Source organism: Erithacus rubecula, assembly GCF_903797595.1.
Source record: "Erithacus rubecula genome assembly, chromosome: Z".
NCBI classification, from domain to species: domain Eukaryota; kingdom Metazoa; phylum Chordata; class Aves; order Passeriformes; family Muscicapidae; genus Erithacus; species Erithacus rubecula.
The window spans coordinates 31,632,506-31,772,892 of record NC_136661.1 but is presented as its reverse complement, the minus strand read 5'-3'; the positions used below and the strand labels follow the sequence as shown (position 1 = coordinate 31,772,892).

Genomic DNA, 140,387 nt, shown 5'->3' with positions numbered 1-140,387 from the left:
GGAGGGGAGGAAGGGAGGGAGAGAATAGAGGAGAAACAAGAAAAAGAAAAAAAAAAGCAAAAAACCATAAATATAGAGAAAAAGAGAGACAGAGCCCGACCCGCGCACCAACGACCTCCGACGAGCAAATGGCTCCGCCGGGCTCGCGCCGCCGCTTAAATCCCCCTCAGCCCCGCCCCGCGCATGCGCTCTGGGGCCCCGCACAACCTGTGCAGCTTCCGCCTCGCGCACCTGTACAGGCCCCGCCCACCCCGGCCCCGCCCCTCCCGCGCCCTTTAAAAGCGGCCGATCCGCTCCCGCCCCGCTCCATACGGGATCGCTTCTGCCGGGCTGCTGCGGGATGCTCGTCCGGATCGCTGCGCCCAGCCCGACCCAGGGACCGCTCCCGGTGCTGCGCGGAGCCCGCGGTGCTCAGCTGGGACCGGGGCTCGGCTCGGGCTTCTGCCGGTGTCGCTGGGGGTTCCGAGCGGTGCCGCCTCTCCCCGGGCCGGGATCGGCACCGGGATCGCCGCGGGCAGCAGCAGCAGCCGCCCCGGACGGGCGCTGGGGCCGAGCCCGGCGCTGCCGCTCCGGCCCGGCGGCCGCGGGACTCCGGGCACGATCCCGCTGCGGCCGCGGGGAGCCGGGGCTGTGCCGGGAACCGCGCCCGGGACAGCGGCGGCGGCATCTCCCCGTGCGGACGCCGCATCGCGGCTGGAAGCGGCCGGGGCACGGGGAGCGCCGTGCCGGCCCCGGGAGCCCCAAACGCCGCCGCTGCCGCTGCCCCCGTCCCGCGCTGTGCGGAGGCCCCGCAGCCCCGAGCGGGGAGCAGCGCCCGGCTCCCCGTTCCCCGTGCCCGCACAGCCCGGGGCTCCTGCCCGGAACCCTGCGCAGCGAGCGGGGCTGGAGCGCGGCAGGAGCCGCTCGGCCGGGGCCGGGCACGGCTCCACTCGGGCTGCTTCTGCTGCACCTGCCGGGTGAGATGCTCCCCCTCCCCATTGCTCTGCAACCCAAAAAAGCTCTGCAGCAGAAAAACATTTCATTGAAACTTTTATTGAAAGCTTTTGTTTTATTTCCAGATGGCAGGATCTAGTGGGGTTGAGAGAGCTCGCTGGAATCTGACTCTGGAGGACACAGCCCGTGGGAGAATTGAGCTCACAAGCTGGGCAGTACCAGGACTCTGCTCCAACTGACTGAGCCGGTCTCTGCATCCCAGGTATGAACCTCCCCAGGTGCAGGAATCCTTGGCACCAGCGAGGGAACTGCAGCTCCTTCTCTTCTGCTGAAGCTGCTTCACACACCAGCCCCTGCCCTGGCTGTAGGGCAGAACTGGCTGGCAGCTGACAGGACAGCACCAAACTCTTCCCATAACCCTGATTTTCCTGCCCCTTTCCAGGGTTTACCCAGCAGCTGCAGATTTGCTCTTGCCATGTTTCTTTGCAGGGAGAAACATGAGCAGGAGGAGTCCTGAGGCTTCCCTTGCTGCATGGCCAGAGCTCTTCTGGAGAGGGGCAGGTGGCATTTGCTGCAGGTGAGTGTTGCCAAAATGAAGGCAGCTGCTGGAGCTGGGGCTGCTCTTGTGGCCCAGAGCTGCGCAGAGGCCTCGGTGTCTCCTGCTGGCTGCCAGCAATGTTCCTTGGTGTCTGTGTGTGTCCCAGCTGCAGGGAACGGGGGGCAGGAGGAGGCCAGGAGCCCCTGGCAGGCACCAGCCCCTCCTGCCCTGGGCTCTCAGGGAGGGGCTGTGCCTGCAGTGTCCTGCCCGTGCCCCAGCACACGGCCCGGGATGGGCGCTGGTGGCCCGGCCGGCGCTGCCACGGACACGGCTCCAGGGCTGCCCGTGGCTCCTGGGCCAGGGGCTGCTCTCAACGGGCTACTGGGATGCTGCAGCCTGGCCACAGCCACTGACAGCCCAGAAAGCAGCCCAAGGAATAGCTGCCCTTTCCTGGGGATGGCAGCAGGGGCTGCGTGCCCAGGGGCTCACGCAGCAATTCCTGGTTCCAGCCTCCCAGAGTGCCAGGCAGCTGCCAGGTATGTCCTGCCCACCCCCAAATCCCTTCCCGTCCAGCCTGAGCCCATCACCAGCAGCAGCAGCAGCAGCACTAAGCCAAGGCCATCTTCCCTCACAGGTACTAAATCCCAGCCAACAGCCTGCAGAGGTGCCTTCAAACCAGAGGTTTGGGTGGCATGAAGTTGTGTCTGGATGCAGGTGGGAGTTTCCAGGGAGCCAGCTGGAGGTGCAGGAGGGATGGAAAGCTTTCCCAGGTGGGTCCCGCTGGAGGTGTGCTGAAGGCAGGGATGTGCAGCCTGTGCTGAGGGAAAAGAACCTGCAGAGGCCCCTGCTGAGGCTCTGGAAGGAGCTGAGCTGCTGCAGGGAGAGATGTCCTCCCCTGGGCACGGGGAGCTGCCTTGGCACGGGCTGGGAGCGCCCCTGGCCCTGCCTTCTCCTGCTTGGGAATATCACCTGGAGCCCAGCTCAGGGGGCTGCATCAGCTGAACTCCAGCAACTCTGTCAAGGGCCCCCAGGGACATGGCTGGGGCTGGGGATGAGGGTCTGAAATAGCAAATTCTTTGCAATACACACCTGTCCCTGTCCCCATGCTGCTGAGGTTCCTTGGGAGCTCTGCTGGTTCCTGGCACAGCTGGTGTTCAAGCAGCAGCTCTGCATGGGAATATCCACCCTCCACGAGGCACTGTGAGGTTCTGGCAGCAGGAACTGAGCAGGGAGCTGGGGGCTGTGGGATAATTCATGGGAACCAGCAAAGCTGACAGTGAGCCCAAATCTGGGCGCTGCACAGAGAACAATCTTTGTGCTGCCCTGTCAGCTCAAGCCCCTGGGCTGGGCAGTTTGGGCAGTCAAATGTTTGGAATTGTACAAATCACAGCAACTGGGGCTGTGATCACCCAGAGGGACAAGCCAAGTCCCAAACAATTCCTCCACAACCCACTCTGGGGGAACACACCCTGTGCCTGCCAGGAGCTCTGACTCTGCTTTTTGCCACCTGAGCAGTGTCAGGGCCACCATGAGGGCTTGGAAAATCCAGACAGACCCCAAATCCCACTCAGTGACTAACACAAATGAAGAACTGCATTGTTGTCATCAGAACTCTGGTATGAATTTATGAAAACAGTGTAATGGAGTCCCACTTACCTCATTCATGCTCTTGGTTTCATTCTTGTGTGTTTTCAATTCCTCATCTGGCAGCTTCTGAAACTGATTCCAGGAATGCTGAGTGAATGGCATCAGCTGTGCCCAGGGCTCATCATTCACCCAGCCCAAACCAAGAGCAAATGCTGCTAGGGCTTGAAGAACTGCAAGCAACTTGGAAACAAAAGTAATTACCTTTGCTTCTGCTTCTTCTTTTTTCTTTCAGTTTGCTGCACTTGTCTCTGTCATGTGTGCTGAGCCCTCGCTGCAGTGGACAGTCAGGCCTGACTGGCTGGGAGTCTGTTCTTCTCACTGGGGAAACAGAAATTATTGTTCATTAGAACCACAGAAATGTTTCTGACCCCTTTCCCCCTTCCCTGCCCTTTGCTGGTAAATCTTCTCTTTCTGCCTTTACCTTTACAGCTGTTCCCTGATGTCACTTTCCCCTGCCTGACTTCAGTGCAGCTCCTAGCTGGGCAAAACTGGATAACTTACAGGGGACCACAGGTGAGACTTTAGCTGCATATTTCTACTACTTTCTAAGGATACTGAAATTATTTCCAATTGCCCCAGTGAGAACACTAAGTCACAACCGTAACAACTCAAAGCTCAGTTAATTGAGGCAGGTCCAAGGAAAAATCCAGCCGTGCCAGGCTGAGGCTGGAGCCCTCTCAGAATTCATTGCTGGTGTCTGCTGCAGTCTAGGAATAGCTCTCCCATTCTTCACTTGCTTCATCTGCTTTTATATCCCTGATGCAATGGAGTTAGGCAAACTTCACCTTTGCTATCAGGCTGTGAAGAAGCCTATTGGAAGCAGCCTGTGCTTTCCTTAGATGTAAATGTGCCTGCAAAAGAGAAAGAGCTTTGACACTGAGATTTTGTACCCCTGAAGTTCAAGTATTTTATCATTTTAATAGCATTCCAGTTTGCTGTTGCACTCATTTCTAGAACATCTTTTGCATTAGCTCTGAGTGTTATAATCCCTCCCAAATTCCTGTGGAGGGCACTGTTACCATAACTGTGCAATTGGCTACAGCTGGCTGGAATAGAGATGGACACTAAATAGCTTTGCTGGCAGGAGGCAGTGTCTTGTACCCCAGACAGCTTCTTTACTGCTGCCTGCTTTGTTTCTCTGCTTTAGGGAGAATGGGCAACCTTAGACACAAAGAAGAGATTCACAAGTTATACCTGTGCAAGTTTGTTATGCAAAAAGCTTCTGGGGGTTTTTTTCCCCCCCCCCCCCCCCCCATCATTATCTTTGTTATCCAGTACTAGAATTTGGTACAATCACCCCAAGGTTCTGTACAAGTGATATTTCCCCAGAGCCAGGATGATCTGGGATGTTTGGGGAGGGATGGAGGAGCTGATTACCTTGTGCACCCTCCCTGCTCTCTTGCTCCTGTGAGACCTGTGCTCCATTCCCTGTTCCTCAGGGCACAGCCAAGGCATCTATTCCCCCAGGATTTAGAAAAGCCAGCACACCATGCAGTGAGGGAAGGATAACAATGCGGAGCCAGGAAACAGACTGGGACTCACCAGGGTTGCTGAGAAGCTCCATGGTTTTCCAGAAGTGAGAAGGAAATCAGAAGTGAGCCTTGCAGTGCATAGGAAAACTTGTTTGAAGCAGGAGTGAAGTCCTGGAGGCTTGGAAAAGTCCAGCTGGAAGTGAAGGATCTGTCAGGTCTGGCTGCCCTCCTGCTATCCCAGAGCAGATTGCAAGATCATCTCATCTCAGTGCCCAGAGATTGTTGGAGATGACAGCAGGGATGAGCTGCAATCCTCCAAGGGGCTTTGGCTTCTTTCAGGGGGAGTGGCTTGTGTGGGGTTATTCCCTCCTGCATTTTCTGGGAAAGATCACAGTTTGGTCAAGAAAAAAACAAATTCTTACCTTTGATTTTACTCCTTTATCTTATTCCTTTTTCTTTTATGACTTGCACAGATAGTTCACCTGTTTTCCAATTAGAACAGAAATTATTCAAGTGTGAGAGTTATGAGGCTCTTAGGATATTATATCATATAGAATAAAAATACACACTGGGGTTTTACTTAGGCTGTCAAACAAGGAAAAGAAGGAAGGGTGTATTTCAGTTATGGCAGGAATTATGTACAACAATCTACTATTACTGAGAAAGCACTGGCAGAAGAAAAACAGCCAGAATAAAAACTATTAGAATGAAAATAAACAGAGGTTTTGAATTAACTTGTTATCAGCCCGGGTCCCAGTCATCTTGGCACAGGACAGAGGCAGCATTGCACAGCAATGAACAATTTCTCCAGGATATAAGGTAAGCATTCAGCTCCCTCTCTCCCTTTTCACCTCTCTTTAAACTGGGACTAGCACTGCTCCTGTGCACAAGGCAATGAAAATCCATTTTTCTATTATCCCTTTGAACCCTCAGGACAGGAGTGACACCCTCAGAGCTTGAAACAGAGACAGCAGGCACAGAAGGGCTCCTCTTTCTGTCCCCCCATCCCAGCTTTTTTTCCCCCTCCATGTAGTTTCCCTGGCAAACAAACCCCCCAGTGCCTCCCTAACTCAAAAAATCTTGCAGAGCTTTCCAAGGGTGAGCAGGTGCAGGGGGGCCAGGCAGGTGCAGCACCCAGACTCACTTTTTGGATAACACATTTCTGTCTGTTTCAAATGGGACTGGCATTCTAATCCAGGCACCAGGCAACACACCTGGATCTTCAGCAACTCCAAAGGGTCACAAACCTACAGGCTCTAATCAGGAATTTCACTCCTTGGGCCTGAAATCCAAGAAACAAGCATCTTACCTGCTATTGCTTGGATGATGCAGGTGGGTATGGAAGCACAGTTCTCTGCCCAAATTCTCTGCACAGCTCTTAGAATGCAACCTCTGGGATTTGCTTGAAGCTCAGTGTTGGAGTAAACTGGAAAGGAGAAAGCAGAGGGAATTCTGGATAAGGAAACCTGCACCAGCTTTGTTGTGCTGTTACATAAGCAGTCACCTTCTGCAGTTCTAAAATTCCAAGCTCAGATCCCATTTCTCTCAGTGGGGCTAGCTCTGCTTTAAACTGGTGTGCAATTTTTTAAGGGGGAAAAAAACCCAAAACATTCAGAAACAAATCTTTTGGCACCTATTAAATGGAAAATAACAATTCAACAAGATTTGATGAACAGATAGTTCACATTGGTGGACTAAATTCCAATGAATTGAGGGAAAAAAGCCACCCCCCATGGCCAGTGCCACTGACCAGCACAGCAAGAACATCAGCTGCCCCTCAGTGCTCTGAGCCTTTCTCTGGCCCTGCAGGATTTCTCTCCTCTCTGCTTTTCTCCAACACTTTTGCCAAGCTCCCTTTACCTCCTTAGCTGTCTCCTGCCTGTTTCTCCCTTTGCCCCTCTCCTGTTTGCTCTTTTGCACCCTGATTTACAAGGACAGCTGCAAGGAGTGCCTGTTTCCATCCAGCAGGGACTGAATGAAGGGTGACAGCACAGCCACAGAACTCCAGAACTATTCTCATGGAAGGAAAGTGCATCGAGGAGAAGAAAAGAAGCCAAAAAAGGTCAGTGCAATTCAATATTTGGAAGGGAGTTCAGGGAGCTACTTCTGCAGAGCAGGCCCTTGGCAAGAGCTCTTCCTGTGCATTCTTTGCTGTAGAGAAAGGGAAGCAAACCAGAGCTGGAGCACTAATGAAGCACTTCAAGCATTGATGGTGTGCTGGGCTGAGAATGACAGTGAACAGGTGAAATGTCATTTATTAGAGCTCCTGATTAGCGGCCATCCTGCTAAACCCAGGGCCGTGGTTCTCAGACCATGACTCTGGGTTTGGGATTTTGTGCTCAGCAGTGCTCTAGCAGCTGATGCACTGGACTAACGGAGCTTTAACTTCCACACTGGACTCACTGCAGAACAGGTGGATTCAAGGGGCAGCAGTGGAACCAGTTCAGACTTTGTTTCCTCCCTGAATAAAGCCCTGACTGGGGAGGCTCAGCTGGGACTGTGCCCAACGTGGGCCACACTCCCTGTGCCAGTGACATCTGTTATGCACCAGTGCAGATAAAAGTGATGTCCTGCCACTGAAAGCAGCTTCATCAATAGAATAAAGTCTCTCTGTCACTGGGCAGAATTCTGGAAGGACAGCAAGAATCACCTTGGTTATGGGCACAGCTGAACTTGCACCACTGTCATGGTGAACGTTCCTGGATGGAGGGAACTGCACATTGTTCAACTCATCTCTGTTCTCTGACTGAATTCTTCATCTTTCAAACCCAAAATATAGAATACAGAACTTGCTGGACTACTTATTTCACCACAAAGGTTGTTTGGTTCTATGATGGCTTTCCTAGTCAAAAACCAAACCAAGCAACCAAAAATGGAACAAACTAAAAAGCCACAAAATTCAACCCAAGGAAAAAAATCACCCCAGGGATCATTACAGTGAGCCCCAGTGTGAATCAGCAATACACTGTATTATTCTAGGGGACTTTAAAAAGAGCAAACCAGGAAACAAAAGCATGTTAAACAAGACTTTGGAGCATTTTCACAGGAACCAAGGAGTTGCCAAAAGGAAACCAGAGAAGAATTGCAGTCCTGACCATGGAACTGAGGGTAAAACAGAAGAAAACTCAGGCAAGTGAAAAATCCCAAGCAGGATCTGTGAAATATTCTGCCAGCTGGACAAAAAGTAAACCCCACTGCTCCAAGAGCAAGAGAGCCCAACTGTACAACCAGAGCTTTTCCAATGGCCTGGCAGGGATGATGCAGGGAGCAGCTTTTCCCACAAATAAAATGCAGCATCCACTCATTTCTCCTTGTGCTGCTGCAGTTGCCCAGCTGGCCCCCACTTGGCCCCTGAGCTGAGCACTTAGCACACTGAAAGCTCCAGAAATATTGCAGTTTTCCAGTTAGAACATTCCAGTGAAGCAGCAAAGCAAGGGGCAAGGGGAACTGCTGAGCATGAAAACCAATCCTTGCTAAAAACATCCCTGAGAGCAGAGCAGGGGGAAATGCTGCAAACACCCCTAAGGAAAATTTACAATGTTGAAGAACAAAATTAAATTGATCAAATAGGCAAATAAACAGTTTGCAACCTAAAAATAATATTCTATCTTTGATATATAAGCATGAAATCAAGTGTTTACTGTGAATAAACCAGAACTATTTTCAGGAGACTCAGCTGCTTTTACCTGTTTTACAAGGACACCACACATTTGGTAGGGGAAGCAGAGAGTCCTTTGCACATGCAGAAATAACCTGGAAATTCACACTTGTGAGAGGAATAGAGGCTGATAGATGATTACAAGTGTTTCCACTAAAGCACAAAACATTCCTTCTGACAATTGTACCTTATTAAATCTCCTGTGAAGAAAATGTCTGTATTACCAGGGGAACAATCGTGATAAAAGAAAAAGCCTGTCCTGTGGGTCTGACTCCAAACACACCTTCAGCCTCAGTTTTCATAAGTGGAATTTCTAAATGAAAAGTGACTGTACCTCTGTGTCAGTTCAGTTCTGTGCATGCTTCAGGCAACTCTTGAAAATCTGTTGCAGTCATCAGGATGCCCACACATCTCCAGCTTCTAGAGAGGAAATCAATATACACCTCATGTTAGAAAATTAGAATTGTATACAATATAGAACTATAAATAAATAGAAATATATATATTTAAAGGCTGATAGTGCATTTCCATTTTCCTCTGAAGGCCCAGAGTGTTCTTTCTGATGCTGCAGATTAATGCTTGGCCCTTTCAGCCTTCTCTTTTAGACCACTGCAATTCTGATTCAGAGCCTGCAAATCCTTCCCAAATATTGATATTCGATCCTCCAACTTTACAGCAGGTTCCTGTGCCTGATATTTCACATTAATCCCACCTCCTAATTTCTCTAATCATCTCAAATGCCACATGAGGATGAATTCTCTGCTAACATTCCTGCTGGCTTGTCAGTCATCACAAGGTAGGGACTAAGAAACTGTAATTGAAAAATGCTTCTCTGCAACTTCTCCCCCTGAAACATTTCACCTGATCAACAAATGGTGCTCAGGGGACTTCTGTCTTCTCAACATCATCCTGCATTCCAGAGATAAAATATTATTGAAATAAAATTCCCTCCTGTCTGTGAAATCTGCATAAAACCAATGCACTACTCACAGCAAAGGCATTGACACATCCCATTGCTGCTCTTAGACCTGCTCATTCCTGCAGAGGAGTTGAGGTGATTTTGGATGTCTCTCTCAGCCCTTGGAGCAGAGTCAGGAAGGAAACATGCCCGCAATGTCTCAAGGAATTGTATTTCTCGGTGCGGCAGGGCAGCGATGCTGCTCCCCTCGCTGCAGATGCGGATGGAGCGGGGAGCGGGGGGTGTCTGTGAGCAGAGGGGAGGCGGCGCCGCGCTCGGGCTGCGAGGGCCGCGCTGGCGGAGGAGGCTGAGAGCGCGGGAAGCGCGGCAGTGCTGCCGCCTTGTGGGCACAGCGCGGTACTGCAGCCGCCCCCGAGCAGCGCCCTGGCAGTGCTCCCGCCTTGTGGGCACGGCCGGCACTGCCCGAGCCCAGGGGATTTTACCCGTGCCGGGCTCAGGACAGCTCGCTCCCGGCGGCCGCAGCACGGCCGGCGCCGCGTTCCGCGCTCGGGCGGACACGGGCGTGGGCAGGGCCGGGACCGCGGCCCCCGCGGCACCGGCCGCGGCTCCCGCCCTGCCGCCTCTTGCTGTCCTGCGGCTGCCCGCTCTCTGCAGAGGCTGCGGGCTCGCTCCGTGCTCAGCGCGGTGCTGCACGGGGCTGATGGGCCGGGGCATCCTCACCTCGCCCTGGATATAGGATGCGCTCATCCGAGCCGAGCCGAGCCGAAATCCGCCGAACATAGCCGAGCTCGGCCGAACGCCCGAGCGGCACCGAATTCGGTCGAACCGAGCCAAAATCAGCCGAACCGAGCCGAGCTCAGCCGAAAGTAGCCGAGCCGAGCCGAATGCCCGAGCGGCTCCGTATTTGGCCGAACCGAGCCGAACGCAAGCGAGCTCAGCCGAACACAGCCGAGCGCTGCTCGGGGGCGGCTGCAGTACCGCGCTGTGCCCACAAGGCGGCAGCACTGCCGCGCTTCCCGCGCTCTAATTGTCTGGCATCAGAATATTATTTATTTGAGTAAATATTGAATAGAAATGTCTGTGCTGGAAGAGCTTCACTCACTCCTGGTGATGGACATTTATTTTCCACAATTATTTTGTATTTTTCTACCACAGGCAAAAAAATAAAAAAAAAAAAAAAAATTAAAAAAAAAAAACCTAAACATAAAAAATTTAAAAATAAAAAATAATTAAAAATAAAAAACTAAAATAAAAAAATTAAAAATTTAAAAAATTTTAAAAATTAAAAAAAATTAAAAATTAAAAAAATTACAAATAGAAAAAATTAAAAAATTAAAAATAAAATAATTTTAAAATAAAAATTAATTAAAAATTTTAAAAATATAAAAAGAAAAAATTTAAAAATAGAAAAATTAAAAATTAAAAAAACTAAACAAAAAAAAGTTCAAAATAAAATAATTAAAATTTTTAAAAAAATTAAAAAAAAAATTTTAAAAAATAAAAATAAATAAAATTTAAAAAAAAAAAAATAGAAAAGAAAAAAATTAAAAAGAAAAATAAAAAGAAAAATTAATTAAAAATTTAAAAATAAAAATAAAAAAAAAAATTAAAAATACAAAAATTAAAAATTAAAAATAAAAAAATTAAAAATAAAAAAAAATTAAATTTAAGAAATTTTTAAAAAAATTTAAGAATCAAGAAATTAAAAATATGAAAAATTAAAAAAATAAATTAAAAATTAAAAAACAAATTAAAAAATTTAAAAATAAAAAAATTAAAAAGAAAAAACCCTAAACATAAAAATAATAAAATTTAAATAATTAAAAATAAAAAAAAAATAAAATTTTAAAATAATTAAAAACTAAAAATTTTTAAATTAAAAAAATAAAAATAAAAATAAAAATAAATATTATAAATTTAAAAAAATTATAAAAGGTCTGGGGGAGTTTTGAGGTTGGGGGTGAATATTTTTCCTGTTTTTTTCCCTAAATTCCTTTATAATTTTTCATTTTTAAGCAAATCTCTCCCCCCAAACCTGAACAAATCCACATTTAAAATTAGAGCCTGAGGAAATGGCCATTCACAAAAAAATCAGAGTTTTTTCAAACCCTTGAGTTTATTTAATAAAATCACACCCAGAATTCCTTCCCCTTTACTCAAAAATTCTGCATTTTCACATTTCACTCAAAAAAAACCAAAAAAAACTACAAAGTCACCTCTATGCTTCAATTTTTTTTTTTTTTACAATCTACATTTCTTGATGTAAAAAATAGATTTGAAACCCTTAAAAACTCAAATTGAGCAGGTTTGGGGAAATGAAAAATGGAGAATAAAAAATGAAATTTTGGTTTTGGAAGCTCTGGGTGATTTTTGCTGGAGCCTCATTAAAATATTTCACAATATTCCAGCTCAGGAATCTCGATTGGCAGGAGGGAGATGAATATTTTAATATATATATATATGTATATATGAAAATATGTAAATTATGTGTGTGTTGGATAAAATCATCAAAATTTACAGAGCAGGATAAAATTAACAGAATTTACACAGCAAGAAAAAAATCACCAAAATTTACAAAGCAAGAAAAAAATCAATAAAATTTACGCAGCAAGAAAATATCAATAAAATCACTCAGCAAGGAAAAAAATGACCAAAATTTACACACCAAGACAAAAATCACCAGAATCTACTCAAAAAGACAAAATCACCAAAATCCACCCACCAGGAAAAAAATCACCAAAATTTACACAGCAAGAAAAAATCACCAAAATCAACTCAAAAAGACAAAATCACTAAAATCTACTCAGCAAGATAAAATAATCAAAATCCCCCCAGCAACACAAAATCACGAAAATTTACAGAGCAAGAAAATCTCCAAAATCCCACCAGCAAAAAAACCCCACAAAAATCCAGCAAAACAAAATCACCAAAATTTACCCAGCAACACAAAATCATCAAAATTCACCCAACAAGACAAAAATCACCAAAATTTACAGAGCAGGAAAAAAATCTCCAAAATTCACCCACAAGGAGAAAATCTCCAAAATCCCCCTAGCGAAGCAAAATCATCAAAATTCACCCAGCAAGACAAAAATCACCAAAATTCACCCAACAAGACAAAAATCACCACAATTTACAGAGCCGGAAAAAAATCTCCAAAATTCACCCACAAGGAGAAAATCTCCAAAATCCCCCCAGCAAGGTAAAATCATCAAAATTCACCCAGCAAGACAAAAATAATTTTCACATTTAATGTAAAAACAAGTCACAGAAACGTTTCAGACCCTCCCCCACCCCCCCTCATCCCTGCACTTTAGCAAAAGATAAAAATGTTGGAAAAAATAAAAAGAGATTAAAAACCTGGTAAAAATCCGGATGGGATCCTCCAGAGTGAGAGTGGAATTCAGCGGAGACAAAAAAAAGAAAAAAAGCAAAAAAAACCAAAAAAAAAAAAAAAACCCCAAAAAAAAAACCAAAAAAAAACCCCACAAAAAATACAAAATAAAAAAGGGGAAAAAAGCCACAAAAAAAGCCAAAAAAAAAAAAAAAAAAAAAACCACAAAAAAAGGGGGAAAAAAGGGAAAAGAAGGAGTTTTTTGCCTCCCTCCTTCCCTGCCTGACCCATCCTGGGGGGGGGGGGGTTCTCTCCGAATCCTTTTTAAAATCTCCGTGGGTGAGGAAATCCCGGGGCTGATGAGGCTCATCTGGGAGGGAATCAGGGAATGAGATTCAGCTGGGCAGGGGCTGAGTGACCCGAGGGAATTAAAATAAAATTAATATGAAACTTAGAAAAGTTATTCATATCCTCACAAAAATTTAAAATAAAATTTAATATAAAAAACTTGGAAAAGTTGGTGAGATCCACACACAAAAATACAAAATAAAATTTTTTATGAAAACATGGACAGTTGGTGATATACACACAAAAATTTAAAATAAAATTTAATATAAAAAGCTTGGAAGAATTGGTGAGACGCACAAAAATATAAAATAAAATTTAATATAAAAAACTTGGAAAATTGGTGAGATGCACACAAAAATATAAAATAAAATTTAATATATAAAGCTTGGGAAGTTGGTAAAATCCACACACAAAAAATTTAAAATAAATTTAATCCAAAGACGTTGGGAAGGTTGGGAAAGTGAAAAAAAATGCAGAAAAAGCAGAGAATTAAAGTGAAAATGGAGAAAAAAAATTTCAGCAGCCATAGAACTCTGGATATTTTTTTTTTTTAATTTTCAAATTATTTTCTTAAATTTATAACATGAAAGTTGTGTTAATATAATATTGATGTTATAATTTCTCACAGTGACAAACAGATTAACCCTGGAATTCCAAAATTCAGATTAAAACTGAGATGTGATTTAAAAAAAAAAACAATTAAAAAATCCCACATTTCACACAGTCCCATATTAACAGAGTTAAGGGACAGAAGTTCATATAAAAATAAAAAATAAAATAAAATACACATAAAAAGGATCCCCAAAAGTACAAATAATTTCTATTTATAATGACAGAGCAACACCGGGTTTGATTATTGAGAACAAAATAAAGGGAAATTTGCCAAAATCCTACAAATGGTTATAGGGGAAAGGCTGTATGGACTGTATAGAGTTATAGGGGAAAGGCTGTATGGACTGTATAGGGTTATAGGGGAAAGGCTGCACACACTGTATAGGGTTATAGGGGAAAGGCTGTATGGGCTGTATAGGGTTATAGGGGAAAGGCTGTATGGGCTGTATAGGGTTATAGGGGAAAGGCTGCACACACTGTATAGGGTTATAGGGGAAAGGCTGTATGGGCTGTATAGGGTTATAGGGGAAAGGCTGTATGGACTGTATAGGGTTATAGGGGAAAGGCTGTATGGACTGTATAGGGTTATAGGGGAAAGGCTGTATGGACTGTATAGCTCACGTGCCTGCCCGGCCCGTCCGGCTACCCCAGACCCCGTAGTATCCCCCGCCGCTCCCGGGGCTTCCGCCACGCCCCTCGGCTCCCCCGCTCCACCGGCTCCCCATCCCATCCCCGTGAACCGAGCCGCGCTCTCCGCCCCCAATCTTCTCCCGGGTTATCCCGCGCTGTCCGTTACCGGTTCTACCCAGCCCCGCGCGGCCCCGCGGCCCCGCCCAGCACCGTGTCCCGTGTGACGCGGCCCCGCCCCTTGGCTCCGCCCCCGCGATCCCCCGGCCCCGTGTCCGTCACTGCCGCGGCCCCGCCCCTGCACACCGCCCTGCCGCCGTCACCGCCGAAGCGAGCCGACAGCATCCGAAGCGAGCCGAGCTCCCGCTGCGTTCGGCTGCGTCCGATCTCGGTGCGGTTCCACTCGCAAAGCTCGCTGCGCTCCCCGGAGCCCCTCGGCTCCGGCCCCGCCTTTAAATCACCGCCCCGAAAGCGGTGCCGCGCTCCCCGTGCTCGCCGTCAATCACAGCCCGGTACCGCCCCGCCCCGCCCCGCGTGCTCGCCGTCAATCACAGCCCGGTACCGCCCCGCCCCGCCTCCGGTACCGCCCCGCCCCGGCGCGCCGTGCTGCCACCGCTCCGGCCCGGCCCCCCGTGCCGTCCCGGGGCTCCGGGGTACGGCGGGGCGGCACCGGGGCTGCACTGGGACCGGGCGCGGCGCGGCGCGGGTGGGGGGGCAGTATGGCTCCTGCTCTGCCTGCAGCTCCGGCGGGCGCTGTCCCGCAGAAAAAACCCAACAAACACAAATAAAAAGCCCAAACAAATCCACGGCACCTCGGCACCTTTTTGCGTGACAAACCTGTACAATTCTAACTGCTCAATTCTCCTCTTCTTTGTAGCTGAGGTTCCCTATAGTCCCTGAAGCACAGTAACAAAGCAGGCAGCAGTAAAGAAGGTGTCTGTGTTCAAAGACACGGGGCCTCCTGACAACCAAATTATTTAGTGTCCATCTCTATTTCATCCTGCTGTAGCTAATTGCACAGTTACGGTAACAGCGCCCGGCACAGGAATCAGCGCGCGCCGGCCCCGCGCTCCCGCCCGGCACCGTGTCTCACAAGGCGGCAGCACAGACCGGGCACCGGCTCGGGGAATGGCTGCAGTACCGGGCTGTGTCCACAAGGTGGCAGCACAGACCGGGCACCGGCTCGGGGAATGGCTGCAGTACCGGGCTGTGTCCCCAAGGCGGCAGCACAGACCGGGCACCGGCTCGGGGAATGGCTGCAGTACCGGGCTGTGTCCACAAGGCGGCAGCACAGACCGGGCACCGGCTCGGGGAATGGCTGCAGTACCGGGCTGTGTCCACAAGGCGGCAGCACAGACCGGGCACCGGCTCGGGGAATGGCTGCAGTACCGGGCTGTGTCCACAAGGCGGCAGCACAGACCGGGCACCGGCTCGGGGAATGGCTGCAGTACCGGGCTGTGTCCACAAGGCGGCAGCACAGACCGGGCACCGGCTCGGGGAATGGCTGCAGTACCGGGCTGTGTCCCCAAGGCGGCAGCACAGACCGGGCACCGGCTCGGGGAATGGCTGCAGTACCGGGGTGGGTCCCCAAGGCGGCAGCACTGCGGGCGCCAGGGCTGGGGCGTGTCCCAGGGTTAATGACGGGAGGGGGCACGGCCAGCGCTGGGCATGGCACCAGGGTCAGGGTACCTCGGGGGGGGTCAGTGACAGGCGTGCTGGGGTACCAAGGAATTGGCTAATTAGCTGATAATGGAATTAACGAACTGCCCAAGTAACTAATGAGGTGTGCCATTAGTTCATTCTCTACTTTCATTAGTACTCCAGAGCAGGCATGGAATAGCCAATCAAGGTAATTATTAGTTACTGCCATCTGCAGTAATAATTAGGGCCCCTACCAGGTGTATATGAAAAAGAAGAAAAAAGATGTATGTCTGGTGCAGCAGTAGAAAATTTCAGGCTCCTGAGGTGTAAATATTTTTATTTAGATAACAACATATGGTTTTTTGGTGTTTTGTTTTGGTTTTTTTACTTGCAGGGAGCCTGAAAATTTCTACTGCTGTTTTTTAAATTTTTCAGCTAGAAAGGAAAACAAAGTTAGAGAAAAAGAAAGAGTGAAAAAGAAACAGAGTTAGAGACTACTAGAAGCAATGAAAGACAAATAGAGTCAGACAGAAACAGAGAGAAAAAAATACAGAGAAAAAGAAACGAAATAAACAGAAAAGGAAAAGAGAGAAAAAGAAATAGAGTTAATGCTACAGCAAATATGAAAGACAGGAGCCAAGGGGAGGGAACAAGTGGGCTGTCTCGACTAGGGGTGGCTTAACTTTAGTTTAACTTTAGAATGTTTTTATTCTCAGCAAAACACTGCAAGGTGGACAAAGGCAAGTCCAGGTAGCAATTCAATGACAGATGCACTCCGTGGACACGCTGCTAAAGGTGAATTTACACGCAGAGCAATCCATGGAAATACAGCAGCAAGTGCAAACACACAACAATACAGGAGAATGCAAGCCAAACACATATTAATGCAATATAACCACTTTTCTGTTTCTGAAGTATTGATTGCAGTTGGTATTATTTATATATGAAACCCAACATAAAAGCAGCACACAGAAAACAGAGCACTTGTCCACCACACACGACTCTCAGCTCACACAAAACTCACCGTCCCTGCATTACACCACGGCCACCGCTGCTCCTCAGGGCCAAAAACCCCCTGCTGAAAAACCCAGCACTGGGACTTGCCTCAAAAATCCTCCTGCTGAAAAACCCAGCACTGGGACTGCCCATGCCCAACCTCTGGGGATGAACGTCACCTCGTCAGCTGGGACCAAGATGAAAAACCCCAGCTGGAGGGGAAAAAACCCAACCCCCTGGCTGGGGACTTTTTATTCTAAATATAAAAATGAGCTGAGAAATGTGCCAAGTGAAAACCATACACACAGGGTTAGAAGCAGTCAGCACACTCGCTGGCACAGGCAGACAGGAGCAGACACAGACACACGCTCCCCCTGTCACTCTGCAGCTGGCACTGCCTGCAAGCCTGGCGTGAAATGCTGCATGCAGAGGATGCTCCAACACATGCCCCGGCTGCTGCTCCTCAGCCCCGAGCGGGACACTCCTGGGAAATGGGCAGCACTGCTGGCTGCAGAGACAGGACACACCTCAGGGACCTGTGAGACACAGCAGGTGGCCAGCAGCTGGCTACCTGCCAGCTAGAGCTTATCCCCACACATTTTCTACCCAAAACCACATAGAAAAGAGAGGAACAATAAAGTTCTGTAACTGTTCTAACCGAGCATGTGCCAGGGCAGGACAGGTCTGAGCTAAGTGGCACAGTAAAGGTGCCCACAGTAAAGGTACAGTAAAGGTGCACACAATATAAGCCAAGACAGCTACATACAGTGTGGGTACACACCGTGTAAACCAAGACAAGTACTTACAATATAGGTGAGGACTGGAGATAACTCTCTGGAGGATTAAGTCTCAAGCACAACACTCTTAGAAAAGATAGAACCTATGGAATTACTGAGGGCACATAAGGAGGGTCTAACACACTCCCTATAGAAGGCCAAGAGAATGTCATGTGAAAAGAAGGCACTACCAAAGCTGAGGAGGAAGATGGATAAGAAGATCTTGTGTACTTCTTTCTGTCTCAAAAAGCAAAAGGGTGAATGTGCTGGAATAAGAACAATGCAGGAAAACACAAGAGTAGAGTCTGGCTACCATGGCTTGGAATGATGCTAATAAAGCATCGAGATGTGACAAAGGTAACACAGATGGACACAAACGACAGAACATAGACACAGATTACACAAGAGACAAAAGGAATGAAGCCAGAGCTGGAAGGAACTGGAGCAGCCATCAAGTGGAGCATCTCAGAGCCAGAGCTGGAATGAAGAACGTGCCACAGTCAGAGCTAAAGAGCAAGCTGGGCTGGGAAACACCTGCAAGTGGAACAAGCAGAAGGAACAGAAACCACCTGGGCCCTCAGGTATCCTGAGCAGTATCCCCCGAGATGGGGGAAGAAAGGGGTAAAATGTAAAGGAGTACGGGGAGAAGGAAGGAGGGGTAGTGGGGAGAGGAGGGGAGGGTTTGGGAGGCAGAAGGGGGGAGAGAAAGAAGAGCAATACACGGAGAAGGAAGAAGGGCTAAGGCGGGGCAGAGGTGGCGATTCGAATCCCCCACATCTCACCTGGGGAGCCCGAACAAGCAGCGCCGCCTCTCACCGTGCTCGGCGTCCAACAACGGCGGCCGGGCGGTTTCCGGGCTTTACATCGCCTCGGCCCCGCCCCGGTTCCCCCGGCCCCGGTTCCCCCGGCCCCGCCCGGGCTCTGCCCTCTGGGAGTGCCCGGCCCCCGAGCCCGGGTAGCCCCGGTGCCGCCCCGGGACCCCCGGCCCCCGCAGCACCGAGCGCGGCTCAGGAGCGGCGCTGCTTCGGCCCATCCCGCGCTCGCCCCTTGCTCGGGCTGCGTCCCCGAACCCCCGACCCCCACCGGGTTTAGCAGAGCTCGGGCAATTTTTAGTCCAGCGTCGGCAGCGAATTAGTAGGAGAGGGATGGCCAGAGCACAGCAGGAGGAACGCTGGACTGTTAAACGTGACCTGCCTCTGCTGGTGCCAGCCTTCCTCTGTACCTGACACAGCACTGCAGCTTCAGAGCCACAACCAGGCACAGCAGTCCCTATGCTCTGATGGGTGCATCAGGCTTCACCAAAAATCCTCCAGAAGACAGAGAAAATAAGTTCTAGAGTGTGACACTTCTCTCAAAAGCATTCTATGTTACAATCAGCTGTGCTTAATGTAGAGTTAAGTGGGAATACCTGGATTTATCTGTTCTATCTCCAGAGCCAAGCAGTCTCTCCAGCATTCCTGTCTACTCTGATGCCAGCCACTCTCTTGCGTTCCAGTTTGCTCCTCAGATGGAAAAGATCAAGCAGCAATGTCAGGAATTCAGTATCAACATATTTAACAGAGAAGGAATCTTGAACCGCATTTGAGTACCACCCTAATCCTCCTCAGGGCTGGGACTAACTGCTGGATGTTACTGGCAGGAAGCTCCTTCCCAGCTGTGACCTGGTGTCCTAGGCTCTGCAGGGTGACTGGGCACACAGGGCTCAGAGTCTGGTGGCAGTGAGGTGAAGTGTTTGGGAAGTGGTGTCACCTTGCCTGGGTGCTGTCACCAGCCCTGCTCCAGCAGTGCTGTCACCACGTCACTGCACTGGGAGCAAGCACAAATCTGTCACCTTTAATCCGCCACAAAACAGATGCAACTCAGACATTATAGATTAGGCATGCAACATGTCATAGGTAACAAAATGGATTAGACAGCAGTGTATATTAAATAAATCTTTTTAAGTAAAAAAGAAATCACAGAAACAATTGCTGAGGAACATGTCCGCAGGCTCAGGTCTAGAGCTGGTTTTCTCTTTATAGCAGCAGCCAAATCCACCATGGCCAGATGTTGCACCAGAAGGTCATGTGCAGTGGGAAGGAGTAAAATCCCATGAATGTTTATGCTCAAAGCAGGTCTGCCCTCCCGGTGGTACAGAAAGTGCCTTCAGAAACCAACAACCCCGTGTTAATCAGGTTCATTAGCAAGTGCACACAAACAGCAGCGTGAACAAACCTGTGTTCCAGAGTGCCAGATTTCATTTGGAATGCCTCCATTGCAAACAGGAATGAGGGAAGGATGGGAAACAAATCACTGTACAGAGAGAATGACAGGGTTCAGCAGGTTCTCCTCAAAGGCTTCATGCCAACCCCAGCCCAGATGCGCCGTAGCACATGTACAGCTTGGCAGTAACGAGGCAGTTCTGGTAGAACAGAGATCTGGACATGCTGTGTCAGGGCTCTGCTGTGCCTTGACACTCTGCTAGTACTTACACGAAGATGCAACATCCAGCCTGCACTTCTGGCTACAGACAACAGTGATGTGCTTACTGAAGAGAGAAAGCTTCCAACAGAGCTTTCTCCTACTCTCCTCACCGCTTAGGAACACAAGGCTCAACGTGCTTTGAAAAAAAAAAAAGTCTGGTATGAAATTAAGAAAAATGCTCATTTTTCCAAGTATATGATATTTAATTGTAATGAAATAAAATCTGAAAATGTCTAAATCAATTAAGAAGTAAACATGAGTTGTAATACTATACCTGCAAAATTATTAATTCCATTCATTGTCATTAGAAATTGTGTAAAATATTTATTAAGGGCTTTGCCTGCAGAGGCACAACATAAATAGAGTAAGTCCTGCTGAAATGTGATCAGTTGGCAGCAGCTGCAGGAGCATCAGCAAGGCCAGCCCAGGTGCCAGCCCAGCCTGCCGGGACTGCTCCCGAGCCCAGAGCTGGGACACTGCTGTGCCACAGTCCCTTGGAGTCCCCTGGGCAGTGCCAAAGCCAGCAGAACGTGCTTGGAGAGGGAACAGGTGCTGCAAAGTTAATCCACCCCTTCAAACCCCTGGGCATTCTCCACGGCCATGAGGAGCTTCTCCCGCAGGTCCTCAAAAGATTCATACAGAGGTAAGTCTAGGCGGTTAAAGCTGGAAGGGACAAGGAAAGAGGCACTAAATAATGCAGGAAAACAGAGTTCTAAACAACTAGAAAAGATTAAATCATTTGGGGTCTTGATTAAGAATGCAGCTTGTGGTCCACACTGTTCCCTGTGCACCTCACACCTGCCCAAGGTGAGCTCTGCAGTAACTGTGCTGCCTTCCTTTGCAAAATTGGAAGCAGGAAATTGCTAAGAATCACTTAGAATGGGAAAAAGCCAGCAGAAAGCCCCTCACTGTATTTAGATAGTGTAAAACAGTCTTTGTCAAAAGACTGATTTCTTGAGATTCAGCAAAGATATTATGGATTTAGAGGACAGATCCTCTGCTCTCTGGAGGGGCAGCAGGGGGAGAAATTAAACATCAAGAGAAAAATCTTCCAAAGGTAAAAGCTAGAAGAGAATTGGAACAAAGAGGATGGGTTGATCTTTGAGCGTGTTTTTGTTGTGTTTGTCTTTGGTGGGTTTTGTGCCTTTGTTTTCATGTTTGTTTTTTTATTAAAGCTCACTATTCTGTAGAATTAGTTTCACTAAAAGATCTCCAGTCTGCACTGATAATCTGCAAAGTAATTTTCTACTTCAGCACAACTTTCTTTAAAAAGTCCCATTCCTGAAATGTAACAGAGCAAGACAAACTAGTACTGAATGCTTTCAATGTTTGCAAAATCCATAAACCAGGGTTAAATTATCTTTATAACGTTACATTTGTTTTGAAATCTCCAATGGTTTATGGGCCTTCTGTAGCTGTTTGGTGATGTCTGACTTGGTTTATTACATCCACTTACTAGGATGTGGGAAATAAAATAATATCTTTCAGTTTCTCAGTCTGTGAAGGCACTGGGGACCCACAGGATCAAATGCTGTTGGATGCAGAGCTGAGCATGCTCAGCACTGTGGCCCTTCTGACAGGAGCAGCTCTGGAATTTATGCTTTGGTGACTTACCAGGTGTGAGCTCGGGGCAGCTTATCAGGACTTCCCCACTGCTCTATTGTAAACAGCTGAGGACCATTTGAACCTGGGTGAAAATAAAAACCATATGAAACAAATTGCTGGACACTACACAGATTGCCTAAACATTATTTCTAACAGGAAATGTCGGCATCACTCGCGGCTGGATTTTCACCTGCTGCTGGTACATTAGAGCAACACTAGCGTGGCTCTCCCTTTGCCAGCCCCGTGAGCTGGGGTCAGGGGTGCCAAGGAGGGCAGCTGAGGCAGCAGCACTCAGAGCTCAGTGCTGGGCTCAGCCTGCTGCCCCCAGCTCACCGTAGAGCTCGGCGAATCCGTTCATGGGCACGCGCGACGTCCCGGTGACGAACTGCAGCAGCCGGATCCGCTTCTCAGCGTCCATCAGCAGCACTGCCTGGGGACACAGGCACACTCAGGCTGCAGCACACACCCACCTGCTGCAGCCACCCTGGAGCAGCAGCCCCGGGCACCAGGGACTGTCTCTGCTCCAGGGCCATCTGTGCAGGAGCTGCACCTGCCTCACCTGAGTGAGCAGGGAGCAGCTCCTGCCCCCTGCACCACCACCCACTCTTAGCAGTTTACATACAGAAAAATGATTGCAGAAAAGGGCAGTGACTTTCACTTACAGAACCAGTTAGAGGTGGTGCCCAGTCTTACCTTCCAGAACCACTGGATAACAGGGTGATTTGGGCAGTAACCATTTTTGTAGATGGTGTGTTGTCTCCAGTCATTGACATCGACGTCACCAAGGCCACACATCAGTAACTGCAGGGAAGCAGAAGGGTGGGATGTTTCCCTGACCTCACAGGGTGGCCAGGTGCCACTGCCCTCAGGGCTCTGACCTTCAGTCGTTTATGCACACACAGGGCAGAGTCAGAGTATCCCAGTTACTGCAGAAGGGCTGCACACTGCCATAGTGTGACAGCAGCTTCCACTTGTTTGGATGTGACTGCAGAGAGAGCATGGTGGCACTGATCCACCAGGCTGCTTCCAGGCTCTCAGAGGCACACCCCAACCACCCTCCTGAGTGCAGCTCTTCTCATGTCATGAATAGACTTATTAATTAGGAAGAAACATCTGATTTCCAGCTCTGAGCAAGGCAGCTGTGTCTGCACATTCCCTCAGGGAGAGAGACAAATGACTGAAAAGCCCTGGCACATCCGTCACACAACTGTCAGCTTGGGGCACCAAACCAACTCACCTCCAGTTCATTTTCATCAAAAATTTTAATCAGATCGATAGGAAGCAGTTCTGTGAATCCCTAAAAAGAAGAGCAAAGTTAAAACTCTCATCCCACATAAATCCTAATTAAAAAATCACTGACCAAATTACTTCAAGCTCAAATAATTAAACTTGAAAGAGAATGACCTTATTCCCATCAGGGAAAGATGATATATTCTTACACAAGATAAAACTGTAAAATCATAAAACGTAATGTATTCTATTTGCATTCCCTGCCAAGCTCCCCACTCCCTTTACACAGACACCAGTGGGTAAGAAACCTGTGTTAAAAACAATCCCTATTTTTGTGAAAGAAAGGAGCTAAAGAGCCTCACCTCCAGAAAGGCATTCATTTGTTTCTGCACTCTGTTGACAAATCGCCACTGGATGACCAGGCTGCAGAAAGAAACAAAACCCCATCAGAAAAACAAACTCATTAGCAGGTTTCGGCCAAGTGTTCAAAGGTTTCAGCAACCCCAAATGCTTTCAGTTTGCCATTTACAACTTCTGCAAGTTCAGGTAACTAAGCAGCTTTCACCAGTTATTCCAATTTACTGGCTGGTGACTGATGGAATTTTGGAGAAACAAACCAAAAACCCCAGTGACTATGACCAAATCACAGTGGGAATATTTTCACTCCTGTAGGTACCTACGTGAGCAGACATTTTATTCTTCCAGAGCACTGAGTAATTAAAAATTCCCAGCAAAGTCTGCAAGCTCTGAGGAGAGCTGTCAGGACACAGCACCTGGCCTATAAATAAAGAAATAAACTGCAGCATCAAAGGGACACTTTGCTTTCAGCACCAGCCACCCACAGCACAAACACCTCACGGGTGCGGGCATAAAAAATCAATTCCAGGCATGGAATTAGTTCAGGTCCAGGCACTGGAAATGAATTCCCAATTTGCATGAATGTGGCAATTGTTAATGTCTTTCACTCTGGAAGAGGCCCTGATTTAAAATGCCAGCAGGTATTGTGAATTTAGCATTGTACATCCTGGTAGGTGGAAGAACTGAGCAATGTGAACATTAAAGCTAATTTCAGATTTGGCCAGTTTTGGTAGGATTGCTGGCACTGGACTCCTGGCTCTGGTCTGTGGCTGGCAGAGGAGGGCACTGGGATGAGAGCCAGGCTGGAGAGCACCTGGCTCATCTGACTGTGGCCAGATGTTGGAGAAGTTTCCAGGGGGGGAATTTCAGGAGATCAAAGCACACCATTTCACTGACTCCTTGCTACTGGATCTGACTGGATATAAGCCATGTTAACAGTCAGATGTTTTTCCCTGGTGCTCTGGTGCAGTACAAACTCCAGGGCTGCAGCAGGGTCAGCTCTAAGCACAGCTGCTCTCTCTTACCCCATCACAGTCCATCATGGTACTCACTCAATGTACTCCCGCTTGTTCTCATTTGTTACCATGATTTCAGACCCATTGGGCTTCAGGTCCACTTGATATGTCTGCATTTCAAAACACCAAAAGCCTGTTATTTCAGGACATCTTTCTCCCACAACCCACTCTCCCTGAGCACTGTTTTACAAGCAGTATCAGGCAATCATGAGTAAATTGATTTACACTTTTGAACAAACCTGTGCTGACAGAAGGGAAAATGGCATAGAGAGGATGGCTATTTACTAATAATTTTATTACAATTATTATTTATAATAATGAAATGATATATTTATATAAAATAGAACCACAAAATAAGTACTTTATATACACAAAATTATAATAGCTATCATTTGTAATACAAGAAGCTAAATCACATACTGAAGCTGCCCAAAGCCAACCAGTGTATTACAAAACCTCTCTATTCTGTGGCTTCAATACTCTCCCTAGTTCTCCGTGTAATCCATAACCTTACGTTGCTTCAGGAAAAAGGCAGCACTGGAAAGTGGATCAGAATATTTTTGTCAGGACACTGAATGCATGGTTTGAAATGCTGAAGTCAGTTTTTATAGAAGACCCTATAGTCCTCAGGTCTAGTTGTACCTGGAGCCAGGATCTTGGTCTCAGAAGTGAACAAAGGGAAAACACAAAAAAGGGTCATAAAAACCTCTAAGCAAATTAATTCAATTTAATGTCTACAACATTTTCATTTGTAATGGAGAAAGATCCCCATAGGCTGTGACCCTTTTAAACCTGGCAGCTTCTCCTGGCACACCAGCTGTGACAGGCACTGCAGAGAGGAGCTGGTGTCATTCTGCTGCTCTCCCCTGAGAACTTCACCTGCAACTTCAGAAACCAGAGTCCCTGAGCATGTCCCAGCTGGACTGTGGGACACCTTCATCCCTCCTCATGCAGGTATTTTACTCAGCTGCATCTCCAGCTGTCCCAGGGATGCCACAGCTCCCTGACAGGAAGGTGGCAGCCCCGGTCCCAGCTGGAACACAGCGAGGGGAAGCTCAATGGTGCTTTCACCACACCAGACTGCTCACTACTGAGGTACCTGTTGGCAATTACCAGTCCTAAGATGCAAATAACCTTTACATACCTGTCCAAAGTTTTCCTCATCTATGCAAAACATGAGATCCAGCTCTGTAGGGTCATTTTCCAGGATCCACTTCAGAGAGTTGTAGTATTCGCTATCCTAGGGCAGATCACAGTCAGGCAGTTTGAAAATGGGCAATTAGTGCAGAGCACAAAGCCAGGGGCCTGGGAGCACTGGCACAGGCTAAATGGGCTCTTACCACTGACTCCATGTCCTTCAGGGTTATGGGCTTCCCCAGCATCATCTTGTAGAAAGGTCTGATGAAGAAGCCTGTGAGAGAGAGGACAGTGTCACCTCCCCTGCTCTGTACCTGCACATTCCAGAAAGGTGGAATGCCACCCCTGGCATTCCCTGTTACCTCCTGACTGTAACAGTCCTGCAACTGCAACTGCATCATAACAGCTCAGGTTTATTTTATTATGGCACAGAAAGTCCAATTTTTCAGTTTCAACAATTATCCACTAACTGCCATACTCCACTGAGCATCCTAATTAATGGCAGAGAGAGACAAAAGCTGGGAAATTGAGCCCAGGACACTATCCCATTTAAAATCACTATTCCTCCCTCCAAGGAATTGCCTGAAAATCAGGCTAGTGAGCTTCCTCTGCTCAGGACTCTTTTGCTTCCTCTGCTGCACCAAGGCTCAGGAAAATCAACTCAGTGATGTCTGCCTGATGTGAGATTTCAAAATGCAGCAGAATTTGTAATTAAATAATTCAGCAGTAATTTGACCCCCCTAGTTTGGCTGCAGGTTTGCATGGAAATGACTGATAAAAATTCCATGCTTTTCCTCTAGGGACAGTGCTCATGCTGGTTCAGGAGTTTTACCTTGAGCAGAGAAAGGAGCAGCACCTTGTATGAAAGGCACTTGTTGAGTAAGACACTGTGACTGAATGAATCCCCATTCAAACAGCCAGCCCCAGCCTGTCCCAGAATGGGCTCCCAGCCCCTGGCAGCCCCTGCCCAGCCCCTGCCTGTCCCAGAATGGGCTCCCAGCCCCTGCCTGTCCCAGAATGGGCTCCCAGCCCCTGCCTGTCCCAGAATGGGCTCCCAGCCCCTGGCAGCCCCTGCCTGTCCCAGAATGGGCTCTCAGCCCCTGCCCAGCCCCTGCCTGTCCCAGAATGGGCTCCCAGCCCCTGGCAGCCCCTGCCTGTCCCAGAATGGGCTCTCAGCCCCTGCCCAGCCCCTGCCTGTCCCAGAATGGGCTCCCAGCCCCTGCCTGTCCCAGAATGGGCTCCCAGCCCCTGCCCAGCCCCTGCCTGCCCCTCCCTCACCGTCCAGCAGCTTCCCGTGGTACACGGCCAGGCCGGCCACCCGGCCAATGAAGGTGAAGTATGACAGGTGATCTTCGTTACAGAGACCTGAATTAGGATTAATCTGAAGTGTATAGTTGTCCCTTTTTTGGGGAAAGAAAAAAAAACGGCTCAAGAACGGAGTCTGTAAATCAGCAGACACTCAGCAATGCTCACAAACAGCCTGTGCCTAGGGGCCTCTCCCTCCAGCAGCGCCGTGGGCTGTGCCCAAGGCCTGTCCAGTCTGTCCCACCACGCAGCCACTGGGGGCTGAAGGGCTGGCTCAGCAGCAAACCCAACCCACAGGCAGCAAGGGCACTCTTTGTCCCCTGCACTAACGGATTGCTCCAGGATTCAAAGCTGGGCAGCCCCCAGCTGGAAGCTGTGGCAGCCACAGCTGGGGAACTCCTGCTGGGGACCAGCAGCTGAGCAGAGGAGCTGACCTGCAGAGGAAAGCAGCTGTTCTGTGACACTGCCCTCAAAACCTGCACCTTTGCTGCCCTGGATATTGTCTGGGCTATGGAAATGTTTCCTGGAGGCTCTCTGAAGAGCAGGAGGAGCAGGGCAGTGGGGGTCCCCAGGGGTGCTACTTCTGCCCAGAGCAACTTTGCCTGCTATGCACAATGTAATGTATACAGCCCCTGAGAATATAAATATAACTTACGTTGCTGAGTATTCAAAGAGACCATAGTAAGGGTTAAACATCTCCTTGGACAAGAGAAAAAACCATTCTCTGGCCACACCTCCATAGTCAAGTCCTTTTTCTGACTCAAATTCAATCCACAGCCTGGCTTTTAATACATCAGGTCTCTTCACAGACATGATTCTTCTGTAGGACTCCTCAAAAATGTTATTTCTGTGTAATTTCATCTCAAATCTGTTGGGTATGTCAGCCTGTGTCAAAGAAGATGAGATTATCCTTGTTAGCCTTAAGAAATAAGCCTTAGGGCAAATGACTGGCTGGTACCAGCTCAGTGGCAGATCAGACACCTCGTGTCCCAGCTGCCATGGTTTTATTCCCCAGTGCTCTCTCAGTGCACGTGCTGGGAACATGGGGGGAACTGGGCCAGCTCCAAAACACTGCTGCAGACTTCTATGGTAAATATTGGATGAAAAGGACAAGAAATGTATAAACAAACAAAGCAAAAATAAAAAAAAGGAGGAAGATGGGCTGGTGTGTCAGGTGTGTCAGGTGCAGCAGGTGTGCCCTGCACTCTACTCACAGGTTTCTTTAGCTTCTTGCGGAAGTAGTCGTATTTCTGCTTGAACTCCCTGGAGTAGGGCACGGCCTGTGGGGAGCAGGGAGGTGTCACTGCAGCTGCTGAGCACAGCCCTGCCAGCACACACACAGTGCTACAGCCCCAAACCCACCCGGGAGGGGCAGCCAGGAGACATTTAAAAACCCCACAAATGATCCTTTCACTGAGGAGAATATGAATGTACTGCAGCTATCCCTCCAAGTGACTGTTACTGATATTATTACTAAGCAATTGGAATTACACTGTGCAGCAGGCTCATCTGCTGTGTCCTGAAACTCTGTCCCAAGGATTTATCCACAATACCAAGGTACTCTTGGCACCGGGAAACATCTTGGGATTGGAAGTCTGATCACTCAGAATATCATAAAATGGCATAAACTGGCATAACTCACCATAGAACCAGCATAAAAAGTCAAAGAATCACTCTTTGATGTTTTAAAAATTTGATACTGAAGTAAAATGCTGTGTTGATCTTTTTCTAAGGCTGATATTCTGAAACCTCTCTTTACTTGCAGGAAGTTTTATGTCTCTCAAACTGACAGACCCATTTTTTGTCTTTTTTTTTTACCCACTTTGAATCCACATAGGCCCTCCCAATTGCAAACAGCTTTTTCCAGAGATCCTCAAATAAATACAACAATGTGCCAGCTGAGTGAAACTGTCAGGAATGACCCAGGAAATGTAAATAGGGACACTTCTCCACAGGCATCCCCAAACCCTGAACAACCAGGGAGGCTGCCAGAAGCTGCTGTGACATTCCCAACTTCTTCTGACTTGGTGTGGGCCAGCAGAGCTCCTGCTGCCCAGGCTGCCATCCCTGGGCTGTGCCCCAGCCAGGGCATTTCCTGCAGGACCCCACAGCTGTACTTACTGGGCCTGTGATGGCTGGGTTCTGCAGCCTGGGGTCTTCCCACTGGGTAATTTTATTATCTGCAAATAACAAAAGAAATGATCCCATGGCTTCTCTGCTACCACACCGTGGATTTCTGTTGGTTTTTTCTCCCTAGCACTGTCAGTTCTGTCAGGGTTAGCAAAGGCTTGTGTCTCACCACCCTCCCCAGCCCCAACACACTGTTAAGCTGAAAACATTCACTCAAGAACACAGAAGTGGCCCAGGACCCAGGGAATCTGCACTGCTTGGATGGCAAGGTCTGCAGGAGTGAGTGAACATGTTCACTGGACTGGAGACACAGGGCCTGACAGGTGAAGGAACCCAAAGGCTTTGGCAATGGCACCCTAGGTACTGTTTGAAATGCTGCACAGACAGCTGAGGTATCACACCTCTACATCTGCAGGGAGTAACATTTTCCCTAGGCTCTGATTTAATGAGGAGGTGAAGGAGGCAGAACTGCCCTGCTGTGGTGCAAGACCATCACCCAGTAAGGAGCAGGGAGATGCTGCAGTGGCACACACAGCCCAGCTCTTTCCATCTACAGCTCTGAGGGGCAGGAGGAGGACAGGAATGTCCCACAGGGCCATGCTGGGACTGCCCTCCCCTGCCTCCAGACAGCTGCTCCTCCAAGGTCCTGATCACAACCACAACAAAACAATGGTGCTGCAACAAGAGGACAGTGCCCCAAAGCCACCCAGTGCCACCTGCAGTGGCAGGGTGCTGGTCACCCATGGGAGCCATCCCTCTGCTCTGGCTCAGGGACTGGGCAGCAAGCAACACTGCATTTTCCATGTTTTACAGCTGGAAATGCCCTCCAAGCCTGAGCATCCCAAACTGGTTTAAGAGGGACTGGGATCTGAAAAGTGTCATTCAGCAAATGTTAACTGGAGAAAATTCTGAAGGACTGCAAGCACATTTCAAGACATTTGATCTATTAGTTAATTTAACAGTAAAATACTGCTTGATTTCCCTTCCCACATTAGTTATTTATCCCTTGTGGAAATGCTGAGGAGGGCTGCCAGCCTGAGGCCCCAGAGATGCATGGAGCAGAGCTGCTGCCAAGGGGGGACACCCAGCACAGCCCTCTGCATTTTCCACCCCTCAACTGGAATCCCCTTCTACAAAGCCCTTGGTCACCTGGACACCAGCAGCCACAAACCACAGTGCCAGTTTTCTCTGAAATCAGAGGTAACACACCTGGAATTGAGTGACAGTGTGTCAGCTCTCTGTACTTCAGACTGTGCAATGACAACAACAAATCTAAGTTTCTTCTCAAAGTCTTACAGGGACTCATTAAAAATGCTGTTCCAGGGCTGCAAGGGTCTGGCATGAACCACTCCACCTGGAACTGTAGCTCAGGATTCTCTGCCTGATCCCAAGTGGACATGGATAATAAATTCATTCTTTTTGAAGAATACTTTTCAAAAGTCTCAACATTTTCAAAAACTTCAGAAATTTGAGTCTTCCCAGCAGTACAATTCTCTGTCATAAACCAGGCTCTCAGGCCTTTGAGGATTCCCTCTTCTCCTGCCTTTCCAAGGGCCCCACTATTTCCCTGAAGTCTGGGACCCCCTTCCAGGTAGAGAACTCTCAGAGCCAGACATTCCCAGTGCTGATGGCATCAGAAGGGTTGCTCCAGTGGGATTCAGGTATTCCTGTCAGTACCACACAGAGTATGCTGGGAAATGACTCATGTCCAGCTGATGGTATTTTTCATGCCCCTTTCAACCAAAATTCTACTAGTAATTCCCATTCTGAGTAACACTTTGCCATTCTCCTTACACAGCCTCTTCCTGCACACTGCAGTGGCCACTGGCCAGGCTCACTGTCACTTCCCACCCCATTCCAGTGAGGAATGAGAGCCAGGGAAGGGGTCAGGGTCACACCACAGAGCCAGGGAAGGGGTCAGGGTCACAGCCAGCCTCTGGCACCAGCCCCACCTGCTCCCAGGGTGACAGCACAGGGGCTGTGCTGCCTGCAGGGCACTTCTGCAGCTTCTCCCAAGGATGAGAAAAACATTTCAAAAACAGGACAAGGAGCACTGGAGAGCTGCACAGCAGTCACAGCAGTGGGCAGGACAGGAGCAGCCTCTTCTGACCTGTCCTGCTGCCTTTGTCCCCTGGCCCTCCAGCCCCCAGCCCAGCCACACAGCAGTGCTTGGGCACTGGCACCAAAGGGACATTGCTGCAAACAGGCAGCATTATCTAAAGCTCCCCTAAACTTTGGAAAATGCTATATAAGAAGCTAAATCCACTCAAAAGAGACTAGAGGGAGAATTCAGATGCACATAAATTTTGCTTCCTAACAAACTCTTTGAGGAATTCTAATTAATGTATGACTTTAATATTCCATTTTAGGGACTAACAGATGCTCAAATAGCTTTAGGAGACTGAAAAATGGAAGAGTTTTAAGAGAGATTGGGAGGCTCAGCAGTTACACAGGTGTTTTAAATAGGACAGTTTTATCCTGTGACTCCTTAGTGCTGCAGTTTAGAATCATTTGCCATAGTTACATTTCCAGATCTCTGTTGGGAAAAACAATTACAGAAGGGATAAAGGATAATAACTCTGTACTGAAGTTTGGAAGAGGTTTAAAGGGGGCTTGACAAGTGCATTATTTCTAATGTTTACTTAGAGGTATTTATACCATTTCAAAATTGGCATTACTTTAAAGGCAGTCTTTGAATAATGACTTAATACTGTCATCTTTGTGGAGGAGCGTGGGTGTCAGTGATACTGAGGGACAAACCCAATTCTGTCAAACATGGCTAAGTTTAGATTTTAACTCTGTGTGCACCCTCCTCTGATGGTTATGAGTTAGCTATGGATGTGAAGAAATGGCTCATTATAAGTCTTAAAATCTTGAAAAGAACAACCAAAAAAAATTAAAAAAATAAAAGAAGACCCAGCCCAGCCTTTGTGGGCTGCTTTGTTTTCAAACACCAACAAAACTCACACAGCAGTTCTGAGATGCTCTAGGAAGACAAATCTACAATGAAACATCACTTACACTAAAACTCCACTAACAGAACTGGAGAATATTAATGGGCTGGTGCAGTTTCACATGCTCTAAATAGGAAATAAGATCAGAATCAGCACTGCCACAGACCTGAAAGCAGAGGAAAGTACTTCTCAGTGCTAATTGCTCCACTGCCTATATGTGGAGCTGTGGCTACAGGATCTTTTCTCATCTTATTTTCTATTCCTAGTGTATATTTTAATTTATTAAGTGCAAATAAGCCATGGGATCATCAACAACAACAACAACAAATCCAAAATATCAACAAGAACAAAAGAAACCACAGAGAGGAAATGTTAATGCTTCACAAGTCAGAGAGGGACAAAGCTTGATGAGCCAGTTAAAGCAAGCTTCCAGTGAGTGTACAGTACCGTAGGAGGGCACTAAGTCTCTGGTATCAATGTCTCCACATATCAACACCTGGCTTCCTAAATGAAGAGTAAAATCACAAAGCTTTCACTTCAATACTCAGTACCTCCCTTTGGCTGTTTGCTCTAGTGCCTGAGTGCTTACTTACTATGGTCTATATAAAAGGTTCTTCCATCCAGGTGGATTCTTTCCTCCCAGCCAGGCTGGAAATGGGAAACAAAAACAGAGAAAAGAGAGAGTAAGTGCAATAGTACCAGTCTCACACAGCCTGAAGCAGTGCAGTGCCCACACCTCCTGGACTTGTCTCCAAGATGCTGGTGAGGCAGGAAAGCCCAAGATGCACAATGGCCAGGCCAGAAATGCAGGCAGACTCAGAGCCAGATCTCAGATAGGTGACTGCATCCCATGCAGGGAATACTTGTGACAGCTTGGAAATGGAAACCTGGTGCCTCAGGATTCCCACCCGTTTCCTGCTGTGAGCAAACAATCACAGAGAACAGATGGTCCCTCGTGGCTTAGTTTGAAACTTTCTGCTCCTTCTGTGGGCTCTTTCCTGTAAATGTGTAACCCAGGCTCCCTGGACAGTGGGACAAGAATGTCCTAACCTAGTCCTGAGTGCTTCCCCTTTCATCCATTCCCTTTGCTGCTGTCCCAGGAGCCTGCAGTGCAGAAAGGAGAGCAGATGGCAGGCTGGGGCACAGGCAGTGCTGGCCAGCCTGGGCTGCCAGAAAATACACAGGAGAATTGATTTCACTTCAGTCTTGGGAAACAGGCTAAATTCTGTAGTCATCCCACCCTCACTCCAAAGCAGGAGGTTGAACAGAGGTGAAATCTGGTGCTAGGGGCAAGTCAGGCTACCCTGGGTTCACTGCATGTGTCACCCCTTGCAGTTAACAGGACAAATTGTAACTGGCCCTTCAGTGCCTCCAAGGTTAGCACATGTCCCATGTACCTGGACAACTGCAAAGCACAGCTGTTTCCTAAAGCCAAAGAGCATTCCTGCTGCTGTGACCAGGAATGTGGCAGCCTTCACATGTTCCTCTCTGCCTTTAAAGTCTGGGAGTATTTTAAAAATACAGCAAAGCTCTGCATTTGACATGTCTGTAAATCCCCATTATACTTTGATTACAAGTATGACAAAACTTCTGAAATTAAACTGATTATCTGCTCTGCAAAATATGGGGATTTCATTGAAAAATCAAAATGTATTCAGATTTCTAAATGCTAGACTATGCTGGTGCACTGACAGAGCTTGCTTGGCACAATCTGCTCTGGTTTCCCAAGCAGTAAATGATTACCTCAAAGCACAGTGAGAGACAGTCCAGGTAAGTGTGTGCACAGCCCAACACTTCAGTAGCACAGAAAGAGGCCACCCATGAGTCAGAGCCTCCTGGGCTGGCTCTGGAGGGCCTGAGCAAGCCCCAGCACACAGCAGGGCTCCAGAGCCTCCAGGAAGGGCTGCAGCAGCCTGTGCCAGGACACAGGAGAGCCTGGACAGAAGGGGTGGGTTAGAACACAGCCACAGCATCACTTACAGGAAGAGGGCCCAAGTCATTGGGGTTCAGAGATGCTTTGGATCTCAAATGCACTGGAAACTTCAGCCGTGGATCCTCCTGGAACACAGATATACAACTGTCAATCCAACAAACCAAGGCAGATCCTCAAAGTCAAGCACAGGCTTATCTGGAAACATTCCCACGTTAGTTGTTTATTTTTGGTGAATAAACCAGAACAGGCCTTATTAGGATTCCTACAGTGCAATGAGTTTTGCAGTACTGACCCCATTCAGTGTGTGCTGAGGCACACAGCCCAGCCATGCTGGAGGCACAGAGGATCAGGGACCCTTACCCAGGTGCTGGTCCATGCTGACCCCATTCAGTGTGTGCTGAGGCACACAGCCCAGCCATGCTGGAGGCACAGAGGATCAGGGACCCTTACCCAGGTGCTGGTCCATGCTGACCCCATTCAGTGTGTGCTGAGGCACACAGCCCAGCCATGCTGGAGGCACAGAGGATCAGGGACCCTTACCCAGGTGCTGGTCCATGCTGACCCCATTCAGTGTGTGCTGAGGCACACAGCCCAGCCATGCTGGAGGCACAGAGGATCAGGGACCCTTACCCAGGTGGTGGTCTTGGTGTTGTGGTCGATGAAGAAGGGGCGGCCGTTGGGGGCGATGCGCATCTCCCAGCCCGGGGGCAGGAAGCTCTGGGCCCCCTTGTGCTGGGGCTTGGGCGAGTTGTAGGGGGATGGCTGTGGGGACTGGGGGTTGGACAGGGTGTCCTTCACTGCCCTGCGCACAGGGGAGTCCTTCATGCCCTGCAGAGAGACAGCACCAGGCTCAAAAACCACCCCAGAGACAGCACTGCTCACACGAGCTGAAAAATCAACCCACCCTGGCTCACAGCAAACAGCTCTGCATTCCAGATGTAGTTAACACTACAGTTAAACACTGGCAGTGATTTCTAGAAGTTAATTAGCTCTATCTGTGCTTTCTGGCATGCCCAGTCTTTTGCTGTGAAGGATGTGGTGTTCTGTGCCTCCTCTGCAATCACCATGTCCCCAGGATTTACACCTGATTGTATCTGCCCCTGCACCTGCCCCGGATGTGTTCATATTTCATTTTACCAAGCAGAAGACAAAAAGCAGTGCTTCAGGGGCAACGTATCTAATTTACAAAACAGCCTTTAAGTGCAAGGCTGTGTGAGGCACAGCTCCTCAAACTTTCAGGTGTGGAGACAAGTCTGAAGAGCTGGCTGTGTTCTGTTCAGCACAGCCACGAGCGGCTGAGGCGAGTCTGATCACACGTAACTGCCATGCACGCAGGCCTGGAGGGTGCAGGGAGCCACTTCAGCATTGCTCAGTGAGCAGCAGAGTGTGGCAGAGGCTGTGGCAGGGCTGTGGGGGGCTCACCTCCAGTGGTGCCGACAGTGTCACGGTGGGGGAGCTCAGGCTGCGGGGCCGCCGGATCTGCGGCTCGCTCAGGTGGCTGCTGCTGGTGCCCGGCCCCACCATCCCATCCTCGGCGAGCTGTGCCAGAGCAAAGGCAGTCACAGACAGCACCCACTCTGCCCCTCACACTGCTGTCCCGTTATCACCATACTGCTCTGAACTGCACTTCCTTAAAGCATTTCACGTAATCCCACTGTAATCCCAAGAACGTTCGGTTCTACGAACGGCTTCAGCCAACTTCTGCATCCCTGGAAATCCCCTCCCTTCCAGCCATCACCCCGACACAACTGAAAGCCCCCCGAGTGCTGCAGCACTCCCAGCACGGCAGCCGTGCGGCGCCGGCGGCGGTACCTGCACGATGGGCCGTGTCCACGTGGTGGTGCGGTTGTTGTGGTTCACGTAGTAGGTGCGGCCCTTGGCGTCCTTGCGCTCCTCCCAGCCCGAGGGCAGCCCGGGCGTGGTGTGCACGTAAGCCACCGACGGCTGCTCGGCAAGAAAGCACCCAGCGCTCAGGTTAGATTGCTAAACAACATTGTTCTGAATTGCTAAACAACATTTCAAAGGCTGGTGGTCGTAAAAACAAGCACTTGTTAACTTACACTCTTCCTAATCACAACAACCTTATGGAAAAATCCACGCTCTGATTTAATTTAATTCAAGCTCTTTGTCATGTGCCTTTGAACCAAGCAGAGATCTTTTGGGTCACTTTGACACAGATTCAGCCAACAGACAAGTTTATATGCCGTCAAACGTCAAACATTCTATTTTGTTACACATAATGACAAAAAGGAACTCTGTGCTTTAATGCGTTGTCCTTAAAAGGCTGATGTTTCTTCCCAAAGTGGAACCTCAAGCTCAGCATGACAAAATCTTTCAGTAAAAGCTCCACAAGCCAGCCACTGTTCTGAGGCAGCACACAGGTACCAGAAGAGGCACCGTGTCCTGTGTGTGGCTGATGTTCTCGTGCCCTTCCTGTCCCCAGAACACCCAACATGACTCACACCTGAGCTGGGACCTGCAGCCGGGGGGGGGAAGGACCTGCACCATGCACAGGCTGATGCACTGCAGGCTCTGGGCTTTTGCCATCAACAGTGAAGGCTCCTGCTGAAATCCAGGACACACTCCCTTCCTACCCTCTGTATTCCTCACTCCAGCAAGATAAGGAACTTAATTCTTGCTCTTGCTTCATGTCTGTCAGACCCTTGCCAGAACAATGTCAAAGGCTGTGTAAGAGCAGAGCACAGCTGACACAAGGAACTGGAGAACTGCAGGGACAATCCAGAAAGGAAAGGAGAAAAAGTACTGGGTGGGTCAGGAAGCTGAAATACTACAACAGGGAACAGAAGACAGAGGGAAACTGATGAGGAATCCAAGTTGAGCCAGGGCTGCAAATGCCCCCCAGTGTCCCAGCTACACCTCAGGAGTGGACAAGGACATGCCTGAGCCTGTGGCCGTTCCAGAAGGGCTCTGGAGGGGCTCTGGAGGCAAAGCCACAGTGACCAGACACTCTCACTGCTGGCAGGTGCTTTGTCTGCAGGTGTCAGTGCCCAAAGACAAAGGATTCAGACCGTGGTCCTGTGTGAGTCCCAATTCCTCCTCAGATCTGGGACTGGGTGTAAATGCTGAACAAAGCTGGGGATTAGAGACTGCAGCACATGAGGTAAAACACCTTGGTACAGCTACACTAATGATGGGTCACTGATGTTTGAACTCCCTGAGCTGCAAGAAAATATTTCACTCTAAAAAATCTAACCAAGACAAGATGCTCTGCCAAGGGAGTACCACTGCAGTGGTTCATCCAGCACAACTAACTCACTACTAATGAGTCAGGCATTTTATTTAGACTTTGCTATTTGTAACTGTGCTCCTCTGGCTCTAAAACTAAAAAACAGTGAATACAGACAGTATTACAGAGGGATGCATCAATACCCAAAGTAAGATATATTTATTTCCCAGATGTAAATATCAATTTATACCAAGTATAAATTAGATTTCTTTCTCTGAAACAAATTCTCTAGGAGGGCATAAATTCATGAAAGCCATTTATGATAGTTACTGTAATTATTTCCATGAAATAACTCGCTTCAGACTGGCAGTTAATTAGGTTAAAGGTTCAATATATGTAATTTGGATAGAGTTCAATATAGATTAAACCCATTTTCCTTGTATTACACTTTCAGCAAAGCACATCAAGAATTTTATGGGATGATCAAACTACAGTCTTGGAGTGCTGAGGAACTGCTGGAAAATGAAACTGGCATTTGGTAAGGCCATTAAGAACTCTGTGCTATATCACTGTACCCCCAAGGCTCTCAAATTAAGACCAACTTTAAGAATTGAAATTAATTCATCTAATGGAAAGTAAAGAAAGACAGATGCAGGATGCAAGCACAGCTACATGTACAATGATTTGATGTCTCCAATCACTGCTGCTTCCAGTATCCCTTTTTAAAGAATTAGCTCTTGTAGCTTCCATTTTTCAGGCCCATGGCACTTTCTTAGTGCACAGCTCCCTCATAACTCAATGTCACATCCATGTCCCTAAACAATGCCAGTGTTTGAGTGCACTTGCAGTGTTTTGAGAAATTTTGAGAAAACTGAGACAAAAATAAGCAAGTTTTCACTCCATAGCTGTATTTCATTCAACTCATGATGCTTTAAAAAACCCAAGCTCCTGAGTGCACAAGACCTAAATGTCCCCCCCTTCACTTAGAGATAGTGCTTGATAAAGAGTTTTATTACCGTTGGCTCCTCTCCCCCTGTGACAGTTGAAGAACGAGCTCTCCTAGAGGGACCATTCTGCTGTTAAATGACAATTCACATTACACACATTTACTGAAGGTCACAGGTCACTGTCACATCTGTAGCAGCAAGGCATCAGCCACACTGGCCAAGAGAGCAGTTAGATGATAGCAGCAAATGTGAGAAGGCAGCAGAGGCTGGTGACCAAGCCAGAACCCCAGAGAGCTGCACTGAGGAAGAACATGGACTTAGCTGCCACAAGAGGAATGGGCATTAGCTCAGGAAGGATGAAGGGTGGTTAAGATCAGGTCAGATGCTGTGTTAGAGCAGTGCTCTCAGTGCTGCAATTGGAATGTGTGCTCAGGAAATGAGTGATCCCCAAGCAGCAGGAGAGGCCTGGCCCCAGCCCCAGCCCTGAACCACTGCCCCAGCAAGGGGCCAATGCAGCCAGAAACCCCTGAGCAGTGTGAGCCCAAGAGCAGGGACAACAGCAGTGCAGACAGCAGCTTCTGCAACCAGCTTCTGCCTATGCACACCTTTTCTATTTGCAGATTCACACAGCACATATTTATAACTTTTAAAAACAAAGAAAAAACTCTGGGAAGAAAAGCAAAAGCTTTTGAAATACTCTTGTGCAATCTGACCAGTTTTATTCAGAAGCACACCTTGCACACTGCTATTCTAAGTGGTGTCTGTAGCTACTGCTGAGAGGTGGCAGAGAGAACTACCCTGCCACCTGTGCCCCCTCTGCCAGCCCTGCACGTGGCCTGAAGGAGAGCAGGGTGTGCATGGCTCTGACTGCAAAGAAGCTTTGTTTACAAAACATCTTTGTGTATCTTCCTGTTTGAACAATCTCCTTAAATAAACCTGCAGAAATTGCTTCCTTTTCACTACAACAGGCAAAACACCAATCCTTTGGGATTTTAGACAGATTTGTATATTGCAAGCGAAATCAACTTATGTTAGATCAGCTCTAAGAGTCCTGTGGCTGCTCCAGCTCCAGGCAGAGCTGCTTCTCCTGCCCTCTCTGCCCCAGCTGGGAGCATTCCTTGCAGGAATTTCTCCCCTGACTCCACAGCAGTGCAGCAACCTAAATTTCCATGGTCAACAACTGAGGAGAGGGCGATTAGCTCAGCCTCCAAACATTTTCCTGTCTCAGGAATTCCTCCTGTGACTCTGGTCTCTATTACTGCTCAGGACAATCAGGGCCCACCCTGGTGACTGAGTTGTGCTGCTCAGAGGCAAGAATGGCCACCCAGAAGGAAGGAGGGACAGCAGGGAGCTCCCCTTACCAGGGCCAGCTGGGACTGCTCAGCCACGGCGTCGGTGACGCTGCAGGACCTCAGCCGGGACGAAGGCTCTCTCTGCTGCAAGGACAAAGCAAGTTGTCTCCAGCTTAGGCTGTTTAAAACATGCTGTCTGTCCAGAAAATGCACTAATTACAGCTACTGACCTCTTTGTAGCAAATCACCTGTAAACAATTACCTATTTCTCTTTTATCACACTGTGGTGTATCCCATTTCTCTGCTTCCTATGTACTACAAAAAAAGGACCCATCCATTTTCCTAAAGAAGTGTCAACATGAACAAACTCATGAATTATTGAAAAAATAAGGCATTAAGAAATATATCCAAAATCAAATACTATGGATGAGAGCTCAAAGTCTTAAAAACTCATTTACTTAAAATTTTATGGTATTAAAAAAAAAAAAAAATCAGTTTCAATTTTCCACTTTGCTGCTAACTTTTGAATTAGTTGTGTCTTTTCCCAAGACACATTTATTATCACATGTATTATCCTGATTTTTCCATATTACTTGACTAATGGATAACACAGAGTCCATTTTTTTGTTTGTCCCTTTTCTTTGGAAATTCCTAGCTTGACACCCTCTACTCTCATAGATTTTGTGTCACTACAGGTTTAACAGTAGCAAAGTTTGATGTCAAATTCACACAGAACTCTTGAAATCTGAAGAATTCTGCTGAGGCAGTTTGCCTGATGGTGAAGCTGTGGTGCATTTTTTGGAAGGGAATTTTAGCTGCATGCTCAGTTTCTCCTGAGCCAAACAATTGCTTCCCATGCATGAAGTGAGTCAGGTAATGCCCAAGAACAGCAGAATTCTCCATCAGAGTTTCCAGATCACACCTCACGTACAATCAAAGAGCCGAGTTGTTCCCCATTGGAATCAGGAGTGACCTGGAGTCTTCTGCTGAGCTCCTCAGACAGCTCCTGAGGACTGGTCCGGGACACTGGAGATGCAGGAGGAGGTGGCAGTGACAAGCTCAAGGAATCCCCACTGGCACTTGCCTCCTCTGAAATGGTCTCCCAAGGCTAAAGAGAGAGAGAAGAAACTAAGTTCAGGTTTTATACAGACCGAGCCTTCTTTCCCTTTGCCTTCTGTGTGATCATCTCACTGTGCCCGACACACAAACAGCTACAGAAGGCTGAAGGCTACAGAAAACTGAAGCACAGGCAGTTCCAGCCAGTCCACTTCCCTTCTTTTTATCATTTATTCCACTGCTGTTAAGAGCAGAGTATGGAAGCATCATCTCAATACTATCTACAGTATCTGTGTGTATATACAGATATACTATGTACATATGATGACAATTGGGAGTGATGAATGTTTCTGCCAGCATTCGCCCAGCTGCAGGGACCCTGGCAGTGTGGCTCTGGCTGCATGGTCACTGTGCTGCTGGCACCTTGCCACCAGCTCCATGCAAACCACAGCTGTCAGTGTGGCTGGGCCATACCTCAGGAATGTCCCCGCTCTCCAGGGGCTCTGGCTCCAGGTCCTCGCTGATGTGGCGCCGCGAGCGGAAGCGCCGGTGAGCCGCCTCTTGGTTGATCTGCCTGATGTTGTTATCTGACTCTGACCCCACATCACTGCAGGGAGACCCAGCAGGGCAAGGAGGAAAGAACAGGAAAATAACTGTTAAAATAAGCCCCCATTTTGTCCATTGCCTTCAAAACCTCCGCTATAGAAATCATTATTCATGCATGTATCAAGCTTCACTATTAGGAGACTGCCTAATCCCTCAGCTGAAAGAAAATAAAACTGGAAGCACTTCACAAATATCACAGAACACCAGGCTGGGAAGGACCTTGGGGTCATCTGGTTCAACCTCTCCCAGCAGGGAAACCAGGATGGCCTAGCATTCTGTGGAGCCCAACTTTGAACGTGTCCAGTGTTGGGGGATTCAGCACTTGTATGGACATGGTTTAGTGGTGGCCTTGGCAGTGCTGGGTTAAAACACATGATCACAGGAGAACTCTTCACACTCAGTTACTCTCACTCTGTAAAATGTGAGCCTGCCACAACCTTCTAAATCTAATCTTGAGAAGATATTGCTGCAGCTTGCAAGACCTCTCAGACAGCACATGCAGGGAATGAAGTTAATCACAGAATAATAACCTGGATCTCCTCAAAGCCGATCTCTTCAACTTCATTAAAACTTAACAGAGCTGACTTCTTTCCTTACCTCTTCAACTGTGTCTATAAACCAAGCAATTTATTCCTGTTAAATTACTTACTGAAAATTTCCTTATCTGTCTCCTAACAGTCTAAGGTGCGTTGTTACCGCACTGCCTCTCGTGCCATGCCAGATTTCCTGGAATCTGCCAGAACTCCCCGGCAGAGAGCTCTGTCCCTGTGCTGTGCTGGGGCAGGAAGCAGGCACGTTTCCCCCGTGCCAGGAGCCCCCGGCTGTGGCCCCACCCCAGAGCCCCGGGCGCCGCTCACACGAGGCTGGGCCGGTGCCACTGCGTGCTCCTGTTGTTGTGGTTCACGTAGTAGGTGCGGCCCAGGTTATCCACCTTCTCCTCCCAGCCGGGCGGCAGCGCGGGCGGCGGCAGCTCCTCCTGCCGCGGGGAGGCGGCATCGCCGGCATCCACCGCGTCCCAGCCGTGCTGCGGAGCAAGACAGGGGCTGTGCTCAGCGTGCGCCTGGTCTGCGCGAGCACACAGCTCACAGCGGGAACAGCTCAGCCTGCGCCTCCTTTCCATGAGCAAACAGCTCAGTGTGCACCTGGTTTCCATGAGCAAACAGCTCAGTGTGCACCTGGTTTCCATGAGCAATCAGCTCAGTGTGCACCTGGTTTCCATGAGGAAACAGCTCAGTGTGCACCTCGTTTCCATGAGGAAACAGCTCAGTGTGCACCTGGTTTCCATGAGCAAACAGCTCAGTGTGCACCTGGTTTCCATGAGCAATCAGCTCAGTGTGCACCTGGTTTCCATGAGCAATCAGCTCAGTGTGCACCTGGTTTCCATGAGCAATCAGCTCAGTGTGCACCTCGTTTCCATGAGCAAACAGCTCAGTGTGCACCTGGTTTCCATGAGGAAACAGCTCAGTATGCACCTCGTTTCCATGAGGAAACAGCTCAGTGTGCACCTGGTTTCCATGAGGAAACAGCTCAGTGTGCACCTGGTTTCCATGAGCAAACAGCTCAGTGTGCACCTGGTTTCCATGAGCAATCAGCTCAGTGTGCACCTGGTTTTCCATGAGCAAACAGCTCAGTGTGCACCTCGTTTCCATGAGGAAACAGCTCACAATGTGCACATTATTTCCATGAGGAAACAGCTCAGTGTGCACCTGGTTTCCATGAGCAAACAGCTCAGTGTGCACCTGGTTTCCATGAGGAGAGCTCAGAGTGCACCTGGTTTCCATGAGCAATCAGCTCAGCCCCATCAGTCTGTTCAAGGCATCTCCAGAGGTGTCTGGGTGTTCTCCTGGTGGCTCGGTGCCAGAGAGAACCAACTGCCAACTCTGTTTCTAGGGCTCTATCCTTCAAGTGCAGCTGACTCTAGTTTTTCTTGAATCCCTCCATGAGAATTTGGCCTTACCTCAGAGTCATCCCTCTGATCACTGTTTTCTTCCTCTTGGCCACCATTTTTTGGCATGTACGCCATCTTCAGCCTCAAGAAACCCTTCACACGAGATTTGTGGCTATGAGACAAGGAGGTACATTACATTTAACAACTCTTAAATAACTGCAAATAGAAAAAATCATGAAGTAACGAACGTTTTAAAGTCAAATGTTTGAAAGGTCCTTCCTCTCACCTTCTTGGTCTGAGGAGGAAATCCTTAAATGTGTAGGGCCTCTCCATGGTTGGGTCTTCAGTCTGTAAGCAGTGGAGAAAACGGAAAATTAAAGGGCTTGCCCACAAGTCCAGCCACATAAAGAACATTCACACATCAGGCTGACAGATTACATCTCTGATTTCCACTGAATCCTAATCTACCTAAAAAGATGGAATCTTGGAAATGTTCTATTCCTTGAGAATTTCAGCTTTCTTACCAAGTCACACCCTTCAGACGTGTGAGCACAGAGCTGCTGCAGGTACAGAGCTGGGAACTCAGATGCCAAGGGAAAAGGAGGATGAACCCATCCTCCCCCTTCCCCTGCTGGCTGTCTGAAGCATGGACTGCTGTAGCTGGCAGCAAATCCAGGCAGCCTCTCCTCTCACTGCCTGGCTCCATGAGAAGGGAACAATACATCTGTCACCACAAGGTGCTCCTGCTCCTTCCCTTACAGCTTTTCCCAGTTACCTTTATAACCCAACTTCCCCCATTCACACGTAAAAAGCCCTGCAAGGTCACAGATGTTCAGAACAACATGCACAAGATTTAAAAAAATATTAATTACATTCAGCCAATGTTAGCCACCCAAAACAGTAAATGATATCAAAAATGTTTGTACCAAGGCCAAAGCAATCACTGTATATACATACATATAGATATTTATTTCTATCTATGAAGGTATAAATAGAAATTGCACTTAATTTAGCATCTAATTTTGCAGCCCATGCAAAATCCTGGCTGCTAGGGGGAACTCAGGCAACTGGAGCTTTACAGAATTACAGAACCAGCTTTACACTGAATTCCTCCATTAATTAAGAAACAGAAACAAACATTACCACCCTCAAACCCAACACCTCAAATGTCTGTTGACAATAAAGTGATTCCAAGCCTGCATCAATTACTCTCAATTGATTGCTACTGAACTCTCAGTGCTGGCCAAGAATGCAGTTTCAGCTAGAAATGAAGAGATGACACAGCTGTGGCAGCCCTGTGGCTCTTGCTGAAGCAAATCTGTGCCACCAAGCTTTGTGTGCACAGCAGTGCAAGTCCCTGCCATGTGCCGGGAGTCAGCGTGCTCCCAGCCCTGCTGGGAGCATTTCAGAGCCCTTCAGGAGGGTGTGGCTGTGTGTGAGCTGCGCAGCCCCGGGGCTGCAGAGAGCTGCTGCTTACCGGGAGGTGACTGAGCGGCACATCCACCTGGCCCAGGAAGTCGTCTCTGGTCTGTCACACAGAAAGCAAAAAACAGTAAATACCAACCTAGTCACAACGAGACGGACATAAAGATGGCTGAGTACAGTGATTCCAGGAGGCCCTGGCTCTGCTGCAGTCCCTGCTCTCTGCACAGCACTGCCTGTGGCACTCCAGCAGCCCCCAACCCACGGCACTCCCCAGCACTGCCAGCCCCGGGGGGTTCCTGCTGGACGGGGGGCTCCCTGCGTGGACTGAAGCCCCAGGGCGAGCTCAGGCTTGGCTCTGGCTGGGGAAAGCACAAACCCTGCAGCAGCTGAGCCAAAGCCTGTGTGCTGTGGGCTCCAGGGACACCCAGGATCCACTCACAGGATCCAGAGATGAACTGCTCCCAATCAGCTTCTCCCAGCCCCTGTTTGTGACACCAGTGATTCCCAAATAACCTGCTGCCTATTTATAGGCACGCTACGCCTGCAATCCCAGGAAGTGCATGCTGCTGCTGCACTGCCAAGTTTACATAGTTCTCATAGCAGAGCATTAAGTTTAATATTAAAATCCGTATTTTATATGATAACATCATAAGAATTCTGTTTCTACTACAAAGGCAGGATGATGTTTCGTGAGCCCCAGAGAACAGACACATCCTGATGTGCTGGATGTATGGAACACAAAAAGCACCAAGGACACTGTGGTTTTTCCAATTTCAAGTAAAAACAGTGAGGAGATTTTTCATTACAGAATTTTGACTATTCACCTTCTTCCTAAAAAATACTAGAAAATATATTCCCCTCAAAGCTATTCCAGTGCTTCTACTATATCCTGGAGAACTGCAGCAACTGAGATCTGAAGGACCTGAGATGTAGAATATATGCAGCTCTTGCAAGTGTGCTGGAAGATGAGCAACAGGATAGCTGGTTTTAACAGGAAGGTTAAAAATGGTCATCACATCTTAAAACACTTTCACCTCCTCCTGCAACCTGAAGAAGGCAACTGAGAAAGAAGAAAAATGTTCAGACTATAACTTCTGTGGGAATTGAACGGAGACAAAACTGAAGAAATCCATAGATTCTCTCTCAAAATCAAAAATGGAACTGCTGTTTTAATAAATAGCTTGGAAAATAGAGGGATTAGGGGTGCATCACTTCCAGAGGCATAATATGTATATATTCTGCACAGACATGATGAGTAAGCAAATCTCTGTACTTCAGAAATTTTCCAACTAATGATTCTTTCCTCTGCAGCTCTTTCATGATTCTGGTGAAATTTACTGGCATTCTTCCTACAAATTAGAATAATTCTCAACTCAGGAACTCTGCAGCAAAGAACTGCTCTTGGAGAACAATGAAATTTTAGTCATCCATCACACTGATGCAACATCCTCCATTACTGAGCACTATTCCTGAATTTGCTCTCCTTGCCATGCACACTGCTCCTGGCAAAGCAGCACTAAAATAATACCAAATGACTCATGGCCAAGTGCAAGTCCCCAGTTTTCCATTCAGCAGAGCCACTCATCCCTCCATTCCACCCTCCCCTTACCCACACTGTGCAGGAGGCACCAGCCACTCCCCACAGCCCAGGGCAGCTGTGAACCTGCAGAAATCCCCCCTGTAACCTGAGTGTGACAGCCCAAGCTCGGGGAGCAGGCCAGGGGGACCAAACCTTTGTGTGACCCCCTGTGACCCCTGTGGGCACAGCAGCTCCCATCTGCACAGCCTGTGATTCCCATGCCAGTGGTGCTGAGCTGAGCTCAACTCCCTCTGGGGAAGCTGAGGGTGCCCATCTTTATTAGCAAGAGTCCAGAAACTGCAGTTTGAGTTGCCTTCAGCAGTAATTTGTTTCAAGATGCCCTCTGAAAGCCCTGCTCTCCCCAGCAGTGGGTGCCCCCACACTGCCAGGGCAGCACCTTTGCCAAGCTCTGCCCAGCTCTGTCACATCAGGAGCATCAGCAGCTTTTCTGGATGGTGATGCAGAGCTGCAGCAATGTGGGCTGAGGCTGAACGACACAGGAGCAGTGGCAGGGAAATCAAAGTCTCTGCAGGCAGGGAAATGAGGCTGCTGGAATGGAGTCAGGGAAGGCACGCTGACATTTATTCAGCCTGAATTTTCCAAAGGTACTAAGTGCATTCTTTCAACTGCCTGATCCCAGCAGCACTTACACTCAGGAAGGCATTAGGCCTGCAAATGTGTGACACTGTATTTTTGCTTTAATGATTTTCCTAACGTTATGGAAAAAAGCAAGATCCATTGTAAGAGCTCTAAGGCCATTTTTCAGTGACACAAAACTGAGTTCTGCCAGGTAATTATCAGAATCCTGAGGGGACACACGGCTCTGCACTGACCAGAGGGAACAGGAAGAGACCTCATGCTTAGGCTACAACATTAACTACTCCTAACTTCTGTAAACTAATCCTCATTTACACCTACAAATCTTCAAGCACTTTTTCCTTGCTGAGATCAAGAACCTTCACACCTGCTCCATTTTCAAGGTTAGAAACAACACATTTGTTTGTAACAGAAAGAAGAGCCAAGATTATATTGACTAGTTCATGGGGATCAGTCACTAATATTTAGTGCCAGATTTTTACAGTGGGTAATTTAAATTGCAGTCAGTTGAAATGGAGAAAGGAGAAAGGAGAATGGAGAAAGGAGAATGGAGCTGGAGCTCTGCATTCCTCCTGGATAAAAACATGGGACTTCAGATGAAGAGATGCAGGAATATATTCTACAATGAGATTTAATCTAACTAAACAGGGTAGGTTTGGCTTTGGGATATCTGCTGAACTAAAAACTTCAGTTTATGTGCACAAAACGTGCACATTCTGAAACTCATCAGTACTTGAGAGCTTTTGTCAAACAGAAAAGCAGCTGAAGAGCACAAAAAGCAATCAGCACTGCCTGGTTTCTCATCTGTCATTTTCTGTGGTTGATCTGCACCAAGGCAGCTCTGGCTGGCACCTGCAGCATTAAACCCATGTCAGCATTTCCATTAGAAATTCACTTTAGAGATTGCTGTGTACCCAAACTCACATTCAGATTTTCCATGCAGGAAAATCACTGCTATTTAAAAAAGTGATACTATTTCCATCTCTGCTGCTCAAAGCTTTATCCTGGTTTCTTCACAGAGAAATACCAATAGATACAGTTTTCAGGGAGAAAAAGAAAAATGCCTGACACAAAATTCAGAATCCCAGGGAGCTCTGGGAATGTGGAGGGATGAGGTAAAAAGACAGCACTGCCAATTCTTGACTTTCTGAAGCCTTGACTGAAAATGACAGATGGGTTTCTCAATTCTGCAAGCTAATTTACACTATTTGCCATTTGTCCTCCATCCACAGGGGGAAGGAAAAAGTAACATTTATTCAGCTCCTGAGTACTTCCTGCCTTGAAAAGCTGCTCCTGCTCTGCCCAGGTGTGAGTGCCCACCTGCCCCCTCCCCAACAGGCCTGCAAGCTGAATTAAAAAGGGGGACAAGTGATTTCTTGTCCAGGAGAGAAGAACTGATTTGGTCCTTAAGAGAAAGGCTAAAGAGACACAAGAAATGGAATCCATCATCCTGTACCTGCAGCTGTCAACAGCATCCTTATCTGCAGGGAGCAGAGGATTTCCAGATGGCCACGTGCACTCCTGCCCAGCAAGGGGAGAGCCAGGAAAAACACAGACCTGCTCACCTGAGCATGCCAACCTCCAGCTAAGGCCACAGGAACTGTGTTCTAGAAATGAACAGGAAACTCAGACATGTGCAATGCAGGAGGAAAAGCATTTGAGTGAGAGTGCAGGGGAGCTGTCCCCATCCAGCTGCCTGAAGGGACACACTGGCAGCAGGAAAGCTGCACTTCTGCATCCAGCTTTGGGCTCTCAGGAAAGGAAGATGTCACCTCTTGGGTCCAGATGAGGCCATGGAGCTCTGCACATTTGTAACATTATTTACTCTAAAATGATTTCTGAGAAAGGAGAGGGAGAGCTGAGCTGTGAGAAATGCAAGCTTGCACAACTCTGAGGTGCTGCTTCTGTTTGTTTACCAGATATAATCCAGTCCTACTCCTGCAACACTTTGTGAGGGCAGGCTGTATTTTGGTCACAAAGATGCCTTTGTCAGCTCTCTCCAACAGTTGTCCAATACATTTTTGAAGTGTTTCCCACAAATCCAGCTCTGCACTCACAGCCCCAGTGATAAACAACAGCAGTATGTGGGATATGCACAGTGCACAGACATTCTATTGCGTGGCATACAAAGTATCAGAGCAGGCAAAAGAATTTGCAACAGGGCTTCCAAATGAAATTTTTCACAGTTTGACATGAGCTCAGCCTTTCCTTAATATTTCCCTGTGTCTGGTAATGAAAGACATCCTGCCTGTCCCAAAGCACTTGTCTGAAAGAGCAGATCTGAAAGGTCACGAGCACTGGGAGCAGCAGGACTGCAGACGCCCGCTGGGATGTTTGCTCTGAGATAAATCAGGCTGCAGCAGCTGCTGCTCCCAGCCCTATATCAATCTCACACACAGAACCTGCTTGCACTGGGACACACCACAATTATTGCTTTTTCACACTACCAACTACAAACCATGGCAACCTCTCCCCTCAGCTTAAGAGATCAGATGTTTCAGGCACTCCCTTAATCACATCACAGATCTTTCAAATAAACTTCTGTGGGATAGATCTAAAATGACAGCTTAGCAAAGAATGTTGTGTGGTAAAAAAATGCAACAAAACACTCACACCAAAACACTTCCATTCCCCACACTTCCCATGGCATCCTGCCCAGTCCATCACCCCTACCCACAGTACTCCTGGATTGACTACAAAGATGGGAAACAGCACAAAGAAGGTTTAAGTGTCAGTTCTTTCCCCCTGAGAGTTCCTGGCCTGCAGGATGCAGTGCCATGTGGGCTGAGAGCCTCTGTGCCTGCCATGCTGCCTCAATCCATTCCTCACGGTGACTCAAAGCCAGAGCACAGAGGAACAAATCTCCTCATCCTCCTCTGGAACACTGAAGCACGTCTCTGGGGTGGGAATTGTTACTTCAGGGACTCTGGGGGGAGATCCTTTAAGAAAATGAGAACAGAACTGCTGCACAGACCCAGGGCACATCTCTGCAAACCTCTGCTGCCTCTGTGCTGGCTCTGACACACCTGGCTGTGGTCGTGGGAAGGAATAAAAAAGAGGAAAGGGAAAATCAGACACACTTTTTCCTGCTCCCTTACGTGTCCTGGAACCAAACCTGTACCAGCAAGGGATTTCTTTCTGTTTTCCTCTTTGAAGAGCTCCCGAGAAGGCTGGACACACAGAGCCTATAGCTGCAGAGGAGCCCCTGGCCTTGCTGCAGGGAGCAGCTGTCCCTGTGCTGCATTTCAGAGGCTGAGAGCCCAGGAGCTGTGGAGCCTGAGCTCTCCTGAGCCACCATGCCACAGCTGGAGGCAGAGCTGGCTATGCTAAATACAGCATCCCTGAGCTGGAACTCGAGTGGGCCGTGTTGGATTGCACAGCAAAGCAATTTCAGCAAATGACTAATCTAAACCCTTCAGCTTCCTTCCTACTTTGGGCTGTGAAAGAGTGGCTGAAAAGCATCAACCATCAGTCCTCACCCGCTGTAACAGAGCAAACCCAGAAGATTAATTTTGCCCTCCTAAATCCAAATCAAGGCAAATCCAAACAACAAGTGTTAACTGAGCTGTGCTGAGCCACTTGCACTTGGACCAGGACTTATGGTACACAAAAAGCATGACATGTTTTTCACTTCTACAAGGAGGAAAGAAAAATTACTACAATGAAGATGACTTTTTCCCAGACTTCTTGGTACCTTAACTAAGTCAGTATTTTGATTGAAATTACCCTAAGATTCCCACACTCTTAACAACTGTTTCATTACAAGACACATTTTAAAAGTGTATAGAGTTACACGTGTGTCAATTACGCTTAGAAATTGCCAAAGTATTTGTTTTTAAAACCAGAGTGCACAAGGAGTTCTTCATGCCACAAGGTCTCAGCCAACTAAACTAACAGGAACAGTTAATTTGCTATTTGAATGCTCTGATTTGAAAAACTCTTTCCAGCTGACGTAACAGCGAATTAAGAAACGCGTGACAGTAAGATCTGAAAATATGACACTGGATGTACTGGTGAGTGAGAGAGAAGTTACATTAGACTAGAAATAAAGGCGCTGATTCGCGGCTTGTTCACAGCAAGGCAGAACACTCCAGCCAGACAATGGCCTGGCCGCCTCTGTAAGGCAATCTGTGTTTTCGCAGCACTGCTCAGCACGGTACTTACTGCAGCGGGAGCAGGGCAGCCGCGAGCCTCCTTACCGACAGCCTGGCTCTGCTCCTCAGGCCCCCGCCTCACCAGGATCCTGAAGTGCTGCTGCCTGCTGTTTTGATCCGGTCTGATTTTAAACAGGCAGCCCTGCCCTGGAGGCACCCGCTCCACGGAATCCTTTCCAGGTATTCCTGCCCTGCTCCTGCAGTTTTCGGGCAGCTCCGAACGCGGCCCGTCACCCGAGGGGCCAGTTCCTTCTGCTGGCGGCTGCAGGGGGTAGGAAGTGCTCCTTTCCAGCCGGATCCGAGGGTACCTGGCCAATCTGTCTCCTTTTGTTCCCGTGAAGCCCAAGTTCCCCGCGCCCGCAGCGCTGCTCTGCGGCTGCTGCAGCTGGAGAACAAAGAGCTTTTTCCCGGAGCTCGCAGACAGGTCTGGCACATGCTGCAAGGACCAGCGCCGGGGCTCGGGGCTGGGAGCGGCATGCGGAGCCTCAGGAGCGAAGGGAAGCACGGTAACTTGAGGCACTTCTGCACTCGAGGCCCGATGCTGGATCCTCACACCGCTTATGTTTAAGCCTGCAGCTTCCCTTGGTTCCTCTCGCCGGGCAGCCTGCAGAGGCTCCTCGCTCTGGTCACGGGCAGGAACACCACCGAACGCTCTGCGGTCAGAGCAGACAGCTGCACCCGCCCGCTGCCCCAGCCCCTCGGTGTGCCCGGGTGGGGGGCTGGCGGCAGCCCCCGGGCAGGAGCAGCTTTCGGCCGAGGCCGCACGAGGCTCGGCGCCGGCGGGCGGCTCCCGCAGCGAGATCTGCACGGAGGAGCTGCGGGTGGGGCCGGGCCCCGGGCCCCGCAGCGGCTGCGGGATGAACATGGACGCGCTCCTCCTCAGGGAGCCCGCCGGCCGCGGGCCGCCGTCCCCCGCGCCGCTCCTCCTCGGCAAGGTGTGGAACGCCAGCCAAATGTCATCTTCTCTCTGCCGGCCGAGCGGCTCCGGCTCGGGGGCCGTGTTGCTTCTCCCAGAGCCAAAGTGAAAGCGCAGCCGGTGGGCCATGGTTTTACAGAGAGGAGAAAAGGAGAGGGACAACAGCGACAATACAGGCGCTGCCAGAAGTTAAAAACCAAAGACATAAACTCCGGGAAAAAGTGTCCCATCTGCCAAACGGTTAGCACTGCAGCCCTGGGAGCGACAGATAGCAGAAATAGCCCAAGTGGCAAGCAGCATTCCAGGCGTGCCTGGGCAGGAGCGGTCCGCGCTCCTGCACACACGGTGACATAGGGTAGGATGGTGGCAGTCACGTGCCCTGCTTCCCCCTCTCCAATCTAAGTGTGTCAGGAGTTTGTTTTTTCCTTTTTTTTTTTTTTCAATGCCAGCAAGAGCCTGAAACAGCACCTTCCCAGCTGCTCCTTTTCCATCAGGGAGGAGTGGCCCCAGCGGGAGAGCTCTCGCAGCTGACCGAGGCAGCGAACACACTCAGCACCGCCAGAAACCTAAACCACATCCCATTCACAGGGCACGCCTGCACAAAGCACTCGCACTGAACAGCAGCTACAACAAAGCCACTTCCAGTTTCTGTTAAAAGTTTAACTCAACGCCACATGCAAATGAGGAAAACTCCTTCAAGCGTAACATTTTGATGTGTTACAGTTCAGGAATAAATACTTAACCATGCCCATAACACAATTAAGCACCAAACTTTCACCTTTCGAAAGCCCCACCAGCAATATTATAAGCTGCAGTCCCCTCTAGGGAGCACAAATTGCCAACACAGCCATTGCACATATGGCAAAGATGTCTCACACAGGAAGAGCAGCAGAAGCAGGCAGGGCAGCAGCCCCAGAGCTCTTCTCCAGGTTTACCAGGCAGCGCTGGGGCTGCATGTCCGACTGCACTGGCTTGTCCCGAGCCCCAGGCAGGCAGAGCAATGCAGCACACGTGGCACTGCCAGCACCCAGCCCAGTTACACCCCTGGGAGCCCAGGGGAGCCCAGAACGGGACCACACACACCCTGGGCACCCTCAGCGAACAGCACTCCCTCCTCAGCACACACCACACCGTCTCAGGGCCTAAGTCTTGTCAACAGCTCTGAAAACCTCTGTGTGGCAGGTCAGTGCTCTGAACTCTGCTTGCAAGCAGCTTGCTTCCAAAAGCCAGGAATCACCAATGCCGAGAGCAATGGCAGCTCCAACTGATCCGACTGCCAGCAGCCAGCACAGTCCCACTTTGTTCTGTGTGCATTATGAGACACCACTGAAGTGTCAACAGCTTCCACACAGCAATGGTCCTGCAGAGTGCCTTGTAGAAGCACAGGTGCTGGTATTATTTTACCTTATTTTTCAGCTAAAACATATTACTCAAGAACACGGTCTCTGCACCCAAAATGAAGCTGCATCACATTTACTCTGTTGAGATTGGGGAACACAAAGGCAAGGACACCTGCAGAGACAGGGTGCACTTTGGTAATTTGGGAAGAAGGAACAAAATCCTCCCAATAAAAGCCATTTAAGTATTGACAATAGGTATGTGAGAGAAAAGCCCAAATAATCAGTCCAGTGTCTCCTCATTCTAGAAACACAACCTGATGAAAACCTGCTGTTCCAAACCCCCCAAAGCAGCCACAGACCTGCAAGGAAAGCCTTGGCTCCCAAGCCCAGCTGCTGCCTTGGCAGAAGGTTCCAAGCCCAAGGACAGACTGACTTGGGAGGCAGAACCAGGAGAATACACAAATCAGTCCAACAATAAAAAGTGCTGAAACTGCCAGAGTAAGGCCAGTCCTGCACACCCAAACCTGAAAATCCAAAGCAATGTGTCTGAAATGGCTATCCCAAACCTGTCATTTCCCAGCTGTCACTGCATACAAGTTTTTTCTCTAACCCACCTCCCTGTCCCTGTGGCATTCCAATGGCACATGGCAGTTTGAAAAGTGCAAGTGGTCATCATGATAATAATACACAAATACATATGTTCCTGGCCAGCACACTGTAGGGGCACAGTGCCACTGGTTCACCAGTTTACCTCCTCCTGAGGAAAGTTCCAGTCATTTGGCTGCCAAGTCCTCTTTCCCCCCAGATAACAGCTTGTGTGGTTTCCTTTGCTCTTTGTTTATCAGGAAGATAGAAGGAAAGATCCTATCTGTTGAAGACAGATGCTTCTACACTGCTTTTTAAATGACAGTATCTCTGCAACTCTGATCCTAATTCTTAGGAAGTAAACAAGTTTGGTAAGGGTTGTACTGCCCCATCCCAGAAAATGTTAATTCCTGATCTCATGAACAGAGAGATGGTGCTACAGTGCTCAAAAGGCAAGCCCCAAGAGCCACCCAGCAGTGTGCCACTGGCACCTTTAACCCTGGAGGTACAGAGGACACACTTCACCCATGGATCATAACCACAGCAGCAGTCAGGTGGGGAAAGCTCCTCCAGAAGAGCTGCTGCACCAGCCAAACCTAAACCAACCAGCAGCATGTGAGCACTGAGGCAGAGCTGAACCCCAGCAGAGCACCACTGTGCCATCACCTCCAACCTCCACACACCAGGTGCAGCTCTGGGAAGCAGCTCCCAAAGCAAGATGGGAAGCACAAAAGGGCTGGAAAGGGACACTAAAATGATCCTAAAATGATCAGGGACTGAAGCAGCTGCTTCACCAGTGATAAATGAGCTCAGGACTCCATTGGTTTGAAGTGGAGGCCTGCAGAAGGACAGAGTGAGGGTGTCACTGGGCAGGGTGAGGAGCATTTTGGTCTCTGCTTTAGTGTCCTTTCAGCCCTTTGACCCTCTATCCGTGTTTCTTGGCACTGCCACTGCAAGGCCAGGCTAAGGACAGCCTGAAGCTGTGCTGTACCTGCCAGCTGTGGCACACAGGGCCCTGTGGGCAGAGCAGCCCCACCAGCACAAGCACTCACCAGCCTGTTCTCATCAAACACCTCGAACAGGAGCCGATGGTTGGTTGGGTTGACCTGTGGGAAAATCCAAATGTCACTGGAGTTCAGCAGCTGGACAGTAACAGTGCCTGGGTACCAACTCAGGCAGCAATCAAACCCAGCAAACAGGGCAGGACCACCAGGGCTGATGTAAACCTTCAGCTGAACTGGAGCACCAGAACCTTACTGCAACTGGAAGAGCCTGGCAGCTGAGATAAAAGCTTTTATTTGCTGTGCTCAGTTACTGCATTTCCCTGGCAGAGGACTCCAGCCCAGGCTGCACTCTCAGGGCTCCCTGACTGACTGACTGATGTATGAGGACCAAGAGTTTTGCTGCATTTCCTCCAGAATTTCACATTCAGGTGTTTCTGGCTGTCCACTGCTCACCATCTCCAGCCCATTTAGCACACACACCCCTGGAACACCCAACAGGAGTCTCCCCAACACCTGAAAACAGCAAATACACCTCCAGAAAATCATTTACTTAAATTAAAGCAGAAAGACTGCCAACATTATTGCTGAGGATTTTCAAGATGTTTTAACAGAGCATCTGTACCAGAGGTTTTCAGCAGTGTGTTCACTTCCTTTTGCTGAGATTTCAGATTTGTAGTACTCAGACCCCAGAAAAAGTTGTTTGGCCATGTGTCCCAGGCAGCATTCCCCATGAAACTGAGCCTAAAGACTGCAAATAAAGAGGAACTTACTCTGAAGTAAAACTCCTCATTCCATTTAGGGTTCAGTGTCTGTAAAAGAAACAACAATATTTACATACTAATGTTTCTGGTGTGCAATTATAAAAACAAATACACAATCGAAGTTTTCTAGAGAAACAGAAAGAAAAACATGTAATAAATGAAGTTGAAAAATATATTGTCATCTAGAAATTCTCTATTGAGTAAACCAAATGTGGGAGGACAATTGAGTCAGATGATCCTAAAATAGACATTAAAGATAAATAGAATTTGATGATTAAGAGATAAATCATTGAGAACCTACAGAAATAAAACCTGAAGACATTTAATTCTCAAGTTTCATTTAAACCCAGGGAAAAAAAAAAGTATTTTTTAAACACAGAGGTTAACTTTTAGGGGTACAGAAATATGCTCAGATTTCTACTGTAAAATAAACAGAAAAATTAAAACCAAAAGGTTATTCCTTAGAACAGGTAAGATTTCTTCCAATCTCCTCCCAGCCCAAGGATTTTAATGCTAACAACCTGACTAGAATGCACAGAATAAATGTGCATAGACTGCAGGCTGAAGTGAGCTCAGGCATGACATAACAAACTGATAAAAGAGATGAGAACTGCAAACAACCATTTGGACAATTCAGCTTGGGGAAGTATAAAAACAATGGGACAATCTGTGCAAAGTTTTTGTGCTCATGCCAAATCATTCCCTCATGCTCTCACACAGCAGAGATTTATGGGCAGAGCTGACAGGAAAAATTGGCTTTCCACCCACAACAATTCTGTTTCAGTTCTAGCAGAGAAGGGGAATCTTGGCTGTTTATCTTAGTGCTTGCCACAGATCCAGGAGATTCCTCGTGTGCAGGAGTGGGGGCTGAGTGCCCTGAATCTCTCCAAACTGGGAACAGCATGGGAATAGATGGCACAGCAGGAAACACAACAAACTCAGCCTCACAGAGACACATCCTGGGAAAGGGCAAGTGTGGCACACAAAGGACTCAAACTGAGCCACACCTTCACAAAGGGTTTTCAGCCCTACACAGGGCAGGAGGACATGGATCTGCCACAGCTCCAGGACCCCACAGTGGCTTTCATGACTCCCAATGTCCTGATTTTAGATACACATCATTCCAGTTTGTCTTTTCAACAACAATTCTGTTTTGCAGCAATGATTTCAACTGAACCCCTGTTAACTCTAAATACCTCCATAAAAAATGACAACTCTGTATTTTCCCATGCTTTTCATACAATTTATGACTACTTTCCTCTCTGCCACCATTAACAGCAAAATAAAAACAAAATATGCTTACAAAATCCTAGGATCCTGATAATGATAAATATCTACTGGTAAAATTCTGTTTGTGTGAACTAAAATTGAGAAATGAAATAAAACTCCAATGAATCTTTTGTTTCTAATTAAAAATGCAAAAACTTCCAGGCTTTCCTTACAACATATCTTCTGTCATCTGGTTATTTTAAATTCCCATATTAAGAAAATATTTTGAAAATAGAAATTTCAAACAGAATGATAATTTTTTGCTAAAGGTCAGATAAATGATAATTGAAGCAGAATTTCTCAGTCCTCTATTTCAGCCATGTCTTTCAAAGAAATATGAATTTGAATAAAGAACCTGTGCTTGGTGCAGTGAGATTTGCTAAGCCAAGCCTTAGGGAACAGCATGCAACATGTTGGGTGCTGTTCCAGGCCAGACACACTGAGGTGCAGGCACCTGCTCTCTGCTTAAACCACATTATCCAGTTGCTGTACATGCAATGACTTTAATTAGGCTGCATTATGTTATACAGTTGTGTTCCAGTGCTCTCAATCCTTCCAAAGCCAAGGAATTCAAAAGAGTGCACACGTACCTTTTTGATAGTTTTGGTCTGCACAAGGGCAAGTTCTCTGTTCTCATCTGCTACATACAAGGAGAGTTTCACATAGGGGTCACTGCAAAAGAAAGATCAGATTGAATGGCCTGCAGCTGTACAGCCAGAGAGCACTGCAGCAGGGACTGGGCATTTCAGTGGCTAACAGCACCTGCAGTGCAATGTCCTCAGTGCAACCCTGCCCTGAGAGCAGAGCCCATCCTCTCCCTGCAGCTCTGTCCCTCTGGGCACAGCCCCTGCCCCCCAGCACCCCCTGGCACTGCACTGGCAGCACCCAGGGAAATGTAAAACCAGGACCTGACCTGCTCTGGTGCTTCCCTCCCCAGGGGCAGCACCCTCAGCTGGAGCACGAGCCAAGATCCCTTCAAAGCATCAACCAGAGGCACTCTCAATACCAGGCACTCAGATTTACTGACCAGGTCATTCAAATGCTGACACTTTTGAATTTAAGGAACTATTTAAGGAACAGTGTCACTACAGAACAATCAGCACTTGCATGGGCTGCTCCATGTATCGAATATAAAATGCCACAAAGGTGGAAACAAGAACAAACAAGACATCTTGTTGGACTGATTATTCCTATCAGTAGTTGCACATAAATGCATCTACTTAAACTGCAGTTATGTTCAGAATTAAGAACCAAGGTTTAGAAGAAAGCAGAGCATCATTGTGATCATAAAGATATGCTGATGCTGCTTTGAATTGCTTGATGTACCATGCTAATATTTACAGGTATCCTCCCAGGTTTGGGCTATCAATCCATGCCTGGGCAATGTTGTTTTCAGGAACCCTTAGAAAAACTACAGTTTTTTAGTGCTAAAATACCCTGGATGAACCAGTCTACAGAAAATGAAAACCGTGAAGATGGTACAGATTATTTTAAAAATCTAGTTCTATTTTTAAAAACTAGAGAACAATTAAATTTGTCACCAGTTTCAGTAAGGTAATCTGCCTTTAGTGAACAGATTAGTGCCATCCCTGCCTGCTCTGAGTCAGACTGAGCAGCACAGCCAAGCTGCTGCTGCTGAAGTGAAGCTGGAGTTTGCCCAAATGACTGGATATTTGAGACTGTTTACTTACATGCATTTGTTTATTTAACACAAACACGTGGCTGGAGGGAGACTGGAGCCCCAGGAAAGCTGACACTGCCCCAGTGGAGCTGTCCCAGGCAGCCCTGCACTGCAGCCACTGCTGTGCCCCAGGTGCCCACGCAGATCTGCTCTGCACAGGGACACTGCACAGGAGGAGTGCAGACATCCCCCATGCAGTCAGAAACACACACACACAGTCAGACAGACACCCATAGTCACACACACACCCATACAGTCAGACAGACACACACCCATACCCATACAGTCAGACACCTCTTCCCACTGCACTTCCACGAGCTCTCAGTGACTAGAACACAGCTGATAATACTAAAACTCTGATGGCTGTATGCCAATAAATAAAAGGCCCTGTAAGGCTTTTAACAAAGCCCTTATTGCACTCAGGCTCAGGGTCCAACACCAAAGAAGCAGGGCAGAGTGCAGGTGCCAGGTGAGCAGCTCCAGGGCAGCCCCAGCTGCTGGATCCTGCTCTGCAGATCACACAGCCTGTGCTCCTGCACCCAAACAGCTACTGGGAAATGAAACAAGCTACAGGGTGAACAGCACAGCCCAGCTGACACCTCCTGGGGAGCACACACTGTAATTGAACTAACCAGGAAGGAGTCACAACATGGGCAAAGAATGGAAGAAGGCAGAACCCCAATTAGGAACATAACTACAGCAGCAAAACAAAATAACTGGGATCCCAGAGAACAGACACTGCATGTCAAAGCAGCAATAGAAACACTGAGGGAACTTTACAGTGCTTAACTGCACCCTGAAAACCCAGCGAGCAGCAAGTGGAACTGATAAATGCTGGGGACTCCACGACCCTCTAATGGCTCCATTCCAACCCATCTATTCTATGGCTCCTGGATTCCAACTTCTGGGCACAGGAAGCAGACTGCCACCAGCCTGGAGCTGGAGCTGGCAGATATTGTCACCTGAAATGGACTGAATGAAAGGAGGAGCACTCAAACAGTGCTGCAAGCACAGGGACACTGACAGAGAGCTGCCAGTGCAGCAAGAGCACTGTGCCCAAGAGGTGACCCAAGAGCAGCTGCAGCCCATAATAACCTGCACTCAACAGAGGGCAATTCCAAAGCTCCAAGCAGGGCTAACAAGAGAAATGAGCCCAGTCATCATCCTATCAGCCACTGGGGATGAAGGGCAGTTGATTTGTGAACACCTATCTCAAATGCTCCTTGTACAAAATCAAAAATGATTAAAAGCACCAAATCTCATGATGATGGCCAAAACCTGAAAACATCAGCACCTGCCAAGATCAGGAGAACCTTGAAGCTGATAACAGTTCTCTGGAGAATAAAAGGGAATGCTAAGAAAATGATGCTAATAATGGAAGTTATGTTAATCATAATCACAAGTTAGTGCAAAGACAGTTTGGCAGAACAACAGCCATCAAAACAATCTGAGGCTTAAGAAATCCTTTTCCTGACCTCTGGGATCCCTCAGACATCCACAATTAGCTATTTCCCATGGTTTTGCCAACTTGCAGAATTTGTCATTTTCCTGAAGCTCAAGCAACTGTAGGTATATAATTATCCTTCATTTCAATCTCAGCATGAAAAGGCAAGCTTCCAGCTCTTCTTCTGGAGAACAACAAAAGCTCTGATAACTTCAAAACTCCAGCAAAAAAATGTCAAGGAAGATCAGCCTCCTTTAGAAACCACATTACTTTGGAGCACTGTGAAACTGGGGCTCAGGAGCAGTGTCCCACTTGTTCACTTGATGGAATCACATCTGCTCCATACTTCTGAAACAATTTGGAAAGCAAGTCTCAAACTACCTTCTGCCAGTGACATGATGTATTATTTACTTATTTTAAGCTCCAAAAGAAGGGGGTGGAGAGCACAGGCACACGTGAAAGAACAATGGAACTGCTAAGGCCTACATGGCTCTATTTTTATTTTAAAAGCTGAAACCACCTCCCCACATATAAAATTTAGTAACACTTGTTATGCAAGTGCATGAATGCCAGGCTTGTCACATGCAGGCAAACTCTGCATTTCAAAATAGCCCGACTGCTTCTCTTTGGAACAGTCTTGCACAAGAGAATTTAGCTTCTGTGAGAAACACAGAACCATTCCCCTTGTGCTGCCACTTCTCTGCCTCACATGTGTGCAAGAGCTGATCAACAGCTCCTGTAATTGTGGCTACAGAAACAGAAATAAAGTGCTCCTGCAGACAGCAAGCCTCCAAAAGCAGCACATACAAATTCACATCAGTAACATGCACCATCCTCAACAACATCCATCTCAAGGAGTCTCTACAAAATCATGGGAGTCCCTTGGACAGCAGTTCACATCAGGGCTGGAAAGGTTATGCTTCACAAGAGGAAATTCTACAAACCTGAAAATGTGTTTCAGAATCACTTAAACACACTTAGAGAAACTCCATCTGTGCATGCACTTAGTGGAGCTTAAAAAGATCCAATTTTTTTTTTTTTTTTTTTAAATCCCAATGTTTTGCTTAGTCACTTTTAGATTCAAAGAGATGAGGGAAGCAAACTGCCAAAACATGCATCATTAAAGAAGATGAGAATTATAAGGAGATACTTCTAACCAAGTTTTATGGAGAGCAGTAAAAACAATGTTCTAAGGCAGCAGCTCTTCCAGCCACTATCATTTTACCCCAACAACCATTCCCCTGGTGACTTTCCCCATTCCTGCAGTAAGAAGGAAGGATAAATGAACATCAGCTTCTGAAAGAAAACAAACCTTACCTTCCCCTTGACTGCAGAGCCACCCTTGCAATCCACTGTGCCTGAGCGTCCCAAATCTCACTCCACACCAAACCCCACTTTACAGACCTCCCATTTCCCTGCTAGGGTTTCATTTCACAAAGACAGGCTCACACTTCTGACTCTCCAAGAAATGCAGCAAGGCTTCAGCAGAGAGCTGCTAGAGATAATGACTCACATCATAGACAGCCACGAAGTGTCCGTGGGTGAAAAAAGGAGTTAAAAATTGTACCTCAAACCCCACCTCCATGTCTCCACCTTCCTTTGCCATGTTATGTTCTAATAAAGGGTACCAACATGGATTCCTTTTGTATTCTTGCTCTCTTGGAAGCCTCCCAGAGCAGAAAGGATATTTTAATCTTCCAAAACAGATGGAAGTGTAAATATGGGGTTTTTTCCTCCCTGAGGTCATTTTTTTTTTTTTTTGCAAAGGTTAAATGAATGCTCTAGCAGAATATGCATGCACCAGCCCTGAAGCTGAGGGGCTGATGTATGCATAGATCTTCCTATGCCATTTCACACTCCCAAAATATCTTAACAAGTTCCAAAATGCAGAGGGGGTGGAGGAGCCAGAGAACTCCGTGACACCTGATTTCAGGAAGAGAAAAGCTCAGCACAGCAGTTCTGCCTTAAATATTTAAGATCAAAAGGTTTCTTCAGATGATTTTATTGACATGCCCTATTTTTCTTCTAAAGATACCAGATTCAGGTAAACTCATAGATCACAGCAGATAGCAGGAGGTAGGAAAGCTGAGGAGCTGGATACAGAAGATTGCTTTCTTCAGGTAACAAGAAACATTGTGTGTTTCTGTATTTGCACAAAGAAATTTTTCCACTGAGCAATTATCTGATGAGAATTATTTTTTACTAGGACATTATAACTGTCAGGAATGATTACCAAATCTTGTTAAGGAGCAGGACCACATGCTGGAATAAGCAGCATTTCTCCATTTGCAGCTCCTGAAACATACACCCAGTGCATCCTAAAGCACAGAACATGCACAAATGGGTGAATGTTGCTAATTTTGGTGAAGAACCCTGGTTTGCTGCAAGGCCAGCAGGTGCCGGTGGAGGCTGCAGAAACTCTCTGGTGCCCTCTGCTGCCCCGGAGAGAGATCACAGCCACAGCCCGAACGGCACAGAGCGGCAGAGCAGGGACAGCAGTGTCACACAGACAGACAGACAGCCCCGACTGTCCCGCACAGCCCGAACACGGCACAGGGACAGCAGTGTCACACAGACAGACAGACAGCCCCGACTGTCCCGCACAGCCCTGCCTGCCTGGAACCCCTGCACAGCCACAGCCCGAACACGGCACAGGGACAGCAGTGTCACACAGACAGACAGACAGCCCCGACTGTCCTGCACAGCCCGAACACGGCACAGGGACAGCAGTGTCACACAGACAGACAGACAGCCCCGACTGTCCCGCACAGCCCGAACACGGCACAGGGACAGCAGTGTCACACAGACAGACAGACAGCCCCGACCGTCCCGCACAGCCCGAACACGGCACAGGGACAGCAGTGTCACACAGACAGACAGACAGCCCCGACTGTCCTGCACAGCCCGAACACGGCACAGGGACAGCAGTGTCACACAGACAGACAGACAGCCCCGGCTGTCCTGCACAGCCCGAACACGGCACAGGGACAGCAGTGTCACACAGACAGACAGACAGCCCCGACTGTCCTGCACAGCCCGAACACGGCACAGGGACAGCAGTGTCACACAGACAGACAGACAGCCCCGGCTGTCCTGCACAGCCCGAACACGGCACAGGGACAGCAGTGTCACACAGACAGACAGACAGCCCCGGCTGTCCTGCACAGCCCGAACACGGCACAGGGACAGCAGTGTCACACAGACAGACAGACAGCCCCGACTGTCCTGCACAGCCCGAACACGGCACAGGGACAGCAGTGTCACACAGACAGACAGACAGCCCCGGCTGTCCCGCACAGCCCTGCCTGCCTGGAACCCCTGCACAGCCACAGCCCGAACACGGCACAGGGACAGCAGTGTCACACAGACAGACAGACAGCCCCGACTGTCCTGCACAGCCCTGCCTGCCTGGAACCCCTGCACAGCCCTAGCCCCAGCAGCCCCTTCCCACAGGGAAAGCACGTGTGCTTGCTGAGCACTGACCATGCTGCTTTCACACTCCTCACTCCAGCTGGGGCTGCACCAGAGGAAGCTCTCAGCTGCTTTCTTTCCCTTCCCACACTGCTAATATTAATTTCCACTGCACAGGAAAAATTCCCATGGTCAATCAGCTAGAAAAAGGAAAAAGCACCGACAGAGTATGAACTCTCTCCCACTTGAGCAGCTGCCCTCTAGTCAGGTGCTCTGGGAACTCGGTCACAGCCCTGTTCCACCCCAGGGCCTCCGGGGCAGAAGCACACTGCACTCTCCTCTGGCACACATGAAGAGGCATTCAGCAGCCAGATGATTTTTGTAATGGTTTGAATAATTTATGAAAGCAACTGCCTTCAATGGATTTGTCCCTGCTCATCAGGGGAGCCATCAGTACAGAAGGGGACAGGCTGTGAGCCAATCCAGTTCCAAGGCAGAGCAGTGCTGGAGGAGACAGCTCCAGGGGCACAGCTGTCACCACACCTTTTGCAGTAGTTAAAATCAGATATACCCTAACTGCAAGTGCACTAGAAGCACTGATAGAGCACTTCAAAGAACAGGCACAAGGCACACACCTGCCCCTTTGCCATTGCAAAGCCACGGCCACAAGTGCTCTCCTCCCATCACAAACCAGTGACAGGACACAGGTGAATTAAACAACTCGGGCACATTTCAAGCAGCCTTGCCCACAAGAGGGGTATGCAGCATGACTTACAATCCTACCAGCAGCCTGAAGCCTGCTCCTCCAGCTCCATCATGGATCCTGGACACACTAAATCAATCCAGAAAAGTGCTTTTCACAAAAGAGCAGCTACAAGCAACAAACCCATAACAAACTCTTATGCCCTTAGAAGCACAGCTCCCCGGCAATGAAAAACATCTGCCATTTTAACTGAAAAGCACTTTACATTTTCAACTTCCATACAGCCACAGTTGCCACTTCATGATGTAGAAGGCAAAAATACAGTACTGAGGCAGCCCATCAGCTGTACCTTTACAGGACACACAAAGTCTGAGTTCAGCCAGCACCTGCATTCTTGTATGAGATTTATTGACACACTTCAATTAAGAAGTTGGAAGGAAATGAAACATTCACACATGCAAGCCAATACTAAATTCACAAAATCCTAATCTGCAGTATCTGCTCACCATCAGCCCACACCACAGACTTGTAATTTTACAGGGCAAAATATAAAGCAGGTTACAGACCCCACTTATCTACACTAACCAGCCTCTTCTGCCCACCTCCATTGCTCCTGTGAGGATGAAATGCCCTGCACTTAACCATCACCTCAGGGTGCTCACAGTTACTAACCCACTCTACATCCCAGTTACTTGGTGTCATTGCAACCCCAATTCCATAATTTCTGAACTATCAGGGGAATCATAGGTAGCTACGAGGTTGGAAAAACCCTCTAAGGTCATTGAGCCCAGCACAAACCCATGTCCCCAGGTGTTCCTCTAAATGGTTTTTGAATCCCTCCAGGGCTGGGCAGCCCTTTTGGGAAACACATTTTCCCCTCCCTAAACCTGCCCTGGCACCACCTGAGCCCTTTCCTCTTGTCCTGCCCCTTGGAAGGACAGAAGGGAAGCAGAGCCCGACCCCAGCTGGCAGCACTTTCCCGTCAGGGTGTGTGCAGAGCAAGGTGGTTCCCCCTCAGTGCCCTTAGAATGATTTCCTAAGTCAAAAAGAGTCCCAGAAAAGCAACTCAAGAGCAGTGAGATTCCTTTCCAGTTCCAATCTCCAGAAGGAAAGCACAAGTTTCTCCAGGGCTCCACACTGGTAGGAGACCTAGCTCAGATTTTATCAAGAAGGAAATGGCTTTCAGACTCTGCAAGCCCACAGGCAGTGCTTTATAATGTGAGGCTGATTAAAAAGGGTCAGGACAACCCACTGAGGTACAAAACACAGGGTATGCCTGGTAGTTAATCTTCCACAGCCAGGCAGGACACAGTAACTGCTCTGCTGCACCGCACACAGGCACTGGAGCTGCAGCTCTGCAACACCCACAACTGTATATTTACTCATTTGAAAGGTTAAAACAGATCTAAAAACACATGTAGGGAATATGTTTTTAACTCTCTGCTTTTATGGAAATCCTACTGACTTGAAACCCATTAAGGGCCAAATCAACAGGATTCAGTACAAATCACACTTGGATTTAGCTTCAAGCATTTTGTAAGATAAAAGTTATGTTGCTTATGGTCAGCATCAAAGACTGTCCTTCAAAACCACACATTTGGAGAAAGAAAATAACAAAGCCTTGGCATACCATACTCTGCACACAGCTACCAAAGGAACACTTGTTGCAAATTTCACCCAAAATACTGGGGTTGATAAAACCTTTTAATTGCTGCTTTCATGCAGTTTGAAGCTGGATACACAAGTTAATGAACAATTTGTAAGCATCATTAAAGAAATACAGGAAAACCCACAGGGAAGCTCATTTATACATTAAGAAATTAGTCACTTCAATAAAAGCTAAAATTGGATACCACTAATTTCAAACTGATAAAACCCCTCTAAGTAGATTGGAACATTGCAGCAGAGCATTTTGTCATGCTTAGGCTTAAGAGAGCAGCGACATCAAGGCAGAAGAAGAGAATTACTGCCTGCAGAGCTGCAGGCCTCGTGCTGCACAACACTCACCTGGCTCCAAAGATGTCCTTCTTGGCCAGATCAATGCCAGAAACCACCTTCACCCTGAGGATGCGAGACTCCTCCTGCAACAGAAACAAAGTGCTGTAGAGTTTATGCTGCTGGTAGTTTTGAGGAGCAACAAGAGGCAGGATCTGGAAAAGAACCTCCTCCTAGAAGGCTTATCTGAATCCAGCCATGAGGAGTATTAGAGTCCAGTCAGAGCTGTTAAGAGTTCAATAAAGACAGAGGAAGAGGAGATAACAGTAATAACATCACAGCAATAATACTGCAACAATAATAGCAATAAAAGTAGAAGAGTATTTGCTGAACAGGGCTGTTTCACATCCTAAGTGATCCACATGCCACAAATCCATTCTGCATTGACACTAAAGCTCTTCAAACACAAGGGAAATTATTCATAACCTTTCAGTAAGGAGAGATGTCTGTGGTGTAAAAATCGAGGGTGCACGGTTCAAAAGAAATCCTTCCAATTACATTTTGAATCCTGTCTCACCACCTGGGTGTACATGGAGAGCTCCAAATCACCATTCACTGACAGACAGTGCACATCACTGCAGCATCAGCCTGATGCTCACACTTTACCACTTCATTACATGAAGCCCTGAGAACATCACTAAAAATGGCCTTTTTTTTACTTCTTTTTTTTTTTTTTCCACCCTGTTTGAGCAACAGAGGCCACCAGAACGAAACCTGGAAAGTCTTCTACAGAAACAGGTTCTGCAGTCCCCCGTATCAGTGATACCTTCTCTCCCCTGATAAGCCTGCCAGAGCTGCAAGATACTGGATTCAATTACAGTAACTTGACACTCGGTTCCTTGAAGCCCGGTCAGAAAACAATTACACTTTCCCACAGGTTCCTCCCGGCCTGTTTGCTTTAGGCAGCTGAAAGGCAGATTTCCCAGCTTTGTCAGCTGTCCTGGCACAGATGTCCCAGCTGGGAGGAAGGTCAGGGCAGCTGCAGAGCAAAGCCCTGCCTGGGCAGCCCAGGTGATCCCTGTGGAAGGGATGGGAGGCAGCAGTGCCCTGGCACACGCCCTGCCGAGAGCTGGCTGCACTGGGCACCACTGGAGACACAATCCTGCCTGTCAGCCTGGCCTGGGCTGCTCTCCCACTGCAGGGCACTTCCTAACTAGGGAACAGCCCAAAGCTTACCTGAGAGGAGAACAAAACAGCACGTGGAAAACACAATTCAATGGACTCATGTTAGTGGATATTGAAACCTTTTCCTATGTACCATGTGCCTGATTTTCTAGAGTGGTTTTAATTTTCAAAAGGCGATGAACTTGCAAATTGTGATCAAGAGAATGCCTTCAGTAAGACAAGACAGCATAGAAAAACCCAAGCAGAAACTCAGACTGTTCAGGCCTCACTGAAGCAGAACTAGGAGAAGTTGCAACAGCTGTTTCTATATTAACAAGCTACTCAGATTCCCTCTAGCAAAGTCCAACATCAACTTTGCTAGAGTGGCATCTTCTTCCTGCACTCTGCATATTAACTGATTCAAAAGAAATCAAAGAAAAACAAACAATCCCCCCTCCCATAAAAGAGAAAAAAAGGCAAGAGGAGCTCCCACTACTGGAGGATCCCTGAGTTTTGCAAGATACAGAAGATGCTACTCAGATGATTGAAATAGTCTCAAAAACACACCTGAAGGGTCACATCCACTTCAAGCATCCCAAAAGCTGACCCTGTTCCTCCTGTGAGGAGGCTCTCAGCCTCCCCACAACATTCCAATTTAACAAGCAGAACAAGTGCTTTTGCAAATGTTTATTCTAATTTTCATATGCACAAAATATGCACACACATATATGCAACATTTTTTTAAAAAGTTAAACCACCTCCTCAGCTAGTGATGAGGTCTGCCATATGTGCCATATGTATTAACTTTTGCTGACTCCTTGGATGGCAATTTCTTCCTTTATCTCCAAGTGTGCTGTGTCCAGGTAAAAAAGGAGTTAAATTCTTTCAGCAACAGCGAGGTGATCTCACCTCATTGTCCACCAAAAAATCAGATAAAGGATTGCTTGGCTGGGCACAGCCTGAAGCTCACAGAGTACCAATTACCTGATGCAGGTTTCCATCCAGCCCTCTCTGGAAAGACTGTACAACAAAACTAGGATTTTGGTTGGTTTTTGTTGTAAACCCAGGGCACAGTGACAGAGATCACTAACTACAGAAAAATTCTGCATGAAAAGACCCAGGATCCAAACCCCAAATAATGAAGCAATCCCCAGCACAAGCAGAGAATGGGATAAGGTTCTGCTCAGGGCTGAAGTTACACAGCAGAAAGAAATACTTGTCTGGTGATGAGATTAAACTGTATTCACCTTGTGTGCAGGAAGGGAGCAGCTGACTGCAATTTCTGTACTGCACTGAATTCCCTGTGTTCTGTAAAGCACATATCCTAATCTGCTTTTTGAAGCACAGCTGGGAAGACAAGCAGCTCACCTCACAGAGACATTTCTCTCTCCTGCTGACAGAACATCTCTCCCCTTGCCTGGAGCACAGAGAGCTGCAGGGGGCTCAGGTGCTGCCCCCCAGCTGAGGCTGCTCCAGCCAGCAGTGCAGAACACAAGTGGGAGCTCCAAGCAGCCTGTGCTGAGCACTGGGGCTCAGTGCAGTGTGAGGCTGTGTGCAGCTGGGATGGCAGGGGAGCTCTGGCCATCCCTGCCCCACACTCAGCCTGCCCCAGGGGCACGCTCACCTCTTACTGCTGAGCTCCACTGCACCTCTTCTGCTTTGTCCAATCATTACACCAACTTTACCTACTCCTGCCTTCCCAAAACATGGCAAAGGTTACAGACTTCTCTTTGCTGAAGGATAACCTTTACACAGGTTATGTTCTCTTAGTGCCATTTCAGAAGACTCAGCTTATTTAGGTGGAACCAAGCAGTGGAACTGGAAGCCTATTATAGATCACAACCCAGACTTCATCAACAGTGAATAAACCTCAACTCACCTCAGAAAAGATGAAGGAAAACAGATGTATTTCCAGATTTAGGAGACTTTTGTATGTATATTTATCATTATGTATATTTAACATTTTGTTAATTCTTTGTTAAACACACACCACGTTCACTCTCTCCAGTTGCTCTGGAAAGCCAAATAATTTCTAAGACCCATTAAAGCACACACATGAAGAAAATGTATTAAGTCCTGCCCTTGGATTAGTAAAATATCCTGGAGCCAGCGACTTTAGAGAAGAGGTGACAGCAGAAGAGAAGGAACAAGGGTCGAACAGAGTCTTGAGCTGCCTCTGCCCCCCAGGCAGGGTGAAACGCTGCCCGTTCCAGGGGTGATCCAGGAGACACAGCTCAGCCAGCAGCAGCTACACCCACACAGAAGTGCTGTGAAGCAACCCCAAAAGCCTTGGAATGCACATGTGTATGAAAGGCAGGCAGTGCAGCCCGGTGCATGGAGCAAAGCTGCAGATGCCATGCCACAGGCAGAGCAGCTGCAATAGCAATCGATGGGGTACAAAATTAGAAGGCTGACTCGTTTAAATGAACAGACAAGTGTGAAAGGCACCGCGGCTGGATCAATGCACAGCGATAGCTGCAGAGCTGTCACGCAGAGCGGGCAGATGCAGCACTGAGGGCGTTTTCCCGAAGGAACACCAAGCATGTCCGAGGGGACAGCCCGCGGCGGGCCAGCACTTACCGGGGCCGCGCCGAGAGCTCCGGTAGCGCCCGGCCCCGCAGCCGCGGGAGCCCAGGCAGCAGGAGGCAATAAATGACCATCAGCCGGGCAGCCAGGGGAAAGGCCGGCGAGCCTGGCTCCGCCGGCACGGAGCTTCACCTGAGCCACGCTGCGGGACTGCTCTTGAGTTCACATCGGCTGGCTTTTTCCCTGCTCTCTGTGTTGAGACATTTCTGATTGCAGCCCACGATAGGCGGCAGCGAGGTAAATTTCCACTGAGTGCGAGGAGAGAAACCAGATCCCGCTGGAATGTTACCTGCACGCAGAGACTCTGTGAATCCGGTTTCATCCACTGAGCACCTCAGCTCTCGTTTTATTATATCTCAAAGTTTGCAAAACATAACATACTAAAAAAGATAACAGATCTTTAACTCGGTGTTTTGGTGGCAAAACAAATCCAAATGGAAAAGACAACAAACCTTTAATTCAATGTTTAAACTGTGGCACTTCTGGTTTCCTGAATGAAAACCCAGACACAGAATTCGGTGTGCTACACACACACAGTCACCCAAACACACACTCTTTTAAACTCTCCCCATCTGCAGGGGCAAAAGTCAATCAGGATCTGCAGCTCCAAAGCAAAACCAAGTACGTGCCAACTCCCTAATGGCCAGCATTGGCCATGGCAAGCCTAATAACCATGTTGGGCTTCTCCTAAACCTCCCAGCAACTGAAACCTAAGCTCAATAGCAGCAGAGTTGAGCTGATCTTTGATTTGGTGGATTACCCTATCCATGTCTAGGAAGCTGTCCCACACCTCCCTCCTGCAGAGTATTCCAAGCTGGCACCTCCCTACCATCCAACACTGCAGGCAGCCCAGCAGAGAACCCAAGTGGGGTGCCCTGTGTGGGCTGCCACCACCATCCCTCCCAGGGATGGCAGCTGACAGCACCCCAAGCAAACAGCTCCATCTCTGAGGACATCACAGTGACTTTCTGAAAGCCACAGCAACAGAATGGGGTAAGTCTCACTATAATTCCTGCAATATCTCACTAATCTTGGAATTCTCAGTGGCAATTTTGCCAACAATGTTTGATAACATCTCAGTTGTGCAATGCAAACAAAACCATGCACCAGGGCTATGACCCAAATCTCCACTCTCCTCTGCAAGTTCAGCACAGAAAACAAACTGAAAAGGTCACTTGGTTACAATTCATCTGGCTCAAGCAGGGACATTAAAATCTCCTTTCAGCTTCACCACAAGCAGTCTAGGAAGCCAGCTCAGGACTTTGTCCTTGCACGTGTTCATCACACTCCTCCTCACCAAATCCAGGAGTAAATCAAACTGTGCCTTTTCTTACCCACAGAGTTCTTTGCTGCAGGATGCAATGTATTTGTAAAAGCCCCTTTATTTTCTCCACAGAGGGCAACACTAGAGCAACCAAACCTATAAGCTCTTGGAGAAAAGAAGGCAGTTTGGATCATACAGCCCCTCCTGGCTCCAGTGCATTGGTCAGTGCATGGAGCATACCTGGTCCTCCAGAGCACTGCTGGCCAAGCAAGGATCCTCACACAGCAGGAATCAAGGTGAAGCAAACCCCAGTAAGCAGTAAAAGACCTGCAGAGTTTGGAGAACTACAGTACTCATAAACTCATACTATGACAAAATAGTAAATGCTTTACAATAGTGGTTCAGGGTTTTTTGATCTCATGAAATGCACTAGGCCCTTAACATTCAAACTTTTTGAAGGTGAAAAATTATGCTTTAGACTTCAGACAATCATCTTTACTTTTCCTATGTGAGATGGCACACAAATCCAGTGTAACACTCCATTTTGGACTATCAGTTCCCACAAAATTCTGCTGATTTATCCAAAGGCCTCCACCAGCATGCAGCAGACACAGGCACTCCCTGCCCCAGTTCAGCAGCGATGTCACTGTGGTTAATGATACTCCCAGGCCAGGGCCAGGCTGGGCAGGGCTTGGAACAAGCTGCTCCAGAGGAAGGTGTCACAGGGCAGGCAAAGATCCTGTACCAAGCAGGGAAGGTGGAGCTGCATTCACTCCAGTAGCCCAGCTACTTGCCAAGAGATCACACAAACATGTTTATGTAACCACAATCTATATTCCTGGTAGATACTGAGTGATTCCAGACCATAAAGCAGCAGTGGCTGCTCTGTTTAATGACAAAACACACATTCAATAAAAGCCTAATCCAACAATAAACTGTGATTGGAGGCTCATTTCTAAGCCAGATAAGTGCAGGGATCGATGGCACGCTCACACCCACAGGCAGAGCTGCACCACTGCCTGCTCCACCTGCAGGAGGGAGGCACAGGAGCTGCTCCTTGCTGGAAGAGCCTGGGAGCAGGCAACCCCCAGCTGGCAGGGAATGGCAGGGACACTGCAAAGCTGCAACAGCTCTGGGGGTGCCCAGAGTCAGCCAGACACCAGGCTGGCAGAGGGCAGAGCAGGAGCTGCTCCCACTGCCATGGCTCGGGGATGCACAGCCCAGCAGTGCCTCCAGTGGGGCAGGGCTGCTGCCACTGCCCACAGGGCTGGGAAAAGGAGCCACGGGGTGCTGGGCACAGCAGGGAGCCTGAGGGAGGGGGTTTGCCCAGGCTGGAGAAGGAGCAACTCCAAATCCCTATGGATCACAGCCTGGCACCTGCAGGGACTTCAGCCTGTACCTTCCACCTTTTAGCTGTTTAACAGCATACCTGCAGTAGCTTTAGCTCAGAGCAGAATTTGGGAATGTTTTCACAGAGACACTGCATTTTCTGACACAGTTTGATTTGTTGCATGAATCATCCCATTATCCAACCAGAAATTAAATTAGATCTTCCAGCTCTTGGCTGCAGTTAATAATTAATGTTACTGTATGAGTTTCCAACCTCCCCTGGTGAAAAAATTCTTCCAAACACATTAACATTTCAGTGAGTGGTGTTGTCAGTCACTGCAGCAGTTCACTCCTTTAGCTCCTTTTCTTCATCTTGCTCAAGTTTATTTTTTTTAAAGAATAACAAGTCATAGCCTCTAGCAGTACCTCTTATCCCCATTAAAGCTTTGCTCCCCAAGAACTCCTCATTTGGGGGAAGAATGCCTCCATTACAGCCTGTGCCCAGATCAGGGGAGACAAACCAGCCACTCAAAGAGTGAAAAGGCCAAGCCAGTGGGGAAGGGGTCTGCTCTCACCAGCAACATCTCGTGTCAGGCTCTTGGATCCTCTTGTAATCCTGCTGATTCCAACCCACCTGCACACCATGTTCTGCCTCCTTCTCCCCCCTCCTTTCCTGCTCACTTTACAATCACAGCAGCCCTTCCCACAGACTTGACTCTTTCTGTTCACTATGAGCATTTATTTGTTATATAAATGGACAGCCTTGGGCTAGCAGGCTCTTCCACATGAGAACTGTGGTGTCTCACAAAGAACAAAACTGTTCAGTTACTAATCCAGGCTAAAGGCTGGCTAGATTTGGGCAATTGAGCAGGAGCAAACACAGCCCCTCCTGGCTGGAAGCACAAATCCCACAGTGGAATTCTTCACTTCTTCTCCAGGCCATCCACTGACATACAGGGATAAGTTATAAACAGCCAAAGACGAGAACAGAATTTGAGGTGGTATGAAAAATAACTGGAGTAAAAGAATATGCCCAATGCAGGAGACTGAGTAATTCAGCTGCAGTTCTTCCCCATGCATACATGCACTGAAGGTGCTTTTCAAGAGGAATAAAGTAGGTACTTTCTTTTTCTTTTCATGGAATGTGCTTGTCTTTTACACACTGTAAAAATCACAGTGATGGTGATACTCAGTGCTTTTTAGGTTTGTATCAGCAATTTCTGCATATATACTGAAGGAAGGCTTGGAAGGGTTTGAGGGGGTTAGAGTGCTGCTTGCATGGGTTGTTGAATTTGGGGTAGCAGTTTGTTTTGATTTTTAGTTGTATTGATTGTGTATGGGGAATTGTTTCCAATTTGTGACATTCTATCAATAAATAGATTGTTGCAAGACCAAGCTCAGAGGTTAGCTCAGTCACTTGTTCCCAAAATGGTACTTGACACTGACTAGACTAAGAAACACTCATTACAATATTCAGCACTCATTATCTAAAACAAAGGCTGCACTTTGTGCCCTGCCAGGCATTCTGGATGCAAAGTGGGGCTCCATGGCCCAAACAAAAGGCACATTCAGAAGCCATGTTTGGCAGAAGTGCTGCAGTAGGGTCAGTCATTCAGCATCCAGAGCAGGACCCTGTCCCAGGGAAGCAAGATGCCTGTTCCTCAGGGAGGCAGGAAAGGAAGGGAGCAGAGGGCACAGCAGTGCTGAACTGCTCAGGCAAGGTCCAGGCAGTGCTCAGCCTCCACAGCAAGCAGCTCTGCAAAGCAATGACTGCTCCAACTGCCCATTCCTGACCTGGGTCCCACTGCTGCCTGCAGATGGTGAGGTACACACAGGGCTGGATGCTCCTGGCACCACAAGGACTTTTACAGAGCTCAGTCAACAACCTTGGGAATAAAGAGCAGCATTTTTATTCTGATATAGTATCAGAATAATATCTTCTGATAGAAATATCCAGTGTTTCTGCATCCAGAGCAGCAAAGTGCTCTCTCTTCCAACAGCTCAGCTCTCAAGCAGTGATCTGGACATCTTTCCTTATCCAGCCTTCCATAAAAATTACAGGTGAGGTCAGAAAACTGTCAAAAACAGTAAACCAATGTACTCCCTGTCCTATGCCATCATGTACCTCCTGCCTCTAATGCACCTTCCAAGCACTGAAAGCATTTAGGGAATATTAGGAAGGAGAGGAAGAAGGGGACTTTCTCCATGAAAAAGCTTTTCAGAGGTGATCACACAGTGCAGGTTGTCCTCTGGCTCAATTACCCACAGTCCTGTCTTTCTATCTCTTCACTCGAGATTTCTCAGAAAGAAGAATCTCCTTAGTGTCATTGAAACAGCAAGGATGTTCCAGCCTGAGCAGCACCACTCCAAGGAGTGACACAACATTCATGGGCAGTTGAACAGAGGAGAAGGACTTCAGCCTCTCCTGAGAAGAGCAGGGAGCAGCACCTCTGTCTGGGAGACAGAAAGGGCACAGACTGCAACCAGAGATCTGAGATAAAACCCTAAGAACAAGAACTGGCCCCAGTGCTGGGCACAAGCCCCTCACAGCAGACACCACCACGCTGCCTCCAGCCTCTGCTTGCCCTTGGGTGTAACACTGAGCCCCAGGGACAGGAGTGAGAACACAAGAGGCAGCAGAATGAGACCACCAAGCACATCCACAGAAACACAGGAGCCAGGTGAATGCCAGAGGAAATCAGGAACCCTGCCAAGGGCTGTGAACAGCTGTTATCACACAAAGCTCCTGGGGTTTGGACACACTCAGGGAGCACAAACACGCAGTATGCTCCTCCTGTCAGCACCACAGGCCAGCTGGGGAGGCAGGAGTCCCTGCCAGCACTGGCCTCCAGGACAGGGACAGCAGCCCAGCCCTTGGGCCAGCCCCAGTGCCCAAGAGCCCAGAGACAGCAGCCTGGGAGCCAGCCCAGCCACAGGCCACAGGCAGAGCCCGTCTGACCCCTGATGGCAGCTCCTCAGCTCACACATGCAGCAACACCTGTGTGACCACCCTGGTGTCCACCAGCCCTGATGGGGATCAGCTGCAGCACCACCTCACCTTCCCAGGAAACAGGAGTGCTAAACCACCCAAACCAGCCAGTTTCCACAGCAACAGTGAGCAGTGGCACAGAGCTTCTGTGGCACACCCCAGCCTTACCAAAGGCTGCCTATCTGTGGGCATGTGTGCTCCAGCCTGCAGGGCTGGGAGCCAGCTTCCCACAGTTCTGGGGTCCTACACAGAGGGGACCCAAAGTGGTGAGTGCTGGGTGATTTCCCTCACCAGCTGCAGCAGCCAGCTCAGCACTCACCTCTGACCTCCCTCTCACACAGAAGCTACTTCCTTTTCAAGTCTTGGGAATTTGAAACAGCAACTCCACCCCCTGTAGGGCACAGGCACCCAGAGCTGCTGGGAGCAGGGTACAGGTACCTGTGCTGAATTACAGCTGATCACCTCTCACTGGAGTGAAGTGAAATAACACAAATGCACACACAAGTAGTTCAGAATTGAACTGACCAGACCCAAAATAAAATGACAGCAGCATAAGGCATTAAAGGTAAATTCTCATGATGTCAGCAGGCTGAAGAAACCACTCAGGGTTTTGCTAAATCAACTCAAGCAGTGTTAAGAGGCATTTCTTTAAGAACATTGTCAATCAAAACAGTGACTAAAGCTGTGACTGAAATGTTTTAAAATATGCACTAGTTCCAAGTCAGATTTTGGCTAAGGAAAAAAGTGACACAGGCACCTCTTCTGAGGAGGTCACCATTCTAGAACCTCCAGCATCTTAACTGAGCAGACTGTGAGGCCAGTCACCAACAGCTGTGAAGGGCCCATGGTTTCAACAGCTTCCAAAGGGGCTCTGTCTGATCCTGCATTAGGAACATGCAGGAACATGGTGACAAATCACCTGGCAGGTAATCCACACCCAGCCTGTAACCACTTAGCACAGTCTGGTTTATAATGTTTGACTTTCAAACTACAACAGAAACTAGCTAAGACAAAACCAAAACCTGACTGTGTGACTTGACTGGGCACAACCTCTAGTACAGCTGCAGGATGTCCCTGAAAAAAAACAACTTATCTTGTTCCCTTTTCCTCCTTTTTCCCACCCCAAATCCCAGCACTTCTGTGAAGAGATATTTTTGTCCACATGGCTTCCAGAGCAGCATGCTGCAAACCTTACATCCAGTGTACATCCAGTGCCACCACACCAGACTCCAAACAGACCATCCATGAGGGAGCCATCCCAGGACACCTTCTGCACATCTCATTGCTCCCATCCCCACAAAACCCACCATGAATTCAGTGTGATCATCTACATAACATAAAGATGCCTAAAGAGAGCCAGATTTCCAAGTGCTTTCAATTAAAACCAGCACAGATTACAGAACATACTTTCCACCCTCAAGCCAGGATTATTCAACACTAGGATGTGCCAAAGGAGAGTGGACTGCATGGCTGTGCTCCTCTCCAGCAGAGAAACCACATGGAAAACCTGACTGGAGCTGGCAGGACACCAGTGCAGCCACACTGAGCCCTGCAGTGAGGCACAAAAACAAGGTGCTGTGGCTTATGGCAAAGCCCAACTCACTCATGGACTGATTCCTCAGAACAGCCAGTGCTCTCACAGCTGGAGAGATTTATTTTGATTACAGGCAAGGTTCCTAAATCCCAGAAATCAGGATTCTGACAAACACCTACAGCCTGCCAGCACACAGGAATTATGGACAAATGGAGGGAGGAAAAAAAATGAACAATTACAAATACATACATCAAGTCTGTTGCCAGTGAAGACATCACCTGGCAGATGCATTATATCTCAATTAATTCCATATTCCATCTCAGAAATCAAGTTTCTGGATTTCTTTTGTTGGGGCTTTGAGTTGTTTTTGTAGTTTGGTTTATTTTTAACAATTTTAACTGTAATTAGCTTCTAGGCCTGTACAATTTAGCCACATCTCTTATTTTAAAATTAACTACTATTCCTCTAGAGAAAACAATCCCTTTCCTAAGGATTTGGTTTTCTTCCTTATTTTTGGCAGGGGAAAGGAAAAGACAGTGGGAGCAGGGGAGGGAACACTGCAGCACTAGAAACTGGGCAGCTTACAACTCCATGCACGGGATGCCTGTTAAACAGTTGTGAAAGGCACAGCTGCAGTCACAGGTAAACCCTGCCAGGTGTTGGTGCAGACTGGCAGCAGTAAAACAACATTCCTCCCTCGCAGGGCTGGAGGTGGGAGTCACCAGCCCGCACCACATTCCTGGCCAGCTCACCCAAAATAACAGTGTACACAAGATTCCACAGCACTGCTTCCCCAGAGGGGACACAGCTGCCCCGCAGCACTTCTGCTACAGTGAAACCCTCTCTGCAACACAGTGAAACATTTCAGGGCAAGAACAGTGAAAACAGAAGATGGAGAAATGTATGGAAGTTAACGAGATTCTCTGCTCATCAATACCAAAATGTAATCATAATTAAATCAAGCTACTTGTGCACATTGTTATCACATCCACAACTTTCTGTTGACTGAAGCTGATGGATAATCCAACCTGGAAGTTTCCAGCTTGCCCAGAAAGTCCCAGTTTATACTGCACAGAGTTCAATTAAGCAAAGGTCTTGGCCCATCCAGTCTTGTGGGACTGAGAGGTTGTGAATCCAGGCCAATCCAGCAGAAATGAGTGAGCTGCCACCAGGCTGCATGCACAGCAGCACCTCAGGATCCTGCAGCAGCTGTGCAGGCAGCCTGCCCACAGCAGGAGCTGTGTTTGGTTCGGGATGGATAAACATTGATCACAGAGCCTTCCACTGGCAGGGGCGAATTGTTCCCACAGCACCCTGAGATCTAACAGCGACTCCCTTGTGACAGATGAGCCCAGTGGCACTCGTGCCACGCCGGGTGGTATTTCCAAAGCCAAGCAGAGGAAAGCCCGTCAGAGATTAGCGAGCCGTGGCACCCACAGGTGCGGGGCTCCCGGGAAAATGGCCCCTGCAGGGAGAGCAGCGGGGCCGCCGTCCGGCATCCTGCAGCGCCCTCCAGCGGCCAGCCCTGCCCGCGCAGCGCCCCTGCAGCCCGGGCCAAGGCACCGCCAGGGCTGCACACCTGAACACCTGCACACTGCCAGGGCTGCACACCTGAACACCTGCACACTGCCAGGGCTGCACACCTGCACACTGCCAGGGCTGCACACCTGCACACTGCCAGGGCTGCACACCTGCACACCTGCACACTGCCAGGGCTGCACACCTGCACACCTGCACACTGCCAGGGCTGCACAACTGAACACCTGCACACTGCCAGGGCTGCACAACTGAACACCTGCACACTGCCAGGGCTGCACACCTGCACACTGCCAGGGCTGCACACCTGCACACCTGCACACTGCCAGGGCTGCACAACTGAACACCTGCACACTGCCAGGGCTGCACACCTGAACACCTGCACACTGCCAGGGCTGCACAACTGAACACCTGCACACTGCCAGGGCTGCACAACTGAACACCTGCACACTGCCAGGGCTGCACACCTGCACACCTGCACACTGCCAGGGCTGCACACCTGCACACCTGCACACTGCCAGGGCTGCACACCTGAACACCTGCACACTGCCAGGGCTGCACACCTGCACACCTGCACACTGCCAGGGCTGCACACCTGCACACTGCCAGGGCTGCACAACTGAACACCTGCACACTGCCAGGGCTGCACACCTGCACACTGCCAGGGCTGCACACCTGCACACCGCCAGGGCTGCACACCTGAACACCTGCACACTGCCAGGGCTGCACACTGAACACCTGCACACCGCCAGGGCTGCACACCTGCACACCTGCACACTGCCAGGGCTGCACACCTGCACACCTGCACACTGCCAGGGCTGCACACCTGAACACCTGCACACTGCCAGGGCTGCACACCTGCACACTGCCAGGGCTGCACACCTGCACACCGCCAGGGCTGCACACCTGAACACCTGCACACTGCCAGGGCTGCACAACTGAACACCTGCACACTGCCAGGGCTGCACACCTGCACACCTGAACACTGCCAGGGCTGCACAACTGAACACCGCCAGGGCTGCACACCTGAACACCTGCACACTGCCAGGGCTGCACAACTGAACACCTGCACACCGCCAGGGCTGCACAACTGAACACCTGCACACTGCCAGGGCTGCACACCTGAACACCTGCACACTGCCAGGGCTGCACACCTGCACACCGCCAGGGCTGCACACCTGAACACCTGAACACTGCCAGGGCTGCACACCTGCACACTGCCAGGGCTGCACACCACCAGGGCTGCACACTGCCAGGGCTGCACACCTGAACACCTGCACACTGCCAGGGCTGCACACCTGCACACCGCCAGGGCTGCACACCTGAACATCTGAACACTGCCAGGGCTGCACAACTGAACACCTGCACACTGCCAGGGCTGCACACCACCAGGGCTGCACACCGCCAGGGCTGCACACCTGCACACCGCCGGAGCACAGAACACCCAGAGATCCCGAACGGGGCACCGCTGAAACCAGCGCGCCTCCCGCACAGCCTCCTTCAATGCCTTTACATTCATTCCATAATAAAACTAGAATTTACTTAGTGTCGGCACTAGTGACCAAAACATGCCAATAACTCATCAAAAGCTGGTTTAAAATGCAGGCTGTTATAAAAATCTATTGACCTCCTGAGAACCACAGCCTGCTTTGATATTCTGCCACACAAGGAGATATGGGAGCCCTGTCATTTATGAAATGCTTCCTTACCTGGACTTTTTAATCATCATTTAAGGTTTACATGCTATCCCTGAAGCCAGTGCACTTAGAGTCTATAAAAACAATTCAGGGTCAATAAAAAATTCACTATTCTGAATTGCTTATTGCTAAGACACTGTCAGAGCTGTGACCAAGGGAGGCCCCCCTCACACTCAGACGGCAGAGTGAGGCTTTTACGTAACTGGAATACTCAGAGCAGAAACAACAGAGCTCTCATTTAAAGGCTCTGTGCTCAGTGCTGGTGACACAGGGTGCACCTCAAGGGGTTTCCACAGAAAGCCTCCATGTTCAGGTATGCAGTGGCTGGGCTGGAGCTCATGGGGCCAGGGGTGCCTCCCTGGGCAGACTGGTCCCCCCACTCTGCCCATTTCCCCCTCAGAGCTGAGGAGCCACAGTGGCCACAAGCTGCTTCTGCAGCACAGCAGTGCCCTCTCCTTCAGGCAGTGCCACAGCAGCTGCTGCTCCAGGGCTGCTCCAGGAGCCAGGCGATGCAGGGACACGGCTCTGGAACAGAGCACAGTCCTGGCAGGGCTCTGTGGGGACAGCCTGGCCTCAGGAAACACCTCTGGATGTGGAAGCCAGGTGAGCAGCAAGGCACAGCCTCACCATGAGGCCACACGAAAGGAAACATCACCTGAAATCTAAATGCAACCATCTACAGCAGGCACTGCCCAACAACTCAGCACTGCCATTACTTCCCAAGCTTACAGCTGGCTTCAATGCAAAGCAGAGAGAGCCCTGAGCTCCCACTTCACTGCTGTCACCAAGCCCAGGCAGGGAGGGAAAATCACAGCCCTTCTCCTCCCCAATACATCCTGCTGATCGTGAGCAATAACATCTGAGGCCCCTGCAGCCCCATCTCATGGATCTGTGAACATGACACTCCAGTACGGCAAGGAGACACCCCCGAGGGAGATCATTCCAGAGCAACAAATCCAGCAGGAACATGTAAACACCAGGCACAAAAGCCAAGCTCCCAAATGCCTCAGTCTGAAGCAGTTTGCACAGACAGACAGTTCACTGTGGCAAATCTTGGCTTACTCTTTACCCTAGTGTCAGGCCAGTACAGGTGAGCCTGTGCTTTACAGGAATTCCTCCTGTCCATAGGAGCCATTTCCATCACACTCAGAACTGGGCTTGCTTCCCTTTCCCCAAAGGGTGTCTCAGTAAAGTGAAGCACCACACAGGCTCCTGAGCTCCAGCAATCCTTCAGGATTCATTCCTCAGGCACAAGGCTTTGCCCAGCACAGCACACAAGAACCAAGATGAAAGGTTAGGCAGCAGTGAGTACGTGCAGAATTATTTATCTTGAGGCATATGGGATTGTATCTCACACATTGAGATAATTTCAGGAACATAAGATCCTTTTGATAATTTCTAAGGCATGACAAAATGTCATCTCAGTAGGAAGCTTCTAATTCCAATTGACTCAATCACAAGTCACAGAAGTTGAAAAGAGAAGAATGCTGGAACTCCAGAGAGCAGTCTCACATATGCTTTCCCCCCAGTTTTTAACCTTTTTTCCCCAAATATTTTAAAGTATAAAAAGACAACCTTCAAGGATGTTTTTTATGAAGACTTTATTCAAGCAAACAAGATCCAAGGAGCTGCAAGTTTTGCTTCCATCCAAGGACACCGAGAAAGCAAAATATTTGTGGATTTGTGTGGGCAACATTTGACTCTCAAGAAACCCAAACCGAAACAAACAAGATGTACACTTCATTCACAAATATTTTCTGCTACAAAGGGCTGCAAGTTTATATATACACTGATATTTAGAGATTGCATGAAAGCACCCAAGCTTCCAGGAGCCTGTACAAATATTATTTCCCAGAATTGCAAAGGGGCTGAGGTTGGCACGAGCCTCTGGAGTCACCTGGATGTCTCCTAAGCCAGAGCTGGCTGCCCAGGCCCGTGTCCTGATGGCCCTCAACAGCCCCAAGGATGGGCAGCCTGGCCCAGTGAAAACTGGCAGGATATCAATCTGACTTACAGCTACTTGAAACTAATTAATATAAGGCACTTTGCAGTTCAGGTTTACCAGGAGGCTGATCTGTGAACACGACAGGGTCTGCCACGACAAACTGCAACGGTTGGCTCATCCCCTGTGAGGCAGTGACCCCAAATCCCCACCAGCCAGGGGTCCCTGGCAAAGGGGCAGTGTCCCTGTGGAGGCAGCCTGGGAAGCACAGCTCCCCACGGGGATGAGGGCAGGCCCTGCTCTGCAGACACTCCCAGCCCAGGCCTGCTCCACGCCTACCTCACACATCAGCTGTGCAAGCAGCAGGGGAGCCCGTGCCTCTGCTCTGTAGCAGAGATTGCTGCTTCCCTCTCTCTGGAGAGCCACTCGGCAAGTCCAGCTTGCATGTAAATCACTGCATTTTCCAATCAGCGAATGTGCCAGCAGAGGAAGCACCGCACAAGGCCACTCAAAGCCCTCCAAAACCTCTCCACAACAGATCTGCAAACTGCATTTCAAACCCAGGCAGGAACAAAGGAAATGAATAGGCTGAATATGCCCACATATGCAGCCCAGCCTCTCCCAGCTCTCTCACAGCTAATAGAGCTTTGCTTTCCAAAAAACGATGAGCCAAGTCCAAGCCAGTGCTAGCGGGAAGTCATTACCCACACAAGCCAGCATGCAGAGAGCTGTCAGCACACCTTCCTCAGCCCTCTTGAGCTTTACTAGAGCTTTCTTACAGCCACCTTCCTGAGAGAGACCATCCTCCCCGCTCCATGCTCTCCTCTGCCCATTACTAGAGACTCAACAGCAGGTCAGGCTCTCAGGGCCATGAATAGGCTGTGAGTACCACCTGCACCCTTCCCATGCCACCCCTTCCTCAGTCCCTTTCCCCCTTTATTCCACCCTATTTCCATTTGTGGACTCCTGCTGTAGTTTTAGATGGTCCCTGCTCTTCCTGAGAAGTGTCCAGCATCAGCAGCTGCACAACAAAGCAGGAAACAAAGCACAGTCTCCTGTCCCTCAGGCAGTGTGGCTGTGGTCACCACTGCAGCTGTGACACTGGTCACTGCTGAGAGACCAAGTGTTTCTTTTCCCAGCAGCTCCTTTTCCAACAGCTTAGTTTTACCTCGGGATATGAGTGACAAATGCATCTCCTTGCCCCCTGCCGCACAGGCCAGGCCCCCAGCACCAGCTGGGGCTCAGGATCATGGCAGGAACAGCCCCTGCTCTCCAGAGATCCCTCCATCTCCAAGCCAAGGTGAGAGCAGCCAGCACATTTCTGCCTGGATCCGTTCCTCTTTAGCATTCTGTGCAAGTACCAGCATATGTCGAGGCAGGGACAAAAGACACAGCAAGCGCACGCACAACAGAAAAGGCAGCAGCCAAGCTCCAGCATGATGTTCTCAGCCACCTCCCTGGGACCCGGCAGGGTGGCCCAGCTTTCCCTTTTCCTCACAGATCACACTTGTTAATACAGGCACAAAAGCAGCTCCAACCAAACGTTCTGGAACACCCATGTAGGGACAGAAAAGCCCACTGCTTTAGCTGTCCCCTAAGCCTGAGCAAAGCCCCCCAGCAGCCCAGGAGTATGTAGGATCCCCCGGGCCCCCCAGGAGCAGGCAGGATCCCCAGGAGCAGGCAGGATCCCCCGGGCCCTCTGGCAGCCCCGGGGCAAGCAGGGCCCTGCAGATGGCTCGGCAGTGGCCCAGCTACCTGCAGGGTCAGGCAATGCTCCGGGGCTGGCCAAAGCTGCTTGGGGACAGATGCCAGGCACTGCTGTGCTCACACGAAGGCTTATGAACGGCCCAAGGAGGAGAAGGATCTCCTCCGCTGTTGTGCTTGCCATCTACACCACCCAGGCTCCTGCAACACCCTCTCCTCTCCCCTACCTTCACACATACAGATTTGCAATCACTCAGCTCTCAGCTTTATAATTTAACAACAACAGAACGACACCCACCCCTGCCCGGGAACCTCTTTCCCAATGAGAATTAAACGCTACAGTTATGCAGACTCTTGTGCCTCTGAAATACACCAGGTAAGAGATATTGTCTGTCAGCTTCACAAGGCAGAAGATGTTTTTAACGTTAGTTTCTTCTACACCACAAACAGACTGACACATTATCCGTTGTGTTTAGCCCCACAAAACCGGAAGCAATACTGTAGCAATTACTATCCACTCCTGTAAAAATAAAAGCAATACGTGTGTTCCTAACAGCCGATACCCTGAAACCACAGCGCAATAATGCAGCCTTGCCCACTGCCGATGCTCTATGACACTGGCTCCTAAGAAAAGGAGCACCTGACCAAGGCAATGAAACAAAAAGGACATTAAATAAGATTTTTAACATTTCACCTACAGTAAACCACACTGTTCTCCTCACGCCTGTACGATTTGTTAGGTTCTGCAGAAAACATCGGCTGATAAAGCCGGCACACGGTGATTAGTTATCGCGGCTCCTTCCCCGCTTATCAGCTCCATCTGCATTGGGGCCAGGCTGTGTCTGACACGGTACCCGGCGCACCGGCCCCCGGCCGCTCCCCGGGGACACGGGCAGCGCTGCGGGGAGGAGGAGGCGCCGAGGGGCGGCCGCCCCCGCCCGCAGCACCGCCGGCCGCGGCTCTTTGTTCGCCGCCGGCCCGGCCGAGGCAGCCGCGGGCTCCGGGCGGCAGCACCTGCCCGGGTGCGGGCAGCGCTCCCCGGGCCGGGCCGGGCCGGGCCAGTGCCCGCCGCGGGAGGGGCGCGCAGCCCTGAGGGGCGGCCAGCGCTCGCCCTCCCGGACCGACCGTCGACCTTCGCCCGGATCCCGCCCCTCAGCCGCGGCTCCGCCGACGGTGGCCCCTCACACCCCGAACCCGGCCCGTCGGCGCCGACCCACCTCGTCTTCCGAGAGCCCGTACACTGGTTCCGCCGCCGCGGTCGCCATGGAGCCGCTCCCGGGCCCGCCGAGCCGCCCACCGCCGCCTCCTCCTGCTGCCGCTTCTACCGCCGCTGGCCCGCGGGCGGCGGAAGGCGCCGGGAGCCAAGCCCGGCGGAAAGGGGCCGGAGGCGGGGCCGCCCGGGGCCGCCCGCGCTGCCGCCGCCGCCGCGGGCCGGGGCTGAGCGCGGCCGCAGGGACGGGGAGCGCCGGCGGGGCGGGGAGAGCGCCGGGCCGGCCCAGCGGCGGCGGGCGGGGCGCGGCACAAAGCGCAGGAGGGGCCCCGCTGCGCTCCGCGGCCGCGCCGCCCTGAGGGACGGGCGTGAGGGGGCGCGTGAGGGGGAGCGCGTGAGGGGGGGAAAAAAGGCGGGAAGAAGTGAGCGCGTGAGGGGCGCCCTGTGAGGGGGCGCGCGGGGGCAGCGGGCGCGTGAGGCAGGCGCCCCCTAGCGGGCGGGAGCGGCAGCGGCGGGCCTGGGCTGCGAGCGCGGGACCGGGACCGTCCCGGGATGTGTCCCCGAGCGGGACCGGGACCGTCCCGGGATGTGTCCCCGAGTGGGACCGGGACCGGGACCGTCCCGGGATGTGTCCCCGAGCGGGACCGGGACCGGGACCGTCCCGGGATGTGTCCCCGAGCGGGACCGGGACCGTCCCGGGATGTGTCCCCGAGCGGGACCGGGACCGTCCCGGGATGTGTCCCCGAGCGGGACCGGGACCGGGACCGTCCCGGGATGTGTCCCCGAGCGGGACCGGGACCGGGACCGGGACCGTCCCGGGATGTGTCCCCGAGCGGGACCGGGACCGGGACCGGGACCGTCCCGGGATGTGTCCCCGAGCGGGACCGGGACCGTCCCGGGATGTGTCCCCGAGCGGGACCGGGACCGGGACCGTCCCGGGATGTGTCCCCGAGCGGGACCGGGACCGGGACCGGGACCGTCCCGGGATGTGTCCCCGAGCGGGACCGGGACCGGGACCGTCCCGGGATGTGTCCCCGAGCGGGACCGGGACCGTCCCGGGATGTGTCCCCGAGCGGGACCGGGACCGGGACCGTCCCGGGATGTGTCCCCGAGCGGGACCGGGACCGTCCCGGGATGTGTCCCCGAGCGGGACCGGGACCGGGACCGTCCCGGGATGTGTCCCCGAGCGGGACCGGGACCGGGACCGTCCCGGGATGTGTCCTCGAGCGGGACCGGGACCGTCCCGGGATGTGTCCCGGGACCGGGACAGGCAGGAGCGAAGCCCCCGCTGCCCGCGGCTCTCCGGAGCACTGGGCGCTGGTCCCTCCCTGTGACATTTCTCCCCTCTCATCACGGGTTTTAGGGGAACAGAACACTGGGCCCTTGGAGCACTTCTGGGCAGAAGCAAGTCCCGCTTTAGCTGTGAAGGAGCTCTTGGTTTGTTCTCTGCCCCGAGCTGGCTGCGGGCCAGTCTCCGTTTATGCGCGGGTGCGCAGTGCAGGCCGTGCCGGGCGTTCCGCGGCAGCGGTGCGCACACGTTTGTGCAATGTGTTAGCAGAGGCACGTGGGGCTGCTGGCAGGGACACCTCTGTCACCGCAGCCCGCACCAGGCTCTGCGGGGCGCTGAAGGCTCTGTGTGCTCAGGTGCTTTGTACCTGTTCCTGTTCCACGGGGCCAAGCGGAAAGAGAAAAAAGGAGATCCCTTTTCCTGGAGAGATTCCACACCCGTCTGTAGGCCAGAAAGCGTTTTTCCAGCCTTTGCAGAGCCATTTTTGGGCAGGAAGGATGTGACCTCTGCCCAGGCAGCCGTGCCTCGGGGCTGAGCAGGGGCTGTTAAAGCCCAGCCCGGGCAGGCTGCGCTCAGCCTTTGCTCCGCCACGGGTCCCTGCTGGCCATAAAGCACACGTGCTGCGGCGGGCAGGGCACAGCCTCTGCTCTGTGCCCGCCACGGCTCCCCAGGCCTCTCAACAACACTATTCCCTGTCATTCCTCTTTGTTCCCAGCTCAGCAGATCATTCCCACATCCAGGGGTAGCTTTGCCCCCCTGCTTTTCACTCACCTACTTGACTGCTTGAACAGAAGCATCTCCACCACTCCCATCTCTTGGATACCACGGAAACCAGGATTTCAGGAGTCCTTTCCTTCAGTCCATAAACGCATCTCAGTTCTTTGCCTCCAAATCGTTCTGTGCTGACACTGAGAGTTGGAAACCATCAGGAACCTGGCATGTTTTTATTCAAGAATATTTCTGTTTCTGAAGTACAGAATGAAAAAGAAGCAGTTAGAGTAATGCAACAACTGCGAGTGGACTGTAATCCCAGCACAGTAAAGATGGTGATACGTGCATACCTCTGAATGCAGATCTTGTCTGCAGCACGTGTTCATGTCCCTCTGGAATCACATCCATGGTTTTTATCCCTGCACCTCACAGCACCTGGGCTGCTGGTGGTGTACCATCCAGCATTCCCACCAACAGGTTTCTCCCCAGGGAAAAATGCACCTGTAGAGGAGCAGAATGAAAGGATCTATGAGGCCAGAGCAGAAAATTAGTGCCACCAACAACTCCGTTGAATAGCAAAGCTTCAGCATTGAATCCAGGCTGGAGATGACTTGTTTGTTTGCCTGTGCATGTTACATGCATAATTCCTCCCTGGAATTGTGTTTACAATAATGGATGGCCCTGGAGAGATGTAATTCATGTGATAATGCTGACATCACAAGTCTCCAGGTGCTGCTGGGATGATTTATAACTGGCCTCTTTATAGAACCAAGTCCCATGAATTATTTACAACTTTCTGAAAAATAGATTTAGTGTGTGTTATGGCTGGCAGTTCTCCATGAGGGCTGGGGCACAGGGGCACAGGGAGCAGTGGCTCCCTGGGCTGCTTCACACTGCCCTGGGAATTGCTGGTACTAAAATGGTACCTGAACCTGCTGTGTGCTTCCTGAGGAGTCTTTGGGAGCTGCCAGTAAAACACCTGTGGAACACTGAAGCTCAGCTATCCCCACTCCTTGCAGCCATCCTACACTGCCACAGCTCAGCCATTTCAGAACTTGTGGCTGGACTTAACTGTGCCAACTGCTACCCAAACATTCAGAGATGCTACTTAGGAGGTCACTGGAACTAACATGCCAGTAGAGAGACTTTACACCATAAATCCCTCGTACTTTTAATCCTCTACTGACAGCAGACACAAAGAATCCAAATCGACCATGATCTTCCCAAATACAGATGGTTTGGATTTGAGAGAATTGGCTTGAACAGATTAATAGAGCCCTGACCTAAGCAGAAAATGCTCTTTAGGAAATGAGCTGGATGCTTCCAGCTCACCAAACAGCATTACAGAGCAAACTGCTGCCAGAGGCTGCCCAGAATGACTTGCTTTTTGCTGTTCCATTTATTATTTATTTATTCTCAACAGCTCTGGTGAAATACAAAATGAGAGTGCAGAGGTGAAAATCACCCAGACAAGGCTCCCTTTGGTTTGATGTGGCACCAGCTGCACATGGAATTTGGTAATTCCTGTCTTTTAAATGATTATTGTACTTCAATGACTGCCAAAGGGTATTTAACATGTTCTATTCACACTGTGTTACTCATTCCAGTGAACTTAACAAATCATAAAAGTAGTAGTGGCAAGGTACAGATTTCATCTGATTGGTTCTTCCATCGTGGTTTAAAACAGGATTTCATTATTTCTGCAGAGGAAGAAATAAAATCTGCATCACACTGGGCCAGAATGAGGCTGTGTACTGGAACACCTCAGCATCATTCAATATTTAATGGTATTACTTAACAATCTTTTCTGAAAAAATGCTTTTGCCACTGCAAAGCTTCTAGCTTTGTGATGATTTTTCTCCTTCCTTCTGGAAAAAATTTCATAAGAAATGTTAATATTTTATCAGGCTGCAGTTGGAGTAACATAATTGCCCCGTGCTCTCAGTATATACCTTCCTTGAAGCATCATTGAAATGGCTGGGGGCTGAGCATGGTGCTGAACATAGAAAACTAGTAAAAGATTAACTATTTTAGAACACATTAGTATTTTATAATGTATTATTGAGAATGCCATAGAAAACTCATCAAAGCTAGAAACCAAGTTGAATCAACTCCCACAAAACATAAATTGTTAATTGTTGCTCAGTTCCCAGTGACAATATAACACTGCAGGCATGAGCAAGAAAAGAAAGGTTAACCCTGGAGAAGTCAGAAGTGTTTGTGTCAGTAATTTACAGCAGTTTACAGGAAAGGAAAAACCCAACATTTTGGGGCTATTTAAAGAGTAATAATAGAATTGCAAGAGGTGTGGTGCCACAAGGCTTGGACAGGGGCTGCTAATTGTTCTGGCAGGCCTGTGATACAGTCAGTGTTCTGATTTCCAGACAGTTCCTTGCAGCTCCCCATCTCCCCAGCATGGAAGTGCTCTGGAAGTGGGACTGGAGCAGTGCTGGCACTGGGCAGGGGCTTTTCTGCCAGCTCACTGCTCATCCTGAGGATGTTCTGCCTTGCTGAGCCCATGACATTTGTCCTGCAGACTGTTTCTTTCACCTGGATTCCACATTCTGTCTGTTAATACACCTTGGTTTGCTGGCATGCATGTGGCACTGAGAATCACAGGCACACATCCCTGGGGAGGACAGCAGAAGAGAGAAGGGAAAATGGAATGCCAGCTGAAGCATTTCTGGAGGTAACTGCTCAGATGGACAGTGCCAGGCTCACTGAGCAGTGTGTGCATGTGACACTCACCTGTGTGGCAGGGAGGGGAGCAGCCAGCAGGGCTGGGGTGCAGGGCTGGGTAGAGCCACAGGAGCTTTGCACAGCTCCCATGGGAATCCCGGTGTGCAGGTGAGTCACAGGCCCTAAGCTCCAATCTCTGGGGCATCTCCCAAGCAATGCTGTCCCTCCTGTTCCACCACAGCACAGGCCACTGCAGGGCCAGCAGCTCTCCCCATTGCTCCCTGGGCTGCTCACCCTCCAGGGAGGGAAAAACCCACACCTACAAGATGCTGTAATTAACATTCAGGCTCATCTTGCTTGCTCTCTTGTCTCTGGAACTGGCCAGAGTGGAAAATTACCTCCTTCTGTTGGCCTCTCTATAATTCTATATAATTTGATTTCTCCTGTTTTTTGGTGCATGGGGAGTAAGGATCAGCTGTCCCTCTTCTGTACAGGGTGCCATGACAAGCACAGCCCTGAGGCAGCAGACCTGCACCTTCCAGTACAGCATTTTTGGGCTGTGGATTGGGTACTTGCAGCATTTGGCTGCCCCACCAGGCAGGGCTTTCCTCAACTCAGGTGCCTGAAGCTGGTGTGAAACTGAGGAGCTGTCACCACACCACCCCAACACAGGGCCATGGGATTCTCTGCACGAGCCTGAAATGTGTTTGCTGAGGGCACAATTCCTTGCCCAGGATCCTGCACGTGTGTTTTTGGCTGGCATAGCCCCAGTGCTTTCTGGAAAATCCCTCTCTGCAGACCTTAGAGAGACACTGCTGTGTTCAAGCTGGAGAGCTCTGGAAGGAGCCCAGCTTCTGTAAATCCTCTGTCATTCCTGCCTGGAACTGTAATCAGCACAGCCACCCCACCCTCCCATTGGAATTCCAGAGCACCATGCATATCTCCTTTCAGGGTGGAGATTTCTCCTGAACTTTGGGTTTCATAACCCCACGTTTGGGCTGCAGCTGACAATCCTTTCTCCTGTGTCTGCAGGGCACAGAATGGCTTCTCCTATTCCAAATGCCAAGTGCAGCACAGGAGCTTTGTGGAGGTTTATCCAAGTTAGGACAAGTCCTCCTCCTCCAGGGAGATCTTGGAAGCACGAGGACAATGGGCTATCCCTACTTCTAACATCATCTTTCTAAAGGAGGATTCATTCACTTAGCTCCAATCCAGACAGCCTCAGGATTTTGCTTCTTGTAAAATTGAAGGTCAAACTCCCAGTCCTGACCAAGTCTGAAGGAGAAACAGGAGTGACCCCCAAGACATGCCCCTTAGATCCTTTAAAGTGTGACAAGCATACAATTAATAACAATAAAGATAAAGCTACTTCAGTGGGGTCTGGTGAGAGATCTCAGCCCCCCATCTTTGCTCCTGTCCAAAGGAGAGATGTTTGATATCCCTCTCCCAAAAGCAGCAATGAGCTTTGCCACTCCTGTGCCTTCATTTCAGTTGTGTGAATTCAGACAATACTGACAGGTGTTCCTGAAAGCAGCTGTAAGAAGCTTTCAACCATTTCTATCCAGGGCTATAAACATTTGGGAGAAAACTGACTTTTTGTGGCTTCCTTCAGGTGATGTCCCCAAATGAAATCAAATAAAATCTTTTAGGAAATACCTGCTGTTTAGTAAAACATGCTCATTAGAAGAAGGACAATAATGACCTGGAGACCCTGGAAGATCCTTGAGCACAGAAAGCAACAGCATCCCTCTTAAAGGGGGGGAGGATTCAGCTCCAGCTCCATGAAGTGCTTGCCAGGTTGTGGCTCCCACCCCATCAGCTCACACTGAGGCATTTGGATATTCCTGGTCAATGAGCTGTTTGGTTCCATTTGGGTTTGTATTGTTTTCTAAACTTTCTGTGCATTCAACCAAAGCAAACTGTCATGGCACAAGTTATTGACTGCACTTCCCAAGGAGCCTTAACCCACAGCAGGTACTGCAGCAATAAAATTGCAGAATGCTAATGTGTAAGAGTTTCACTGGGATTTCTGTGAGTGTGACTGCAGTGGGGAAATGGATCTGTTGTCTGTGCTTAGTGGAATTGTCTTTATCAACAATTCACTTGCAGACTGAGGGGCATACCATGAAAGCAGCCATGTGCAAAACAGACAGAATATTTCCCCTCTATTTTCTTATGTTGTTTTTCTAACTCCACTTCAAGCCACCCAACATTTCTTCAGAGACTGGGGATGGTTTGGGAAATGCAGGATCTCTCTCCAAAACACAGATTCCAAACAGTCTAATAATTGATTGCTTGGGATTAACAGCACAAGAGAGTTGTGGTGTAGGATAAGGAATGCCAGTTACTAAAATCCATATTCCACAATACTCCTGGGAGTGCTCAGGGTCAGTGTGTTGAGGAGCTCACAAGGCTGGTGCCTTGGCTGCAAGTCCCACATGGCATCCCCAGGCTGGCAGGCTGAGCACACACAGGAGGGAAGAGAGGGAACAAACAAAACAGAGCAGAGGGAAACAAGAGGCATTAGTTAGAGGAGAGCTGGGAGGAGAGTAGTGAGCAAAAGGGTGAGTAGGAGGAAAATCAATCTGAGCTGTAGGCGGGTAAAAGGTACATAAAGCCTTGGAGATGGTACCAGATTAGAGTGGTGAGTCAAACACTGGAGCATGAAACAAGTGTACAAAAGGTATCCCAGATTCTTCTCATTCACACAAGACCTTGGGGAGCTCACCCCTCTGCCAGAGATCAGCTACACAAACCCAATATTCATCATGGGCAGCAGGCAATGCTCAAAGTGAGTCATGGAGCTGATGCACGTATGTGGGGTCAAGTGGTGCCCAAAATACAAGGGAAGAATGGAATGGGATTAAGAAATGTGCAAAAATGTAAAAATTGGATTACTTTGAAAGTTCTCACCCTGAAAAGGGAGGAATTTGTAGGGTTTATACTTACAGAGCCACCTTAGGCTCTGAAGAGGAATCATTTCAATCCACCCAGCCTGTGAATTACACACACAGACATTTTTCCTCAATCAACCCCACAGAGTAGAGACACTTGCCCTGGCAAACCAAAAATGGCCACTGCCAGATTATACAAAACCTGTGATGTTTTCTCTTGCTGTAAAACCTTATCTGCCTTGCTATTTATTTCTGTAAGGTTGCACTTCCTTATAGCACCCTCTGAACTTCTAGTGGCCACGGATGAAACTCACCCTGACCTGGCTGAGCATCATGTGGAGATTGTTCTCCTGCTGCTGCCATGTCTGTGTCCATCTGGTGTGCTGGCCAGAGCAGCCAGAAGGACACAGTGAGTGACACCTCCTCTTGCCAGAGGACCCTCAGTAGCAGCTGATGCCAGGGACAGGATCTCATGCCTCATGTACCCAAACCACCCTCAAAAGAGCAAACGCCTCCTCTGACACAGAAAGATCCAGAGAGGAATCTTCAGCAGCAAGGAAGGGGTACAGATCTGTCAGAAACACCATCTGAGGTTACCTGAGGTTCAGAAGGCTGGCATTTCTGTACCAGACAAACATGTTTAGCATTTCTGATCAGAAATTCTGAGCACAGTCATTTCTGCTGACACTCACGGGGATGGCAGCACATGGCAGAGGGAAGCTGGGGACAGAACAGCTCCATCCACCCAAGCAAGGCTCCTCAGAGCTTCTCTGGCAAAACAACAGTCTGCAGGAGTTCTGAGAGAAGACTAGGAAATAGTAATCAAGCAGAAGCTAGATGTGTTATTTATCTGAGGGTACAGGCTGAACACTGCAGAGTCAGGAGCAGCTCTCCAGAGATGTGTAAATTATTCCAGAGTCAGGCATGGCATCTGTGTGAGCCTGTGCAGCCACCCTCCTTGCTGAGTGGGAGGAGGATTAGTGGAGAGGGAAAAAGCCACCAGGGAAGGTGTTCTGTGCTGTCAGAAGCTGCAGCACGTGTAACTCTGTGGGTGGCTGCACATCCTTAGGGAGTCCCCACGGCTCTGCATCTTTTCTCCTCAGCCAGAGCTGGGTGCACCCTCCTGTGGGCACACACCCACAACAGGAATATCTTATGGATGTGTTTTGGTCAAAACAAATAGCAGCACTTTTGAAGAAGCTGCACAAATTCAGTGCAGATGTGCCTACATCAAGATTACTGACATTTTTATAGACCAACACACACAGAGCATAAATCAGTTTACCAGCAATCCAGTGCTTAGGCATTTCCACTCTGCTTACTCTGGGAGTTTCATGTTATCACCATCTAACATCATTAATTAGCCATGTTAAGCAGTAATGGGGGCTTAAAGTTGGATGAGTGAGTGAATTTCTAGTCAGCTCATGCTTCTCTAGATATTAATTTTTAAGTCTTGAATAGAATCATGAACTATCCTGAGTTGGAAGGGACCCACAGGGATCAGCAAAGTCCAACTCCCAGCTGCCAGTACAACCTCTCCTTGCCCTCATTCTGTTTCAAATCAGACTTTGCCACAGCTCCACATGAGCTCTGCCCAGTGACTCCTTTTCTGGAATACTTCCCCCTTAATTTCAGGCTTCAGGCCACATCTGTAGGGAACAGCATTTCAACTTCCACAAGGAACTTTCCTTGTACAAAGACCATAAGAATTTATTTTTCCTGTATATATGGAGCCTGCAAAAGAACCATGGGAGTTGTAAGCCAGGAAAATAAGAGAAGGATGCTGTGACAAATGCAATGCCATATATATATATATATATATATATATATATATATATATATATATATATATTTACATACATGTGTGCACATATATACATCCCCTCATCAACATATTGCATAAAATGACACTGTGAAGTGGCTAAAAGCAGCAACTTGCCCCCAAACAAACAAACTGACTCACTTGCAGGTGTGTCTGGTAAAACAGGGATGCTGCTGCATGGTGGGCAATCCCTGTGGGTCCTGAGGACAGCTGCCTTCAGAGCTGGGGGGTGCCATGGCAGGACCTGGCTGCCCATAAATGCTCCTTACCTGCTCCTGTGTGCAGGGAGCATTGCTGAAATCTGTGCACAGAGCTGGGTGTCCTCCTGCAACAGAGGAAAAATCACATAACCTACTGCTCCTTTTGTGTCTCACAGCTCTGCTTCCCTGCCCAGACAGGCTGCCCATGTGGCCAGAGAGCAATTGTAAGGCAGAACAATCCATTAGGAGCATCTGGATGCATACCCTGAAGCCACAATTTGTCCTAGCTGTTCTTGCTTTCTTCTCCTTAACTGTATTCCCTGCCTGCTGGTGTGTGAGCAGCATTTCAGCCACTGGAATCTCTTCTCTAGGACATATCACTTGGAGCTGCTCCAGAGATGATTTAATCATGTACAATGCTTTGAATTTGTGAGCAATACCACTGCTATGTGCCTTGCTGTCTCCTGGAGGATTCCCCAGCACTCTGAATTTTCATGGAACTGCAGCTAGAGCTGCCTGGCAGACTGGCTTCTCCCACCTTTTTGCATGGCAGCCAGTCAGGAGAACAGCAAGGTGCACTGTCTGGGATAACATCCCAAAGGAAATGAAGGGCTCTGGGGAATGTTTAGTAATTCCTGATCACAGAAGTGCCCTCAGGGAAGCAGGAGATGGGTTCCCTTTTTAAACCCCACAGAATAATAGCAGGGGTTTGTTACTGCTTTAGTCAAACCAACATAGATTCCCTTCCCTCAGAATGTATGAAAGCAGCAAATTACCCCAAATGGGCCTGGTTTTGTGCAGACAACAATGCAAGTCATAAAATCAATAATATCCCAAAACAATTGCCCAGAGCTGAACAATGGGATACACTGGGTGAAAGCTAAACAGGAATAATGTTCCCTAAAGGAAAGACTCCTCACAAATCACAGAAGACAGGATGCAGCAAGGAAGAGTGACAGCCAGAAAAGCCTGAATTGTGATTTGTGGCAACACAGACTCCTGGGAAGAAAAAGAAAAAATTCTACTGTAAAAACAAACAACTTCCCTAACAAAAACAAATAAAAACCAACCAAAACACTAACAAAAAATCCAACAAACCACCACCACAACAAAAAACCCTAACCAAACAAAAAGCAAAACAAACAAACAAACAAAAATTCCAAAAACTCCAAGAAAACAACCAAACAAGAAAAAGACTTCCTAAGTGTATTCTGATGAGAACATTTCCATGTTCCAGAGGGGCCAGAGATCAATCTGTGAGCAAAATTCACCTTCCCTCTGAAATTCCAGGTGAGAGCCTGAGGAGCAATGAAGTGCTTGAGCACTGCATAGCTCCAGGACTAAATCAGTTCAGCTCTTCTGGGGAAAGGAAATTCAGGAAGGAAGTGCAGTGGAAACAGGCACAGAACGCGGTTTACTCAGTGATTTTCAGCTCCTGGGTCTCATCCTTCATTCCCAAGCACCCCTGCAAAGCCAGGTGTGTCTGCAGTGCCCTGAGGGTGTCTGTGCCAGCAGCACTGTCACTGCTGGTACTGCAGTGCCCTGAGGGTGTCTGTGCCAGCAGCACTGTCACTGCTGGTACTGCAGTGCTCTGAGGGTGTCTGTGCCAGCAGCACTGTCACTGCTGTTACTGCAGTGCTCTGAGGGTGTCTGTGCCAGCAGCACTGTCACTGCTGTTACTGCAGTGCCATGATGGTGTCTGTGCCAGCAGCACTGTCACTGCTGTTACTGCAGTGCTCTGAGGATGTCTGTGCCAGCAGCACTGTCACTGCTGTTACTGCAGTGCCATGAGGGTGTCTGTGCCAGCAGCACTGTCACTGCTGGTACTGCAGTGCTCTGAGGGTGTCTGTGCCAGCAGCACTGTCACTGCTGTTACTGCAGTGCCCTGAGGGTGTCTGTGCCAGCAGCACTGTCACTGCTGTTACTGCAGTGCCATGATGGTGTCTGTGCCAGCAGCACTGTCACTGCTGTTACTGCAGTGCCATGATGGTGTCTGTGCCAGCAGCACTGTCACTGCTGTTACTGCAGTGCCATGATGGTGTCTGTGCCAGCAGCACTGTCACTGCTGTTACTGCAGTGCTCTGATGGTGTCTGTGCCAGCAGCACTGTCACTGCTGTTACTGCAGTGCTCTGATGGTGTCTGTGCCAGCAGCACTGTCACTGCTGGTACTGCAGTGCCATGAGGGTGTCTGTGCCAGCAGCACTGTCACTGCTGTTACTGCAGTGCTCTGAGGGTGTCTGTGCCAGCAGCACTGTCACTGCTGTTACTGCAGTGCCATGAGGGTGTCTGTGCCAGCAGCACTGTCACTGCTGTTACTGCAGTGCCATGATGGTGTCTGTGCCAGCAGCACTGTCACTGCTGTTACTGCAGTGCCATGATGGTGTCTGTGCCAGCAGCACTGTCACTGCTGTCACTGCAGTGCCATGATGGTGTCTGTGCCAGCAGCACTGTCACTGCTGTTACTGCAGTGCCATGAGGGTGTCTGTGCCAGCAGCACTGTCACTGCTGGTACTGCAGTGCCCTGAGGGTGTCTGTGCCAGCAGCACTGTCACTGCTGGTACTGCAGTGCCATGAGGGTGTCTGTGCCAGCAGCACTGTCACTGCTGGTACTGCAGTGCCCTGAGGGTGTCTGTGCCAGCAGCATTGTCACTGGCTGCTGCCAGGGCACTGGGGGAGCAGGCTGAGAGCTCCCTGGGGCTCAGCCCAGCCAGAATCCAGCGGTGTGCTTCCCCATCTGTTGGCAGAAGGCAGGAGGAGCACTGCAGCTCCTCAGGAAAGCACACTTGGCACCAGATGGAGGCAAGGCCCCAGTCTGTGCTGCTCAGAAATGCCAGTCCCTTATTTCACAGCTGTTATCCTCGGGGGAAATGTCCCTGCTATGCTTGGTGGAGAGGTACACAGGAACATGGACTTGTATAAAATCCATGGATTTGATGGATCATGGCCAGAAAGAGGAATGCACAAGAAACAACATTTTTTGAATAGCTGGAGTATGAAAAATGTGCACACCTCCATGTCCTGGCCGTGCAATCTGAGTCAGGATTTATTTCTTGTGTCTGTAAGCACGACAGGATCCCTCACCCAGGAATAACCATGCAGGGAAAAACCAGGCACGCTCCCAGTGCAGTCAGCACTCACTGCTCCCTCTCTGTGCAATTCCCTGCTAAGTAATTAACAATTCAGCTGGGATGGAGCCTGATTTAAAGCTGAGCTCTCTCCAGCAAGGAGGGAGCCAAAGGTGGAGCAGGGAAGTACCCAGGCAGAGAAAAGTTCCCTGGAGAAACCTGCACACAAACACACCAGTCTCCTGCTAAGGTGTTCTTAGAAGAACTTCTGAAGTTCTGGCACCACGTGAACCCAACCCTGCCAGGATTTAGTGACCAGTACTGCACCTGAGCTCACATGGTGTGTGGGGAGGCGTGAAGGCACAGATCCCTCTGTCCAGGGCTGTCTCTGCAGCTGTGCCTGCCATTGATCTGTTGGTCCTTCTCTTCTAGGCATTGATGTTAGGAAATTGAAACTTCCAAGAGGTCTGGGCTCAGCCTTCTCAACACTGGCTTTAGCCCAGGAAGTTCTAATCTGACTCTAATCTATCAATTTTGTCTGAAAGTTTTTCATTCAAATTCCTAAAATGGGAAAAAAGGAAAAAGAGGAAACCCTCCACATTTTAACATAGAAAGGCACAATTCTTTCAGCATGCAGAATTGCCACCTGGCCAGTCCAGGGTCTAGAGGGGCAGTGGTGGATGCTCATCCTCATGGCCCCAGGGAGGGAACAGCTGCTGTTTCCCTCAGCCATGGACCTGTACTGTGTAAGTGTAAAACTAATATTTGGGCTGGGCCATTAGTCACTGTTAAGGGGCCCTTTTATCTCCAGTAAACTCCTTCCTGACAGTGTGTCCCACAAACCAGGCTTTGCATGCAGCGACCTTGTGAACACTGAAGTTGAAGCCAAATGTTCAGCCCTGGGCAGGAATTAACATTCTGTACAGAATGGGAATTGTCAAAGGCACAGGTAACCTCTGCTGCTTTCTTAAGCCAAAATGTTCCTGATTTTAATTAACTTTGGTTTTATTCTGCTGTGAGGAATTTGAGGCAGGCAGTAAGACAGAGAAGTGCTGAAAGACACAGCTCTGGAACTCAGCATCACATTTTTGGTTAAGGAAAACCAATTCTGTTTGAACAAGACTTTTCTGGCACAGGAAAATTGAATATTGTTGCTGCTGAAAAAGAAACCAAGTGATCTCTCCAATATCTGCCAGTCCAAAACAAAGATCACTTGTAGTACAGAGCAGCAGCCCATCATCACTTTAAGAGACAGAATTTTCCATTTTTTTATACTTACTCAGATCGGTAACCATACCTGTGTTCCACTTGCCCTAAATCACATTATTTGTGAACAAATGTGCATATGACAGAACAGCACTACTGTCAACCCTAAATATGACCATTTTGTTTGTTAATTAATTCATCTGCTTATTAACGAGCAAGACCATCGGTTAACAATATCACTGCTGCGCATCCCCCAACTCCCCAGTCCTTCCTCAAAAAGGATTTGGGAACCAGGAGTCCATTGTGAGCTTTTAAAAGCCCAAACGGTTAGAATCCCGCAGCCCTTCCAAAGCTCTCTGTATTGCTGTTCAGACCAGTGAATAAGGAGCGCTAAAGCAACGCTGTCACTCAGAACAACGGCGGCAGGGAGGTCCCAGCTACCGCCAGAGCTTCACCGCATCTTTAGCACGCCCTGGAGCCGCACCCCGGCCCGTCCCGCGGGTGCAGAGCCCCCGGCCCGGCAGCGCAGCCCCCGCGGGTCCCAGCCCCGAGCCGGAGGCGGCGCTGGGAGCGGCCGCGCCCCGCCCCGGCTCCTCCCCGCTCCCCGCCCGCAGAACCGGGGGAACCCGTCGGGCCGGTCTGGCGGCGGCTCGCAGGGAGCCGGGGCCGGCTGGCGCTCAGCTGAGCGGGCACAGGTGGGGCCGGGGCCGGGGGGCTCCTGCGGGGCGGGGGCTGCCGGAGAGGGCCGGCGGGGTTCGGGGTCCGGGCTGGGGGCTGCGGGGCGGTGCCTCCATCACCCCCGGCACGCCCGGCGCCCCCTCCGCTCGGTGCGGGCCGGGGGCCGGGGCAGGGCTCCGTCCCAGCCGGGCACCGGGGCTCCGTCCCAGCCCGCCCCGCCGCACTGGAGGGGCCGGAGCTGAGCCCGGGCGCACCCGGAACGCCCTCGCTTCTTTTCTCCTTCCTTCCCAGGACATCACCTGCTCGGGGCGTTGTTCTGGAGGCTCTCTAGCCGGGCGGGACAGCCCGCCCCGAAGCCCGCGGGAATCAGCGTGCCCCTCGCTCCCACCCGCGGCATGTGCGGCCGCTGATCGAAGTTAGCGCGGTCTCTCCAGCCTGGAAGGCTCAAGAAAGCGCAGGAGTTCGCTGGGAGGTGAGGTAAGGCACGGGCGGCCGGCACAGCTCGGCCTCCCCGAGCCCCCGGGCACTGAGTCGAGCCCGTGGCCCTGGGCTGGTTGCCCTGCTCCCGGCTTTTCCTTCTCATACCTGTAAATGATGATAGCACCCTTCAGGGCTGCGGCGTGATTACTCATTAGTCAGTGTTTATACAGCCATCAGAGCAGCAATAGGTTTCTGCATTAAGGAATAGTAATTCCGCAACAGAAAATACTGGACAAATCACTTGTAGGGTCAATGACTTGGTTGAAAAAAAAAAAAAAATTGGTGTTTTGGTCCTGGTACCTCGTGCTTCGTGCCTATAGGTTAAGTAGCATCCCTTCCTTGGGGTCGGGATGGAGCTGTGCTAAATGGAGCAGTTAATGGAGCATCTCGGCGCTGGCTCGGCTGCCAGCAGGAGCGGGTTGAAACCCAAAGCCCCGGAGCTGTGGCGGGGAGCGCTGCTGGTGACAGTGACCGCGCGGGGTCCGTGCTCTCGGGGGTCTGTGCATTCAGGGGTCCGTGCTCTCGGGTCAGTGCTCTCGGGTCAGTGCTCTCGGGGGTCTGTGCTCTCGGGGTCTGCCTGTGGAGAGCCGGGGCCGCTGGCACTCGGAGTGGCTGCTGCTGGAGTCCCTGCATTAACTCTCTGGAAATGTCTGTGCTGGATCAGCCCTGCTCAGGTTCCTGTTCCGTTGTGGTTTTGATCAGTCTTGCTCCTCAAAGCCTGATTTAGAAGTTGAGTAGTATCTGGCCATTTTTGAATTTTTGCTTGTCAGCTTCTGCACTGGTGGTCACCTTGGAGTCTGGTTGCTTTCATACCTGTCCCAGGCTTCTGTTTGGCTCTGTGTTAACTTGTACCTATTGTAGAAATTTTTTTTCAGTAACTTCTAAACTGTCCTCACTTAATTCTGCCATATAAGACTGTTTTGGACTTTTGCTTTGGAGTTTGGGATGGTGAATTTTGAAAGCCACTTGCACTAAAGCTATTTTAAAATGAGCTGCAAATTATTTCTCTGCTCTCTTGTCGGTGTGGCTGTTGTTTGAGGGCCGAGAGCATGAAGGGCTGCCTGCTCTTAAATGTGGAAAGGGGATTGGTTGGTGTTGTTTCACATCTGAGAGGTTCTGATGTTCTTCCTGGCCTTGGGCTTTGTCAGGCCTCTGTTAAATGAGATGCTTTGTGCAGCTGTAATTGAATGCAGGACGTTGGCCAGGAGCTGCTGAAACCCAACCCTGGCTCTGTCAGTGACTTAGCCGATGGCCTTGGGCAAATCGCTTCACCTGAGTGTTTCAGTGCTGGTCGGGGTGAAGGGCAGGGCTGTCACTGAGATGGGCTCTCTGAGCCCTGCCCGGTGCTGAGCTGTGACAGTGCTGCTCTCTGGCCAGCTCCGGGCTCCCTCTGGAGCCACTGCTGCGTTTTCCCCAGCTCTTCTCATATCAACTCGAAATATGATTTTCATTTGACAATTGGTGGTGATAGCGAAGATGTGCACTTCTATCTGTACAAGCAGGGTGTGGGTGTCAATGTCTTTGAAATGTCTCTAGCCCCAAGTTTGTCCCAGAGCCCAGAGGTTTGACTCCTGAACCTGAGGGTAATAGCACAAATGGCTCCACACAAAGGCAGAGCCCAGCCAGTCTGAGCTGCTGAACTTCGGGGGGAAATGGCAGGATCGAGGGGAGATGTGGGGAGGCAGTTTGGGAAGGCTGCACCTTCCTGGAACCTGGGCTGATGGGCAAAGGAAGAGGACAGCACTCACCCAGGAGCTCAGGATGAAAGGAGGCTGTGCCCTCCAACACCTCGAGAGAGAAACTCCACAGGGGTGCACCCCACAGGACTCTCCCATTGTTTGAATCAAGTTGCAGGACTCCTCTGTCTCCTTGGTGGACATTGGCTTTTCATAGCATGGTTTTTCCTCAAAATGGGCAATTTCAGCAAGTTCACGGGTGCTCTTGGGTACAGTGGTGCCCAGGGAGATGTAAAACAATGTATTAAAAGAAAAGAGGGGCTGAGGAGAAGCACTGTAAGGGAAAACAGGAAACAAATCAAGGGAAGAACCATTTGCCAAAGTGACTCTTGAGAGGAGGGAGCACCATGGAAAGGTCGGGAGAACTAAGCAGAAATCTCTCTTTTTCTTAAGAAATTTTGCAAGGCAAATTAATGTCATGATTTTTCTAAAGAATAGCTTTTTGTTACTGTGTGCTCCCAAGGTGGAATCAGCAATAAGCCATTTTCTCCATGGTTTCATTGCAGATGGAGCCTGATTTGAAGCTGAACACGGGATCCTCTGTGAGTGGCCGGTGCCACCGTCTGTGATGCAGTCTGGGCTTCAGTCACACACTCCACTGGATACAGGTCAGTTTGGGAAAATGGCTTCAGTGTCCATTGCAGATGATGCCAGAAGAGGTGGATCAATGGAATCTCCAATCTTGGTAGCAGGAAGTAACCTTTGTTTAGTCCAGTTAAAAGTACCTGCTGGTTTTGATGGTGACAATGATGGCTAGGAAAAAACTCTCTATAAAGTTCCAGAAATCTTCTACTCCAAACAATGCAGTTTAAACGTGCACAAGAATAATTCTTTTTTCCTCTATTAACCTCAGTGTGGGCTGTTGTATAATGTGAACCTCGAGACCAAGGGCAGGTTGAAACCCCTTCAGAGTGTGCTGGAAACTGCAGCTTGAGCAAAGGTTACCAAGCCTCTTATCTTCTGCAAAGATAGCTTGTCTTGCCTTGGACTTTAAATGATGGAACTCTGCAGATCTGTTAATGAGAAATCCTGGGGCAGATAACAGGGAAAATGATGATTTTGTTTCTGCAATGGTCCATCTTCAGCCATGTTTGCATAACCTCATGCAGCTGGCTGTAAGCTGTGGGTCTCTTTCTCAGAGTGACTTTCAGTTAAATTCTTGGTGTCTGGTTAATCTCTTCCTTCTGTCAAATCCTGTTGGCTCATCAGGATAAATTAATTATATTGGAATGTCCTTCATCCTTATTTTCATACAAGTTTTAATTAGTAGCTACACTGGGGAGTACACAATAGCCTCTGCCTTCTATTTTTATTTTTTTCCCCAAGATGGGACTTGAACACAGAGTGGTACCCTCTCTCCTCTCTCTAAAGGGTTTCAGGGTCTTGCTTGAATAGGTCTGCAGTGTGCTCAGGGGAGGAACTCTGACCTCCCTGCAGCCAGGTTTGGCACAAGTCAGGTGTGACATTGTGCTGTCCTGGGCTGTGACACCTGTGTCTCAGGTGTGACGTTGTGCTGTCCTGGGATGTCCACGAGCACTTTACCTGCAGCAGTGCTGGAGTCACTGATTTTAACTGATTTTAACCTTGTGGGGGTGGTTTCAGTCCCCTTGGCTGGGCAGGTGTTGCAGGTTGCAGTGGGAGCTGTTGCCAGGAGCACAGTGCAGGGAAGGTGTGCAGGGCCAGGAGCTGGGTTTCAGTGCCTTACCCTCTGGAGCCTCAGCTGGCTCCAAGTACATACCTGAGCTCCTGAGCTCACCTTTCTCCAGGGCATCCCAGGAGCTGAGCTTTCCCTTCCAAGGGTGCAAGTGACAGCCAGTGTGTTTCAGAACAAATGACTACAGGGAATCACCCCCTTCAAGATCATTTTGGGGTGTTCAATTACTGTAAAGCAGTCATTCAGGGAAGTAACTGGAGCTGTTGTGTGTGAAATAGATATAAATGGATCAGCCTTAAGCATGTCATTTACATGGCAATCTCCCTGGAGCTCAGTGTTTGGAGTGAAGGTTATTTCCTTGGCCCATTTGTGCTGATTCATGCTATTCAGCTGCTGTTTTCTTTTCCTCTCAAAATGCCATAAAGATTACCTGGAAGGTTTTAGTTGTTCAGTAGACCCTTCTATCTGCCTGACCAAGCACTTGTTACCAGTAACAGTTCATATCTGCTCTGAGCAATCAGTGATCCATCTCATCTATTGCAAGCAAATGCAGTTTATGATTTGCCAGTTTGCCTGTAGCAGCTCTGGTTCCAGGGAGATGAGTTGCTGAATACATTTTTAATGAAGGCTGATATTCTGTGAAAGCCTTTGGCTGGGATCTCTGAGGGGAGAGCAGAAACCCAATATCCTGTTGTCAGAGGCCTCAGCTTGGCTTTGGAAGGGTTAAAAATAACTGTAGGAGCATTACCTGGTACCAGTTGGGCCATGATCAGGCTGAAGGATGGATTGTGTCCCGAGGGTGGATCCTGGGCTGTTTGCAATTCCAAATGTCAGGTCTCAAGTGCTGTTGGAGCTGTCCCTTAGTCCTGTGCCCATGGGTGAAAGATCATGTGAAGCTGTCAGGGAGTGAGCTGGGGTGTGGATCTGAGCCCCTTGAATACAGCTGCCTGCTCTGGTGGAGCCATCCAAGTGCTCTGTGGGCTCTGATTTCTGCTTTGGTGCTGGGAGTGCAGCCCTGACAGTGTCCTGTTGCAGTTCCCTGCCAGGCTGTGCCCATGTTCCACTTTTGGCCCTGACTCTGTTACTGGTGAGGTGAGCAGTGTGGAACAGCTGAAGGTGGCAGAATAATTACTGCTGGCTCTTAGGGAAAATGTAATTGGAGTGATCATGCATCTGCCAGCAGGTCCTTGTGCAGCCCCATCCCAGAGGCTGATGTCAGACATGGCTTTCTCTGCAGTTTGGGCAGTTTGTATTCAGCCCTCCTTAAGCAGGTTTTGTTTTGCAATACCAGATGTTCCAATAACATGTAACAAAGAGATAAATCTTACCTGTATGAGGATCAGGCTTTGCATTTAAGTACTTTTATAAAGACCAAGTTAAATCAGTGAAACATCTTGCTGTAGCGTTTTTGTCCTGTTTGAACTCCAGAGACCTGAAGCAGCTCAGAAGGATCTCTCTGAGTTCCTATTTGTACTATTTGAGTTTGCTTTATGATTCTTACTTAAAATACTGGTGTTGTGTTCTGCAGGAGCAGTGCATGGCCAGGTTTGAGCAGCTGCTGGGCTTGGCCCTGCCAGAGCATGTGAGCTAGTGCAGAAGGTGGGCCAAGGGCAGGAACATGCAGGGTGTGGGCTGGTGGCCAGCAGGTGTGTCATGGTGAGGCTTGTGCTTCACATCATAGGTCTTTATACCCATAATAAACACAACATAACAGCTTTAGTGGCATTTTAATCCTTTTGCTGTACATCTCCCTTGTTCTGGATGGATTCATTTGGGCACTTTGAGTGATGACCTGATTTGCAAGAAGTCACTCCAGGTTCATGCAGTGACTCTCCAGAGAAGAATTTAGAGTAACACTGGGTTATGTTTACTGCCTTGAAACAAATGCAGTAAGTGGAGTTTTTACAAGGTTTAATTTATTCCTAATTATCTGGTGCTTGCCCTGAGGCAGAAGCAGACACAAAACCTGAGTGACTGAAGCACTGTGGAATTTGCCCTTTTAGTAAATACACTGGATCAGGTGTACTTAAACCTGTGCTTAACACTATTTTGATCTCCTTTACCTCCCCATGTGTCCATAGTGCTGCTGGATCAGCAGGATTTTCCAGGCTGGAAGGCAGAACTGGGAGCTGGGCATTGCTCCCCAGCCACCCAGGCAGTGTGAGCTGACACTTCCTCTAGACTGAGGGGGTAATGGAAGGTTTTCTGCTCTGAAACTCATCTGAAACAGTGTGAAAGCCCCTGTTGTCAAGTCAGGAACTAGAAAATGAAGGCCATGCAACCAAGAACCAGCTATTTAAAATGCTCTCTGAGTATTTTATCAAGCAGTATCTAACGATTGTGTTATTCCATCTTAGGCTCTCCATGAACTGTTTCCACACTCCTCAGAACAGTGACCACATCCAAAATCAGCAGTGACCTCCTCTGTTCTTGCTGTGTTTGTTCCCCTTCAGTTCCTGCTGGGTGTGCACTCCCCTCTCTTACCTGCTGCCTCTGGATTAGTTGGCACCTCTGCTGCTCCCATCTCCCCTTTCACATTGTGATCCCCACCTTGCTCTGAACTCCTGGCACGACTCTCCAGCCCTTTTCTTCCAGACTAGGTGTCAAGAAACTTAACCCTAAAGCAATTTGTCATCCTGTCAGGGAGGACTCCTTTGCCCTGGGCCCCACAGCAGCTCTGGTCTCCTCCTGGCCAGCCAGAGCTCAATTCCCCTGCCTGCTGCAGCATGCTAATGGTGTGCCCTCAGCACAGAGCACTTTTGCTGCCTGCAGGGCAGCATTTAATGAGATCTCCTCTCTTAAGGAGGTTTCCCAGTTGGCAGTTTAGTTCTCTAAGGAGGGAAAGTGACTGCAGTTAATTTAACTTACCCCAGATCACTTCCATTCCCAGTGAGCATCACAGGCTACTGCTGTGCCATTGTAGGGATTGCCACGTAGCCACACATCTGTAATGGAAAACAAAAGCAGCTTGGTTTGATATCACATCTAACCCTTTGTACAACTAATTACTTCATTAATCATTAAGCAGTTAATCAGTAAAGCTGAATAGACTAACAGCTGAATCTCTGTGTGCCAGGGATATGAGCTTGTTTTGGTTGTTGTATCTGATCTGGTGGCATTTTGTGTTCTAGGGACTGTGTGTGGGAGGAACTTGTTCCCCCCAGCAGTTCCCACAAGAGGTGTTAGCAGGACAGAAAGAACTAATGCACCAAAAAGAGGAGAAATAAACCAAGATACCACAGTGAGGTATTCAGGGGCCTGAGTTGGAACTTGAGGTGTATTCCCTGCCTCCAAGGCTATTTAGGAAAACATGATCTGTCACAGAAGTCTCAGGTTCTTCACCTGTGTTAATGACCAGCTGTCATACTCCAGGGTAATTCCATCAGGGAGAAGCATCCAACAGCTTGGGTGGCTCTTGGGAGCAGTGGTGTGTGCTCCTGTGGATTTGTTGTGTTTTGTGTCTGTCAGTCTGTGCTGGCCTGGCCTGCCCTGGGCTCCTGCCAGCAGCCTGCACTGGAGCAGCACAGTCAGTGCTTATGGAATATTTGTCTCACTCAAAGAGATACTAGGGAGGGGACACGATCCAGCTGTGCAAAACCAGAAGCTGAGGGGGATGTCAGCAGGTTTGGTGCTGGCCCTGCTGGTTGCTGGGTTTGTGAGCAAAGGCAGTGCCATGGTGTTGAAGCAGGTCCAGGGGAAAGCTGGGAAGCTGACATGTGGTTCAGGATCAGGATCACACCCAGCTGTGACTGAGGATGTCCAGAGTGGAGGCCCAGCTGAAGGGCACGTGGGCATGGCCACAGCTCAGCTGAGACCATCCCTGCTGCAGCTCTGAGCCAAATGCATGCCCTGGTGCCCTGGGGTGCTTGGACACCCAGATGTGGGATCTTGCAGTGACAAGCACTGATGGGAAGAGAAGGGCAGCGAGGCTGGTGTGGTGAGGCTGGGCAGGCTGGGGTGGAGGATCAGCTGTGTGACCTGGATGTCTGAGCTGGCCAGGCAGGGCTCCAGCTCCTCAGGGTGTGGTGCAGTGGCCAGTGGGAGGTGTGTTGGTGCACTCCCCAGTTCCTACATCCTGTGTGGGAGCACACGGTGTTCCTGGGGCTGCAGGGGGTAATTACACACAGCAGAACAGCAACCAGGGGCTGGCTGCCACAGGAGCTGCCTCCTGACTCTGCTCAGTGCTGGCAAACCAAGCCTGTGCCCTGTGCTGCTCTGGGGAAGCTGCTTTCAGATGTGGGGTTTGGTGACCAGCCCAGCAGAGTAGAATTAGATGTGGTTTCCAGCACTTAGCAGGTGAGCTCTGTTCCTAAGCTGTCCGAAATGCTGGCAGGGTGCCAGCAGCATGATCTCAGAGCGGGACTCAGAGACCACCTTGGAGGAGGATTCCCAGCCCAACGACGAGGTGGTGCCCTACAGTGATGATGAAACAGAGGATGAGCTGGACAGTGGGCAGCCTGGGGCTGAGCCAGCACTCCACCAAGCCAGCAGGGACACCGAGGAGAGCCGAGATCCTGGGAAAAAAGGTAACCACACCCTCAACTTGCACTGGGGACAACACGATGCTGGGTGCAGAGGCTGAGCCTCAGGGACCCACTGGGTTCTGTGTTCTTTGGCCAGGTGAGCTTTGCAATGACTCACCTGACTCTGGAGGAGTCATTGATGGCAGTTCAGTTTAACAAATGCCAGAATGAAACTCAGCTTCATTCCAGCCTGCAGCCCAGTTATAAGGATAATGAGCTGCGTGGTCACCTCCTAGTGATTAAGGCAGGGCCTGGATGTACATGTGCTCTGGGAGCTTTCAGACAGACCTTCAGGTGCTTCTTTTCCCAGCCCTCTGAAACGGGCTCCAGCATAAACATTTTGCTGTGCTCAGTCAATGTGAGCAGATTTCCACCTCACTGCTCATTTTGTAGCCTCATGAGTTTGCTGAGAGGTGAAAGGTGGGTAGGAGGAGTTCAAAGGAACGGGCAGGTACAGCCTGTGGCTGCTGCCAGCGTAGGAACAGCAGTGGGAGGAGCCTTTCTGGCATCCCTGTTCTGAGCCTCTGCCCCAGAAACATCTGTAGCTCCCCTAAATTCCCTTTTCTCATGCTGCAACATTAATATCTTCAATATGCCAGGGCCTGGGTAATTTATACAGATTTTTTCCTGTTTGTGTGGGAACAGTTGACGAGCTCTCATTTCATAACCACCTGTTATATGTTTACATTTTACAAGCACCTGTCACATGTTTAGTTTAAGACTTTTTTTTAATTATGACATCCTTTAAAGTTGATGAATTACCAAAGCAGCTTGCCAAATATTAGGTGTTAATATCACAGTTTAAAGTAATTTTGAGGAGCTTCCTTCCTGCAGGTTTTACCTCAGACCTAATTTGCCAGTTTTCCATCACTTTTATCAACACTGCAGGTGCTGGAAATGGAAGTTGTGTAGTTACAGGGAAGGGCCAGATATGTCAGTCAGGAATTGGCTCCATGGTGTGTGGGGAAGAAAGTCTTTGCCCGTGGATTTGGGTTTTGAAGCGTTAGCCAGAGCCGAGGCAGGTCCCACGCCCCTGCTGCCGGGAGTTTCACCCCTCCGTGGCTGAAGATCCATGAAAGCAGGAAGAGCTCCCATTAGGGCCAGTCACTGCGGGCTGGAGGAGAGGGGAAGATGCTTGGCCCGTGAGTCAGGAAAGCTGCATTTCAAAATCCTGCCTGTGTCATCCTTGGCGGGCAGGCAGAGCTGGGGGGAGCCCGCTGGGAACCGGGGCAGTGAGCTCAGGTGGGGCACTGAGTTCCTGGGGTGTGAGCAGGGTGAGAGGTGCCCTGGGCAGGGTGAGAGGTGCCCTGGGCAGGGCTCAGATGTGCCCTGGGCAGGGTGAGAGGTGCTCTGGGCAGGGCTCAGATGTGCCCTGGGCAGGGCTCAGATGTGCCCTGGGCAGCAGGCTGCAGTGCTGCAGCCTTCAGGGAATTGCAGCTGCAGGATCTGGGAGGGAGAGCAGTGCCGTGAAAGAGCAGCCACAGAAAATTACCTGATGGGTGCAATTCCTGTTCCTGAGTTTTCTCACGATGGAACAAAACTGATGGCTGGAGCAATAAAATGAGCACTGCAGATCTGTACTTTTTAATGGGTGCAAATGAAAACCGTATTACAGTGTGGCTAAATCAAATAATTGCCTTCAAAAGGCGAAGTGACCTCTTCATTTCCAGCAGGACAGACACCCAGGTAGGAGTGCTTAACGCTTCACAAGTGTCACACACGCAAACCAAGAGAGGGGGGAGAAGGGAATTTGGCATGAATAAATGTTGCTCTGCAGGTTTCCCACAGAACTTTCAAATGTTAAGCAAGTCTTCTTCCTACCTCTGAACGTACTTGAATTGCTGATAAAAACAAACAGCCTGGAAATATCTTGAAAAGGTTTTTTAAAAGATATGTACTGAAGCCTTGCTTCAGTGGAAAGTACCTTTAAAATAGGGATTTGAGAGAAAGCCTGAAAGGGGCTGATTTGCCCCCTCATGTTTATAACACTTTTTGCCCCCTTTTGTCCCTTGCAGACTGCAGCTGGCAAGTTAAAGCAAACGATCAGCGCTTCTACGACCAGCCCAGCTTCAAGAGAACAATCTTCCTGTGCTTCAAGAAAAGCAAATATGCGGTAGGTTGTCTTATGCCAATGAGGTGCTAATTGCCGGGTGAATGCTTCCTTGAGCCGATAAGATCTATGGAATGGCTGTAAAAGCCACCGTTCACAATTCCTGAGCTTCCAGCAGAGAGGGGGAAGAATAACTGGGTTGGGGTTTTGAAGTGGAAAATCAAGGTATCAAGAGATGTGTTTAAGATGAGATGCACTGTACATTTGTGTTGGAAGGAGAAACTCTGCTGTGTGACTCATGTTTGGGTTTCTCCCACAGGGCAATGCAATTAAGACATACAAGTACAACCCCATCACCTTTTTGCCTCTGAATCTGTTTGAACAGTTCAAGAGAGCAGCCAACTTCTATTTCCTTGTTCTTCTCATATTGCAGGTAAGCAAGATGGAGAATACTCAGTGTGAAGGGAATTTGAGCTCAATAGTATTTATGACACAACTCAGTGCTGTCCTGTCAGGGAATTGAGGGGCACCATCTGCAGAGACCAAACCCATCATAACAGAAACCTGCAACAAATCTGGAGGAGCTATGGCAGAGTTCTGGGATGAGCTAGTTGCACAGAATTAGAAGGAACTTGCAGAGCTCATGAATTTCATGAGGAAAAGATGTTTCTTGAGTTCATCTCATAAATCAGAAGCACCAACAGACTATATGAGCCAGTGCAATTGTTAAAGGGAAGCTGATTCCTAAACAGAGTAACAGCCAAACTCTTCCCACAGAGTTTTGTCCATTTTCACAACCTGACTTAAAATTCCCTGCGGTGTGGGTTTGTTTAGTCTCTAGTCAGGTCACTATGAAATATATCTGATGTAAATGTTAGATGATCCTGTGCTGAACTGCATTTTTGGTCTTTTGTAGTCGATTCCTCAAATAAGTACCCTGTCATGGTACACAACCCTGGTGCCCTTGCTCTTGGTGCTGGGAATAACTGCAGTCAAGGACCTGGTGGATGACATTGTAAGGAGCATGTTCTGTTAATGTGGAAAGCAAAACCCACCCAGTGTGCTGTTGTGGCACAGAGCAGGCAGCACATTCTTTGCTCTGGTTTCAGGCCCGTTACAGGATGGACAATGAGGTCAATAACAGGACATGTGATGTCATCAAGGATGGAAGGTTTGTGTGTTCCCCTCTGAGCTCTGTGAGTGATGATCATTGCCTGTTGCCAAGCTTTGCCACAGATCTGCAGCTGCAGATGATAGGAAAGGTTCAGTTCTCTGCTGCCTGTCTGAGAGGCTAATTGAAGGTGGAAGACAATTGCTTAAAGAAGTGATCTAAAGTTAATTCTCTGGACTCAATCTGTGCTAAGCTTTTTGCAGTAAATGGCAGTTTCTGAAAAACACCAAGTGCACCAAGAGGTATTTTTGTTCTAAGGAAAGTTCAGTATTACAAGATTTATAGAGTGATCATGTTCTAGATTAAAGAGTAATAATTATTAAACTATCTTGATATTAGGTTCAAAGCCACTAAATGGAAAGATATTAAAGTTGGTGATATCATTCGTCTGAAGAAAAATACTTTTGTTCCTGTAAGTGTTCCAGATACATTTGTTTTATGTTTCTAGAGAGCTGTGTAGGAGTCTTGAGCTGGCTTTTTTGATGTGCATTTGTTTGTTTCCTAGGCTGATATTTTGCTGCTGTCCAGCTCAGAACCAAACAGTCTGTGCTATGTGGAGACAGCTGAACTGGATGGGTAAGGTTCTACCTGGGGATGTCTTGGAGTTAATTTGGGCTGAGTAGGAAAAGAGCAAGGACTGTGTGTGTTAGAATCTGCTTAAAACATGCCTGGGGAACTGTATCCAGCTGCTGATTCTCACAATTCAAACAACCTTTGAAAAGATTGTCCACTGGAGTGCTACAGAGGCATCAAAAGTGTTGGAGAATGAGACATAGGAAGAAAGGGGGAAGGACATGGATTTATTTTTACTCTAATACATTTTGCCCAGAGAAGTAGTGGTACCTTAATTGAACTGTGTTTTAACTTCTCTCCTGTATCCATAGCTTTAATAAAACCACCTTTTTATTCTTTCTTCTTAGTGAGACTAACTTAAAATTCAAAATGGCCCTAGAGGTGACACACAGACACCTTCAGGAAGAAAGTGCCCTGGCAGACTTTGATGGTTGGTACAGTTCCACTCCTAACACTATTAGAACGTAACTCAAATAGCTTACAAGTCAGTAAAAGTAAAGTAAAGCTACAAATCAATGCATTTGGATTTAACCTGTACATTGAACACATTCTCCTCCCAATTTTCTAGGTCTGGTTGAATGTGAAGAGCCCAATAACCGACTGGATAAGTTTACAGGAACATTATCCTGGAGAAACTCAAATTATCCCCTGGATGCTGATAAGATTTTGTTGCGGGGCTGTAAGATGAGGAACACAGACTTCTGCCACGGAATGGTCATATTTGCAGGTGTGTGGTATTTCCCCACTAAAAGCACACCTGCAGAGTGAAAAAGAGCCTTCATCCTCTAGACACCAACTGTATTTCATGTCCCACTTTGGTACAACTTTAACACCTGTCATATGTTTGCTTATCCTATATTTTCTTTTTTAAATATTTCACCCTTTATTTTTTAGGTGCTGACACAAAAATAATGAAAAATAGTGGAAAGACAAGATTTAAAAGGACAAAAATTGACTCCCTTATGAACTACATGGTTTATACTGTAAGCCTTTTTGTCTAAAATTCCAATTTTAAGTGAATAGTGAATATAAAGTTAGGCAGCTTATTCCAGTGTGTGTGTACTAAATATGTTTTGACTTTTCTGTCCTGCTGAGCTGGGATGGAGTAGGAGGAAATCTGCAAGGTGCCTTTATGGGAAATGCTTGCTGCGTTTCTCCTCACAAACACCTGCCATACTGTGTTTGAGCACGAGGCTTTGGGCTTTCAGCGTTTCCAGCGTTCTGAGCTGTGAGCCTCTGTGTGCCCTGCAGATCATCGTGGTGCTCATCCTGCTGTCGGCCGGGCTGGCCATCGGCCACACCTACTGGGAGCAGCAGATTGGCAACTGCTCCTGGTACCTGCAGGACGCGCAGGACCTGAGCCCTGCCTACCGGGGCTTCCTCAACTTCTGGGGCTACATCATCGTGCTCAACACCATGGTGCCCATTTCCCTCTATGTGAGGTAGGCACTGCCTGAGGAGGGGGCGCTCTGGGCAAGTGGCAGCTGGGAGGAGGAGTGAGATCATTCCTTCTCTTGCATCTAGCGTGGAGGTGATTCGCTTTGGCCAAAGCTATTTCATCAACTGGGACCTGCAGATGTACTACCCCGAGAAGGACACGGCTGCCAAGGCCAGGACCACCACGCTGAATGAGCAGCTGGGGCAGATCCAGTACATCTTCTCTGACAAGACTGGAACCCTGACACAGAACATCATGAACTTTAAAAAGTGCTGCATAAACGGGCAGAGATACGGTAAGTGTGCCAAGCCTGTGCAAAGGAGGAGGATGAGGAATTTTAATGCCGGTTGGAGATCAGGTACACACAACTTCTCTTAGTTGCAGCTGAGTTTCCACAGTTTAGACCTGGCATTGGGTAAAGCACAAGGTTGAATTGTTGGGGTTTTCCCACTTACCAAGTGGAAATTAAGGAATTTTAGTGGGAACTTCTCCGCTTTGAGAAAAACTGAAAATTGGTCATGTACAATTTTTGCACAAATTTGCTTTCACTAGGACTGCTCTGGGGACAAAGTGAGGAAGCACAAGGAAGTTTTGTTAAGAGCACAGTGCGTCCTTTGGCTCTGCTCTCAGCCCTGGGGCAGTACAGGTTGCAGCTGTGTTTTCCTTTGAGGTGCTCTGTTGAGCTGCTCCTGACCGGGTGCTTGCCTTGCAGGAGACTGCCGGGATGCGGCGGGGCAGCTGCAGAGCCCCCCTGAGGTAGGAACGTGCCGCTGTCGCGGTGCCTGGGACGGGAGCGCTCCGCGCAGAGCACCGGCACTGCGGGGCGCACACGCACCTTGCTGACTCTCTCCTGTTCTCTGTGCAGCAAGTTGATTTCAGCTGGAATGTGTACGCAGATGGAAAGTTCTTGTTCTATGATCACTATCTGATAGAGCAAATAAAGTCTGGAAAGGAGACAGAAATCCAGAAGTTCTTTTTTGTGCTCGCTATTTGTCACACAGTCATGGCTGACACTTCTGATGGTGAGTATGGCTTTTTGGTTGGTTTGCTTTCCTTGTGTAGCAGAAAACAATCATTCGAGTCCAGATCCACAAGGGAGAGATCTGCAGCTAATGCTGTTACCATAAGGGAGGAGTGTTAGACTGCCCTTTTGAATTAAAGAAAACTAAATGTAGAGGTGATCAGCTATTGAATTCGTGAATTCACAGGTTGGAAGATTCAATTAAAACACAGAATATTAATATTGCTTTACTCCCATCTTGGTGAAATGTCCATGAAATGATCAGTGTCCTGGTCCTTTCTTGCTCCCAATGTTTTGGTGTTGTTTCCACTCACTGTATTGGTGTCTCTGGCCAAGGATTTGTCTTTTGGAGCTTCTTTTGAAGAGGTTTAAATGCTGGACTGAGCGATTAGGGTATTGATTTGCTCTAGTATGTGGAAGGAAGCAGGCTGGGGACCGACGCTGTTTGGGGAGCACGTGTGACACGCTGGGGGGTTCGGGGGGTTCAGGGTCCCCGCCGTGCTGCTGCAGCAGTGTCCAGCTGCACCTCACTGAGTGCTGGCTCCAATCCCCCAGGGCAGCTCAATTACCAGGCGGCCTCCCCGGACGAGGGCGCGCTGGTGGCGGCGGCGCGCAACTTCGGGTACGTTTTCCTGTCGCGCACGCAGAACAGCATCACCATCAGCGAGATGGGCGTGGAGAGGAGCTATGGCGTGCTGGCCATCCTGGACTTCAACAGCGACCGCAAGCGCATGTCGGTCATCGGTAAGCCATTGCCCCAGCCTGCCCGGGCACGGCCGCTCGCAGGTCGGGGTGGCGAGGGCTGTGAGAGGGGAGCTGGGCTCAAGAGCCAGCAGCTGTGTGACAGCCCTGGCTGCGCTTGAGTCCTCTGGAGAGGAGATGCCATCCTGTACTGTGCTGCTTGGCAGTGGGCTGAAAACCAGCCTGCAGTGATTCCTGTCTGTAAGCTGCCAGCTGTGCTGTTTCCCTCCGCAGTGAGAGATTCCAATGGCAATATCAGGCTGTATTGCAAGGGGGCTGACACGGTCATTTACCAGCGGCTGCACCCCAGGAATCCCAAGAGAGAAGCCACAGAAGAGGCACTCGATGTATGTTTGTATTTTGTATGCTCTTTACTGTTGCCACTTTCTTTTGCCTAAGTTATTAATGGAAACTTGCAATTGGTTCTGAAAGTTGAACTTGTTCTGTCAAACTTGTCAAATGCTTGTGTTTTTACCTTCATGTTCAGATTACAAATGAAGAGTTTTGTGTTGTGGTTTTAATTATTTTTCAGGTTTTTGCAAATGAAACTCTCAGGACGCTCTGCCTGTGCTATAGAGACATAAGCCAGGATGAATTTGAAGTGTGGAATAAAAAGTTTGTGGAGGCCAGTTTAGCTACAAGTCACCGGGATGAAGCTCTGGACAAAGTGTATGAGGAAATAGAAAAAAACTTGATTGTAAGGAGCTGTACATTTTTAGTACATTTCAATTCTTATATTAAAAGAAATATGTTTCAATGCTACTAAGCACCTGTATTTCAAATCCCTTCCAGCTGCTTGGTGCAACAGCTATTGAAGACAAACTACAGGATGGAGTTCCAGAAACCATCTCCAGACTCTCCAAAGCAGACATTAAAATCTGGGTGCTTACTGGCGACAAAAAAGGTGGGGCTGCTTACAGCCAAACAGCTAAAAACAGGAGGATTTTTTCCTGTTCATCCACACTGTGGCATTGAAAGGGAATTTTCATACTGAAACGTAAATCAGAAATTACTTAAAAACATTTGAGGTGCATCTGGGTGGTCCTAACAATTTATTGTGACAGAACTTTCAGTAAATACTTTCCTCTCTTATTTTTGGTTGGTTTGTTGTTTTTTTTTTTTTTTTTTCTTTGTAGAAACTGCTGAAAATATTGGATTTTCCTGTGAACTCTTAACAGAAGAAACGGCCATCTGCTATGGAGAAGAAACCAGGCAAGTGAAACCACAGAGCAATTCATTTCAGGATTTTCAGTCTGGGACTGACCTAGCTTAAAGTTTTTCCCTCCCTTTCCAGTGCTCTGCTTCAAGCCAGGCTGGAAAACCAGAGGAACAGGGCTGGATGCAGTCCACATTCCTCTCTCAGAATGAACGAGCCCTTCTTCCAGGACAGCAGGGATCGGGCTCTAATCATCACTGGCTCCTGGCTGGTATGTACAAAGGCTCTTCTCCCCAGTGCTTGGGGTTTTGGGGCACCAGCAAGCTACTCTGTTCCTTGTCTGCATGAGCAGTTCATTAAAATGCCAGAAATGGATGCTGGGAGCATATTGACCTCAGGTGGGTTGTTAGGCAGTGCCTGGAACAGGACTGGAAATGGTGCAGAAGGGAACATAGCAGGTGTTATTTTTTTCACAGAATGAAATCCTGCTGGAGAAGAAAAAGAAGAAAAAGAAGCTTAAGCTGAAATTCCCCAGAACAGCAGAGGAAAAGAAAAAGCAAACAGAACAAAGGAGAAGGGCAGAGGCCTACAAGGAGCAGCAGCAGAAGAACTTTGTTGATCTGGCCTGCGAGTGCAGGGCTGTGATCTGCTGCCGTGTGACACCCAAGCAGAAGGCCATGGTGGTGGAGCTGGTGAAGAAGTACAAGAAGGCCATCACCCTGGCCATCGGGGACGGGGCCAATGATGTGAACATGATCAAAAGTAAGGCAGCTGCCAAGCTCTCTGGCTAGGACACATTCCTCTGGCCTGCTCCTGCCGTCTCTCCACTGTCCCTCTCTGTCAGAAGACTCTTCCATCTGCTTTGCTGCTGTGGGGCTTTTAGCTTCTGTGCCAGTTTCCCTTTCTGAGGAAGCACTTTAGGAAATGGTTAGTGGTTTTTCCTGATGGATTTTATTTTTTTCTGTAGACGTTCCCTGAGCAGAAATCCCATCTGTTCTCATGCCGTGTGTTTCAGAAGTGTAATGCAAAGACCAAAGCAGTAGTTTGTCCAACCTGGTGTGTGGTGTTTGTGTCCTTCTCCCAGCTGCCCACATTGGAGTTGGGATCAGTGGCCAGGAGGGGATGCAGGCTGTCATGTCCAGTGACTACTCCTTCGGGCAGTTCCGCTACCTCCAGCGGCTGCTGCTGGTCCACGGCCGCTGGTCGTACATCAGGATGTGCAAGTTTCTGAGATACTTCTTCTACAAAAACTTCGCTTTCACGCTGGTCCACATCTGGTACTCATTCTTCAATGGCTTCTCTGCCCAGGTAGGAAGGTGTGCTCATGTGGGATAACAACAAGCAGATGCTTCTGTCACTGTGGAACAGCAAAGGCTCGAGCTGGGAAGTGTCAGGAGTATGAAGCTGTCAGCAGTGATTTCTGCAGGAGAATGTGATCACTGCTGAGCGAGTTAATTACAAGCAGTTAGGTCTGGTTCCAGAGCACTGAAGTCAGGATCACTGTTGTACAGGGAGGAAGATTTGGAAGGAGTGGGGCAGTTGAACACAGAAGAGCTTCAGCAGAGCCTTAAGCTGAGGTGCTGCTGCCTTTGGGTGAACACTAAGGGAACTTAGAGCTGTAGTAGAGTGTTCTGGGGAACTGGAGGGGAAGGATGTAATAAAATGAAATCTCTAAGCCCTGCAATTCCCCCTCTGTTGCAGACAGCCTATGAGGACTGGTTCATCACGCTGTACAACGTGCTGTATTCCAGTCTCCCGGTCCTGCTCGTCGGCTTGTTTGACCAGGTATCCCCATGTTGTTAAAACAGATGAATCCAAAGGCATCTACCACCAGATCTTTGAGTTACACTGGTTGTCCCTGAAACGAGGGGTTTGGTTTTGTGGCTTTTAAGAATTTCTTCCTTTTGAATTACTCTGTGCAAATCTCTGCTGTTGGAAAGAGAAGGGGATCTGCCATTTCCTTTGGGACACTGTATTTTTCAGTGTCTATCTCCCTCTTCAAAGCTCAGGCTGAGAACAACAATTGACAACTTTCTCTTTTTCCTCTTTATTAAGGATGTGAGTGACAAACTGAGCCTTCGGTTCCCCAGACTTTATGTTTTGGGTCAGAGAGATTTACTTTTCAACTACAAGAAGTTCTTCTTAAGTTTGCTCCATGGAGCTGTAACTTCACTGATCATCTTCTTCATCCCGTATGGAGCCTACCTTAAATCTATGGGACAAGATGGGGAAGCCCCTGCAGATTATCAGTCCTTTGCTGTCACAGCAGCGTCCTCTCTGGTATTTGTTGTCAATTTTCAGGCAAGTAATCTTGGCTTCCTGAGCTCTGGTGCTCTAAGATCATTTTCTGCTCACTGTTCTAAATTTCTCTACTAAAAAGGTAACAACATGCAGAAAGTACTTGACATTATTTACTAATTAGGCACTTTTGTTTGCTTTTAGATTGGCCTGGATACATCTTACTGGACTTTTGTTAATGCTTTTTCAGTATTTGGGAGTATTGCACTTTACTTTGGGATCACATTTGACTTTCACAGTGCTGGAATCCATGTTCTCTTCCCTTCTGGCTTTCAGTTCACAGGTCAGTCCTGGTGGTTTGTGGTTCTCAGTGCTGTCTCATGTAGCTTTTTCATAAATTAACTTTTGCTCTTTTTATTCCCAGGAACTGCTCCAAATGCTCTGCGACAGCCATACCTTTGGCTCACCATGATTTTATCCATTGCTATTTGCTTACTGCCTGTAGTGGCACAGCGCTTCTTATTCATGACAATCTGGCCTTCGGAGAGCGACAAAGTGAGTGACATTTGTGTTATTTGGGTGGATATGGCAGGTGTTCATTTACCTGGTGGGCTGGTGCCCGTGCTAAGGAAGGTGTCCCTGCCCATGGCAGGGGGTGGCACGAGATGGGCTTTAAGGTGCCTTCCAACCCAAGCCATTCTGGGATTTTATGTTAGAGACAAGTAAGTGACGGTGCCCTTGGGAGAGCGACACAATCCTGGCTTGGGTGCTGTGGGCAGAGAAATGGCCGCAGGGCTGGCCAGAGGCAGCTACTCCGTGGGGGCTGAGGTGTGGTGGTGCCACATGAGGCTGCTGAGGGCCCCAGTTTGGGTTGAATTTCGGCTGGGCTGGAGTGCCAGGGTTCCATGCAGAGAGGTTTGGCTGGCCGTGCTCTGCCTTTAGCCGGCAGGCGGCTGCGGTGCGCTGTCCCCGTGCAGACCCGCCGCGTGTTTGCAGATCCAGAGGAACCGGCGCAAGCTCCTGCAGGAGCAGCAGCACTGGACGCGGCGGCAGAGCGCGTTCCGCCGCGGAGTCTCGGCGCGCCGCTCCGCCTACGCCTTCTCGCACCAGCGCGGCTACGCCGACCTCATCTCGTCGGGGCGCAGCCTGCGCAAGCGCCGCGCCCCGCTGGACGCCGTGCTGGCCCCCGGGCCCGCGGGGGGCGCCAGCTGAGGGGCGGCCGCAGCCCAGGGGCTGCTCCGGGCGCCGCGAACCGTTCCCAGATAACTCGGCACCTTTTTAACCGCGGCGTCAGCTCTGAGGATTTTTGTGTCCTATGGAGGTCCCTGGGTTTGGACTCGTGGCAACACAGAATGACCAAGAGTTCTCCGTGGAGCTGCTGATCCTTGTGTGACTGCTCTGTGTGACACTGAAGGATACATGTGCAGGGAATGGAAACCCGGCAGTGTCAGGTTTTAGTGATGCCTGCAGTTGCAGACTTTTCACTTTTTTTAATACTATGTTGGTATAAAACTGTATCTACATTTCATATTTGTCATGGAAAGCAGTTTTGCTTGTGTGCTCCATTTCATTAACTCAGACACGATGGCACATGAGGTGCCCAGACCTGGAGAGAACCCTGGCTGCTCCCATTGGAGCTGGCACAGCTGAGCGTTTCAGTTCTGGACAGTCAGTGATGGGTAACTAGAAATCAGGCACTTTCATTGGAATGTATTTCACTTGCTGGTGCCTCAGTTCTTACAGTGTAAAAAGTATTTTTAAGAGTCTCTTTACATTTGCACATTCTTTACTCAAGTTGAGGTGTTTGAATGTTTCATTTTTATCTACTTCCCCCTCCTGAACTAAAGATAATTATTGAAATGGTTTTATAGTAAAAATTATGACCTACAGCTCTCATTCAATGGAATGTACATTTCAAAAGTGTAATGCAAATAAATATCCAAAAGTATTTCTTTGCAATGAGTGTGGGGATTAGACTCGGCGTGTCAGCACCTCTGCGGGAAGGGAAGGGAAGGGAAGGGAAGGGAAGGGAAGGGAAGGGAAGGGAAGGGAAGGGAAGGGAAGGGAAGGGAAGGGAAGGGAAGGGAAGGGAAGGGAAGGGAAGGGAAGGGAAGGGAAGGGAAGGGAAGGGAAGGGAAGGGAAGGGAAGGGAAGGGAAGGGAAGGGAAGGGAAGGGAAGGGAAGGGAAGGGCGGGGCTGGCCGCGGCTGACGCAAGGAGCCGGAGGGTTGGCTCAGCCGCCCGTGATGCAGTTCCTGCGCCGCGGCCATGGCGGGGGACGTGCTGGGCAGGACGGCGGCGCTGGCCCTCGGTGAGAGCGCGGGGCCCGGCCCCGCACCCCGGCCCGTCCCGTCCCTGCGATCCGCGCAGCCCCGCGTGCCGGTGCCCGGGGGGCGGTGCGGGTCCCCCGGGAGCGGCCGCCGCGCCGCGCCGGGCCGGGCCGGGCACGGGAGGGATCCATCGCTCCTCCTTTCGGCTCCGGCCATGGCCGAGCCCAGCGCTGCCCTGGCCGCTCCCCAGCCCTGTCTCCCTGCGCACAGCTGTTCCTGGGAGGGACTGCTCCTTCTGCTTCCCCATGTGCAGCCAATTGTTCCCGAGGGCTCGGTACCTCGGGAACCCTTGAGATTTTAGCGAGCGCACTGCATGGATTGATTTTTTAAATGAAATATATGAAATAATTCTTATCCTGACTTAGCTGCTGGTGCCTTTGAAGGTTTATCACTGTTGATGACCGTGAAAGGAGTGGGTTGGCTGGACGAGGCCTTTAAAGTCACCTCATCCAGCCCCTGCAGTGAGCAGGGACACACCTATGTGTGCCCACTTTCTTTCTCATAATATTTTTTGAGTAATTGCCCGTATTTATCCTGTATCCCAGAAGAGCTGTATGTGTCTGAACGAGAGGGCAACGACTCCACCGGTGATGGGACACAAAAGAAACCATTCAAAACTGTGTTGAAGGTGAGTGTGGAAAACACCTGCTTTGTTTGGCAGTGTGGAATGTGTTCTGGGCCAAGTAATGGCCCTTGTATTTTTAATTGTGAGTTTCATACCTGTCTTTGCAGCCTGGGCAGGAGCAAAGTGCCTGCTCAGGCTCTGTAAGGATGATTTTGGTTCATTTTTGGTTATTTTCCCCCCTGTTTTTTAGGCATTGATGACAGCAGGAAAAGAGCCATTTCCTACAATTTATGTGGATTCCCAAAAAGAAAACGAGGTGCTGTGGCATTAAAAGGTTTCCTAGTGAGAATTATTTTAGTGCTTCTTGGTGTGAAGGGACACAGCATAATCTGCTGTCTTTTGCTCTCTCCTTTAGAGATGGGCCATCATTTCCAAATCACAGATGAAGAATGTCAAAAAGCTATGGCACAGGGAGCAGATGAAAAATGAAGCTAAGGAGAAGAAGGAGGTAGGCTGCACGAGGAGCAGAGCACCATTGTTTTCCAAAAACATTATAGTGTCATCACCATTCCTGCCCCTCCAGAAAAGCTGCAGGACATTGTTCCTTACGTGTTATTTACAGCTGGCCTGGTCACAGCTATTTAATAAGTAATTTATTTCAAACCAGGCAGAAGATCTCTTGAGAAGAGAGAAGAATTTGGAGGAAGCCAAGAAGGTTGTTATCAAGAATGATCCCAGCCTTCCAGAGCCCAAATGTGTGAGTATGATCCCATTCCTTGGCACATGGTCTGTGCCAGAGCATCTGTCAGCACAGACATTGTGCTGCTCTGGGCTGGGCTCTGCCTGAACTCTAAGAGGTGCTGAACCATTCCCCAATTTCATGGCTTTTATTTCCTGCCCCACAGGTGAAGATCAATGCTCTGGAGGCTTACAGAGGGCAGAGAGTGAAGATTTTTGGCTGGATCCACAGGTTACGGAGGCAAGGTAAAGCACGAGCATTGCTGGGCCCATGCAGGGAGACAGAGCAAGTACAGTGGCCTTCACAGTTTGGACACAGAAAGAGCCTGCTAGCTCCTGGTCTCATGTTTTTAAACCAGCTATATGCCCTCTTTGGTTGATCTCAATGATCACTGCAACACTGACAATTTGCGCTGATGTGGGCCCATACAGATATTTTTAGTCATTATTAGTTATTATTATGTATGTGTGTGTGTATGTGTATATATATGTATATATAATATATTTATATTATGTATTATTATATATAATTACCTTACTATAATATTATATATTATCATTAGCTCAAATCCTACAGGATTTTCAGTTTGGAAGCTAGTCCTGCAGAATTTCCTTGACTTGTTCTGTGTTTTAGCTAACGCTGCCAAATGAGGAGTTTACCAGCACCTGCTCATAGTGAAACCAAATTCCTTCTCTTTTTATCTAGGGAAAAATCTGATGTTTATTGTGTTGAGAGATGGCACGGGGTTTCTTCAGTGTGTCCTTTCTGATGAGCTGGTAAGTTGTGATGATGTTGTTCTGCTGTTAATTGAGCAGTTCATACCTCATGTGGTGTTCTGTGTGGATGTTAACCTGGTGACTCAGTTGTGTTAAACTGCATGTCCCCCCAGAGCAGTGTCAGTGTGATTGCTGCTGTGTGATGCCTGAGGAAAGGTAGCAATAAAAGCTGCTCACCTGTGCCTGTGTCTCGCTGCAGTGCCAGTGCTACAACGGGCTGGTGCTGTCCACGGAGAGCAGCGTGGTGGTGTACGGCACGCTCAACCTCCTGCCCCAGGGCAAGCAGGTACGGCCTTCTCCTCCTCCCTCACCGGTCATTGCTGTGCTGAGGGAAGCACAAGCGGAGCTGGAAGGAATCATTAAATTATTTCAGAGGGAATTAGGGCTAGGGAAAGAACAAAGCTCCCAAAGCTGTGCTGTCACCACTGCTCAGTGTGAGACAGGTGAGCTGTCTGTCTGTTCTGCTTCTGCCTGAAACCCTTTTCTACCCATAGACAATTCCTAGAGTATAACATGCAGAACTGTGTTAACTAAATGACATGGCTTCATTTTCCTTAACAGGTTTATTCACTTTTTATTTTGTGAGGCCAAGAATTTTTTCATATCTGACATGTGTTTGTAGGATCAACCCAAGGGGAAGTAATGTGTGCCCCCACTATTACATTTTGGTAAAAATCTGTGGGTTAGCCTTTGAAAATTTGCATTTGTACCCTAAAAATGCTGTGATTGAGCTAAAAATGCCATTTGTCAGGAGTGGAAGGCAGCTGCAACCCACACGGGGGAGCTGATGAGAGCAGAACTCAGTCACAGACTATTTGGGTTGGGAGGACCTTATAGCTCACCCAGTGCCACCCCCTGCTGTGGGCAGGGTCACCTCCCACTATCCCAGGTTGCTCCAAGCCCCATCCACCCAGCCTTGGACACTTCCAGGGGTGAAGCAGCCGCAGCTTTCTGGGGCAGCCTGTGCCAGGGCCTCAGCAGCCTCACAGGGAAGGATTTAATCCTGATAGCCCGTCTCCCCTGCCCTCTGTGCATGGGAAGCCATTCCCCTTGTCCCATCACTCCAAGCCCTTATGGCAGGACATCCAAGGCACAGGCAGTGGACTTTTCCCCAGTGTTTGTTCTGCTGCTGCAGGCTCCGGGAGGCCACGAGCTGAGCTGTGATTACTGGGAGCTCATCGGCCTGGCCCCGGCAGGAGGGGCTGACAATCTGCTCAACGAGGACTCGGAGGTGGATGTGCAGCTCAACAACAGGCACATGATGATTCGAGGCGAGAACATGTCCAAGATCTTCAAGGTGCGCTCCATGGTCGTGCAGGCCTTCAGGGATCACTTCTTTGCCAACGGATACTATGAGGTGAGTGCGTGCTCCCTGCTCAGCAGGCGGCTGCTCTAGTGCCATGGCTCGCCCTGTCCTCGGTTCTTCACTCGGGCAGTGACAGCCCCGTTCTCCTACAGGTCACACCACCAACCTTAGTGCAGACGCAGGTGGAGGGAGGCTCCACCCTCTTCAAGCTGGATTACTTTGGTGAAGAGGCGTACCTGACCCAGTCATCGCAGCTCTACCTGGAGACCTGCCTGCCAGCTCTGGGAGATGTCTTCTGTATTGCTCAGTCCTACAGAGCTGAGCAGTCCAGGACTCGCAGGCACTTGGCAGAGTACGGACAGTTTCCCTTTTTCCTTTTTAAAAGCTTGATTTCCTTTGTGGTGTGGGAGTAAAAGGGGGTCCAAAGGGTGTGTTTGGGTTGCGGGTTTTTTTAATGAGTTTGTTTCATAGCTACAGATGTATTGCTTGTATGTGACTTTGCAGTGGTGTGCCTCTGTTTCAGGTACACTCACATTGAGGCCGAATGTCCTTTTATAAGTTTTGAGGATTTGTTGGACCGTCTGGAGAACTTGGTGTGTGATGTCGTGGACAGAGTCTTGAAATCACCTGCAGCGAGCTTACTGCACGACCTCAACCCGGTAGGCAGCAATGGGAACAGCCAAGAACATTGGATCTTAAGCCCTTCCTGCTCAGCATATTCATTTGGGAAATGCAGGGCATGGCAGTGAGCTTTCTTACTGTTTGCAATGATAAGAATATTAAACATAATAAGAATGAAAAATCTGCAAGGCTGGTGATGACCAAAGCAGGGAGCTGTGGGGGAAGATGTTTCCTGCTATCGTGCTCCAGAAGCAAACAGTGTGCCATGATTTATAGAAGCGGGTGCTGTGCCAGTGGAATAAAAACCTCCATCCCAGTGCTTGCTGCTGGAGTGTGAGGGAGCAATGAAACAAGTGGTGTTTCAGTTGCTCCCCTGGAGCCCTAAAGCTCTGAAAATACTTATCTTTCCTTCCAGGTGATCTGTGAGATTTACTGGGCTTCACATGGTTGTGTTTGGTTCTAGCTTTGTAGTACTGAGCTTGATTTGTTCATCTAAGCAGTAATTTGATGATGTGGAAGCTGGGAAGGGTCATGGACAGGCTGATCAGCTAGAGAAGTATCCCTTTTAAAATGGTCTCCTCCATCTGTCTTTGCTCTTATCCACAGGGTTTCCAGCCCCCCAAGCGTCCCTTCCGGCGCATGAACTATGCTGAAGCCATCGAGTGGCTGAAGGAGCACGATGTGAAGAAGGAAGATGGCACTTACTATGAGTTTGGGGAGGTACACCTTGCTGGGCCGTGGGGTAATGTCATGTGGGAATGCAGCTGTGGGTTGGGATTTGACCTGATGTCCTTCAGCATTGTGATAAAATCCTGCGTTGTCACCTGACATCAGGCCAGTTCCTTGGCCACACTTGTCCAGCGTGTGAGACAGCTGTTTGAAGGAGCTCAGGAGAGCATGACAGCATAGCCAGGATTTTTTCCCTCCTCAGATTTCTGTCTCATATATTGGGGAGACTTAGATTTTAATTGAACAGTTTTTTTTTCCCCCAGATGTGGGTTTTTATATCGTCTAAGAATTTAGGTAGCTTAGGATGGAAGCGAGGACATGTGCAGTGTGAAAGTCTCTTCGTTTCGTGCCCGTTTCATGCGGGCCTTGTGCCTGGAGCAGTTTTGGTGCTGAATGTTCCTAAAGCCTTCTGTAACCGCAGGACATTCCGGAAGCCCCCGAGAGGCTGATGACAGACACCATTAACGAGCCCATCCTGCTGTGCCGCTTCCCTGCAGAGATCAAGTCCTTCTACATGCAGCGCTGCAGCGACGACTCGCGCCTCACCGAGTCTGTGAGTTGTGTTACCTGCGGGGTGGCTTTAGCAGTGGGGACCTTGGAGTGCTGCAGGAGGCTGCTGGACAGTCCTTGCAGGCTCTGCCCCGCTGCCTGGGCACGGCTGCTGGCTGGCAGAGGGTGCTCGGCTGCTGCAGCAGCGTGGCTCTGAGTGGGACCTGCTGTGGTGCTTTGCAGGTGGATGTGCTGATGCCCAACGTGGGCGAGATCGTGGGCGGCTCCATGCGCATTTGGGACAGCGAGGAGCTGCTCGGGGGCTACAAGAGAGAGGGCATCGATCCCACGCCCTACTACTGGTACACGGATCAGGTCAGTGCAGCATGCACTGCTGGGCTGACACTGCAGCGGGCCTTCTCCCCTCTCAGAGGGCCTGGCAGGTTGGTGTGGTATTGCTGCAGCTGTAAATTACAAGGTGTGTAATATCCCCTCCCTGAATTTCACAGAGGAAATATGGCACGTGCCCTCATGGAGGATACGGTTTGGGATTGGAGCGGTTCCTGACCTGGATTCTGAACAGACACCATATCCGAGATGTCTGTCTGTATCCACGCTTTGTCCAGCGCTGCAAACCTTAGCCATCCTTGGGAAAAACTCCTGGAAAACTGAGCAGCTCATGCTTGGGAAAGAATGATACACTCTGCTGTACCACAGCCTGTCTGACCACAAGACTTCCTGCAACCTGTTGCTAATTCAAATACCAATTTAGGATGTGAAAAGGAAAAAAAAAACCAAAACCTCTTTTTTAAAACAAAAGTGCTAGTCATTAACTGGAAAAAGCCTTAGAAAAATCGTTTAGGTGCATTTATGCTCTTGAGTCATCACAAAACAAAGATCCTGATAAGTTGTCATTTGAAAAACAAGATACACTTCTGCTTTTAATTTCTTAAACTTACAGTATGCTGGGCATTTGATCATTTTGTTTTTAAATTTGCTCCAATTTTAATCTCTTTTCTCTTGGGGTTTCTTGTTGGGGCAGTCAGGAGTTCAGGCTCTTGAAATTGCCTACGAGTGCCCTGTGAGAGTGGTACGCAGAGACGAACAAAGCACTGCATGTTTTTAGTTCCTGCTGATTTTGGGGGGTTCTCTGAGGTGATTCAGTGCAGCACGCAGGATTCCGCTGTGACAGAGGCAGCTTGGCTCTGGGCTCTGGGGCTTTTTCAGATTACTGATTGCTCAGCAGTGCTGAGGCTGCTGGCGATGCAGGCTTTGCTCCCTTTCCCGTGCACACCTGGCTGGATGTGTCTGCTGGTTCCTGGCCACAGGGGGTTCTGGTGCTTTTGGCTTTTTGCTTTTTGGCTGTTTGCAGCCAGAAATGGCTGACTGGGACGCAGAGCAATGGAAACTGAAACACACTGGATTTTCAGACTGTAGTCCCAGCAGTGCTTTCCCATGTCATGTTGAGGTGTGTTCATAGAGCAGCTCCCTGTTTCCTTATGCTACTGCAGCTGAGCTGCTTCACTGGCTGTAATCAACGTAGCAAATAGGGATAATGAAATACTTCATGTGTTCAGTCATCTGTATCATTTCTAGTCATAAAGCAATTCCTTTACCAGAGAGGAAAAAAAAGGTAGGCGCATCATTTGCCTCCTGCACTGAGACATGAGCTGGACTTAGCATTCACTCCTGAAGTTGTTGAGCTGTGGACACCCATATTTTTGTAATAAGTGATTGGTTTTCTTCATCTTGCATGTTATATAAACAGGTCTAAATCAGCAACCAATAAATTATGGCAACAGAAGCTGGTGTGCAAGACAGTACTTGACAATAATGCCCTTTGCTGAGTGTTGGGAGCATGTTGCTTGATACAGTGTGGACAAAAACCCAGGAAAAGGGAATTTTTCAAGTGCAGTAAATGTATTCCATGAACTGGCATGAGCTTTTTTCACCCCCTTTTAAACAAAATCCCCACTAATTAACTTAAAAGCATGATTTTTTTCTAATTTGGAGGGACCACCTCAGCTGCCCAGTGAAATACTCTGGAGAGAATCAATATGGTGCTGACTAAGGTTACTGAGGTAGCAGTGCTGGGGGGGAGCAGCCTGGACTTCTGGCACCAGGTAAAGATTTTATTAAATACTTTCCTTCTAGTGCCTGAAATGATGGGAAGGAAGAAGTGTTGGGAATAGGTGCTTATAGAAAAACATCCCTTGTTTGGGGTGAGTTTTCAGTCCTTAAACCTGACAGGGTTGAGTTGCTTTGTGAAGGTTAAAGGCCTCCTTATCACGAGAGCAGCTAGAGGAAGGACTGAGGATTTAAGAAGTACTCATGGAAGAGGCAGATCAGATAAGGAGCTTAAAAGGTGACCGGATGAAAGATGCTGTGGAACTTACCAGAGACTGCTGTGCAATTCCCCCGGGTGGAGAGAGGTGGAGCGGGATCCGGGAAAGATGCTGCAGCTGCTTGGAACACTAGAGAACCTGGATTTACTTTTATTTTTATTAGAAAAAGAAGCCTGCAGAAGAGAAGAAAATGTGCAATCAGAACGTGGATCTCTCCTCATCCTCACTTTCCCTTAGGGGACACCCGCCTCGGGACCGCCGCCTGCTGTCCCCGGGCCGCCCCGCTTACCGTGCGGGTGCCGGGGCGGTGCTGGGGCCCTGCTGGGCTGTGCCAGGACCGAGCCAGGGCGGTGCCGGGGCTGTGCCAGGGCTGGGCTGTGCCAGGGCGGTGATGGGGGTGTGCCAGACCGTGCTGGGCTGTGCCAGGGCGGTGCTGGGGCGGTACCGGGGCGGTGCTGGGGCCTTGCTGGGCTGTGCCAGGGCGGTACCGGAGGCGGTGCAATGCGAGGGGCGGTAGCGGCGCTGTCTGAGGGAATGCGGGCGGCCAAGATGGCTGCTGTCGCCGCCGCTGCCGGCCGTCACTGTGAGTGTGGGGGCACCGCCGCGATGGCGGGAACGGGGGACCGGGGGCGGCGGGCGGCCTGAGGGCAGCCCGGACACCGCGGGCGCTGCGCGGGCGGGAGCGCGCCGGCACCGCTGGCACCGCGTTACACAACGCCCGAGAGGCGCCTTTCGTAACCCTGACCCGCACCGGGGCCGGCGGGGCTGCTGCGGCTGCCGCCGCGGGGCCGTGCGGCCGACCGACATACCGGGGCGTGCGGCAGGAGCTGCGCGGGGCGATGTCGGCTTCCCGCCACGGCGCTGAGGGGGCTTCGGGAGCTGCGCGCTCGGGGTCTCCGCGCCCTCCCCTCAGGGCCCCCTCAGGCGCGCGGGGTCTCCGCGCCCACCCCTCAGGGCCCCCTCAGGCGCGCGGGGTCTCCGCGCCCACCCCTCAGGGCTCCCTCAGGCGCGCGGGGTCTCCGCGCCCACTCCTCAGGGCCCCCTCAGGCGCTCGGGGTCTCCGCGCCCACCCCTCAGGGCTCCCTCAGGCGCTCGGGGTCTCCGCGCCCACCCCTCAGGGCTCCCTCAGGCGCTCGGGGTCTCCGCGCCCTCCCCTCAGGGCCCCCTCAGGCGCTCCAGTATCTCCGTGCCTAGCCCTCCCCTTCTCCGGGGTCTCTGCGTCCATCCCTCCCCTGCGGTGCTCAAGGGGCTCTCCGCGCCCACCACTCAGGGGCCCCTCAGGTGCTTGGGGGTCTCTGCCCACCCGTCACCTGCTCGGGGCTCTCCGTGCACACCCCTCACCTGTAGTGCTCGGGGGTCTCTGTCCACCCCTCAGGTGTGCGGGGTCTCTGTCCACCCCTCAGGTGCTCGGGGGTCTCTGTCCACCCCTCAGGTGTGCGGGGTCTCTGTCCACCCCTCAGGCGCTCGGGGATCTCTGTCCACCCCTCAGGCGCTCGGAGGTCTCTGTCCACCCGTCAGGTGCGCGGGGTCTCTGTCCACCCCTCAGGTGCGCGGGGTCTCCGCGCCCACCCCTCAGGGCCCCCTCAGGTGCGCGGGGTCTCCGCGCCCTCCCCTCAGGGCCCCCTCACCTGCGCGGGGGTCTCTGCCCACCCGTCCCCTGCGGTGCTCGGGCTCTCTGCCCCTGAGGCTACCGAGCCCTTTGCTGCTGCAGCCCCAGCCTCTTGTCCATGGATTTGTGTGTTTTGCCCTCTGCGGAGCTCAGTTCCAGAGTCCCTCCGTGCCACTGCTGACTCTTGGGGAGGAACGCTTTTAGCAGTGTTCCGTCCAGCTGGGACCATCCTGCTGTGTCCTTGGTGATGCAGGTGGAAACGTGCACCCACCTCAGCTCAAGTGGGGCACTCCCCGGTGTCCTGAGTGGGACAGTGGGACGGATTCCCTGCACGGCCCACCCTGGGATGTTATCCCGGTGCCCCCGGGGGCGGCGTTCCCTGGGGAGCTCCCTCTGTGCCAGAGACACGCGTGTTCTTACAGTGCACAAGTACCAAGGCGGCCGTTGAAACTTCCCTTTTTATTCTCTGGCTGACATGCAGTGTCAGCGCCCCAGAAAGCAATACCCTAAGAGCTGGAAGCACAGCTGTTTGCAAAGAGCCTGTCAGGAGCAGCGGTGCTGGAAGCCCTTAGGTTGCAGCGTTGGTGTCGGGGCAGAGGCAGGCGCGCAGTCTCAGCGCTGCTTTGCGGCGCCTTCCCAGCTCCTGAGGCCCTTCAGGGTCTGTTCAGGAGGTTATTACAGAGCTGTGAGATGTGAGATGCTCTTCCCAGCGGGTGGGCTGAGGAGCTCTGTGCTCTGGGGGCTCATTGCTGCTGAGCTCCTGCGCTCTGACAGGGCAATGATGCACGAGCAATCCCCGGAGAGACGGGCATGCAGAATTTAACCTTTAGGTTTTTTTCCACCATGAGCAATTCACGCTATTTGTGCACTAAACGAATCCCATGTAATGACAATGAGCTCCTGAGGAGAATGAAGTGTGCCTTTGAAAAGGCAGCTGTAACCAGCAGGGAATTGTATGGAGGGGGTGGAAGGATCCTGAAGGATAATGTGGCTGTGTTCAGATGTTCCGGCATAAGGACGGGGGGATGCTGGAGTGAGCCCAGGATGCTCCAGGGCTGGAGCCAGCCTGGCAGAGCTGGAGCTGTTTAGCCCAAAGAGCAGGACCCAGGAGACCTCAGAGCTCTTTCCAGGGGCTAAAGGGGCTCCGGAGAGCTGGGGAGGGAGGGATGTGTGTGTGGACGTGTAAAATCCTGGCGTTTGTCTGATGCTGAAATGCAGATTAATGGACACCAGCCTGCCGGGCAGTCAGGAACAAGGTGGCCCAGGTCAGCAGGTAAATGGATTCTGGAGCTGCTGCTCAGTGTTCCTGACACAGGGTCAAACAGGAGCAGATGTAAACCTACACTGTAGGCATGGTGTCTACATGAGTGAGGAGACACGGAGCTCACGGTGCTGTGGTGGGTTTGTGTGCTGGGGAGGGGTCTGTGCTGCTCTGGTGCAGTCCCTCAGCCCAGCAGGGTTCCCAGTTCTGCCCCAGTGCTGTCTCTCCCTGCAGTGCTGCCCCAGTGCTGCCCCAGTGCTGCCCCAGTGCTGTCTCTCCCTGCAGTGCTGCCCCAGTGCTGCCCCAGTGCTGTCTCCCTGCAGGGCTGAGGAGCTGCAGCCAGCTGCGGGTGCCGCTGCGATGGAGGGGCCAGGCCACGGCTGCTGTGGTGAGCGAGAGCACCAAGCCCCACATCCAGCCCCAGGAGAGGTAGGTGTGGGTCTGGGCTTGCTGCCTCTCCCTGACAGAAGCAGGGCAGCCCCGGGCTTGCTTTGTGTGTGTGAGATTGTTTATCTGCCGGGCTGCACTCACCCAGCCTCGTGTTCTCTGTGCTGCAGGGCAAGGACAGCTCGGGGAGCCTGGGGCCCATGTAAGGCTTGGGGCACTGCAGGAGCAGTGGAAGCACGTTATCATTAACAATAAAAGTTCTGGTTCCTGCTTCCTGGGTTGTATTCAGCATTGTGATACACACTCCAGCAAAGGGAATGCAAGCTGAGGTCCCCAGACACTGGGGCAGGCCTCTTGTAGGACTTTGGCTTTACCAAGAGGAGGGCAAAGTTCCTGTGCCACCCAAACTATCTGCTGGGGAAGTGAGAGGTCCTGCTCTGTAGGCTCCCTTGGGCAAGGAAACACTTCCATGGGGAAATTGGCTGAGAGTTGTGGTCAGCAGCCATTCTGTAAGTGCTGATACCATCTGTGCTGCTGTGCCCTGTGGGATGTTATCCTTACAACACTGTGCCACACCTGCACCTGGATAGGAAATCCATTCTGGAAAAGCCCAAGCCAAGCACTACTGGCCCTGCACTGAAGTGATGTGTGGAAAGGCTTCTTGCTGCTGTCAGTGGTGCAGCAGATGAGATGTGTCCCCACAGCAATGCAGACAAAGGGTTGTGTGAGTGTCTCATCTGTTTCCTGGGGAAGCTGCTGCTCGGTTTGGTTGGGATCCACAGCTGAGACCCTGTTTATAACCTCCCTGGGAGACAGCTTTCTCAGTGTATTTCCAGCTAAAGTTTGTGTTACAAAGGGGTTACTTTTTAAAAAAGCAAAGATGATGTCGTGTCTGGCCATTCCTGTTCCGAGTGCCAGTGTTTGCATTAGCAGGAGGAGCCGTGGAATAGGAGCTGCCTTTGCACAAGGCAAATGCTGGAAGATAAACTGCTTGTTTTGTCATCATAATAAAAATAAAAATAAAAGCTGTGGGTCACTGGGATTTGAAATCTCTGTTGCTTCCACAGGAAACCTAAAACAGGCATCCTGATGTTGAACATGGGAGGCCCGGAGCGGCTGGATGACGTCCACGATTTCCTGCTGCGTCTCTTCCTGGACAGGGATCTGATGACCCTTCCCGCTCAAAAGTGAGGGTCCCCTGTGGGGCAGGTGCTGTTGGGTGTTGCTGAGGCTCTGATATTTGCCTTGTGCAGAGAGCAGCATTCCCTGAGACTGCTGTACCTGGGAGCAGTCAGTGCAGGAGGCTGTGCCAGACCCCTCTGGAAGGGGCTGGGCTGTGTTTTAATGGCAGGGTGGTGGGACAGAGCAAACCATGCTGCTGTGCTGTACTGCATGGATTGCAGGGTCTGGCTGGGCTGTGCTTTAATGGCTGGGTGGTGGGACAGAGCAAACCATGCTGCTGTGCTGTACTGCATGGATTGCAGGGTCTGGCTGGGCTGTGCTTTAATGGCTGGGTGGTGGGACAGAGCAAACCATGCTGCTGTGCTGTACTGCATGGATTGCAGGGTCTGGCTGGGCTGTGCTTTAATGGCTGGGTGGTGGGACAGAGCAAACCATGCTGCTGTGCTGTACTGCATGGATTGCAGGGTCTGGCTGGGCTGTGCTGGGCAGTGCTGTGCTGTGTTTTAATGGCCTGGGCAGTGGCACGCCGTGCTGTTAACCCCTCTCTGTCCCTGTGCTGTGTTTTAATGGCCTGGGCAGTGGCACGCCGTGCTGTTAACCCCTCTCTGTCCCTGTGCTGCAGCCAGCTGGCTCCGCTCATCGCCCGGCGCCGCACCCCCAAAATCCAGGAGCAGTACAGCAGGATCGGCGGCGGCTCCCCCATCAAGAAGTGGACGGCGGTGCAGGGAGAGGGCATGGTGAAGCTGCTGGACAGCATGTCTCCTTGCACTGGTACTGCCCTGCCCTGCTCCCACGGCTGCTTCTGCTCTCTGCTGGACGAGCACCTTTGGCTTCTTGGTTTCCACTGGGGGCTGGGGTGGATTTCAGCCCTGCTGGGGGGCCATGGCCAGCATGGTGCAGGAGGGACTCCCTTGGTCCTTAGGTTGGGCTTGGGGAGTCACCTGTGTCTGTCCTGTGATCGGGTGAGGGCTGTGGCAGACTGAGTGTGTTATTCTCAGGTGTCCAGGTGTGTGGCACTGCCAGGCAGCATAGCTTGCCCTGCTGGGGCCTGAGGAATCCTGCACTGAAGAGAAGTGGCTGAGGCTGAGATGGGAAGGAAGAGCAGTGTGTTTGATGTCAGAGGGGTGTGGGAGGAGGGTTCAGAGTGCTGCTCCCAGCTGCTGTGTCAGGGCTGTGCAGATGAGCAGTGCAGATGAGCAGTGCAGGGCACGGCTCAGCGATAGCAGCGAGCCCCGCCCGGGACACAGCAGCAGATAAGGCTGGGCAGCTGGGCTGGGTGCAGGGAGATGCTCTCTTTGCCAGTCCTTCAGCTGAGAAAACTTCAGACATGAATAGAGCCTCCCCCCTCTGAGTGTCACACACCCTCTGAAGCTCCCTCACTGGTGCCTTCATCCAGGTGATGTCCAATCCTTCCTCCTCAGATTCTCCAGGCTCCTCCCTAGCTTGGTTTTAGCCCTGGTCCCTGCAGGAGCAGGCAGAGCCTGAGGCCTGCTGTGCCATCCCAGGCAGGAGTGTTCTTGGAGCCCTGAGGGCTCAGGCTTGCAGCAGGTTCTGCAGATAAGGCTGGGAGGGTTTATCTGCCTTTCCCAGTGTCCCACTCCCACTTGCTTTAGTTTAGTGACACTCTCTGTGCAGTCACACCCTTCTCTGGGCACCTCTCCCACCTGATAAGTCCTTTGGAGGCTTTTTTTTACTTGACAGCAGCTGCAGTTTAACAATAGAATGTGCTGAGCACTGCCAACAGTTTCCTTCAGCATCCCAGGTGACCTTGCAGAGCACTGTGTTCCCTAGAACAGCCTGGGACACCTGGATGTGCCTGCAGCCAGCATTTGGGAGGATGGTGTGCTCACAGGTGGCACTTTGGCAGTGCTGAGCCCTCTGAGTGAGTAACTGGCAGGAGATGCTGCTACCATGTGAAATGTGGCACAAAAACCAAACTTTTAGGCCCACTTTGCCTTGATCTGGTCTGGGCAACAAGTGAAACCTGAGTGTGTCAGCAGCACTGCTCTCCTCCTGAATGCAGACACAGCATAGGAGGGAGCTGGCCCTGCCTGAGCCAAGAGCAGGCAGGATGTCACTGCTGTTTAAACAGCCTGTGTACAGACACCAGCACCTCTCTCTTGCTGCCCATGGTCCTAACAAATCTGACCCTGCCAGGGTATTGCTTCCAGGCTGGCCACGTTCTTCCCAAAATGTCCTTTCCTGGCTTCAACTCCTGCAGCCCCTGCCGTGCCTGCTCAGGCTTTTGTCTTTAGTGCCATTCAAAGATGTTAATGAGGTTACTGGCTCAAGGGCCCCTGAAGTTGGCTCTTTATTTGCTGCTGCTCCCAGCTGGGAGCTCTCGTGCCTCCTGCAGCGCTGGGGCTGAATAAACCTGTTTTCTGAATCCTGCATCAATGTGTGGAGTGGAGCCCAAGCATGGGACATCTGCTTCCTCCAGAAACCTGCTGAATGTTATTTCAGAGCCACTGACCTGGAAACCCTGATAAAGAAACTTTGCTTTTGTTCTCCTAAGAGCCTCTGTCCTCCACTTAAAAAACCAAAATAGCTAACTTCTGCCTGCCTCCCATCCCCATACCAAGCCATGCTCCCAAAGATTAGAGAGAAGAAATGGAGGAGCCTGAGATGTCCTCATATTGCTGCCAAAATTAGCTGTAAGAGCCATGAAGCTTTTTATCAAACCCTCCAAACTCAGAATGGGAGAGCATGTGTGCCTGGTTCAGTGCTCTGCTGCCCCAGACAGCAGTGCTGGGCAGGGGGGCAGCTGCAGCTGTGAGGTATTGGGGTGTCCATTTACCTTCTCACTTTGTTACACTTTTTACCATCATGTCCTTAAAAGCAGGACTGGCCTGGTGACACACCAGGGCTGTGTCCAGGCTGGGAACTGTGCCTCTGCTAATGCAGGAGAAGCAGGCAGGTGATGCTCCTGTAGAAGCAAACCACAATATAAATCATTTCTAAATCTTTATCCCAGCCCAGCGAGGTACCAGAAAACTGCTTGGCCCTAGGAAGGGCTTACATGACATTGCTTTAAAAAAGTAGCCAGGAACCATCAGCAGCTTTATTTCAGCAGCTGCAGCCTGCCTGTTTCTGTCTGTCTGTCATACACACAGTGTCACTGGTGGCTCTCAGCTCTGTCTGACATGCACACAGTGCCACTGATGCTCTCTCCTGGCTCCCTCCCTGCAGCTCCTCACAAGTACTACATCGGGTTCCGCTACGTGCACCCGCTGACGGAGGAGGCCATCGAGGAGATGGAGAGGGACGGTGTGCAGAGGGCCATTGCCTTCACCCAGTACCCCCAGTACAGCTGCTCCACCACAGGTGAGCCCTGCCCAGCCACAGCAGCTGTGGGCACGTGGATAAACCAGCTGCTCTCTGGCCCGGCTGGTGCTGGGTGACCCGGGGTGCAATTGTTCCTGCTGCAAACTCTCAGCTCCCTTCATTTATGGCTGTCTTTTAATTATGTGGCATTTTAAGATATGATAAGAGCTTGCTGCCAAGCTGTTTCAGCCTGCCAGCTTGCTGAGCTTGTGTTGGTAATTGTCTGTTTCAGGAAGCAGTTTAAATGCCATTTATCGCTACTACAACCAGAAGGGGGAGAAGCCAAAGATGAAGTGGAGCATAATTGACCGCTGGCCCACACATCCCCTTCTCATTCAGGTGTGGGTCTGGAGGCTCTGAGGTGTACATGTCTGCTTTTAAAATATAGAAAGAATACTGAGGTAGGATAACAGGAAGGCTTCAGTCTGAGGGTGCATTTTAGTGATGAGCTGGCTCTCCTCTGCCCTGTCTGAAATGACAGGAGGAGGTTATTTCATGCCCCATGCTTTGGCAGTGCCCACTGTGCACGTGCTGCATTAAAAGCTGGGTGATGTTACCCTGCTGCTGGTGGCTGGAAGGAACCTCTGCAGGCCATTAGTCCTGGCTCAGGTCTGTGTTTCTGTTCCTGTTTTCCACAGTGCTTTGCTGATCACATCCAGAAGGAGCTGAACCTGTTCCCACCAGACAAGAGGAAAGAGGTGGTGATCCTGTTCTCAGCCCACTCGCTGCCCATGTCTGTGAGTCCCTGGGGACAGGCTGGGGGTGCCAGCCCTCTGCTCCTCCCCAGTGACAGAGGCTGTGTTTGGTGCAGGTGGTGAACCGTGGCGATCCGTACCCGCAGGAGGTGGGAGCCACTGTCCAGAGGGTCATGGAGAAGCTCAACTACTCCAACCCCTACAGGCTGGTGTGGCAGTCCAAGGTATGTGCTGGGGAGGCTGAGCAGCTAAACCCTGTGCAGGGCCTCACTGGACTGGAAAAAATCCACCTGTTTACATTTTCACTTATTTTCTTCAGTCGTGTTGAGGCCAGCCCAGGTTCTGTTCCTCTGAGGTGTAAGGGTGGGAAGTGTGTCTGCGTTAAACATTTAATGGAGAAAGGGAGAAGTCCAGCCAAAACCAGGGAAATAAAAATAACTGTCTCTATCCTAGTCATAACCTAAGGCAACCTGGGTGTTCCTTGTAAGAATGTTAGAGTGGTTTTCCTTTATTTCTCCCTCTTTGTTCCAGGTTGGGCCAATGCCTTGGCTTGGTCCCCAGACAGATGAGACCATCAAAGGGCTGTGCCAGCGAGGAAAGAAGAACATGCTGCTGGTGCCAATAGCATTCACCAGTGACCACATTGAAACCCTCTATGAGCTGGACATCGAGTATGCCCAGGTTTTAGCCAACGAGGTGAATGCTCTGTGCCTTTGCTCCCTTTGAATGGAGTGGGAAGATTTTGGATCAGATTAACAGGTGTAACTTTCTCCTCCTCATTTTTGTCTCAGTGTGGCGTTGAGAACATCAGACGAGCAGAGTCTCTCAATGGAAACCCACTGTTCTCCAAGGTACAGCTGTGCTGCAGAGGTTTGCTGTTGTCTGGGGGTGTTTCCAGGTAGTTCTTCACGTGCTTTGGGTTGGAGAGCAGCAGTGGAGCCCCTTGCACAGGGGGTTTGCTGTACTGCACTTGGTGTGTTTTTGTGGGGGGGCTCAGGGCTGGCTCAGGGGGGCTCCCAGCTGGATCTGCCCCCTGTGACCATTGTCCCCTCCCTGCAGGCCCTGGCAGACCTGGTGTGCTCCCACCTGCAGTCCAACGAGGTGTGCTCCCGGCAGCTGACCCTGTGCTGCCCGCTCTGCGTCAACCCCGTGTGCAGGGAGAGCAAGGCCTTCTTCACCAGCCAGGGCCAGCCCTGAGAGCCTCAGCTGGGGCTGTGCCTCCCACTGACAGCTGCACCGTGTTTGCTGGCTCTGCAGAGAGCTGCAGGAGGCAGGGAGGAAGGGCATTTGTCCTGTCAGGTGTGAGAGGTCTCCCCTGCTCCAGCAGACTGAGCCCAGCACTGAGCACTGGGACTCTCACAGCTGTTTCACAATTAGCTTCTCTTTCTATGCAGGATTGATTGGTGTGCAGGGTGGCCACCAGTGCATTAACTTGCCAGGTCAAAGGTTTTGCTTAAGGTGCAGTCTGAGCAGCACAGCCTGTTGTCTGTTCTGAGAGGGACTTTGGAAATCAAGTGACTTCTAATGCTTTTTAATAATGTTTATATATATATATATGTTTTGTTTTTAGGACATAAAGATAGGCTTTGTTTTGGTTTGGTTTTCCCCTGCCAGAAACTTCCAGTGAAAGCTTAGCTGGGATAGTGGAACGCACAAAACTTGTTTACATTTTCTAGGAAAAACATTTTCATTATCTGCAGGCAAGTATTTGAAGAGCCCCAATTGAAAGCAATTAGCCTGCTTGGGTGATACTGGAGAATTTGCTCCACTGAACCTGCATGTTTCAAGTCTAGCAGGAGCACGTGTGGGAACATGCTGGCTTATCTGTTAAGCAGAATGGCTTGTGAAGTTCTTCTTATTTTGATTTAAAAGGGCTTTTTCTGTTTGGTGAAGTAAATTTAGGAAGTCAGGCTTGTTCTCCAGGAGGTTTCTAGATCCACTCGGTGCTTTCTACTGTGGCTTTGTGGGATAGCCTGTGGAGTGCCACAGGTAGGATTGATCTGGCTTCATTGCTGTTATTGAAATGGTGAGCAGGAGCAATTTCCATTCCACACTGCAGAGCCCTGTGCTGGGCTCTCCTGCAGGGCTCCAGCCCTGGCACTGGCTGTGCCCCAAGCTCTGAGCCCAGCCCACGTTCACCTGATGCCCTTAGCACTGAAATGGCAGCACTGGCCCTGCAGGCTGGCTCCTGGCACTGCTGGCTCCTGGCACTGCTGGCTCCTGGCTCCTGGCATTGCTGGCTCCTGGCACTGCTGGCTCCTGGCTCCTGGCACTGCTGGCTCCTGACTCCTGGCACTGCTGGCTCCTGGCACTGCTGGCTCCTGGCTCCTGGCACTGCTGGCTCCTGGCTCCTGGCATTGCTGGCTCCTGGCTCCTGGCACTGCTGGCTCCTGGCATTGCTGGCTCCTGGCATTGCTGGCTCCTGGCACTGCTGGCTCCTGGCTCCTGGCACTGCTGGCTCCTGGCACTGCTGGCTCCTGGCACTGCTGGCTCCTGACTCCTGGCACTGCTGGCTCCTGACTCCTGGCACTGCTGGCTCCTGGCACTGCTGGCTCCTGGCTCCTGGCATTGCTGGCTCCTGGCACTGCTGGCTCCTGGCTCCTGGCACTGCTGGCTCCTGACTCCTGGCACTGCTGGCTCCTGGCACTGCTGGCTCCTGGCTCCTGGCACTGCTGGCTCCTGGCTCCTGGCATTGCTGGCTCCTGGCTCCTGGCACTGCTGGCTCCTGGCATTGCTGGCTCCTGGCATTGCTGGCTCCTGGCATTGCTGGCTCCTGGCTCCTGGCACTGCTGGCTCCTGGCACTGCTGGCTCCTGGCACTGCTGGCTCCTGACTCCTGGCACTGCTGGCTCCTGGCACTGCTGGCTCCTGGCACTGCTGGCTCCTGGCACTGCTGGCTCCTGGCTCCTGGCACTGCTGGCTCCTGGCACTGCTGGCTCCTGGCCCCTGGCACTGCTGGCTCCTGGCACTGCTGGCTCCTGGCACTGCTGGCTCCTGGCACTGCTGGCTCCTGGCTCCTGGCATTGCTGGCTCCTGGCACTGCTGGCTCCTGGCACTGCTGGCTCCTGGCTCCTGGCACTGCTGGCTCCTGGCACTGCTGGCTCCTGGCACTGCTGGCTCCTGGCTCCTGGCATTGCTGGCTCCTGGCACTGCTGGCTCCTGGCACTGCTGGCTCCTGGCTCCTGGCACTGCTGGCTCCTGACTCCTGGCACTGCTGGCTCCTGGCACTGCTGGCACTGCTGGCTCCTGGCACTGCTGGCTCCTGGCACTGCTGGCCCCTGGCACTGCTGGCTCCTGGCACTGCTGGCTCCTGGCACTGCTGGCTCCTGGCTCCTGGCACTGCTGGCTCCTGGCTCCTGGCACTGCTGGCTCCTGGCCCCTGGCACTGCTGGCCCCTGGCACTGCTGGCTCCTGGCACTGCTGGCTCCTGGCTCCTGGCACTGCTGGCTCCTGGCACTGCTGGCTCCTGGCACTGCTGGCTCCTGGCCCCTGGCACTGCTGGCCCCTGGCACTGCTGGCTCCTGGCACTGCTGGCTCCTGGCCCCTGGCACTGCTGGCTCCTGGCACTGCTGGCTCCTGGCACTGCTGGCTCCTGGCTCCTGGCACTGCTGGCTCCTGGCACTGCTGGCTCCTGGCACTGCTGGTGCCATGCTGAGCAGATGCTCAGGAAACCACGAGGCCCTGCTGCAGTAGCAGGGTTTGTCTGGTTCTGTCCTGTGGCTGGAATTAAAGCTAGGGCACTAAAGGAATGCTGTGGTGAGCACCCTGCAATGCTGTGAATCCCAAGTACCTCTGCAGAGCTGCTTGCTCCACTGCCACACCTGCTTCCCAGGGGCACAGACACATTCCTTCAGTGCCAGAGCCTCCTGCAGCACCCTGCCCTCACACAAAGTCTTCCTTGACCCTTCATGCCTGTGCCTGTTGCAGTGGCAGGGAGCCAGAAGCTTCTCTTGTCCCTCCTCTCCCTCCCCTTGGGCTCTGCTTGCTGCCTGGGCAGCAGAAGGAGCACAAATGTCCAGTTTGTCTGGGAACACTGGCCTTATGTCTCTTGTTGGACAGAGAACTTTCTCTGTTTCACTGCTCTGTGTGACACTTAGGGATCAGTCTGTCAAATCTTCTGCTCACTCCTGTTTCCTCCCAGCTGGAGGGAACATGGACCTTCAGGTGGTACAGGCTGTGACCACCACATTTACAAGTGTGGAAAGCAAAGGTTAACTTCATATGAACCTTGTGGTGTTATAAATACAGATGGCTTTTCATTTTCACACTGAAAATACTGGCTGGCACTGATTCTGAGGCATTATGTTTGTCCCCAGTAATAAAAGGTACTTAAAATTCAC

At 49.9% G+C, this 140,387-nt stretch overlaps 4 protein-coding genes across 12 annotated transcripts; 3 read left to right on the top strand and 1 right to left on the bottom strand.

Moving 5' to 3' along the window:
- Positions 1–20,146: 20,146 nt before the first annotated feature.
- NEDD4L (NEDD4 like E3 ubiquitin protein ligase) lies at positions 20,147–84,754 on the bottom strand. 8 transcript variants are annotated; one of them, XM_079330551.1, is made up of 32 exons: positions 84,374–84,753; positions 65,484–65,557; positions 56,828–56,909; positions 54,978–55,016; positions 54,256–54,309; positions 44,085–44,135; positions 42,894–42,955; positions 42,677–42,779; positions 41,577–41,743; positions 40,588–40,720; positions 39,989–40,165; positions 39,127–39,201; positions 37,835–37,891; positions 35,444–35,575; positions 35,054–35,170; positions 34,262–34,459; positions 33,679–33,756; positions 32,292–32,346; positions 32,146–32,202; positions 28,736–28,794; positions 27,829–27,894; positions 27,270–27,499; positions 26,588–26,709; positions 25,513–25,583; positions 25,317–25,412; positions 24,209–24,282; positions 23,162–23,222; positions 22,807–22,866; positions 22,263–22,370; positions 21,903–21,999; positions 21,579–21,651; positions 20,147–20,627 (listed from the first exon to the last, which is right to left on the bottom strand). In XM_079330551.1, the coding sequence occupies exons 1-32, from the start codon at positions 84,419–84,421 to the stop codon at positions 20,525–20,527; spliced, it is 2,979 nt and encodes a 992-aa protein (XP_079186677.1). In that variant the 5' UTR covers positions 84,422–84,753; the 3' UTR covers positions 20,147–20,524. The 8 variants fall into 8 exon arrangements, with proteins under 8 accessions (XP_079186677.1, XP_079186678.1, XP_079186676.1 ...); XM_079330552.1 differs by having other exon boundaries at positions 37,835–37,894; positions 40,031–40,165; XM_079330550.1 differs by having other exon boundaries at positions 37,835–37,894; positions 84,374–84,752.
- Positions 84,755–98,825: 14,071 nt separating this feature from the next.
- Positions 98,826–119,639, top strand: ATP8B1 (ATPase phospholipid transporting 8B1). Its single transcript, XM_079330549.1, has 30 exons — positions 98,826–98,927; positions 99,202–99,387; positions 101,633–101,734; positions 107,114–107,306; positions 109,319–109,416; positions 109,673–109,786; positions 110,270–110,368; positions 110,463–110,524; positions 110,864–110,936; positions 111,030–111,100; positions 111,445–111,527; positions 111,666–111,824; positions 111,992–112,080; positions 112,349–112,539; positions 112,622–112,830; positions 113,248–113,291; positions 113,401–113,557; positions 114,112–114,300; positions 114,532–114,644; positions 114,830–114,994; positions 115,090–115,201; positions 115,434–115,509; positions 115,592–115,724; positions 115,930–116,215; positions 116,538–116,761; positions 117,155–117,238; positions 117,509–117,754; positions 117,896–118,034; positions 118,116–118,246; positions 118,688–119,639. The coding sequence occupies exons 4-30, from the start codon at positions 107,126–107,128 to the stop codon at positions 118,901–118,903; spliced, it is 3,744 nt and encodes a 1,247-aa protein (XP_079186675.1). The 5' UTR covers positions 98,826–98,927; positions 99,202–99,387; positions 101,633–101,734; positions 107,114–107,125; the 3' UTR covers positions 118,904–119,639.
- Positions 119,640–119,901: 262 nt separating this feature from the next.
- Positions 119,902–127,049, top strand: NARS1 (asparaginyl-tRNA synthetase 1). Of its 2 annotated transcripts, none has more exons than XM_079330559.1 (15): positions 119,902–120,001; positions 120,566–120,648; positions 120,836–120,901; positions 121,001–121,093; positions 121,253–121,342; positions 121,491–121,569; positions 122,030–122,100; positions 122,300–122,386; positions 123,236–123,457; positions 123,559–123,758; positions 123,930–124,065; positions 124,634–124,747; positions 125,178–125,309; positions 125,489–125,620; positions 125,755–127,049. In XM_079330559.1, exons 1-15 carry the CDS (start codon positions 119,959–119,961, stop codon positions 125,884–125,886), a joined length of 1,680 nt encoding a protein of 559 aa, XP_079186685.1. In that variant the 5' UTR covers positions 119,902–119,958; the 3' UTR covers positions 125,887–127,049. The 2 variants fall into 2 exon arrangements, with proteins under 2 accessions (XP_079186685.1, XP_079186686.1); XM_079330560.1 differs by having other exon boundaries at positions 119,923–120,001; positions 120,569–120,648.
- Positions 127,050–128,064: 1,015 nt separating this feature from the next.
- Positions 128,065–137,957, top strand: FECH (ferrochelatase). Its single transcript, XM_079330085.1, has 11 exons — positions 128,065–128,173; positions 130,784–130,889; positions 131,915–132,034; positions 132,652–132,800; positions 135,219–135,353; positions 135,586–135,692; positions 135,992–136,090; positions 136,165–136,272; positions 136,580–136,744; positions 136,840–136,899; positions 137,108–137,957. Exons 1-11 carry the CDS (start codon positions 128,092–128,094, stop codon positions 137,243–137,245), a joined length of 1,269 nt encoding a protein of 422 aa, XP_079186211.1. The 5' UTR covers positions 128,065–128,091; the 3' UTR covers positions 137,246–137,957.
- Positions 137,958–140,387: the final 2,430 nt, after the last annotated feature.

Excerpts from the sequence above, each read along its gene's own strand:
- NEDD4L (XM_079330550.1), bottom strand. The coding sequence starts at position 84,421 with ATGGCGACCGCGGCGGCGGAACCAGTGTACGGGCTCTCGGAAGACGAG. Across the intron at positions 56,910-65,483 it reads AAGGACATCTTTGGAGCCAG|TGACCCCTATGTGAAACTCT; the intron begins GTGAGTGTTGTG and ends TTTCTTTTGCAG. Across the intron at positions 28,795-32,145 it reads AGACTTAGTGCCCTCCTACG|ATAATAAAATTACCCAGTGG; the intron begins GTACTGTACACT and ends TGTTATTTGCAG.
- ATP8B1 (XM_079330549.1), top strand. The coding sequence starts at position 107,126 with ATGATCTCAGAGCGGGACTCAGAGACCACCTTGGAGGAGGATTCCCAG. Across the intron at positions 113,558-114,111 it reads CATGGCTGACACTTCTGATG|GGCAGCTCAATTACCAGGCG; the intron begins GTGAGTATGGCT and ends CCAATCCCCCAG. Across the intron at positions 116,762-117,154 it reads TCAATGGCTTCTCTGCCCAG|ACAGCCTATGAGGACTGGTT; the intron begins GTAGGAAGGTGT and ends CCTCTGTTGCAG.
- NARS1 (XM_079330559.1), top strand. The coding sequence starts at position 119,959 with ATGGCGGGGGACGTGCTGGGCAGGACGGCGGCGCTGGCCCTCG. Across the intron at positions 121,094-121,252 it reads AAGCTAAGGAGAAGAAGGAG|GCAGAAGATCTCTTGAGAAG; the intron begins GTAGGCTGCACG and ends ATTTCAAACCAG. Across the intron at positions 123,759-123,929 it reads ACTCGCAGGCACTTGGCAGA|GTACACTCACATTGAGGCCG; the intron begins GTACGGACAGTT and ends CCTCTGTTTCAG.
- FECH (XM_079330085.1), top strand. The coding sequence starts at position 128,092 with ATGCGAGGGGCGGTAGCGGCGCTGTCTGAGGGAATGCGGGCGGCCAAG. Across the intron at positions 130,890-131,914 it reads CACATCCAGCCCCAGGAGAG|GAAACCTAAAACAGGCATCC; the intron begins GTAGGTGTGGGT and ends TTGCTTCCACAG. Across the intron at positions 136,273-136,579 it reads GGCTGGTGTGGCAGTCCAAG|GTTGGGCCAATGCCTTGGCT; the intron begins GTATGTGCTGGG and ends TCTTTGTTCCAG.